At 43.5% G+C, this 144,179-nt stretch overlaps 1 protein-coding gene and 1 long non-coding RNA gene across 2 annotated transcripts; both read left to right on the top strand.

Annotated features, from left to right (window-relative positions):
* The first annotated feature begins 24,143 nt into the window (after positions 1-24,143).
* On the top strand, positions 24,144-40,058 carry LOC141141611 (uncharacterized). The gene is made up of 3 exons (XR_012244162.1): positions 24,144-24,965; positions 28,624-28,798; positions 39,640-40,058. It is a non-coding gene; the product is annotated as an uncharacterized lncRNA (long non-coding RNA).
* A 34,402-nt stretch (positions 40,059-74,460) lies between these two features.
* Positions 74,461-128,099, top strand: KCNG3 (potassium voltage-gated channel modifier subfamily G member 3). Its single transcript, XM_073628452.1, has 2 exons — positions 74,461-75,575; positions 124,770-128,099. The coding sequence occupies exons 1-2, from the start codon at positions 74,941-74,943 to the stop codon at positions 125,416-125,418; spliced, it is 1,284 nt and encodes a 427-aa protein (XP_073484553.1). The 5' UTR covers positions 74,461-74,940; the 3' UTR covers positions 125,419-128,099.
* Positions 128,100-144,179: the final 16,080 nt, after the last annotated feature.

Raw genomic sequence — 144,179 nt, 5'->3', positions numbered from 1 at the left:
TGGGTTCTCTCATTACAGTACTTTGAGAGAAGAAGATGATCTAATCCACCCTATGACTAATGAACCCTCAAGCAATGACCTCCAATCTCTTTATAAGGAAAACCTATGCTATGATATTGCTTGTTAGCAATAAAGATAAAAAAAATGTAATAACATATAAAAAAAATTATAATAAAAATAAGAAAAGAAGAGAAAATTTAAAGCGGAACTTCAGTCTATTTTTGTTTTAACTTTGCATAGTAAAACATTTTTTTTCTGCCAGTAAATACCTTATATGGCCCACTTCCTGTTTCTTTTCTGGTAAAAAGCCTAGGCTTATGACATCATGCACAGGTCTCTCTCTCACTCTCCTGAGAGTTTGCCAGGAAGGTAGGGGGGATGAGTCATAAGAGGGCCAATGAGAGCTGTAAAGCTGGAGGTGTGCCTCTGTGTGTCTGTGTAAACCCAGGAAGTAAACAGGCAGCAGCTTCAGCTGCACACAATTACATAGATACATAGTAGGTGAGGTTGAAAAAAGACACAAGTACATCAAGTCCAACCAAATTAAAATGGATGCAGCCAGACTCAGTGGAGGGAGATTTCTGCAGCATACTCGGCAAGTACAGAATAACAGTATATATAAAATAATATGCAAAGTGGTTGGAGGGAAGCTTCAGAATGGCAAAGATGTTTTTATTAAAAATTTTGTGAGCAGACTGCAGTTCCTCTTTAAAGCAGGACTAACCTGTATCTGAGTACCACAAACGGAAAACACTTTTTAATAAAATGTTTAATATTCAGAGCAAAATCTCCTATCCAGCCATGTCTCCATGCTTTATTTTGTTGAGAAATCACTTTGAAAACACCCCACCCCAGCATTTCTGGCTGTGACCATCTTAAAAGAGAAGTCTGTTTTTTTTTTTAAGGGTCATACTTACCTAGGTGGATGCAGCACCAGTCCAATGCTGCATCTGTCCCCCACTGACTCTAACACTGAGAACTGAGTGATCAACTGAGTGATCTTCGCAGATCGCTCGGCTCTCACAGCTCCCCTAGCTCTCTGCTCTGCTCCCCCCGCGCTCACTGAAGTGCTGGGCTGTAGAGAGGATGGGAGCAGCCGGCTCAGGGTGCCATGGAAGAAGTACTTTTGGTGACGAAACCGGTGGGGCAGAGCTATACATTCCTGCTATAGCGCTTCTTTTGTGTTCCTGGATGTTTGGCAGCCACCATCCTTTAATGTTTAATGCCTTTCTTATTCTGGAAACATGTAAGTGCAATATTTTTTAATAAATACAACCCATGTGAGGTGTTATACTATCTAGCATGTTTCTATTTATCTGGGATTTTAGCTATTATTGGGCACTTGGAGAGAAGTTTCAGACATCCTGGGATCGATCTGGATGCAGTTTCCTTCTCCACCCCCTTATCGGTGCCAAGTGCTGGAGATTATAACATTTAGCCTGGGTCCAGGCTCTTTGGTAAGAGTCCATTCTTAATTGTGGTAGCGGTTTACTCACCTGGTGGAGGGATTTGAATTTGTTTCGTCTACTGATTCAGACACATATGGAATCTCTGGTCCATCTAAGAGACTACTACTAATTTTGGGCTATTCATTGTTTGAGTTTTTTTTTTTTTTTTGGTTTCAATGTATCTATACACGTGTTTATTAGCGCAACACAATTTATTGTCATTTGTTATTTGCAGTGAAAATATCTCACATCAGTGGTGCTGCTTTTAGTTTCACATTTGTATATTTTTCACAAGTGCAAAAATTTTGGGGGGTTTAAGGCTGGGTCCACACCTTTGCGAATTGGCTGCGGTATTCGCCGCATCCAATTTGCATAGCAGGAGATTTTGATCGGCTCTCTATGGAGCCGGTTCACACATCTCCGCAGCTGCTCTGGTGCAAATTCCACAGGAGCCCTGTGTGTCTTTTGGTCTGTTTCAGGTCCGAATTCAGCCCAAAATTCGGGCTGAAATTGGACATGAAATGGTGAATGGAGTTGCACCAGACTCCTGCTGTGAGCCGCTGCGATCTTTAGTGTGAACCCAGCCTCAGATGATTTATGTAGCATTTACTTCTTGGAATCCATCTGCCCTTGGTTCAGGCATGTAGGCAGGAGGGTGAGCTTAACTGAAAAAGCCCCACCTGCAGATGAAAAAAAAAATTCCATGAAGACTCCTGGGATGTATGACATTATTTTGGCATAGGCTAGAAACCAGGAAGCAACTAAAAAAAAGAAAAAAAAAGTTAAAAAAGTAAATATAATATACCTTCCTATCTACTTACTAATGCTGGTAGCATAAGGATTAAAAGCGGTTCATGTTGATTAAGAGAGTTTAATTGTACTTTAAGGCTGGGTTCACACTAGTGTGAATTGGATGAGGGTTACCGCATGACAGGAGAGTGTGAACGGTTCTCAAAGGAGACGGTTCACACATTTCCGGAGCGCCTGAGGAGCAGATTGCACAGGAGTCCTGTGTGTCTTTGGCTCCATTTCAGGTCTGAATTCAGGCGAAAATTTAGGGCTGATTCGCCCCTGAAACAGAGAACAGGGATGCACCGGACCCCTGCTGTGAGCCGCATCTGTATTAGTTGTGAACCCAGCCTCAAAGCAACCCTGTCACCACCGTACGCACCCCAATGAAAATGTGCGGCATTGGGCATACACATATATGTAAACATAAATTGTGCCATTATTGCCATGACCGCGGGAGTGGTAGAGCAATAGTTCTAGGACCATCATTCATGGTTAACTCTAAAATGATAACCTTTTAAAGTGTCCCCTATGGAGAATTTTGGGTACCATAGTTTTTCACAATTTCATGGTTGCACACAGTTTTAATGTTTGACATGTTCCGTATCTATCTACTTAATGCAACCTCGTCTTTTATATTTTGCCAAAGAAAAAAAGGTATAATATTTAGTTTGTTAGCACTAAAATTCATTTGAGTGGGTTCCCCGCTTCCAATTCGCAATAGCAGGAGATTTTGACCTGCTCTCTTTGGATAGGGAGAAGGTATCACCGCTCTAGGTGGGTCAGATAGAGGTAAAAGCCTCACCTCCAGTTTAGAAGCCCAGGTGCTGGCAATGCATATAGCAATTTAAACATCAAAAGAAGTTATGGACAGCTGTACCCAAAAAAATTTTGCCTTTTATTCAAAAATACAGGTCACAGCAGAGTGGAAAAAATCTTGCGCGTTTCACACTACAAACAGTGCTTAAACATAGCTAATCAGCTATGATTAAGCACTGTTTGTAATGTGAAACGCGTAAGCTTTTTTCCGCTCTGCTGTGACCTGTATTTTAGATTACACTTTTTTGAATAAAAGGCAACATTTTTTGGAGTGCGGCTGTCCAGAACTTCTTTTGATGCTTAAACGGCTCTCTATGGAACCGGTACACATATCTCTGCTGCGGCACCCGTGCGAATTTGCACAGGAGCCCTGTGCGTCTTTTGGTCCATTTCAGGTCTGAATTCAGCCAAAAATTCAGGCTGAAATCGGACCTGAAACTAGGGTTGCCACCTCATCCCTTTAAACCCAAACACACATGAATTACACGAGGCTAATATAATGCAGGTAAGGCACCAAGAGAGTTTAATTACCACCTTAATCACCCACAGAACCTGTGTAATTAATATGTGTTCGGATTTATAGGGATGAGGTGGCAACTCTACCTGAAACGGTGAACGGGGACACACAGGGTCCCAGCGGGGAGCCGCATCGGTATTAGGTGTGAACCCAGTCCTACTGTATTTTTGTGATTACCTTATTTATTGATGTATAACACGCACAGGCGTATAGCATGCACCCCAATTTTAGGAGGGAAGTTTAAGGAAAAAAACTTTTAAATAAAGAACTTTGAAGCAAAATTAGGGTCACAGCTTATCAATGCACCCTGTTCAGTGCCCATGTGCAGCCTCTAATTTGCCCATCAATGCACCCTGCCTCAGTGCCCATCTGCAGCCATTAAATTGACCAACAATGCACCTTGCTCAGTGCCCATCTGCAGCCTCACCTTTCCCATCATTGCAGCCTCGCCAGAGTTGGATTATCCCTGCTGTCTCCGAGGGAAGAGGAGGAGCGAGGGCCGCTGAATTACATAGAGCCGCAATCTCCTGTGTACCCGGTGCTCCGTCACTCACAGCCACGCCTCCTGGCCCTGCTCATATGATAGACAGAACAGTGGCCCAATGCAGGGCCAGGAGGCGTGGCTGTGAGTGACGCAGTGCCGGTTACACAGGCGACCGCGGCTCTATGTAATTCAGGGGAGCTCGCTTCCCTGAAGGGGAAAGATGCGTGTTATACGCCGATAAATACAGCAGTATATTTATCTGTACTGCAATTGCTAGCTACCGGTTTGCCATGCTAATTTAAAACTTTTTGAATCATTGACCTAAAACATGTCTGTAATCAGTTAATTATATACAAAGCAGGTGTTCCAAATTCACTCTAATTTCTCTTGCTGCATGTGTATTCCAACACAGTGAAAGCATTGAAACCAACCAGGCAATCTGCATTTTTAGAAGGGGGTCAGCTATGACATATTGGGTATATTATCATGATAGGAATTTCTTTTTTTCCACCCTAAAGCTGAACATATACAGATTTAAAAACTATGAAGGTTACAATTTAATGCAGCTCTATTTAATTGAGTTTTTAATGCAAGCAGTGTAAGTAAATGGATTTGACTCAAATCTCAGGACGATATAAGGACAGAAATGCAACTCTTCTGGCAGCTGCCTTATATGTATTGTATCTTTATATTTAGCTGTTTGTCTGTGGTTCAGCCGTAAAGTTTTTTTGTTTGTTTTTTTTCTCACAATTTCTTGATTTCCTCTACAACTGCTATCAGTAAAGAATCTATTGTAAATTCTTTTTCTGAATTGACCCTTCCATTAGTATTTGTGACCCCTCCTGTCCTCTCCTGCCCCAAGGTGAGATATTTGATGCTCTGTGACTTTAGATTCAGCATTGCCCACAACACAACCAAGATTAAATAAATATCATTTTGGAAAATCAATATCAATCCTCCTATAATATTTATAGAAAAAAAAAAAAAAACTATCAATCCTGGACAACATTAAAAATACCCTTGGCTATCTTCAAGATTATTACGGGTTTATAAATAGCATCTGGAACTGAAATTAGCACATAAGAACCCATATGAATTAATAAATGCAATTTAATTGTGTTTAATCATGTTAGACATTAGCCTAGATGCAAAATTTAAGCCAGGCAAAATATTATCGGATACTTTGATAATGGATCACTGCATACATTTCGAAGAAAATTCAACGCACACAACAGACAAACAACATGATTTAAAACCTCATTTAAATTAGGTCTCATTGTAAACGGGCTTAAATTCCAAATGCACTACAGGATTATTGATTCCCCATTCTAATATGTTTTGTGCTAACTGGCTTTGGGAAATGTCATCAGTCTTCCAAATATGTGGTGGCAGAAGCAATCCTGTTGCATATTCTTGGCAAATGTAATGTAAGTAAATGCAGTGATCAAATTCCTTAAAAAATTGTTTGTATGCGTTTAGAGTGAGTGATAAGGTTCTTGCGGGCAACTGAATATGTCAATGTGGCAGAATAATTTACAATAGAAGAATAACATTGTGAATGTAAACCCGTTTTTCTGTATTTTGCATTATATTGTAGGAAGCATGTTCACCTTACTTTTGGACCCCTCCTATACAGAGAGGGTGGAGTTAAGTTTAGAGTTGGAGTATTATGGAGCTTAGAAAGAGAAGATATAAAGGCGGTCCTTTGGAATTGCATTTGGTTCCCCCCATGTGGGCTTCCCCTGCCATGAGCCTTAAGGCACCTGACAATCAGCACTGACCTAAAAGGAAGAAGAACTAGAAATTACATATTTGGTTAGTTGAATAAAGACACCGGTTCATCCAGTTCAACCTGTGTGTGTGTTCATGTCACTACCATTTTCCATATCTCTGTAGGTTGCATTGACTAATAAGCACATTTAAACCGTTTTTGAATGTATCTACACTACACTGTGGGAAGGGGTTCCACATCCCTCCTGCTCCAAGAGAAAAGAACCTCTTATGTAAGTGTAGCACCCTCTAGTGTGTGCTAGAAGTGAGTGTAGGCAAACTATACTCAGACTCACATCTAGGCTGGTGAGTCTTAATTGGGTCACGGTTTATTAGAGGTCAGGGCTGGATGACTCATCCTGGAAGCTCTCTGAGGCCTCCCCCTGGTCTAAAAGGTTGGAAAATTTTCCAGAACTAGAGGGTGGGGGGTAGGAGGAGCTGTCTTGAATATTTATGAGGCTTCAGCCAATCCCCAGTAGTGGGCTGGCAGGGGACTGGGATCACCTCATAAATGGATGTGGGCCAAGCCAGCAGGGGCAGTCAGTGGAAGATGGGGATACAGTGTTGAGGAGGCTGTCGGTGGCCCTCAGGGGCGCCCCCTAGTTCGGGGGGGGGGGTGTCCAGCCTTGGGCCGAGGCTCGGGTGCTGGAAGAATCTTGCTAAAACACACAGGAGGAGGTTTTCCTGGAGGTACAGGAGCAAGAAAGGACAGAGTGAGTGGTGCAGCACTGTTGGTGATTAGCAAAGGGGGAGACTGCCACATGTGGTCATTCTCCCATGAAGACAGCGGTGTGCCTAAGTCTTCAGTCCTTTCTCTGAGAGATCTCCTGAGAGTCAGCCGGGTGGCTGGTGAAGAGGCTGCCAGGAGGGCTGGTGAAAGGGACAGCTGCAGCCAGGTGGGTTGGCAGTGCCTGAAGAGGTGGTGCTGGGATCTGGGCCACAGAGAAGAAGTTACATGCCGTTTCACTACATTGGAGCTACACTTAAAGGGGGCTGCAAGTTCCTGCCTGTAATGGGCCCTTGATAAAATCTGACTGGGAGCCTGTCAGATCATCTCAAAATGATTCAGCTTGAGCAAGCTAGTGTGTGTGCAAGAGGAAAGTAAGGGAGATTATCTATAAATGTATATAGGAAGTTGTCTCTGAAGATTGCTGAAGTCAAGTGGGCATCCCATAACATTCCTATCCAAGTTAATAACCCCCTAATAAATACCAAAAAAAACAAAGCTACAGACTGTTCTCTGACTCTTGGTGCTTGGGAAGATTTGTTGAACCTGGCTGTGCAGGAGTGGGGGATCCCTTTCATCTGCAGCTCCTATGCGGGGTGTGCTACATAATTTAAGATTGAACCGATTCTCGTCCAACTGAATGGCCACGTGTCTTAGGTTAAATAGGTTCCTTCCGATACTAGAGTCACTGTTCAAAGATTTGCAAACTGTATTCATATTCCCTCTTAATCAGTGGTGTATTTAGGTTTTGTGCTGCCCTAGGCCTGACTAAACGCATGCACCCCCCTAATTTAAATACGACCCACCCCATCCTGCTGAGGCCACACCCCTTCCTGTTTAAGACCCACCCTATCATCTGTAAACAACACCCCTTCCTCTTTAGGCTCATTTGGCACCTTTCAGGGGGGAACGGGTACCTGTTTCTGACAGGTACCCTTCCCCACTTCTGGGAGACTGCTCTGTCCCCTCTGAAGTTTGCCCCCCCTCCTCCTTCCTCCACTGGGCCATTCAGAAAGTGCAACGTGCTTCGCACATGTGCAGTAGGGAACCGGTCGGTTTCCCTTACCATGAATGATAGTGGCAAAACCCGAGAGCCAATCTGAAAATCGGCTGAGGTGTCGACATCGCTGGATCCCTGGACAGGTAAGTGTCCTAATATTAAAAGTCAGCAGCTACAGTATTTTTAGCTGCTGAGTTTTAATGCTATCACGGGGGGGGGGGGTCTCACTGTGCCCATCAAACGCAGCCACTGTGCCCTCAAACGCAGCCACTGTGCCCTCAAATGCAGCCACTGTGCCCATCAATTGCAGCCACTGTGCCCCATCAAACGCAGCCACTGTGCCCCATCAAACGCAGCCACTGTGCCCCATCAAACGCAGCCACTGTGCCCCATCAAACGCAGCCACTGTGCCATCAAACGTAGCCACTGTGCTATCAAACGCAGCCACTGTGCCCATCAATTGCAGCCACTGTGCCCATCAATTGCAGCCACTGTGCCCCATCAAACGCAGCCGCTGTGCCATCAAACGTAGCCGCTGTGCCCTCAAACGCAGCTGCTGTGCCCTCAAGCGCAGCCGCTGCGCCCATCAATTGCAGCCACTGTGCCCATCAATTGCAGCCACTGTGCCCATCAAACGCAGCCACTGTGCCCCATCAAACGCAGCCACTGTGCCATCAAACGTAGCCACTGTGCCCTCAAACGCAGCCACTGTGCCCATCAAACGCAGCCACTGTGCCCATCAAATGCAGCCACCGCGCCATCAAATGCAGCCACTGTGCCATCAAACGTAGCCATTGTGCCATCAAACGTAGCCACTGTGCCCTCAAACGCAGCCACTGTGCCCATCAAACGCAGCCACTGTGCCCATCAAATGCAGCCACCGCGCCATCAAATGCAGCCACTGTGCCATCAAACGCAGCCACTGTGCCCATCAAACGCAGCCACTGTGCCCATCAAATGCAGCCACCGCGCCATCAAATGCAGCCACTGTGCCATCAAACGTAGCCATTGTGCTCTCAAACGCAGCCACTGTGCCCATCAAATGCAGCCACCGCACCATCAAATGCAGCCACTGTGCCATCAAACGCAGCCATTGTGCCATCAAACGCAGCCACTGTGCCATCAAATTCTGCCAGTGCCCATCAAATGCTGCCACTGTGCCCATAACACTGATATACTTTATTAAATCATTGTACCTGCTGTCCTGGGGGTTTCCCTCGTGCTCCTCTCTCTCCTGACGTCACAGCCCCAGGGCCGAGTATTAGATTCACTGCAGAAAAGCAGTGCAGGGGAGGGTAGGCGGAGCTTAAGGCTCCACCTGTCACCTGTTGGTTATGGGGGCGCGAGTGACACACGCCGCCCCCCCGCATGAGTCAAAGCCCCCCACCCGTCTTGCTGATTCCCGACTCCCGCTGCCGCCTCCCGCACACATGCAGCCCACGGCGGCCGGCTTTCTGTAGCGGCGCCGTGGTGTATGGGCGTGCTTGTCAGAGTAGGGGGGCGTGAGATACACGCCTCCACCCTCTGACAAGCACGCCCATACACAGTGGCGCTGCTACAGAAAGCCGGCCGCCGTGGGCTGCATGTGTGCGGGAGGCGGCAGCGGGAGCCGGGAATCAGCAAGACGGGTGGGGGGGCTTTGTCTCATGTGGGGGGGCGGCCCTTTTTGCCACCCCCCGCAAAGTGCCGCCCTAGGCCTAGGCCTTATCGGCCTAGGCCAAAACACAGCCCTGCTCTTAATTACATCCTCGCCAGGGAGAATAAGCCTAATGTTTGTAGTTGCTACTCATAACTGAGGTCCTCCAGCCCCCTTATTAGCTGGGTTGCCTTTCTTTGGACTCTCTCCAGTTGAAGCACATTCTTTTGCGATGTAACTAACCATCCTTTCGAGGATTGATGACCAAAACTCGACAGCATACTCAGGATGTGGCCAAACCAAAGTTTTGTAAAGTACCAGAATTATAGCCTTTTCAATGCATCCTAATAGTTTTCTAGCCTTGCTTGCTGCAGCTTGGCACTGCATGCTATTGCTAAGTCTGTGATCTACTAGGACCTCCAGATCTTTTTCTATCCTAGATTCCCCCAGAGGTTCTCCCCATTCATATTTTTAACTCCCAAGTGTATTACTTTACATTTTTTAATATTATACCTCCTCTGCCATATAGCTGCCCACCCTTCTATTTTAACTAGGTCTTCTTGTAAAGTTTCTATATCCTCTTGTGAGGTTATTGACCTGCTTAGCTTTGTACCATCAGCAAACACTGAGATTGAAATATTTATTCCAACCTCTGTATTGTTTATAAACAAGTTAAACAGAATTAGTCTCAGGATAGTGCCCTGGGGTACCCACTCACAACTGTAGACATTCAGAAAATATGCCATTAATCACCACCCTCTGGATGCACTCCTTCTACCAGTTTTCTATTCAGGTACATAAAATATCATTAGTTTGCAAATTAAGCATTTGTGGGGTACTGTATCAAATGCCTTAGCGAATTCCGGATACACTACATTCACAGGTCTTCCTCTGTCCAGATTACTGCTTACCTTTACGTAGAATGTTAAAAAGTTGGTCTGGCAAGAACTGTCTTTCATTGATCCATGTTGGTTACTACTAATGATACTATTTTCACCAACAAATTATTGAATATGGTCTCTTATAATTCCTTACAGTAATATGCATACTATTGATGTTAGGCTGACTAGTCTGTAGTTTGCAGATGTATATCTTGGCTCTTTTTTGAATATTGGTACCATGTTTCCTTTTTGCCAGTTAGCTGGTACCATTCCAGTCAGCAAGCTGTCCTTAAAAATTTGTAATAATGGTCTGGCTATGACATGGCTAGTTTGAGAATTCTCAAGCGTAAGCCATCTGGTCCTGGCAGAAGATGTGGGTTCTATGGACTGTATCAGGATGTGCCTTACTTTCCTTTTACCAATATTTGGAAGTTGAAAAAAAATATAAAAATAGCAGATATGGATATTTTTATATAGTTACATTGGTCCAGCTTGCACCAATGTAGCTATGCATATACCATGCCTGGCCGATCCCTTTGGATGCTCGAAATCACTGAAGTTGACATCACTACTACAGTGATCTCTACTCACATGCATGTTTTCCTTTACATCACACAACACATATGAGAGATGTGCTATAAGGAATGCCAAGCCTTTTGCAAAAAACATCTTTTCAAATTTCACTATTCGCACAGGAAATGTGGGGACTCCTGCAGAATGAATGCACGAGGCAGCAATTTATAGACCCTGATTTTACTCATGCAGTTTACTTTGTTGGGTATGAGATTTACCTCCTACTGCAAGTAAACTACTTCCAGGCCAGAAAGTGCTGTGCCAACACAAAACAAGTTAGAAAAGAACATCTTCCTGCTGGCAATTTTAACAAAGGAAAAATATTATTTTGCATCTCAGTGTGCAGCATTTCTGTTGCTGGTACTGCTCATTTTTACAGGTGTTACTAATGACTTATAGCTGCAGCTCCTTTGAGTGGGCCACACAAAAACATATGGCGGTGCATTTATCAAGCAAATTTGTGACAAAATTAGACACAAATGACGGCAGTGACCCTTGCACCTGTAATCCTGATCAGTCAACTACAACAGATTTGCAAATGTCTGGGACAGATTTATCACTTTAGATCAGACAGGTTTTCGAAAGAGGCACAATTAAGAACTGGCTGGGGTCAGGTTTTATTCTTTTTCAGTGCTATCTGAAGGACCTTTAATCCTGTGGTATATCTGTGGTGAAATCTGTCACATTGATTCTGTTTTAATAAATGTTCCTCATTACGTCTAGTAAGCTGTAGCAGCACCGTCTGCTATTTCCATGGACACTGCTGCTTTTTACCAGGGCTTGAAGAGGCAATGGTGGAAGGACAATAGAGGCAATGGTGGAAGAACAATAAAGGCAATGGTGGAAGAACAATATAGTTAGGCCTAGAATAGGGAAAAGAAACCTAGATGTAGGGCCAACATGACAGGGTTAAAAGTGGTTTGGATCACGAGGCGTTAAAGTAGGTTTGAAAGTAAATATAGTAAATGGGCTCTTACCGGATTGGTGGAGTAGTGGGAACAGGTGGGGTTTCAGGAGATGATGAGTAGGAGGATCCCGATGAGGTCTTCGATCAGCAGAAGAACTGCGTCGGGACAACTTCCAACCCTGCCTCTCCCTTTTTTGATGTTCAGTTGTTGGGCATTTCTTGGGCCTGTTCCTTTGGTGTGGTTTGTCATGGCAGCTGGTGGGGTGCAGGGTCCTTGTATGTGCTTTATTTGAAAAAATGGACATTGGTAGGAGCCTGTCTTGGGTACTCCCAGTAGTTTGTTTGGGTTGTATCTGCTAGTAGTGGTGTTGTCTCAGAGTCAGTGTTTTGCAGCTGGAGTTCTAAGGTTTGGTTAAAGAGGAAGTAAACCCATCCATTTATCAGTTTCATTTCCGGCACGTGCCGGAAATGTAACACTCCCATTGGTTGTGCTCTTAACCAAACTGTCAGACCATCCAATGGCTGGTGTCATAACTGATCACATGTGCACTATCATGGCAGTTGAAGATTAAACAGAGGCCAAGATGGCAGGTTCCTTGGCTGAAAATGATAGGGGGGTTTACTTCCACTTTAAGCAGGTACTTGAAGTATTGATGTCTACTATGGACCTTGGGATTCCACTTTCCAGACTGTACTGTTTTTGTAAGTTTTTTGTATATGTTATTTATACAATTTGGGTAATAAAAGACTGCACTGGCCATTAAACTCCAGTTTTGAGGTCATGTGTGGTAATTAGATAAGGTAAAGAGAGGGATTGTTGGTCAAGCAGTCATAGAGACAAATCATCTTTTATACACTACTCAAGTGGAGAACACAGCAACTTCATCCTGAAGTCCATAGTTACATAGTTACAAAGGGAGAGATTTACTAAAACTGGTGCACACAAAATCTTGTGCAGCTGTGCATAGTAACCAATCAGCTTCTAGGTTTTAGGCTGGGTTCACATATGTGCGGCCTTGGATTCCAGCCTGGAATCTGGTACGTTTCTGTTCACTGGTTTAGGCGTGATTCAGGTCCCAATTTTTGCTTGAATTCGCACCTGAACCAGACCCAAAAACACATAGGACCCTTTTGGAATTTGCACCGCGGCAACCCCCGACATGTGTGAACCGGCTCCATTGAGAGCAGGTCACACTCGCATGTCTAGGGGGGTTGTCTTTACTTTTTATATTTGAAGCCAGCAGTCACTTTTAGCTGCTGTCCCATCCAAAGCACACTTTTTTTTTGCTGCAAGGTTTGTTTTAGAGGGGTATTATTTTGAGGATATCATTTCTTCAGTCTGATTTACTGCTAAGTTTGGGTTTACTCATTTTTAAACAAGAATCACCTAATCTTCTACAGATCAAACACAGGGAAATGTCCTAATTCCTACCTAAAATATTTGTCCTCTATTTTCTTATTGCACCATGTCCTCCACATATACAGTAAGTCTTTGACAGAAACATAACAGCAAGTCAGATACTGAACTTAGTTCTCCTTCCTGTCTTGTTTCAAAGGGCCTCATTAAATGGCATGTATCCCTCATTAGCTGCCACCGACTGTGTTCAAAGAAGCACATATTCCCTGCTTTGCTGCTAAGGAGCATTATGCAGTCTTTTGTTGTTTTATATTTTTGTAGAGGTAGGCAAGCATCTACATAGTAAAAGAATGCCTTACTAAAGAGGAGATTCCTTTTTATTCACTAAACTAACAAAAATTTTCTAGATCTGTACAATATAATTAAAAGGTACCGACTCTCCCACCCAAGGCCTGCTCTTCATAGGATTTTCTGCACTTCTATGTCAAGGATATCAGGTAAGCCTATTTTGCCCAAAAGCATAGCTCCCAACTGTCCCTGATTTCGAGCAATGTCCCTCATTCCTCCTCAATTGTCCCTCATTTTGGTCTGATCTATATAGTTGTATATAAAATGCACTTTTTATCTATCAAAAAGGGTTTTCCAGCACTAAACCTTTCATCTGATTTATAAATTGCTGCATGTGTAAATTCCAAAAGCCAATATAAAGGATCAGTAGTGGTAAAAAAAGCACTTGTGGGTTTAACCAATCTTGTTTTTTTTTTACAATTCCCCTTTAAGGGGCGTGGCAAGGGGTGTGTCCTATGCCTGCATACTTTTGCTGATAGGTGTCCCTCATTCCCATCTCAAAGAGTTGGGATGTATGCCAAAAGCAACGTGCAAGGGTTGTCACTTGCCACAGTTTCCTTTTAAAGTGTATGTCCAGCTTAATTATTATTATTTTTTTTTTTTTAAATAAACTGGGTCAAAGTTAGAGCCCCAGTCAATTTTTTACTGCAATCCAGGGGTCTGTTAGAGAGCTTTTTTCCCCACGTGGCAACAGTTAAAGTATATCTAAGACCAAAACTTTTTTTTTCATTTTGGAAAGTGCATTGCTGTCAGTTTATTTTCTCTCTCTTTCGCTTTAGAGGATTTTTTCTTTACTTTCTGTCCTGTTGACTCAACCAGAAGTGAGAGGATATCTTTCCAATCAGAGGGAAATTTCCTCTTAGACAGTTGTCACAGGGAAATGTAACTCCATTGGAAGACTTTCCCTTTTTCTGTTCTGGTTGCAACGCAAAAATTTAGATTTACCCTTACTTTCCATACCGGTAACCAGGACAATTATAGAGAGTGGATTTCCCTAATATGGACACAGCCAGCAATAAAAACCTGACCGGGTTTCTAACCACTCACCTCTCTATCCAAAACTAAATAAAAATAAGATGCCTTTAGTTATACTTCAAAACAAGACAGGGAATGAGGGGGAATTCTTTAACAGAGACCTGGATAGTAATAAAAACCCTACAGGGGTTTTTCCTCACTTTTATCTTTGAAAAAAGTTTTCAGTGGATGCAGAATGACATATATAATCTAAGTATATCGCTTATATATCTAGCTTCTAGATCAAGTGTAGTATCTGTCCTTATCGATTTTCAGGAACAGGATGCAGGTTCCCCTTTTCCAGTTGAGGTTAATAATTACTGATCTAATAAGGTGGGGACTATGGGAGGGATCCTTTTCCTCACAGGCTGAATCTGTCCTGGTTTACCAGGATTGTCCCTGGCTAAAGGCAGGACTCTCCCTAAGTGTTAATGCCTTTTTTGGTAGAAATAGGGCTGCATTTGTTTAGCCAGGTGCTGGAAGTCGGAAGGAGCTCCTGGTGATGTGCCCCTTGGGAATGGCATCCCAGAGGTGCCAGAAAAGCACTTTGGGTTGTGATACCCCACAGAGTTTTACTGGCACTTGGCCACGTCACTTTATGCTTTTCTTGCACATGCCTATTCAGCAGGCTTTTGTCCATCTTGAAAAATTTCTATACAAGGCTCACTGTGTGTAATGCACGCAGCACTTTATTTTTAAAGGGTACTTGCGCTGCATGTGGGATTTTTTGTTTTTGCACAGAGACAGAGGATGCAGGATACTGGGGCTGGCTCTGATTTCCAGGAGAGAACCTGTAGCATTTGGGTCTTTCTGGGGGGGGGGGTTCTGTCCTCAGGTGAGCCCCCACCAAATCTTAGGAGGCCAGCTTTGGCATTCCTCCAAGGAGTGGGGTCCACCTGGTTTTGACCTAGGTAGACCACAGTATGCCTCGCCCCTGTCAGGAGCCCAGAAGGGGTCACAGTTTGATGCTCTTCCTTCATTGGTTGGTCACAGCAAATTTATCCATTCTTCATAGCATCCCTGAAGGTCTTCAAATGGGATGGCATTTAGGGCCTGTGTAGTGGCTCTTTGGACGTTATACACAATACAAAAATGGTGTCCTTTCAAACCCATCAAATTCACGATTTCATGAACAATTCACTTGGTATTTCCCGTTTCCTCTGCAATCATTCTGATTGTGAGCCTTTGGTCACGATTGAGAACAGACCTCATTGCATCCACATTCTCTTCTGTTTTTGATGAAAAGGGGAGTCCTGATCGTTGTTCATCTTCAACACCTTCTTGTCCTTCCTTGAAGGCCTTGTGTTATCGGTACACTTGTGCAGATGATAGTACAGCTTCTTCATAAGCTTTCCTCATTATTTCCAAAGTTTTTGATGCACTTTTACCCAGTTTCACACAAAATTTTATTGTGTACCACTCTTCCAAACTTACTTGCATTTTTCTTAATATGAGGCACTTGAACAGGGTGTCACAAAAAGAATGCCTCAACCCTGACAGGGCTGGAATACAACTGATCAATGTATACTTGGCACCCCTCCACCCCCCCCCCCCACCCCCCCCAGCGACCTTGGTCAGCTTCTCCCTTCACAGAGCCCTACTCTCAGCGTAGGAACTTCATTCTCATTATGTTCTGTATACGTCTTGTATACAGTATATATACTGTATATAATGAAAGAATACTACAAATGTTATATTTGCGCAGCTGGGTGTTGTGCCAGCTGTGTAATCCTCCGCCCGTTTGTCCCCACCTCCCACTGGGCAGCAGCAGCAGTGACACAGAGGGAGAGGAATGCAGCTGGCATTTCATTACTCGCTACTGGCTGTGCAGTGGGCTGTGTGATATTCCCTTGCTCGCCTTCCCCACGACAATAAGGACAGATGATGAAACCATGCAGGGGACCCTGGGAACGGTAGTCCTGTGAAGGCCAGAGCTGGGACAGTGGTTGTGGCTGCAAACGTCAATACCCAGGATTCCCTTCACACAGACGAGAGCAGGATGAGTTTTGCTGGCATTCTGAGAAAGGACACAGTCTTATGTGTGGGGACTAGAGAATGGGCAGATCTGCTGCTGGGTTCTGTACCTGCACCAGAGGAACAGAGGATGGAGGGAGAGAGACTGAGCTACTGGAAAGGCTCTGGTGTGTAGGGGAAACCAGAGAGCTGTGACCTGAGAGACTGAGCCACTGTGAGGATACAGCCTTTGCTGTGCTGAGTACTAGAGTCACCCCAGGCAACCCAGACGTGAGCAGACATCTGAACAGAGGGACCACTTCTGCTGTGTCACTGGGACTGGTGAGACTGCTGCCATTGATCTATTGCTGCTAGCATAAACAGAGTATTTACAGACTGGCCACATATCCAGCAGTCTTAGTAACTACATGCAGATTTTACTTTGACTGTACTCATGCACCACCATGAAGACTGGGCTCCAACACTAGCCGTCTGAGGAACTAGGGCTAAAGACTATAGACATGAACTTTGCCTGTTATCCATAGTAAGAGGTACTCTTTAGAGAGTCTTAAATTTCATTGCTCACATTCATTTAGAGTGCTCTCAGAATATAACCTAATATTTACAGAGGTGTTATCTCAGTATTGACTATCGTTGCTGTTACTGTTTTCTAACTGCACTACTTATTACTGATTTTGTGGATTACCAGGTTTACTCAAATCTAGCTGCATAGAACTCCATTCTATGCGGCTATAGCCTAGTGAACATATTGTATAGTGGACTGTGATTGACATAATCCTTTACTTACTCTTTAAGTGCTTCCTGCTATTTACTGCAACCCACGATCATAAATTGGGTTAATTTACCCCTAACCAGTCTGATGTTTGCTTTTTGATACTAAACCTCAGTTGTGTGTAGAGTATCTATATTTCTGCTCTCAGTAGCAGTGCACTATTCATTTGTTTAACCTTGTGTGTCATTTGGGCCGAGGTTGTTTGCAGAGTCGAGGCAGAAGAACTCAAACCACTAAGTGATTCCTGGAGGGTAGTGCTACATTTGAATCTTATTGTCCTTTAGTCAAGGCAGAACTAATCAGAGAGTGACCACCTTAAAGTAGTTGGTCAGCTTATCATTAGAGCTAATCTCAAGGCACAAACCCTTTCGTTTAAATATATTCTTCAATAGCCTCAAAGAATATGAATCCCCTTTGTGCACAACAAATGTCTTTGTAAACCCAGTCATCACCTTGTAATGATAGCTCTGACATCATTAATGTGCTGCACATAGCCTGTGCCGAGAGGGAACCAGCAGGCCCAACCCACCACAGGCCGCCTGCAGAAAACTGCAGGAAGGGGCGGAGACAAGATCAGTCACCCAGCACAGGAAAAGAGAGCAGCAGTGACCAGTCTTTCTCACAGGAAGCTCCTGCACATAGGTTAACCACTTCAGTCCCAGAAGATTTGGCTGCTCAATGACCAGGCCATTTTTTGTGATTCGGCACTGCGTCACTTTAACTGACAATTGCACAGTCATGCGATGCTGTATTCAAACAAAATTGATGTCCTTTTTTCCCCACAAATAGAGCTTTCTTTTGGTGGTATTTGACCACCTCTGTGGTTTTTATTTTTTTGCCCTATAAACAAAAAAGAGCGACAATTTTGAAAAAAACACAATATTTTGTACTATTTGCTATAATAAATATCCCCAATTTTTTTTTAAAAAGCAAATTTTTTCCTCAGTTTAGGCCGATATGTATTCTTCTACATATTTTTGGTAATAAAAATCGCAGTATAAGCATATATTGATTGGTTTGCGCAAAAGTTATGGTATCTATAAAATAGGGGATAGATTTTTGGCATTTTTACTAGTAATGGGGGTGATCTGCGATTTTTATCAGGACTGCGACATTATGGCGGACAGATCGGACACTTTTGACACATTTTTGGGACCATTGACAATTATGCAGCGATCAGTTCTATAAAAATGCACTGATTACTGATTAAATGTCACTGGCAGGGAAGGGGTTAACACTAGTGGCGATCAATGGGTTAACTGTGTTGCCTAGTGTGTGTTCTAACTGTAGGGGGAATGGGACTGACTAGAGGAGATGACAGATCGCTGTTCCTAGCTAGTAGGAACTCACGATCTGCCTCTCCTCTCCTCACAGAACAGGGATTTGTGTGTTCACACACACACACACACATGTCCCTGTTCTGGCTCCCGTGCCCACGTTCGCATGTGGCCAGCAGTCATTGCGACCGCCAGCCACGCGCATCGGCACCCCCCGCAGTGCAGCATGTGCGCGCCTGCTATCCTACTTAAAGGAGCGGACATACAGCTACAACAGCTCGCTGGATCATGCCGACCTGCCGCAGTATGACAGCGGCTGGTCGGCAAGTGGTTAAGATTTGATCTTAGTTACTGCACAGATCTGGAAGAAATACATAAAGTACACCAAGACTTAGGTATGAATACACATGCATCTTATATTTAATATACTCATATACTTCAATACCAAGCACTTTTACCCCCTTCCTGTCCAGGCCAATTTTCAGCTTCCAGTGCTGTCGCACTTTGAATGACAATTGCATAGTATAATTTTGTTTACACAACTAGAGCTTTCTTTTGGTGGTATTTAATCAAAACTGTTTTTTTTTATTTTCTCCAAAATAAACTAAAAAAAAGACCATAAATTTTGAAAAAAATTGTTTTTCTCCATTTCTGTTATAAAATTTTGCAAATAAATAAATGTTCTTTATAAATTTAGGCCAAATCCTATTCTGCTACATTTCTTTGGTGAAAATTACCCAAATCAGTGTATAGCATTTAGTCTGTAGGAAAGTTATAAAGTCCACAAACTATGGTATATATCTGAAAATCGATCAGTCCTGATGCATTGTACTGAAATGCCTTGGTGACATTTCTTGAGGCCCAAAAATGTCAGGATAGTACAAATATTCCCCAAATTACCCCTTTTATGAAAGTAGACAGTCTAAGGTATCTAGTAAGAGGCATGGCGAGTTTTTTGAACTTGTAATTTTTGTCATAATTTTTTTGAAAATTAAATTAAATGCATTTTTTTTTTTTTACATACCATCTGTCACCAGTGCAGTACAACATCATCATATAACTCTGGTGACAATAAAAAGAAAAAAGTGTAATCGTTTAAGTTAAATGTTTTTTCTTTTTTTCTTACAATATTATTATTTTTTTTTTTTTACCACACTGTGACCAGAGCAACATTGTACTACTCTGGGGAAGTGATCAGTATTTTCATTGCTATAAGCAAGCATTTTACTGAATGAAATTGATTCATTCAGTTTGTTTTGTTGTGGTTAGCTGTGATTTGCCACAGCTAATCACATGGTACAGATGGGCTGTCTGTACCATGTGATCACTGTGAGCAATCACAGCTAGCAACACAATTGTACACAGCGGATGGCATGAAAGGAAACCATCCATTGATTACAATTGTCATGTGATCTGCTCAGCGATCACATGGTACCAGCAGCGAGCACAGCTGGTGACAGATCATTGCGCAGCGTGGTGCAATCTGGTAGGACGACAGCAAATATTGGTTAACCAGTTCCCGCCCAGCCTATAGCAAAATGACGCTCGGACGGGAACTGGTTAAATAATATTTGCTCATCCCGGAGTTCAGCTTTACTAAAATTTACTTCTTTAGAAATAAAGTCTTGGATATAAAGTCACATTCTGCAAGCTGGTAATGAACTGGTAATTGAACCTTAGGACCTTTACCAGTACACTTGAGCAAATGGGGATCATTAGAGGATAGTGGCCATATCAACTGCAAGTTCTGAAATGTACGATCGGTTTGCTCATTATTAATACTGATCCAATACCTTTAGTGCTTTCTGAACCACTGACCTGGAACAAGTATTGCTGTAGTAATTCCAACTTCAGTCTAATGTCGCTTGCTGCCTGTTTGTTCCAGATCAGTGATACAGAAAGACATAGGGTCAGCATGTCAACCACAGAGACATCGTCTTCAGAAGAGGTCAAGAAGAGCAGCCTTCAAATTTCTTTCACGACATGTTTCCTTTAACTGATTTCTGCAAACCTGTAGGAAATCATTTTTCACAAGCAGACCACACTATGGAAGACATGAATGTTTTACTTCCCGAAGAGAACTTCAAAAATTCTAAGGAAAGGAAAACTTTACAACTGAGATGGATAATTCTATTATAACGGATAATAGACTAAATGTGGACCTCAGCTTTCTAAATCACTAGCCAAAAGTTGTATGATCACTCTCACCTCTGTGACTCTTCTCCCTTCCAGTCCATAGCCCTCTCCTTACCTAACATTCTGCTCAAACTTTGTGTATTACTACTTACTTAGTACTTAGTTGCCAACATTTTTTTTTTTAAATGTCAGAGATACCTTTTTTTTTTTTTGCTGGTATCTATTGCAGGCAGAGAAATACTTTAATTAGGGGTGGGGCATTCATTTAAAATAGGTGTGGTCCTACACAAGGCATATCATTAACCTAATGCCATACTGTAACCACTTGCCGAACCAGCCACCGTCATACGGCGGCAGGTCAGCTCGTTCCAGAAAATCGCTGTAGGTGTACGTGCACCTTTAGAGGCGATAGCAGGCACGCGCGCCCCACCCTGATGCACGTGGCTGGCAGCCGTGATGTCCGCCGATCACCCGCGATCGCGGGCACGAGAATCAGAATGGGGATCTGTGTATGTAAACACAAAAATCTCCCCATTCTGACAGGGGAGCAGAGATAGATCTGCTGTTCCTAGTAATTAGGAACAGCGATTTATCTCCTCCTCCAGTCAGTCCCATCTCCCCACAGTTAGAAACACACATGAGGGAACACATTTAACCCCTTGATCGCCCCTAGTGTTAACCCCTTCCCTGCCAGTGACATTTACACAGTAATCAGTGTATTTTTATAGCACTGATCCCTGTATAAATGTTAATGGTCCCAAAAAAGTGTCAAAAGTGTCCGATCTGTCCGCCTCAATGTCGCAGTCTCGCTAAAAATTGCAGATCGCCGTCAATACTAGTGAAAAAAAAAAATAATAAAAATGGCATAAATCTGTCTCATATTTTGTAGACGCTATAACTTTTGCGCAAACCAATCAATATCCACTTATTGCGATTTTTTTTTACAAAATTTGGTAAAAGAATATTTATTGGCCTAAAGTGATGAAGATATTTGTTTTTTTACATTTTTTTTTTGGATATTTATTGTAGCAAAAAATAAAAACCGCAGAGGTGATCAAATACCACCAAAAGAAACTTCTATTTGTGGGAAAAAAAGGACGTTAATTTTGTTTGGGTACAGCATCACATGACTGCGCAATTGTCAGTTAAAGCAACGCAGTGCCGTATCGAAAAAAATGGCCTGGTCATTAATCGTCCTGTCTGTAAGTGGTTAAAGGGGTATTAAACCCAAAAGCAAACATTTAATTTATTGCAGCTGACCAATTCTTAGACGTGGTCGCTGCATTAGTTTTCTTTTTTAGGCTTTCTTTCCTTTATTTTCATCTGGCGATCTGACCAGAAAGTCTGATGGTTTTCAAAAGAGCAAGCTCTCTTGCAAGGTGTATAGGTTACAGAGATGATATACCTTATTGCATGAAATGCATTAACCACTTACGGACCTCCCGCTGTCGTTATACATTGGCTCTTTGAAGAGGAATATTGTTGTTATGGCAGAAGCTAGCTGCCATAAACCCGGTATCCTCTTCTTTAGCGGGAGGTCTGCTTTCAGATAAAAGTGGTCTCTGTGGCAGATTCGCCGCAAAATCACTTTTATTGGCGAGGGGAGAGGGCCCCCCCCCTCCTGCCGCACACCAGTGCCCTCCGCCACGATCGCGTCCGCTCCCTTCTGGAGCTGAGTGAGGGGAAGATGGCCTCCACCCGTCTCCATACCATTGCAGGGCAGAAGCGACGTCAAAACGTTACTTCTGCCCGTAGCTCTTAAAAGGATTTTTTTTTTTCAAACGTCTTTTATTTTGTTTTATTGCATTTTAGTGTAAATATGAGATCTGAGGTCTTTTTGATCCCAGATCTCATATTTAAGAGGTCCTGTCATGCTTTTTTTCTATTACAAGGGATGTTTACATTCCTTGTAATAGGAATAAAAGTGACACAATTTTTTTTTTAAAAGAACAGTGTAAAAATAAAAAGTAAAATAAAAAAAGAAAAAAATATATTTTTAAACGAGCCCCGCTACATGAGTAGCGCCCGCATATTGAAACGTTGTTCAAACTACACATGTGAGGTATTGCTGCAATTGTTAGAGCAAGAGCACTAGTTCTATCCCTAGACCTCCTCTGTAACTTAAAACATGAAACCTGGAGAATTTTTTAAATGTCGCATATGGAGATTTTAAAGGGTAAAAGTTTGTCGCCTTTCCGCAAACGGGCACAACTTTGAAGCATGACATGTTGGGTATCAATTTACTCGGCTTAACATCTTCTTTCAATATTAAAAAAAAATTGGGCTAACTTTACTGTTGTCTTATTTTCTAATTCAAAATAAGTGTTTTTTTTTTTTTAAAAGTGCGCTTGTAAGACCGCTGTGCAAATCTGGTGTGCCAAAAAATATTGCAACGACCACCATTTTTTTCTCTAGGGTGTTAGAAAAAAAAAAAAATATATATATATATATATATATATATATATATATATATATATATATAAAATGTTTGGGAGTTCTAAGTCATTTTCTAGCAAAAAAAATATTTTAACTTGTAAACAACAAGTTTGAAAAATAGGCCCGTTCCTTAAGTGGTTCAGGTAAAAAATGCTGTGGCTTTAGAACCACTTTAAGCATATATAAGAAAGCTATAGTTATGGGGCTCAAAAAAATACAAAAGTAATCAAAGAAAAGTACAGGGCACGGCAGTAAGAAATGGCACTGCAGAGCTATGGAGTGTATTGTATGTAGCAGCGGGGCAGTCAGCATGTAGCGACATGGCAGTTAGTATGCAGTATGTAGCAGCAGGGCAGTTGTAAGGTAAACCTGATTCCCAGCACCAGAAAACCAGTGTGGGCTTATGCTCATATTCATGCACGTGCGCATTACTCACATGCTAATAGATTTACTATTCCAGTTCATTGTGCTCAGATTCGTGCATGCACTCGCACACGTACACTCGCTCATGTGCATACATATTAGCGTGCGTACTTGGTGCCCAGTTGCCTATTTAAATTAGCATGTCACATGAGCAGTTGCTGAATGGTCTTCAGCTTGTACCTGTATTCCCATTGACCTGATCCATCCATTGAACCTGCTTACCTGTGTATGAACCAGCTTTCTCCTGGACTTTGCCTTTGCTCCTGCATTAACCTTGTCCATCTGATCTCTCTGGCCTCGGCCTGTTTACTGGACTTTGCCTGCTGATTCTGTACTGCGCTGCCCGGCTGTTATCGACCTTGGACTGCTTCCTGGACTTGCTCTGCCTACTGACTCGGCCCCTTGTTACCCAGCTACTGCAGGTAGCTGCCTGCATATCGGCTCTGCAACCATCTCCTGCTCTGTTGCCAAGCTGCTTCAGTATCCTGTTAATCAGACTGCAACCCCCAGCTTCATCCACCTAAGTGCGGAATCCACCAGCCAGCTACTCTGGCACTCGTGCCACTCCGTGCCCTCACACTCTCTGCCTCCTTTTTTAGGAGTGTTGGGCAGGAGATACAAGAGAGGCCTCCACAACATTCCAGGCATCACTAGGTATGCAATAGCAGCACACAGTAAGAGAAGCCCGGAGTGGGACGCAGGCTTAATGCAGGGCTGACATGACATGGGAGCCGAGGAAAACTGGCAAGGATAGGGGTTAATAGAATGGGAGGGGATAGACTATAGGAAAGGGGGGTGGTTAGGTTTTGTGTTCCCGGAGGGGGTAGGAGGAGCTAAGGGCCTTTGCTCAGTCTCTTACCACTGGATGAGGAAGCAGCTGCAGCTTGTGTCTCTCTCCCTTCAGCATAGCAAGCATGGAGGAATTTCTTCTTCAACTGAGGGCCGCAGCTGCTTCTCACGGCCCTGAATGGCTCCACAGACAGATTGAGGTGATTACCGAGGAGGATTTACCGGTGGAAGGTACATCTGGGGCACGGCGCGCTCTGAGGTCCAGGCCTCCGGAACGATTTTCACCCCCCTCCTCCCCCCGAGCTTTGTGACAATTAGGGAGCCCACCCATGGTGGACCCTCCGGGAGCATCGGCTCCACCATCCACTCCGGAGCACCGGGAGGAATCCCCGACGCCGGCGGAGCTCATCTGGCCGGGGGGTATCTCCGCTGGTCCCGCCAGCCCGCCATGGGAGACAGGAGCACACGGCCAGCTCACCTAATGTGGCCCCTTCTAGGGAGTTGGCCCAGCATGGGAGAGGTCGCCATGCAGGGACCGGTCAGTCGGTGTGAGCGACCAGTGTCCCCCTGTCCAACATCCAAGATGGTCAGTCCCTTAGGTCGGGGGGCGGAGCTAGTCGTGTACCCTCATCATCCGCCTTGGCACAGGCCCCAGCAGGAGAAGCGCTGGAAGCGCGGGAGCGAGGTGCAGTGCGGGGGCCAGGACCAACACTTCCAGACCCGTGCCTGTGGCCTCAGCGGTTACGATCCCGGATACAGCGGGCCAACCGGATGCGACTTTCTCCCGGTCAGAGGGGGAGTTGTCTAGCTCCAAGGACGAAAGGCCGGTTCGGGTAGCAGGGGTGGAGACCGGACGCGTGGCTGTGGAACCCCTTCCTGTGCAGCCTGGTGAGTCCAATCTTAACACTCTGTCTCCCTTGCAGGTGGTCTTGGGTGGTTTATTGGGATTGGGGGCGGGGGGCAGCGGGGGAGAGGGTGCATCCCCGACGGTTTTGGCAAGCGCATCCCCTCCTCAGGCAGCAACCCAAGGGGCTGCAGCGTTAGGAGCGGGGTCCGATTTACAAACTCTCCTGTCGGGTTTGCGCTCGCTGGTTCAACTTTTTGATGGGGTTTCAGTTGCCTCTTTCCTGTGCAGGGGTGGGTGCCCAGCCTGGTGGGGACAGCTCCGCCGGTGGCGGGGGTTCCAGTTCCGGGGACAGGCGAGGGGTTGTCTACTGTGGAGGGAGAAAAGGGTGGGGTGCAGGAGGGGTCAGTGAGTGTTGACAAGCCTGCGACGAGTAAGGAATCAGGTAAAGCAGTTGGCACGGTACGTTTGGCGGACACAGCCAAGTGTGAAGTGTATGTTTGCTTCGAAAGGTCCTTTGGGGGCCCATCTCAAGACAGTGGTGCGGGAAAAAATCTGGAAAGGTGAGTACGTGGAGATTTTTTCCTTACTGCCGCTTGAAAAATTTAATTTAGACAGGGTTAAGCCGGACGAGTCCAAGAAGGATGAAGAAGAAAAGCGTAGGTATCGCCTTATTCCACGATCCTTTGCCAATTGGCTCCAAGCGTTTGCTATTTTAGCAAGTGTGATTGGAGAAAAACAACCAGAGTGCTGCTCTGCACTTTTTTGTTACTTAGACGCAATTGGCGAAGCTCAAAGGGTGTATGGGGGTCAGGCTTGGCTCCGATATGATGAGCAATTTCGTCAGAGGAAGGCGGTTCGCCCCTCCATATGCTGGGACCATAAAGACATCAGCTTGTGGATGAAGCTGATGTCTGTGCCTGGGCCTGCTTCTACGTTATTTCCAGGCAGGGTCGGAGGTGCAGATGCCCCGGGACAGCCGGCCCCAAAAGTTAAAGTGGTGTGTTGGCAATTTAATGAGGGGGCCTGTAGGTATGGAAGCGGTTGTCGTTTCAAGCATGAATGTTCAGGCTGTGGGGGCAGGCACATGTTATCCCGATGTTTCAAAAGAGGAAAAGGCAAGCTTGGGGATTCTTCAGGAAAGAGGGAGGACTCCGGTGAGGGTGGAAAAGATGCGTCCCTTTCTAAATAGATATCCAGATCAGGCGGCTACCCGGTTGTTGGAGTCGGGTTTTTCCGAGGGTTTTCGTATTCCATGTGCGTTGAAAAATATTCCTCCTGAAGCCAGGAATTTGCGGTCGGCTTTTGAACATCCTGGGGTAGTATCCGAGAAGATAGCAAAAGAGGTGGCGTTGGGTCGGATGAGCGGCCCTTTTCCATCCCTCCCTAGGGCAGACCTGGTGGTTTCTCCCTTGGGGGTGGTACCCAAGAAGGAGCTGGGTAAATTCAGGTTGATTCATCACTTGTCTTTTCCAAAGGGGGGGGTCTGTCAATGACGCCATTGATCCTGACGCATGCTCGGTGTCATATACATCATTTGATGTGGCGGTTAATTGGGTTCGGCGCTATGGCCGGGGGGCCCTCATGGCGAAGACTGACGTTGAGGTGGCTTTTCGGTTACTTCTGGTTCACCCTGACAATTTTTACCTTTTGGGCTGCTAATGGGAGGAGGAATATTATGTTGAACGGTGCCTGCCAATGGGCTGTTCTATCTCATGCTCACTGTTTGAGACGTTCAGTTCATTTGTGTAATGGGTTGTACGCGATGTGTCGGGAATTAATTCCATCATTCATCTCGACGATTTTTTGTGTGTCGGCCCTCCTTCGTCTAAGGTGTGCGGGAATTTGCTGGCTGCCCTTCAGCACATTTCGGCGTGTTTTGGAATACCATTGGCTCCGGATAAAACGGTGGGTCCAGTCACTGAACTCAGTTTCCTAGGTATTGTGATTGATTCCGGGCCATGGAATGCCGATTACCGGAGGACAAACTGCTGGTCCTCCAGGCTGAGATTCGATGTGTGGTGGGTAAGCGCAAGATTCAGCTGCGCCAGTTGCAATCGCTGTTGAGGAAGCTGAATTTTGCTTGCAGGATTTTGCCCATGGGGCGTGTGTTTTGTCACCGCTTGCCTGCGGAGACGGCAGGTGTCTCATCTCTGATACATTACATCACGCTGAGGCAGGAGCACAGGGAGGACCTGTGCGTTTGGCATGCCTTCCTGGATTCCTATAACGGCAGGGCGTTGTGGATGGAGGGCCCAGTTAGTAATTTCGACCTGGAATTCTATACCGACGCGGCTGGGTCGTCTGGTTTCTGGGATTTCCTGGGGGGGCGGTGGTGTGCTGAGCGGTGGCCGGAGGAGTGGCGTAAGGCAGGTTTCCCCAGAAATTTGGTCTTGTTAGAGCTATTTCCAGTTATCGTGGCAGTGGAAATTTGGGGGAAGGTTTTCCGGAATCGGAAAATAAGATTGCACTGCGATAACATGGGGGTAGTTCAGGTCATTAATCAAGGGTCTGCCTCTTCAATGCCAGAGGTGTGTTTGTTGCGGCACCTGGTGTTGCGTTGTTTGCAGTTTAATGTTTTTCTGTGCGCCGTGCATATTCCTGGCACATCTAACACTGTTGCTGATGCTTTGTCTCGGTTTCAGTGGGACAGATTCCAGGCGGTGGCACCTGCAGCAGAGCAGCACGGGAATCCCTGTCCTCCGGAGTTGTGGCAAATACCGTTGGAATCATCGTGGATTTGATCAGGAAGTCGGTTTGTGCGAGTACATGGGCAGCATACGCTAACGTTTGGCGGGAATGGTGTGGGTTGCTGGGACGGGTGGACAGTGGAGTTGGAGTAGGAAGAGTGACACCCTTATTGTACTTCATTGGGTTGAATTTTGAACGAGGGGTGTCAGCCTCAGCTATGGATCACAAAATGGCGGGGTTGGCGTTCTGGTTTAAAATGACAGGGGAAGGGGATGCCACAAGAGAGTTTATGGTCTGGCAAGCCTTGAAGGGGTACAGGAGAGGGGCAAAAAGTAGAGACAGCAGGCGCCTGGTCACTTTGTCCATACTGGAGCAGCTGCTAGGGAAGGTAAGTAAAGTGTGTACTTTTGAAGCTGTGTTGATTATGAAGCTGTGTTGTTCAAAGTTGCATTTGTTCTGGCTTTTTATGGGGTGTTTAGGTTAGGGGGGCTGGTTAGTCCTTCTAGGCCTGCGCATGGGGGACTTCAGTTTGGGGATGTTCACTGTGGTTCTGCATCTGCAGCTCTCTTTCTTCGCAGGTCTAAAACAGATCGGGCGGGTAAGGGTAAGTATGTGCATGTGTATCCTATCCCTGGTGGGGCGTTCTGCTATGCGGCAGTTCTTGGGTTGCCGCCCAGCGAGCGAGGGTTCCCTTTTGGTTCATCGGGATGGATCTTCGTTATCCCAGTATTAGTTCATTTCCGTTTTTCATCGTTGTTTATTATCGGCAGGTCATGATCCTTCCATTTACGCTTCTCACTCCTTCCGCATTGGGGCTGCCACGGAAGCAGCCAGGTGGGGTTTGGATAGTTCAGTCATTAAGCGTATAGGGCGGTGGGAATCGGAGTGGTTTAAACTTTATATACGCCCTCACTTGGTTTAGATGAACTGGGTTAGTCATTTTCTGTTGTGTATAAGTTTGGGGGTTTGTTGTTTATTTGTTTCTACATGCTACATAATTTTTTATTTCAGATGCCGGTGTTGGTCTCGTATGGATTATGGGACATTCATTTGTTTTTTGGGGGGCTCGAAGGGTGGATGTACGCCCAAATGGTCGCCAGTTGGGAGTGCCGAGAGAGGTCGCTATGGTGCAGTGGATCAGAGTTCCTGGCATGCTGTGGAGCAGCGTGATACCGGAAATCTACAAGTACGCCCGTTTGCATCGCGCACCGGATGTGTTAGTACTACATGTTAGGGGCAATGATTTGGGGGTTAGATCCATGCATCACCTTATTAGAGATATAAAGTTTGATGTCCTTAGGATCCGTACTGATTTTCCCCAGACTATGGTGGTGTGGTCAGACATTGTGGGCCGTACGTCCTGGCGGTTTGCTAGATCTATAGAAAAACTCAACAAAACACGGATCAAAGTGAATAAGGAGGTGGGTCAATTTATAGTACGCAATGGAGGTTTAGTGGTTCAACATCGGGAACTGGAGGTGGAGACTTACATGTACCTAAGGGGAGATGGAGTCCACCTTAATGCGGTAGGCATTGATTTGTGGAGTCTGGGCTTGGAGGATGGGGTACAGCGGGCTCTGCGTTGTGTGGGGCGCCCACTGGTGTGGTATGGCGGTTGGGGATCCTTGGAGGCATTGGAAATTAAGAATAAAATGATGAAAGTGGGAACCATTATCGGTATGGTATCCTTTGTTGATGCCAGTTAACTAAGGTTTAGCTGCCATTGGGAGATGGGTATTAGCGGGTAAGTTTGAGTAATGTCGTTTGAGTCGGAGCGGCCGCGACGGATGGCCGTGTTTAGATACGCTGATACGGTGATATGTGGTCGGTGCCTCCAGGGATCCCTGACAATGGTTTAAAATGTTTCTGATAGTATATGGTGTTTTTTACCTAAGAAAAGTTATGGTTAAAAAATGTTTAATAAAGTGGCCAAGTGTGGCCAATTTACTCTAAATGGGTGGTCTGGTTATTTTAGAGGTTAAGTACGGTATTAGGTATTTATAAGTATTAAGATAGGTTTGGTATAGGCCATACCATAGTCATGTAGTAGCAGGGCAGTCAGGGAGCAGTATGTAGTGGCAGGGTGGCAGGGCGGTTAGTAAGCAGTATGTAGTGGCAGGGTAGATCAGTGAGTATGTCACGTACCTGGTAGGAGACTGAAATGGCAAGGTCGGCCTCTCTTGTATCTCCAGCCCAGGCCCCACTGAGAGTGGAACAGATGGTGCCAAGTGACAGGAGGAACATGAGTGCCTGTAGGTGCTGATTGCAGAGCTTGTGGTAGGAGTTGTAGACTCGGTGATTCAGGCAGAACATCGGGTCAGGAACTGCGATGATGCTGGGTAGATTAGCCGAGGTTAAAGGGGTATTCCACCAGACTTGCAGGTTCAGGATACGTGGCTTGCCGGGGTTTCCCATAGTCTGGAGACGGGAGCATACTGTGTCCACTGAAGCTGGAATGAGGGGCAGCCAGCACAGGCACTTAAAGGTAGCGTGGAGCCAAACAGGAGACAGAAGTGTGGTCAGCAGGATAGCCGGAGTCAGCAGCGAGTGGGCAGCGGGGTACCAGGCCATTAGACAGGAGCAAGGTCAGGAGTAAGCCAGAGTCAGGACCCGATAATCAAGAGCATAAACAAAATCCAAGGTCAGGTCAGTGGTAAGCCAGACCAGCAACGGATATGAAGCAGGATTCAAGCAGGGCACAAGGAAACAGCTGAAGACCAGTCAGTATTGAGCAGAGCACCCTTTAATAACCACTTCAGCCCCGGAAGACTTGGCTGCTCAATGACCAGGTCATTTTTTTTGATACGGCACTGCGTCGCTGTAACTGACAATTGCACGGTTGCACGATGCTGTACCCAAACTAAATTGATGTCCTTTTTTTCCCACACATAGAGCTTTCTTTTGGTGGTATTTGATCACCTCTGCGGTTTTTATTTTTTGTGTTATAAACAAAAGAAGACCGACAATTTTGAAAAAACACAATATCTTTTACTTTTTGCTATAGTAAATATCCCAAATGTAAAGAAAAAAAAAAACAATTTTTTTTCTCAGTTTAGGCCGATATGAATTCTACATATTTTTGGTAATAAAAATCGCAATAGGCGTATATTGATTGGTTTGTGCAAAAGTTATAGCATCTATAAAATAGGGGATAGATTTATGTCATTTTTTTTTTTTTTTTTACTAGTAATGGCGGTGATCTGCGAATTTTATCGGGACTGCGACATTATGGCGGACAGATCGGACACTTTTGATAAATTTTTTGGGACCATTGACAATTATACAGCGATCAGTGCTATAAAAATTACGCGCCCCCTAGTGGCCAAAAGGCGAAGCGACGTAAGGTAACGTCGTTTTGCCCAGGGATGCCAACCTGCCGCAGTGTAACTGCAGCGGCTGGTCGGGAAGGGGTTAATAGGCCGTCTGGCACCAATGAGGACTGTGGACATGCTCCCGCGAGTGCGTGCATTCTTCCGCACATGCGCATATGCATATGTTAGTTTGCCTGTGCACAATTATGTTACTAATAGTATGCGCATGTCACAGCAGTTCTCTTACAGAGTAGTATGTAGTGGCGGGGTAGGTCAGTGAGCAGTATGTAGGGGCTGGGAAGTCAGTGACCCATCACTAATGATAACCATAGCTGCCAGTTTTTCAAAGTGTCTCAGACAGCCTTTCTTGCTATACCACAATAATATACTGAACTTATTGTGAACAGATGAACTTTAGCCATAGTGTTTTTATCCATTTTCAATTAACATCCATTATACCAGCGCAGACTGTGTTTATTGAGATAATGAGACAAAGTGTTTTTAACCACTTCAGCCCCGAAAGATTTGGCTGCTGAATGACAGGGCCATTTTTTGTGATTTGGCACTGCGTTGCTTTACCTGACAATTGCGCAGTCGTATGATGTTGCACCCAAACAAAATTGATGTCCTTTTTTCCCACAAATAGAGCTTTCTTTTGGTGGTATTTGATCACTTCTGCGGTTTTTATTTTTTGCACTATAAACAAAAAAAAAAGCGACAATTTTGAAAAAACACAATATTTTATACTTTTGATTGGTATACTTTTTTGATTGGATTACTTTTAATATTGATTGGTTTGCGCAAAAGTTATAGCGTCTACAAAATAGGGGATAGATTTATAGCATTTTTCTTATTATTATTTATTTTACGAATAATGGTGGCGATCTGCAATTTTTATCGTGACTGCGACATTGTGGCGTACACACATCGGACATTTTTTACACCATTTTGGGACCATTGGCATTTATACAGCGATCAGTGCTATAAAAATGCAAGGAAGGGGTTAACACTAGGGGGCGATCAAGGGGTTAACTGTGTTCCCTGGGAGGTGATTCTAACTGAAGGGGGAGGGGACTGACTAGAGGAAGTGAGGGATCGTGGTTCTTAGCTAATAGGAACACACGATATGTCACTCCTCTCAGAACAGAACAGGGATTTTTGTGTTTACACACACACTTCCGTGTTCTGTCCCTCATGCTCGCGATCACTCATGGCCGGCGGTCATCGTGAGCGCCGGCCACGAGCATCGGGACCCCCACTGTGCAGCCAGCGCGTGCGCGCCTGCTATCCCGATCCGGCGAGCCGACGTATAGCTACGACGGTTCGCGGGATCGTGCCGACCTGCCGCAGTAAAATGTCGGCAGCTGGTCGGCAAGTGGTTAAAGTCATAGGGGACTACATACAGCAAACTGAGCCCTTTTGGGTACCATCTTCTGCCTGCTATGATGATATGTACCCAGTAGCGGTGCGTTTATTAAGGGTGCACGGGTGCTGCCCCCTCTGTCACGCCACCCCCCTATATGACTAATGGATAGATTCATGTCAATCTATCCGTGGCCGTGCTGCCACCCTCTATTCAGGCGTCCGGCTCCTTTTTGGACACCGGGCGCCTAAATTACGGCGGCTGGGTTTTTTAAGCACCTGATTAGAGCCATAGGCTCTAATAGGCTTCAAAAAAGGTGGACTCGGAGCGCAGAGTATTGCATTCAGAGCCCACCCAGGTGTGTTAGAAATGCAAATTAGTATTTGCTTTTCTAACACTGAACCGCCTCTCCGCCAATCAGGAAGTGCAGGTCTAATACTTGTCACCTGATTGGCTGAAGGTAGGGGCGATCTTATTGGACACCTAGCGGAATGGAAGAAGAGACTCAGAGAAGCATGGAGCACCCGCTGCATGTCCCACACAGCTTGCCGCCGTCACCCGCTGCCTGACCCGCCACTAAGATGGGGTAAGTGCCGGGCAGACAGCGGGCGGGCGGGGGTCACAGTGGCTGCATATGATGGGTACAAGTGGCTGCATATGATGGGTACAAGTGGCTGCATATGATGGGGCACAAGTGGCTGCATATGATGGGCATAAGTGGCTGCATATGATGGGCACAAGTGGCTGTATATGATGGGCACAAGTGGCTGCATATGATGGGGCACAAGTGGCTGCATATGATGGGGCACAAGTGGCTGCATATGATGGGGCACAAGTGGCTGCATATGCTGGGGCACAAGTGGCTGCATTTGATGGGCACAATGGCTTCAATTGATGGCACAGTGGCTGCATTTGATGGGGCACAAGTGGCTGCATATGATGGGCAAAAGTGGCTGCATTTGATGGGGCACAGTGGCTGCATTTGATGGGCACACTGGCTGTATTTGATGGCACAGTAGCTGCATTTGATGGGGCACAGTGGCTGCATTTGATGGGCACGATGACTGCATTTGATGGCACGGTGGCTGCATTTGATGGGCACAGTGGCTGCATTTGATGGGCACAATGACTGCATTTGATGGCACGGTGGCTGCATTTGATGGGCACAGTGGCTGCATATGATGGGCACAAGTGGCTGCATTTGATGGGCACAATGGCTGCAATTGATGGCACAGTGGCTGCATTTGATGGGGAACAAGTGGCTGCATATGATGGGCACAAGTGGCTGCATTTGATGGGCACAATGGCTGTATTTGATGGCACAGTGGCTGCATTTGATGGGGCACAGTGGCTGCATTTGATGGGCACAATGACTGCATTTGAGGGACACAGTGAGGCTGCAATTGATGGGGGTAGGTTTTCAATATTTTTCAGTTTGTTTGCGCACCCCCAAAAAATTTGAAGCACCAGCTGCCACTGTATGTTCCTCCAGCTGAGCTCTATTCCGCAAACACTTGCTCCCTCTACTCAGCTCCCCCCACCCTCTTCCAGGCGGGCACAGTCTCCGAGGCAGGGCGCATTCCCATCCTGTCCTCTCAAACAGCAGTAGCCAGCAAGGAGAAGACTCCACCTTGGGGATGTTCCGGCAGTCCTGCGCAAAAGCACCTAAAACCGCTGGGAGGGAGCAAGGCAGAGGGATGAGATTCCAGTCCCAATGTGCAGACACGGGGCCAGCAATGGCTGGAACACCCCAATGATGTGCAGACATAGAGGCAGTAATGACAGAAAGGGCAGTAAGCTTTCCTTGCAGCTCTGATTTCCGGGATGCAGTCTGGGATATGAATATGGCAGGACAGCTTACTAGAAAGCGGGACTGTCCCAGCAAATCCGGGACAGTTGGCAAGTATGTTAGTACTACTTGGACCTTGAAGAAGGGGGTACACCCTGAAAGCTTGTCCTGAAAATGTGGATATTGGTACACATAAAACAATATATCTCAGACAAAACGTATTTGTTTTTTGTTGTAAGTGCACTATGGCTACTGTCAGCTTTAATGGATACAATATTCCCAATGTTACCATCCCTTCTGGCAGTAGCCCAGGAAGAAGGATAGTCGAATCCATCAATAAGGTAAAAAAAACAAAAAACTTTTTTTGGATTCTCCTCAATGATTTGAAGTACGTGCTCCTTCATGCAAGAGCCTGTCACAGAGAAACAGTTAATGTGAGATCTGGGAAAGAAATAAGATGGTTTTGGTGCTAAGAACAGGGTTTTGCTGCCAAATGAAGTACAATTGCTCTTCAGGCAAATGTAAATGAAATCCCCTGCAGAGTGCAGCTTGATAATGAAACAGAGATGATACATGAGACCTGTTATCTTGAGTGCTGGCTCCTGTCCTCCGCATTAATCGTGCTCACATTTCACACTCGCTAATGTTTCTCTCCTTGTGTTTATTTCTCTACTTGGGAACATTGTTGCTGTCCCCGGGGCTCCTTGTGTTGGGGAGGATCTTCCATAACACTAGAGATAGGAGACCGCGGCTTGCAAAAGGAAAGAGACAGAAATACGTTTGAAAAATAGCAAAAGTTAATAGATAACTTGCCCTGAACAGCTTAAAGTGATTGTAAAGGTTTGTTTATTTAAAAAAAAAATAACAAACATGTCATACTTACCTCCACTGTGCAGCTCGTTTTGCACAGAGTGGCCCCGAACCTCGTCTTCTGGGGTCCCTCTGTGGCTCTCGCGGCTCCTCCCCACTTCAGATAACTCCCTAGGAGAAGCGCTCTCCCGGGGGGTTACTTTGTGGGCAAGCTCCCGAGTCCAGCATTCGGCGTCCATAGCCGCCGAATGTATGACTCGGCCCCGCCCCCTGGCGCCCGCGTCATTGTACTGCTATCAATCTATCAATCAAGAGCCAAGAACCCTGGGCAGAGGAAGAGCGTGTCCCCGCCAAATGACGTTTCAGGGCTCAGGTAAGTAAAACAGGGGGGGCTGGGGGGCCGGTCACTGCCAGGTATTTTTTCATCTTACTGCATAGGTCGCAGTAAGATGAAAAAAACACAAGGGTTTACAACCCCTTTAAAGATGAACTCTAGACAGATATAAAAGACACAAATTACTGCTGCTCTTAGGTTCGTTCATACACATGGCTGTAGGTGAGCCCAAGGTAACCAATCAGCGAGAGACTACACACACAGCTCTTGAGTATCATAATTATCTGGTATATTCCATATACAAATTTACAAATCTACTGCTAACACTAAAGCCTTGTACACATGATCAGATTTTCGGATGACCGAACGTGCGTTTTTTGTTGCATGCTGGTCTCATGTCGAAGGTGAAAAGGTTACTCACAATACGAAAATTTTCATACGACAGAATACAACGTCAGAAGTGACGTAATGTGTTAAATAATTTTGTATGTATTCTTTTGTTTCTGAGCATGCGTAGTCTTGCTCTTACAATTTTTTTAGTATGAAAAACCGTGCTAATAAAAAAGGAAATTGGATGTTGAGTTCACATCCGCCAAAAATGTTATAGTCTTCCAGCTTTTGTATGATGAAAAAGTGAAATCGGCTGTCGAAAAGCGCCGTACTAACGATCCGAAAATTGGCAGACACCTCGTTGTACGAAGTTTTCCATCCGATTTTCGTATCGTGTGTACGGGCCTTGAGGTTTACTATACAAAATATGGAAGAAATTAAAAACAGAATAAAAAGTGTAGCGCTAAACATATAATCAAACACAAATAAATCAAATGTCTTAACTCACTATAAAAAATAAATGTCCACTATAGATGAATAAATAAATTAAAGTCCCATAAACACTTCCAGTGCAATAGTGAAGAAGTTTATCATCCACCAACTTCTTAAACTACTCCCGTCTTATTGGATGAACTCGATGGACGTGTGTCTTTTTTCAGCCAGACTAACTACAGTATGTAAAGGCAAATCCACTTTGCACTACAAGTGCAATGTGCACTTGAAATTGCACTGAAAGTGCACTTGGAAGGACAGTCGCTGTAGATCCGAGGGGGACATGCAAGGAAAATAAAAAACAGCATTTTAGCTTGCACATGATTGGATAATAAAATCAGCAGAGCTTCCCCTCATTTCAGATCTACCCTGTAGATTTACAGCAACTGCACTTCCAAGTGCACTTTCAGTGCAATTTCAAATCTATTGTAACAGCATAGTTCCAGTTAAAGAACAGGGGGAGGGACTTGCGTCTGCCTACGGGGCTAGACTGTCGTTCCTCTGAAGAGTGGTCAACTGTGGATTGATTTTCAAAGGGTATTTGACAGCCAGTGAGGAGGATTCCTCACCACCTGATTTATCGCTCAAAATACTGACCCACCACAAGCGCAACTGCATATATTGCATTCACTTGAATGGGTTGCGTTTGGTGGAGGTACCACCTGCCGAATCCAGTATGCTGTTTAATTTTTGAAGGAATGAGCTTGTCAAGCCCAAACAAACTACAGCGCCCAGGAGTGGTCTGAGAAACCTGGCTCAAAATTGGTAAAAAAAACTGAAAAGTACCAAATGAAAAATAAGGGATGAATATTGTGGAAATGGATTGATAAATGGCAATACTAATGATGTCGACAGTATTACCAGGTTTGTGTAGGATAGCTCAGAGTGAAAAACATAGTTAAAACTAGAAGCTGCAGCTAGAAGACTAGAGAGGGTGCTCACATTCCAACCACTGGAAAGAAGCAACAGCACAACCCCAGAGTGTAGCATAAAAAATAAAACAAATGACAATTTATTGAAAAATAGAAATGCACTCCCAAACGTACGCATGTGTAGGCCATGGCATAAAGGTGACTTGGGAGCCAGGTAAGTCCAAGGGGCAGCCAGGCAACCACAATCCTTGGTCACCGGCTGGGGATGGAGCATGCTGTAGATGGAGGAATCTGTTGCCACTGCAACTACAATCAGTGTTCAACCCGGGTTTGGAATCCCTGTCACTGTAGACACATGTGTTGCCGACATGGGACACATTTTGGAGCCATTTGGCTTCTTCACCAGCACTTTCTATCCTGTTTTATATGTAAATTATACCAACCTGGTATCCAGTCTTGGATCATTATCATAATGTTGTTTAGGCTAATGAGGTATGCAAATCACCATTTTAGCACCTTTTTTAATGAATTTGATAATTATTTGTAACACTTTAATGCATTTTAATAAATATATAGATATATATACTGTATATCCGTATATGCTGGCGCATAAGACGACCCCCTAATTTTCCAGTTAAAACATACGTTTTGGGCTATACTCGCCGTATAAGACTACCCTCCTACTTAATGCACACTTACTCCTTGGCATACGCTTTAATGCATCTTCATTTGCTATCCAGTCTCGGACCATCTTTTCTGTTACTCCTGTAGCAAGGTCCCGGGCCTCCTTTAGTCTAATGAGAACCTCCAGAGCCAAGAGCTGCTGACATCCTACCATATAGAGTGGGTTGTAAGGCATAGTGGGTGTAATGCAAGGTAGATTCATGGGCGCCAGACACTTCTTGAATGCAAAGAGATCTTATTTCTCTTGAACAGAACTGTGGAAGGGAGGGTTAGGGCCAGGACACCCTTAGGTAGTTGCAATGTTAATTAGCAGACACAAAGACTTTGACAGGTAGACAGCCATGCAGGGAAAGGCATCCAGCAAGACACCACATCTGCATGTGCAGGAGCGCTGTCTCCTATGACAACAGTCTTAGAACAGGTCCTAACACAAGTTGTAACAAACTCCTTTACTTTCGCTACAGTCACTTCTTGTAAGTTCTCAACCCACCGAGCTCCCAGTCTCTCTCACTAGACTTGCTGATTCACTGCCACCAAATCCCTTAAGCTTTTCCAGTCTTCACTTAAGTATCTTCCTTAAGCGTCACCCCCACTTCTCTGTTGGGTCCCTAGCTTTGCAATCCAGATACTTCTCAAGCTTTACCCCACTGGCCTGCTCGGTCCCTGGCTTGGCACACAAGGCTGCTCTGCAAGCATCACCACCGCTGGCTGGGTCCCTGGCTTGACACCTGCCGAAGTTTCCCAATTCTTCACCGTCCCTGGTTGGTGAAAATACTGCTCTGTTACTTGCTTCAGCTACTCACTGTGGTCCCTGGTAATAAGGTGGTTGGTCCCTTAGTGGCGACAGCTTCCCCTCTGGTTGGACTGCAAGCCGCATTCCCAAGCCTATTCTGCTCTATTGCTTCTGGATAGGCCCTCAGACAGCCTAGCAGCCAGATGTGCCCGTTATAGGCCCAAATTCCTGCCTAGCAGCCCGGGCAATGCAACACACATTCATCCAGACAGCCATCCAGGTGGCACAGAACACTGATGACCTGACTCCACCCAAATACTGTATATAGGTTCTCCCAGCTGGCCAATAAATCCAAGAAAACCCCTGCCCATTGGCTGAGATACCCCATATACTCCTAATCTGTCCTTGTTTTGCCCATATCTAATGTCACCAGGTACCCGGGCCAGCTAGCGACAGGAGAGAGAAGAGCTGCAATTCCAAACTTAGGGTGAACTCAACTGATCTCTAACAATGAACCAAGGTAACTACACCTGGCAGGTAAATTTAGAAGCAACCGTGCATAAACATCAGGGTGCTACACTCCATATTGTCTCGCAGCAGCACAGTTATTATGTTCCTTGGCAAAGTTTATAACTTTCAGCTTGAAACTTGCTTCATATTTCCTTCTTCTTGCTGGTGGAGCCATGATGGGGTCTTGTCTAGCCATTTTTTTTACACCCATTAATCTGACAGCCCGCTGTATGTGTGGTAATACCGTATGTATTGGCTGAGTCAGAAGTTGTAACATCATCAGCCCGCCTCTCTGACTCAGCCAATCCGAGCAGGCTTTGTATTCATTAATAGAATACATTGCTCGTCGTGATTGGCTCAGCGAGATATACTGTAGGTAGCCAAAGCTACCTACATTATTACTGCACTTCCAGCGGGCTGACAGATTAGGGACGTTCGTTTTGGGCCAGCTTGGTGTAAAGTAGTCCTAAACCAGGAGTTCTCTTAAGGTTCACATTTTATACTCCATGTATAAGACGACCCCATGATTTTTGGGGGATGTTTTTAAGGTTAAAAAGTCGTGTTATACACCAGCAGCGAGAGAGAGAGAGAGAGAAAGAAAGAGAGAGAGAGAGAAAGAGAGAGATTGATTTTTCCTTCTAATTACATTTTATTTCAGTTACTAATAATGTCAATTTTAACTGTAATTGATTCTTTATTTAATCCTACTTTAAACACAGAATAGTAAATATTTATTTCCTATTGATTCAATGTTTATATTGTGTTCTTGATGAGTTTTTGTGGTTTCTGTATTGCTCAGGGAGACTCCCGGTAGTTCCACAGGTACATCTTACCATCCTCGTTAGTGAGCTGCGCTGTGTGTCTCACTCCTTGCGAGTTGCATCTGAGTCTTTGCAGTTCCGCTTCCTCCAAGATGTATTTAAAGCACAGGATTGATGAAGCCAATTGTCTTCGAAATGTGGTCTGTCTACAACACGTGTCTACATTGACGTCGGAGACTTCAGTCCCGGGTTGAACATCGATTGCAGTTGCAGTGACAGTGGCTTCTTCCATCTTCAGCATGCTTCATTCCCAGCCAGTGGCCAAGGTTGGTGGTTCTCTGGCTACCCCTCAGACTTTCCTGTCTTCCAATCACCTTTATGCCAAGCCTACACATGCGTACCTTTGGAAGACATTTCTATTTTTTAATAAATTGTCGTATATTTTATTTTCATGCTACACTATGGGGTTATGCTGTTGTTTCTTTGGTTTCTTCCCGTGTTTAATTATTTACCATGGCCAAAAAGCAAAGTTGTGTGGGTACAGACCTGAGAGGCTGCATTTCTGTGTTTAGGTTGGGTGGGGGGGATGGTAAAATTGCATCTTAACTGCCTCCTTTTATGCCTCGTCAGGCCACCTGTGTAAATGATCCCTAAGAAAAAAATTTTATTCAACAAAAAGACATGACCCAACTTGAGTTGGTTTCAACTTCTTGCAATACCCTATAGAAGAGAGCTCATACTTGTACATTGTAACCCAGCTGGAGTGTTTCAGGGGCTATAACCCCTTCTTCATTGCAAACGTTTTGCTTTGAAGAAGGGGTTATAGCCCCCAAAACGCATCAGCTGGTTTACAGTGTCTTTTGTATATTGATTTCATTGTGTTGAAGTTCTTTTGGTCCTGGAGCGTGCATACAGTGCTGTTACATTCATTGCTTCTGTGAGTTTGAACTCTTTTATCCTTTAATAAAGTGCTGTGGATAATGCACTAGGTCTTTGGCTTTAAAACCCAGCTGGCACATATATACCTCCATGGAGGCAGGAGGTTGTGTGCTTCTAACTCATTGACTGAACTGTGACCGATATCTCTCAGTCAAGCCTTCTGATTGGGAGCCAGCATGACAGGTCTTCGTTCATGTGACTGCTGTAAGGGCCAATTACAGAGGTCACATGATACAGAAACCATGCCGTCTCCCAGGCATTAAAGCCCACTTAAAGGACTGCCAGGAGGTGTCAATGATGGGTTAAAAACACGATTCCTATGCAGACCAGAAAAGAAGGCTTATAATATGTAATAAAATCTATAACAACCTTACATTCAATGAAAAAAAAAAAAGTAATATTAGGCATTACCAAGGGATTAGCCGGGTGAGCTGCAGTCCAATGGTTTGTTCATAGTCATATAAAGTAGTGCCTGGGGGACGCAGGTGTCACAGCTAATTATAGTAAATGAGCAGCCTGGATGTATTCAGAGAGAAAGAGTTCCTAAGTGTCCACAGCATTCCTTAACAGTGTTACGAGGTTCAGTAAAGCTGTAATGTTTAATATGGAATTCTAAAATGTAAATGATGGGGGAAGGATAGTTCATAGGGAAACTGTACAGCCTTGCTGTGAGTAGACATTTTGAGTTGCTAAGAGTACCGGAAAATAATTATTGATGTTACCTTCATACATTAACTTGTGTGAATAGCAGTTTAAGAAAGATCTGTGAGTTCTGCCTCTAGTGGACAACTGTATATTAGGCAGTGTAGCAAGCATCTATAAGGCCCCTTTCACACAGGCTTTCCGATTAGGTCCGCCTGCCAGTTCATCAGGCAGACCTGATTGGACCCTCCATTTACTCCAATGGAACGGTATATATGTCTGCTGACACCCGCTGCTATCCGATCCAATCCTGTCAAGGAAATCCAGATGGATGGTGACCCTATCTTCCATCCGTCGATCGGATCGGAAAAAAAGATAGAGGAGAGCGGGGCTCTGACGGGTCCGTCTCTACACAGTGAGCAGAGACGGACCTGTCATCCGCCTGCTCAGCGGATGGATCCCCCGCTGAGCAAAGTGGAGTCCGCCCGTGTGAAAGGACCCTAATGCATATCCACTGAGAAAAAAAATGACAATGTTCCACTTTTATTACTGGGGTCCTTATGACTCATTTGATCGGTTCTATTTTTAGGAGATGAGATTTAGAGACATTGCATGTTTCCGATTTATTGAATGGCCTTTGCAGATTGATCCTTGGGGTAAGACTTTGTCACAATTTCTGTATTGTGTTTTCTATATGGGAGTAGTGGGTGTACTAGTGATATGGTTTTATTGTTTAGGTTCCCTTTTTTTTGGATCCTCTGGCATTGGGCTTATTATGGTTGATGGTGGCATTCTAAGGCCCAGCCACTCAATGTCATGGTATATTGGCCTGTTGATTTTTGTTATGGGAAAGGCTATCTTTATACTTTTTTTTTTTTTCCAGCTTTGACCCCCTTAAAAAGACCCCCCCCCCACAGACGGGAAAGCACATCTCCCAACTTTTTGATATGTGAATGAGGGACACCTATCAGCAAAAGTATGAAGGCATAGGACACACCCCTTGCCACGCCCCCTTAAAGGAGAATTGTACAAAAAAACAAGATTGGTTAAAACCACTAGTGATTTTTTTACCACTACTATTCCTTTATATTGGCTTTTGGAATTTACAAATGCAGCAATTTAGAAATCAGATGAAAGGTTTAGCACTGGGAAACACTTTTTGATAGATAAAAAGTGCATTTTATATACATCCATATAGATCAGACCAAAATGAGGGACAAATGAGGAGGAATGAGGTACAGAGGGACATTGCTCCAAATCAGGGACAGTCCCTCAGGATTCCATGACCTGGGTCCACTCACCCCCCCCCCCCCCCCCTTTTTTTTTCTCATGTGTTTGCCTGAAGTGTGAAATAGTCTTTGCATTGTTTTTTTTTTTTTTTTTGTAATATGTACGTATCTGCTTTATTACTTGTATTGTCCAGCTATGTCTTGTATTTGCACGACTTGATTTTTCTTTTCAGAGTATACCATCAAAAGCTTGTTTGGCTGTACTGTTCTGTGGATCACAGGAGTGCAGTCCATTCTGCACTGACCATGACCGTTTTCAGCAGACAGCCTGCTGTCGGCTGATACCACAGAGCCAGTCCAGGCGCAGGAAATATCACGACCATATGATCAGGATCTGCCCACATGCCTGGACCGGCACCCGGCTCAGCCTTTCAGCAAGCCACTGAGAGCTGGCTGCTCCCATCCCCTCCACAGCCCAGCACTCCAATGAGTGCGCGAGGGGCAGAGCAAAGAGACAGTGACTGACAGTCACCAGCTCTCTGCTCATGGAGCTCTGAGAACCGAGCGATACACGGTGTTTGATTGCTCGGTTCTCAGTGTTAGAAGCGGTGGGAGATAGATGCAGCATCTGATCAATGCTGCATCCACCTAGGTGAGTATGATTCATAAATAAACACAAATCCCATACTTCTCTTTTAAGTGCCACATAATGCTTTATGGATCGTGACTGGCCATTTGGTTCAACATTGATATTGATGGTTGTCATACATCTGTTGCTGATGTTTTTAATTTGTTTGTAAAAATACTTGTAGCGCTACCCCCTTAGGAGCCACTTGAGTATTACACAGATAGTTCTTACTTCTTCACTGGCAGCCAGGCACACATACACTTAGTACTTTACACTTGTACGACAAACGCTCCGATTTGGGAGCTCATGTCGCATGACGTGTGAAAATCAATGTTTTCCTATGAGAGGCGTCTTAACTGGTCCGACACAAGTCAGTCCGACTTTGAAAATACTCCCTGCACTACTTTGGTCCGACTTTGATTATACTTCAACCCATTGAATATCACTGAAGTAGGATCACAGTCGTCTTAACTGATCCGACTTTGGTATGCAACTTGTGCTCTGATGATCTTGAAGGGAAATTCCACGCCAAAATTAAAAAAAAAAAAAAGGCATGGTTTCCCCCTCCAAGACCATACCAGGCCCTTCGGTCTGGCATGGATTTTAAGGGGAACCCCCACGCCATTTTTCCCCCCAATCCATACCAGACCCTTAGCCAAGCATGCAGCCTGGCAATTTAGGAAAGGGGGTGGGAATGAACGAGCGCCCCCCCCCCTCCTGAACTGTACCAGGCCACATGCCCTCACCCCAAAGCACCTTGTCCCCATGTTGATGAGGACAAAGGCCTCTTCCCAACAACCCTGGCCATTGGTTGTCGGGGTCTGCGTGTGAGGGGCTTATCGAAATCTTATCGGAATACATTGTACCCCTACCCATTCACCTAATTAAAGTGTCAAAAATAAAACACCGTACACAGGTTTTTAAACTAATTTATTAAGACAGCTCTGGCGTCTCTTCCCATTTCTTCTCCCCTCTTTGGCTTTTCTGCCTCCTCCGCTGACGTCTTCTGCCTCTGTCAGTTCTTCTTCCCTCTCCGGATCTTCTCCTCTGATGTCTTCTAGCCCTCTCTGGTTCTTCTCCCTCTTCTCCCGCTGTCTTCTGCCTCTGCCAGGTCTTGTCAGTTGTCTTCTCGCTTTTTTTCCCGGGGCTCTTCTCCGCTGTCTTCTCCCTCTGTTCTTCTTCTGATGTTGACTCAACGCTCTCTCCCGCTCTAATGCTGGGTGCTTGGTGTGCCACTACTTACATTGACATGGGGGGGTCACCGGGTGACGTCATCCGGAGGCCCCGCCCCTTATGATGTCACCACCCGGGGCATGATGGGGCGATGAGAGAGCGTTGAGTCAACATCGGAAGAAGAACAGAGGGAGAACACAGTGGAGAAGAACAGGCAAAAGAGCAAGAAGACAGCGGAGAAGACCCGGCAGAAGACAGCGGACAGAGGGAGAAGAACCAGAGAGGGCTAGAAGACATCAGCGAAGAAGAGCCGGAGAGGGGAGAAGAACCGGCAGAGGCAGAAGACCTCAGTGGAGGAGGTAGAAGAGCCGGAGAGGGGAGAAGAAATCGTAAGAGATGCCAGAGCTGTCTAATAAATTACTTTAAAAACCTGTGTACTGCGTTTTATTTTTTACACCTTTTTTTATGTGAATGGGTAGGGGTACAATGTACCCTACACTCATTCACATAGGGTGGGGGGCCAAGATCGGGGGGCCCCCCTGTTAAAGCCAGCTTACAGATCCCGATAAGCCACCCCCTGCAGACCCCAACACCCAGGGTTGTCAGGAAGAGGCCCTTGTTCTAATCAACATGGGGACAAGGTGCTTTGGGGTGGTGGGTGCAAGGCCCCCCCTGCCCAAAAGCACCCATCCCCCCATGTTGAGGGCATATGGCCTGGTATGGTTCAGGAGGGGGGCTCGCTTTTCCCCACCCCCTCTCCTGACCTGCCGGTATGCGTGCTCGTATAAGGGTCTGGTATGGATTTGGGGGGACCCCACAACGTTTTTTCGGCGTGGGGGGTTCCCCTTAAAATTCGTGCCAGACTGATCTAGAATTGAGTAGTAGGTAAAGTCCCTTGCTGGGAGCAGATAACATACTTCTCCTGTATAGCAGTGTAGAAATCAATAGCATAAGCAAAGTCTCTTATAGTACAGGACAGGTAGACAAAGCTCTTCAGGAACAAGCCAGTTACGGCAGACTGACAGTCCAAAAGTAGTAGAACTAAGCAAAGTCCCATGAAGTAGCAACAGTTGTCTTTAGTTGGACCCTTGGCTGACTGTTCTAGCACAAAAGGAGTAGCCAAAAAGAACAGGCCCCCAGATCGTTGGTCTGTATTCACTGGAGTTAAAAACAGATCCTCTCAGATCCCCTCAGTCAGCTCTTCAGAAGCACCAGGTTCACTCCTTTCCTTTAGCTTCAAGCCCTCAGGTCAACCAACTGAGGAGGCAATGCAGCAAGTGCCAGGGGTGGCAAGCCTGTCTCACCCCTAGCTAGCTACAGCAGTCCACCACCTGGAAAGGACCCAAATCTTACATGTTCCCTGAATATATAGGACAATCCCAGCATGCTCAGGGGCATCTCCCCTACAATTGGCTGGGACTGCTACATACTCATGCTGTCTATTTGCCCAACTCCCAGCCATGTTCTAGAAGGCAGAAGGAGTTCAGGCAACCTCAACAGCACCAGAACACAGGAGCAGCCCCAACTAATACATTGCATTCTGTTAAAGAGGAAGTAAACCCTCAGCGAAAAAAACGAGAAAACAAAAAACCCTGCAAGATAAAGGCTAAATTAGCTAGTATGCATAGCATACTAGCTAATTATGTATTACTTACCTCAGATCGAAGCCCCAGCATCGGTCCACATCTCCCCCTCCGACCGCCGACATGTTGTCCCGGAGTGACTTCCGGGTATCGCGGCTCCGGCGATGTGATTAGCCGGAGCCGCAATGACGTCACTCCGCGCTTGCGCGTGGGAACGGCACAGTACAACTGAAGCAACGGCATATAGCGCCATTGCTTCAGTTGTCTTAAGTGCGCATGTGCCGCATGACGTCGGCACATGCAAATACAGGGATATCTCCTAAACTGTGCAGGTTTAGGAGATATCCTTGTTAGCTACAAGTAAGCCTTAATATAGGCTTACCTGTAACATAAAGTTGTAAACAAGGGTTTACAACCACTTTAAGCAGACCTGCTGAAGATAGATTTGCCTCTAGCCCCACCGTTAGGCAGAAGAGCAAATTACACTAGTCTAACTATTTTCAACCTAGCACCTGTACTAGGAGGGTACTACATATTTTATCTTATGTAAGTGTTTCCGCTACATTGGAACAAAAAAAATCTAATTTTTCTTTATCTCCTTTCACCACATGTATGGGGGTTAATTGAAGGGTTCTGAATAATTACAGGATAAGCCCTTAAGGATTTTAATTGTTAGAAATGAATCACAAAACAAGGACATTATTTGTAAGGCTAGGCTCACGCTATAAGTATGTTTTTTTGCCAAATGCCTCATATTTGCTACTTCTCTAAACCACTGTTGTATTCTTTGTGTTGCCTTATAAATTTTTACAAAGCAGCCAGTGAATCCAGGTTAATTGAGCCTGTTTGGAATTGAATTGTCTTTTTAAGCAGGCTCTATGGACTAACTTTCAGATAACAGGAATAAAAACACACTATAACCGTGCAACACCTCTAAACAGAAAGCAGAGAATGAGCAAATATTGCTGTCCCATGTTGGTTTTTAAAACTTTAAAATTATTTAATAAAAAGAAGAAAATGTCACCTCCAGGAGAAAATCCAATTTTCAAAGAGATAGACTGTTGACCTCAATAAAACCTATGAAATGCCATGTAAAGCTGGACTTCAGGCAAATAAAAAAAAAACACCAATAAGTACAACTATGTAATCAATTAAAAACCAATTAAAAATAGTGTAAGGCCCCTTTCACATGGTCTTGATCGGACCATCCAGTCTCTTCAATGGAGCGGCAGATGTCAGTGGACACCCGCTGACACCCGCCGCCATCCAATCCAATCCAATCCTGTCCGCCAAAAATAAATGACTGGTGGTCCTATTCCCCATACATCCCGTGGATCAGATGGCATTGGATGGAAACAGACAGGCGGTCCATTTCCATCTGATTGCCCCATAGGGGAGAGCGGGACCTGTCATCCGCCTGCTCAGCGGGGATCAGCGGAGAGATCTCCTGCTAAACAAGCGGATTCCGCTTAACATAGGCATCCATGTGAAAGGGGCCTAAGTAAAAGCATTTGAGGGCTAGGTGCCAGTCCAGTGGGCTGCATGCATATGGGCTGACAAGGACCACAGGAGGAGAGAGATGAGTGAGAAGAGGGTGGGGCCCATCTATGTGCTGTTTGTCCCTCACTGTCCAATCACAGGTTGGGGAATAGGTGAAGTTGACCAAGCTGTATCATGAATAAAAGAGCAGTTCGGGGTTAAAAAAAAAAAAAATATTCTCACCTAGGTGGATGCAGCATCAATCCAATGCTACATCTATGCCCTGCCACCTCTACACCGAGAACTGAGCGATCAAAGGCTGCTGATCGCTCAGTTCTTGGTCTTCACTGAGCAGAGAGTGAGTGGCTGAGCCAGCTGCCAGTCAAGGCATCTGGGTGGATCCTGACATTAAAGTCGGGATCTCTTCAGAGCCTGGAATGCCTGAGTGACATCAGCCAACAGCGGCTTTAGCCCGCTGTCAGCTGATTATGGGTCACAGCAGTGCAAAATTAATTGCACTCCTGTGATCCCCAGGAGAAGTAGGGCCAAAAGAGCTTTGGCCTTACTTCTCATTTAACCACTTGCTGACCAGCAGCCACACGTTCCAGCAAATCATAGGTGTAGGTCGACTGGGGACCCAATGCGTGTGGCCATGATGTCCGCCAGCCACCCGCGATCGCGGGAATGAGAGGCAGATCGAGGATCTGTCAATGTAAACTGACAGATCCCCGTTCTGACAGGGGAGATAGAGAGAGATCTGCTGTTCCTGGTGATCAGGAACAGCGATCTCTCTCCTCCTCCAGTCAGCCCAGCCCCCATACAGTTAGAAACACTCCCAGGGAACACACTTTACCCCTTGATCGCCCCTAGTGTTAACACCTTCCCTGTCAGTGACATTTAAACAGTAATCAGTGGCTATTTTTAGCTCTGATCGCTATATAAATGTCAATGATCCCAAAAAAGTGTCAAAAGTGTCCAATCTTTCCGCCGCAATGTCGCAGCCCCGCTAAAAATTCGCTGATCACCGCCACCGTCACTAGTAAAAAAAATAATAATAATAAAAATGCCATAAATATATTCCCTATTTTGTAGACGTTATAACTTATAAACCAATCAATATATGCTTATTGCGATTTTTTTTTACTAAAAACATGTAGAAGAATACATATTGGCCTAAACTGATGAAGAAATTTGTTTGTTTTTGGGGGGATATTTATTATAGCAAAAAGTAAAAAATATTGTTGTTTTTTTTTCAAAATTGCCATTTTTTTCTTGTCTATAGCCCAAAAAAGAAAAACAGCAACGGTGATCAAATACCACCAAAAAAAAGCTCTATTTGTGGGGAAAAAAGGACGTCAATTTTTTTGGGGTACAGGGTTGCATGACCGCGCAATTCTCAGTTAAAGCGACACAGTGCCGTATCTCAAAAAATGGCCTTGCAGTGCCTCGCAGGGCTCAAGGGGTTAAAGCAGGCAGCGAGGAGGTAAAATCAACAACTCCTCACCCCCTGATAAATGCTCTCTGAAGAGCGATCCAATCCAAGCGCAGATCTATCTTCAGGGATCACAGCATGTGTGAAAGAGCTGTAGAGACAGAGTCATTCATAAAAATAAGACAGGGGTTCTAATACTTAATACGTTATCCAAAACAAAAAACGCTTAATATACTTTAAAGGGAAAAATGCTTTTATCACCACTTTCCACCCTCTTGAAAGTCTCTATGATTCCTTCTTGTATCAGTTGCTGTTTCCCAGCACAGAGCAAGGAAAAAGGGCCTGAACTGCCAGCCGTGGTAAATGTAATGCTGGCCATACACTATACGAAAAATCGTCCGAAATTCGGTCATTTGAACAGTTCGTTCATTTTTCGGACAGTTAATGGGCACAAATTGCTAATCAGTTGGGACGTTTTTGAGCCAAAAATACGAAGGACAAGTTTGGAAATGTTCTGCCGAAGGAACGATAAATTGAAAGGTTAATTTGTTTCCCGTTCAAACTGTTTTCACTAGGTATATGTGAAAAAACAAAAAATTGATTTATGTCCATTGAACGATTTATCGGTCATTACATGATGGCACTATCGTTTGCTCTCACGTTCGTTTTTCGAAAATGGGTTAGAACGATTTTTTGTATAGTGTATGGTCAGCATAAGGAAGGGTTTTCTATACACAGGGCGTGTACTGCTGATCTAATTAAGTCTAATGGGAGAGGGAAAAGCTCAGATGTAACTAGACAGGAACCAATGGTTATATTTCTTGGTCTTGGTTGGTTACCACCTGGTTTGGTTGCAGTTGTACCTGCTGCAACTTCAGTTCTTTCAATACGGGAACCAATCACAACTGTCTTCCATCTATAGCCCTTGCCAGTGTCATAATCAGGACCGTCTTTAATACTGATAGGACCCTGGGCAAAAATTTTCTTGCGCCCCCCCCCCCCCCCCTGCAATTTCACTCTCCACCTGCTCTGAGACGTACAATAAATAGCAGCTAGACTTAAAATCAGTTTACTGTATCAGATCAGGCAACAATTGCGATTGGTTGCCAGCGGTTACAGCATATCATTACTGCTTACTGACTGGTTGCTAGAGGTTACAGCACACATTACGGCTCACTGATTAGTTGCTAGAGGTTATAGCAAATGATTTCTGCTTGTTAATTGGTTGGTAGAGATTACTGTACAGCAGGGGTCTTCAAACTATGGCCCTCCAGTTGTTCAGGAACTTCAATTTCCATCATGCCTAGTCATGTCCGTGAATGTCAGAGTTTTACAATGCCTTATGGGAAGTGTAGTTCTGCAACAGCTGGAGGGCCGTAGTTTGAGGATCCCTGCTGTACAGTAATACTGCTCACTGATTGGTTGCTAGAGGCACAACACATCATCTCCTCACTGCAGGGGAGCATGATATACATATAAATGGCACCTTTATTTACATATCAATATCGCCGGCCGCAGCTATTTACTTAGTAATGCCGCCACTATTTACATATGAATCCCGGTTATTTTTATGTAAACACAGGTCTGCAGGTGAGCCATCTGTACACAACAATAGGGCAGAGCTAGGCAGCATTAGTACCAGCACTTCACACTGAGATATCGGGACACAGCACAGGACTAAAACTTCAAGGGACAAGGGAATTTAAACTGGGATAGTTGGCAAGTATGAGGCAGCTGCTTTGGGCCCCACAACAATGACAGGGCCCAGGGCAGCTGCCCCTTTTACCCTGCCTTAAAGACGGCCCTGGTCATAATGTATGCCATGTTGTTGGGTATTGCCACTATTTAGACAAAGCAAAGAGTTTATCCATGGTATTGAGTGGGACCTCATACAAAGTATTGGCTATAAGGTCATGCAATGTTGTAAGGTGGAAGGTCAGTTTGATGCCATTCATTGATGTTCTGTGCTAGATGAGCAATCATGGTTGGGGAGTTGGACAGTTATACAGCAGTGCTAGTTTAGTGTTCATACAATGATGTTGGGATGGCAGATATTACATCAACGGAGCCATGTTAAAAAAATGGCTGGGGTGCAGTATGTCAATAGTGCCTTGCATTTTTTATTAAAAATACTGCCATACCCTTTAGCTGTTCCATGAAGCACGCTATACCCCACATAAGTCCAGCCGCCTATCACTGTAATCAGCACAATGGTAACCTTCCTCTCAATCTCATTGTACTGTAGGTGTTTTATTGTAGGAAGTGTTTGAGAAGAAGTTTTCAGCTGTGCTAGTTTAGTGGCAAGTTGCAACTAGTGGGTATTATGTGAGGCTTAAGGTGGTTTTAAACTTGAATCTTTGACTTGTACCTATAGGTAAGCCTACAATAAGGCTTGCCTATAGGTACTGTAAATATCTCCTAAATGTATGCCGTTTAGGAGATATTTACTATATATATATATATGCAGCCGATGACATCATCAACCCATGCGCTCTGAAGGAATGGCCATACGGGCTGTCCCTTCAGAATCCTGTGCCGTAAATGGTGGTTCCCCCGAGCATGCGCGGGAGTGATGTCATCACAGCTCCGTCCACTCACACAGTCGGAGTTTGCGTACCCGGGAGGAAGACGGGTGAAGATGGAAGCGGCCTCCAGCGATGACAGTCTTTGTTTTAAGGTAAGTTTCACATAGTGTGCTAGTATGCGATGCATACTAGCACATTATGGCTTTACCTTGCAGGTCAGAAAAAAAAGAAAGGCACCCAGCGGTTTACAACCGCTTTAATAGCCTATGCCCTGGAATCCAAGACAGTTTGAAGATCTGCACACAAGGCACCAAGTGAGTTTAATTACCACCTTAATCAGCCACAGAACCTGTGTAAATAATATGTGTTCGATTTTAAAGGGATGAAGTGGCAACCCTAGTCCCCGCCCATTTTTTTTAATTCCAATTTTGGCTGTGGTATTTACAGGACTAGTGGGTAAGTAACGACCATAAGGAACTGTTTGGAAAGTTATATTACCTAGTAAACTGCAAAAAAAAAATGACCCCTGCAAAATAATAGCATAATGTGCTTGTATGCATCGCATACTAGCAAAATATATAAAAACAATGCAGCGTTAAGAAAATATCATAAAAGTCCATATGAGAACTTCATGATAACAAAATCTGTCCTTATGAGAGATCTAGATAGATAGATAGATAGATAGATAGATAGATAGATAGATTGATAGATATGGTAGAATCCCCACACCAGTTTAGTGAGATAGATGAGCACTCAACACCATTGTGACATTATGAAAGACCTACCTTACTTAGAACAAAGCCCTCCAGCAGTGCGCTGTCACTGCTGACAGGGCTGCCGTCTTCACTCAGTCTTTCTTCTGGATTCACAGGCTTCAGCATTTTGACTGGCCGAGCTGCGGTGACGCCACAGCCATGGCACATCGTCCATTGAGAGCGCAGTGTGCATGCGCCGGTGACGTCACCGGCTGCTACTATAGTAAATATCTCCTAAACGGTTCACGTTTAGGAGATATTTACTGTATCTACAGATGAGCCTTATTTTAGGCTTACCTGTAGGTACAAGTAAACAAGGTAGGCTTTACTGCCACGTTAAAGAAGATAGTACACATTCCTGAAAGGACTTGATGGGCTTGGCCACATTGTCAGTTTGCAACAGAATTAAGTAAGTTAAGGTAAAACCATCCTTGTATGTCCTTGTATGGCCCCTTAACCAGATTTTGGAAGTATTCTTATACATTAGTGAGCCACAACCAATGGAAAATGAAAGTGGTTCTCAAGGCTCAAGGTTTTTTACCTTCATGCACTCTATGCATGAAGGTAAAAAAACCTTCTGTGTGCAGCAGCCCCCTCTAATAATTACCTGAGTCCATCTGGATCTAGCGATGTGCATGAAAGCCTCGGCTCTCTGGAGACTCTCCCTCCTTATTGGCTGAGACAGCAGCAGGAGCCATTGGCTATCAATCACAGCCAGAGAACCAATTAGAGGAGAGAGGGGGCAGGGCAGGGCCGAATCGCGGCTCTGTGTCTGAATGGACATGCAGAGCAGTGGCTTGGGAAGGAGCTTGCTTTGCTGCCCCCACAGCAAGCTGTTTGCTATGTGGGCACTTGGCAGGGGGGAGGGGCCAAGAAGCACCGGAGAGGGACCCAAGAAGAGAAGGATCAGGGCTGCTCTGTGCAAAACCACTGGACAGACCGGGTAAGTATAAAATGTTTGTTATTTAAAAAACAAACTAACAACTTGCCTTTAATATTACTTTCATTCTCCATCTGCCACCCAACCTGATAGGCCCAGAGCAACAATCTACCAAGGTGACCCTGCAATAAGTTCATGCAAACTCTTTCAGGAGGCACAGTTGCCATGCTAAGATAAATAACTGTAGCAGAAACTTCAAAGTAAAAAAGCTACAGGTAAATGTAAAATAGATTTGAGGTTTGACTTTGTACTTCAAAGCTTCTATGCAAAGTTTTGGTGGATAGAAGTAGATCCAAATTATTTGCTGCTGATCCATACTGTTGTTATCTTGAAGCACAGCAGGCAGATGGACCCATCCAAGGAACCAATATAAAAGAAAGGACTGCCATGCCATAGTCAGCCCGATCTATTACTTTCTTACCATAACGCAGTATGAAGTGGAGCAGGTGCTTCACTAAGTGCTTGGGTGTATTGAGCCATACATCTGAGCAATATTTGCCCCGGGCATCAAGAGGCATTTGCCAGGCATTAGGGACATGCGCCAAACACTCCTCTGACACCTTTGTGCGTTGGGCTTTAAAAAACAGCTGCATTATCAACACAAAAAGTAGATACTTAACTGCGTGCTGCTCGATTTATCTCCAATAATGCTCCCCGCTGTGTCTAGAAGTTGCCCAGAATATCTTTCTCTCATCTAAACTCAACAAAATAACATCTGATGTTTTAATTAATATGTGAACATACTAGTAAATACGCCATTATTTTTGTTCAGCCATCCCTGCACAGCTTTCCTTTCCAAATGTCTTTGGCGTGTTCAAGCTCCTCCAGGTTTAAAGAAGAGGTGTCAGGTGGGTGAGTTAATTCAACTGCAGCTTTCAAAGCTAAAATCTTTGCAATTCAAGTGCAGCAAATGTAATCCCATGTAGAGGTATTAAAATGCTCATGAATACTAACGACGAAAACAGATTAAAATATTCACTGTGATTTTCTGTATCAGAGCAAGGAATCCCCACTGTAATGCACATGTTTTATGAGGTATGACGGCCAGGGACTACTAGCCAAAGAGAATAATAAAATATTTCAAGGGAACCTAGCAGTAAACATGTTGCAAAAAAAAAAAAAAACATCTGAATGGTACACATTGGTCAAATATTAAAGCTGGACTCCAGGCAAACAGCTAAACGTAAAGGGGGAAATGTACTAAAACTGGAGCACTCAGAATCTGGTGCAGCTGTGCATGGTAGCCAGGGCTTTTTTTCAGTGGGAACGCGGGGGAACGCAGTTCCAACACCTCCTGGACTGACTGTATGTAATGGCAAGGGGTGCTGAGGTGTACTGCTGGTGGATCTATTCTAGCTGGAGGGGAACTAATTTTGCAGGGGGGTCTATTGTTGCTGAGGAGGTCTGTTGTTGCTGGTGGGGGACCTATTATTGCTAGGGGTGGGTCTTATGTTGCTGGGGGGGGTCAGTTGTTGCTAAAGGAGATCTACTGCTGGGGGGAGGGGTCTATTGTTGATGGCTGCCAGAGAGTCTATTAATGCTGGCTGTGCGGAGATCTGTTGATGCTGCCGGGAGTGTATTGTTGCTGGAGGGGGGAATTTTGTTGTTAGTGGTACATTGTTGTTAGGGGGATCTATTGTTGCTGACTGAAGGGGATCTATTTTACTGCTTTTCTTGATATCATTACCAAATTCCATACAAATTACTTAGCACCACAAAACGATACTTGGTTCTGTATTGTCTAAAAGGGGTGGTACTGGGAGGTGGGTAGGGGATGGAACCAAGGGACGGGTGCTCGGAGGTGGGTAGGGGCGGGGAAAAGGGTTGACTCGGAAAAGGGGAGTTTCTGCACCTATTGTCTGAGAAAAAAGGCCCTGATGGTAGCCAATCAGCTTCTAACTTCAGCTTGTTCAATTAAGCTTTGACAATAAAACCTGGCATATAAAGTTTAATTATTCTGCGCTCACCAAACCTAATAATATGATCAGTATTGTATAAAAACTCCAATATTATGAGTGAAAAAAGTAAAAAAAATATGTGTATATGTATGCTGCTCTCCAAGAATGAAATACTTAATTCAACATATAAAGATAGAAAAAAAAAAGATTGCGCAAACATAAAACACATTACTAAATAATCATACAAAAAACACATAACATGTGAGTGAATCGGTCCATATGAATTGATTATTAATGTGTTAAAAAGTCCCAAAAACACCAAAAATTTAAAATAAAATGAAAGCAACTTCTGATTATTGTGTTACAAAAGTCCCAAATCACAAAAATAAACTTGAAATGAAGTAACAATGAAGGCAACTTCTGGTGCAGCACCTAGAAATCTGCAATGGCAACTGGTCAGTATTTTACATCCAAGCGGAGAAGTAAGCTAAAAGCCAGGAGGCCTCTTACTGGACACAATGGACCGCAAATTACAGGGATCAAGCTCGCCTGATATGCACAGTAATCAGCTGTGATGGTCCACCTGGTCCTCTACAAACACTAGCCACTCTTCTCCGTCAAGGAAAACGAGGTGTTTTAGTAAGTTTCCCACCTTCCAGTCACTCTGAGGCAAAAAGGAAGTTCTGGAGAGCCGCACTCCGGAATATAGCCTTTATTAGTAAAAAGTCCAACAGATACAAGCCACAGCAAAAAATGGGACAAATGATCTGACGCGTTTCACACTTAACAGTGCTTAGTCACTCTGCCCGATGCTCATCCAGTAGGTATAAAAGATTTAGAAGAAAAGGAACTTCACGGTGCAGTAAATAATGGTAGTTTATTCTATACTGATCAACGCAGCATGACTGATTGGCTCCTTGTGCTGCTTCCACCTTTTCCTGTTGGAGCTTTGCTGTACAGTGATTGCACTAGGCTGATACCAAGTCAAATGCAGGCGCTTTTGCTGGTTGCATTAAAAAATACATTTAATTAAAATATTAGCATGCATAAAAAATTAGGATTTACTAAAGAGATGTAGCTACAATTCTACCACTTTACAAAACTCTGGTTCGGCCACCTCTTGAGTATGCCGTCCAGTTCTGGTCTCCAGTCCTCAGAAGAGATGTGCTGGAACTGGAGAGATTTCAGAGAAGAGCAACAAAGCTAATAAGGGGGCTGGAGGAAAAGATGCTTAACCACCTGCCGACCGCCGCACACACATATACGTCGGCAGAATGGCTCGTACAGGCAAATGGGCGTACCTGTACATCCCTTTGAATTTGCCGCCTTACAGGCATGCGCGCACCGCCGACGGCACATGCACGTGCCCATCGCACACCGCGAGAGCGTGCCCATGGGTCTTGCGCACTCGATGTTCGCTGGCGGCCCGCGATCGTGAGACGGAGAGGCAGAACGGGGTGATGCCTATGTAAGTAAGGCATTTCACTGTTCTGCCTAATGACATGACAGGAATATACTGCTCCCTGTCATCGGGAGCAGTGATCGCTGTCATGTCAGTGGTAGCCCATCCCCCCCCCCACAGTTAGAATCACTCCCTAGGACACACTTAACCCCTTGATCGCCCCCTCATGTTTAACCCCTTCCCTGCTAGTGTCATTTATACAGTAATCAGTGGCTATTTATAGCACTGTTCGCTGTATAAATGTCAATGGTCCCAAAATAGTGTCAAAAGTGTCTGATGTGTCCGCCATAATGTCGCAGTCCCAACAAAAATCGCAGATTGCCCCCATTACTAGTAAAAAAAATTATAATAAAAATGCCATAAATCTATCTCCTATTTTCTAGACGCTATAACTTTTGCGCAAACCAATCAATATACGCTTATTGCGATTTTGTTTACCAAAAATATGTAGAAGAATACATATCGGCCTAAACTGAGGATAAAATTTGTTTTTTTATATATTTTTTGGGGATATTTATTATAGCAAAAAATAAAAACCGCAGAGGTGATCAAATACCACCAAAAGAAAGCTCTATTTGTGGGGAAAAAAGGACATCAATTTTGTTTTGGTACAACGTCGTGCGACGTGCAATTGTCAGCTAAAGCGACGCAGTGCCGAATCGCAAAAAATGCTCTGGTCAGGAAGGGGGTAAATCCTTCCGGGGCTGAAGTGGTTAAGAGGGGGATATTATAGTGATATACCAACCAAGTCATCCTCTTCATTCCTCCCAAGACCTCCTGCTCTCTAGCTCCCTGGTCTCCTCCTCCCATACTTGCCTGCAGGACTTCTCCCAAGCCTCTCCCATCCCTTGGAATTCCCTACCCCAATCTGTCCAACTATCTCCAACTCTATCCACTTTTAAGTGATCCCTGAAAATCTTCAGAAAAGCCTATCCTGCCCCTACCTAACAACTGTACTTTCATTTTCTTCATCAGCTCACCCCCACAGTTATTACCTTTTGTATCACTTGACCCTCCCTCCTAGATTGTAAGCTCTAATGAGCAGGGCCCTCTGATTCCTCCTGTATTGAATTGTATTGTAACTGTACTGTCTGCACTCGTGTTATAAAGCACTGCATAAACTGTTGGCACTATATAAATCCTGTATTATAATAATAATAATAATAATAATAATATACAAATATCCTAATTGTGATTCTAGCATAGGGAGGAAACTATTCAATCTCAGGTCACTCAATAAGACACGTGGCTACTTGATGAAGTTGAACGAGAAGTGGTTCAACCTTAAACTGCGTTCAATCTTAAACAACCTTAAACTGCAACTCCCTTCCCCAATTTGTGGTTTTAATAGGTCATGTTGATAAATAAAAAAAAAAAACCTCAAATGGGCATCTTATTGAACTCTATATACAGGGATATGGGAAGTGGTAGAGACATAATGCACACACACACAATCCCACACCCACAGTTTGAACTGAATGGACTGGTGTCTTTATTCAACCTTACCAATTATGTAACTATGTAATTAAATATTATTGAGCTGCAAGAATTTGTGTATTTGATATGTGTTTGAAGTTCAGCTTTAAAGTGCTACTAAACCCCGGACTCTGCATTCAACATATCTGGTCTCCCACAGTACACAGAACATGAAAGTTCAATTATTTTAGTAAATATAAACTGCTAAATACCTTTTTTATCAGCAGTATATAGCAGTCTTGTGACTTCTATTAGTGTCCACTGGTTAAAGCTTGTTGGAGGAGTTTTCATTCTCCTCTGACTGTCCTATGAGGCTGCATGACTCTTGAGTCTCTGTCTGAGCAGTGCTGATTGGCCCTGTGCTGATCACATGCACCCTCACAAAAAATAAAAACTCTCTAGCAATACACACCAAACTGGGCATATGCAGAGTGCCTCCTAAGGCTCTGTTCTTTTAGGAGATGGATTGGGGACTGTGGAAGAAGTGGAGGATGAGCGAAGACAGGATTAAACAGCCTTTTAACACATTTTGGAGGATTATCCCCTTAGGTTCAATAATTCCATAATGGAACCTAAAGGGGTTAATCCTTCAAAATGTGTAAAAAGGCTGTTTAATTCTGTCTTCGCTCAAGAATGCTTTACTGCATATACAGACTGATTTTACTGGTGTGGGTTTTGTAACACTAACATTTATGCATTTTACTCGTTCTGGCAACACGGCCTACCTACCAACCTGCCTCTTTATGCCCTTCTTGAATTTTAAGTCTGAGTCTGTGAACACCTCCTCAATTGACATATACCTTACATTCATCTTAGGCTGCATTCACACTTCAGCATTTTTGGGACGTGTGCAAAACCATGATTTCTTGGATGTTTCGGAAACACGCAAAAAACGTGAGTCACACTTGTGCTGCCATCCATTGTTAATGACACTAACATGGCAAAAAAGACACACATTTGCCATGTAAAAAAGGTGCATCCAGCACGGCAAACCACAGTTATAAAAAAAAAAACATGTGAGGCTCGATGCTTAAAAAGGCACATGAGCTACTGTGTTTGTCATACGTAGGGAAGTACATTCAAATGAAAGGACTGCCCATGTGTATGGTGCAATAAATGTGCATGTGCAGTGAAATGCTAAATGTGATTGCAGCCGTAACTTTAAACTTGTGAGTTTGATTTTTGTCCAAAAGAAACATACATTTGTGTCTCTCTGAAAGATCTTTCCACATATAGTGGTTCAATAATGTGTAAAAACCACCAAAATATAGCTATATATATATATATATATATATATATATATATATATATATATATATATATACACAGTATATATAGTCTGCCGGCTGTGTGTACTCAGGATGAATATTGCATTAAAATGTTCCATAAAGGGTTAAATCCAGGAATATCTATATCCATAGATTTCAAACGTTGGCCGGGTAATGTGCAGTTGGGTTAAATATTTGTGTAATATCGTTCTGCTGCTGCAAGCAAATGGCATTCCGTGATACTTGACTTTATTGATCACATAATCCATCTGAGAAATAATATGTCGTAATACAGTGTAGAATGCAGTATGTGTCTATTAAAATGAAAAACAGTCCCATGTGCCATAGGATCATGTAGATAGAAGCTTGCATAAAACATGTACAATAGCAAGTTCCTATGTATATGAGCCGACACAGGTGGATTTATGTCTTCTTTCTTGTGAGCAAAGATAGGGGGATATACGTTCCATGTTGATTTGAGATAGATATCAATTAAGAAGGTGGTCTCTTGATCTTAAGATATTAATCCTTTTCATTCCACTGTTTTTGGATTTTTATATACCCCTTTACCTTATATATTTTAGCTGCTAACATAATAAAGTGTTGGGATCTGCTGCCCTCTACTGTTAGCTGCTAATATCATAGTGTTATTATAAATATGTATTATCATTTCCTGTCTCTGAGGAGATGGCTTAAAAACCCCAGAAGAAGGAAGTGGAGAGAGAGAGGAGCTGACACCACATGTCCACATACAGGAGCTGCATTACTGCAATACTGTATTTTATCCAGAGAAGTATCAGACACTTTTAGGTAATTGTTCCTGTGTTTTGGATGTTGAAAACATTCCACTCCCCACTTTCTCCCATTCTTTCCCTTTCCCTCTGCCCTTTTCCTCCCCCTCTTTCCCTTTTTTTCCCCTCTCCTTTCTTTGTTCCCCTTCTTTCTTTCTGCATTCTTTAGCTTTATTCATTCTGGTCGTATTTTACTTATTTCCTTTCTTCCTCCTACTTTCCTTTTCTTTTCTCTCTTCATTATATTCTTTAGTTTTTTCCTTTTCTTTTTTCTCCTTTTTTCTTTTTCTCTCTCATCTCATTTTGTATGAGCAACCTTTTTATTTTTTTCAAACCACACATTATATTTACTTTATTTAGATATAAGTCCAGACTTTGCATGTCACCCCTAGTCGGGGGGGAACTTTTATTGGCACAGTTACCTTGGCTGGGCGCGGTCTCAGGTACGCAGCACTGCTCTACCTTCCCCTACTTATGTTTCTGTATTTTTGATTGATTTGTTTATTTTTACATTGAATGTTAAATATCTGTCCAAACCTATTGAAGATTTTCTCCTGAAGAAGCGGTATTGAGACCGCAAAACTAGTGGAGATATGTCATATGTGGACAGTCATCCCAATGTGATCTTCCCCCCCTTGGGGACCATTATACTGGTGATACTTCCCAATTGTTCCTCATGCATTTTTATGTATCCAATAATGTATGTTTTGCTTGATTTTATATTGATTTTGTATTAATAAAATTCTATATCGCTTTTACTCATGTGAATCGATTATATCTGTACCGCAATAGTCCATACTCCCTTTTTTGTCCTGAGGGACCAGTTGGGGACTGGCCCCTTTATTTGTCTATTTCAATTAATTTGGATGATTGTACTTTGTTGTTCTATTTATACCTTACATTCTACACTTAGGGGTTATATAATCTTCAGTATAAAAACATAGGTGAACCTGTTTAATGCAATAGAGTTTACATCCTCTTTTAGTTAACCGTCTCCCTTCTGGTCTGTTGTTCTATAGCTAGTTTTAGCTCAGGGTTCAATAACCAGCATAGGCTAGAGCCAGGTTAGGCATCCAATGGTCACTTCTGTCAGTTAAAGGTCCGGTTGCATGACAGATTAGAAACTACTAGAGATGGACTAAAGTTCATAGTAGATAGGCTGACTCTGAGTTCCAGTGCCACACCACAGTTTCTGTGTGTGAGAAGCTGAATTCCAGGCTGGTTGGACAACATTTGGTGGAGCTTCTCAATGCCGCTAATCTCGTCTTCAGGTCTCCAAAACAAAAATTGCCCCGGCATTGTGATCATTCTCAGGGGCCCCTGCAATGGAACTTTGCTGCAACATTCATCTGGATTTATCTCTGTAAATACCTATATATGTGCACAGTTCCACCAGGACTCCTATTGGGGCCTTTGCTGATAATACCTGTTTATATGGATGTATGTACAAATATTGTTCCCATACTGGTGTGCGTCTTTATAATTGCATAGTTGCCAACAGTCCCAGCCAATGGGTTCACTGTCCATTACTGCCTGTGTTGTGGAATGGTGCTGCTGTGGAAAGAAGCTGCAAGTGATTGAGGTGAGGAAGAACAAGTGTGTTATGGCCCAACCTATATTGTATTGTACCCATTAGTAGGCAGCAGGGGCAGCACACTCTCTTTCTTTTCTTTTTTCTTTCTTTCTTTCTTTCTTTCTTTCTTTCTTTCTTTCTTTCTTTCTTTCTTTCTTTCTTTCTTTCTTTCTTTCTTTCTTTCTTTCTTTCTTTCTTTCTTTCTTTCTTTCTTTCTTTCTTTCTTTCTTTCTTTCTTTCTTTCTCTCTCTCTCTTTCTCTCTCTCTTTCTCTCTCTCCCCTCTTTCTCTCTCTCTCCCTCCTTTCTCTCTCTCTCTCCCTCCTTCCTATCTTTTTTTCTCCCTCCCTCCTTTCTCTCTTTCCCTCTCCCTCCCTCCTTTCTCTCTCTCACTCGCCCTCCCTACTTTCTCTCTCTCTCCCTCCTCTCTCCCTCCCTCCTCTCTCTCTCTCTCCTCCCCTTTCCCTCCCTCCCTCCTTTCTCTCTCACTCTCTCCTTCCCTCCTTTCTCCCTCCCTCCTTTCTCTCTCTCTCTTGCCCTCCCTACTTTCTCTCTCCCTCCCTCCTCTCTCCCTCCTCTCTCCTCCCCTTTCTCTCTTTCTCTTTCCCTCCCTCCTTTCTCTCTCCCTCCCTCCTTTCTCTTTCCCTCTCTCATTCCCTCCTTTCTTCCTCCCTCCCTCCTTTCGCTCTCCCTCCCTCCTTTCTCTCTTTCCCTCTCCCGCCCTCTTTTTTCTCTTTCTATTTCTCTTTCCCTCCCTCCTTTCTCTCTCCCTCCATCTTTTCTCATGTTCTCTTTCCCTCCCTCCTTTCTCTCTCCCTCTCTCTCCTTTCTCCCTCCTTCTCTCTCCTTTCGCTCTCTCTTTCCTTCTTCTTCTCTCTCTCTCTCTATCTCTCTCTCTCTCTCTCCCTTTCTCTCCCCCCTTCCCTCATTATCTTTCCCTCCCTTCTTTCTCTCTCCCTCTCTCCTTTCTATCTCCCTCTCTCCTTTCTCTCCCCCCATCCTTTCTCTCTCTCTCTCCCTCCTTCCTTTCTTTTTTTCTCCCTCCCTCCTTTCTCTCTTTCCCTCTCCCTCGCTCCTTTCTCTCTCTCTCGCCCTCCCTCCTTTCTCTCTCCCTCCCTCCTCTCTCTCCTCCCCTTTCCCTCCCACCTTTCTCTCTCACTCTCTCCTTCCCTCCTTTCTCCCTCCTTCCTTTCTCTCTCCCTTTCTCTCCCTCTCTCGCCCTCCCTACTTTCTCTCCCCCTCCCTCCTCTCTCCCTCCCTCCTCTCTCTCTCTCCTCCCCTTTCTCTGTTTCTCTTTCCCTCCCTTCTTTCTCTCTCCCTCCCTCCTTTCTCTCTCCCTCTCTCATTCCCTCCTTTCTCCTTCCCTCCTTTCTCTCTCCCGCCCTCCTTTTCCTCTCTCTCCCTCCTTTCTCTCTTTCCCTCTCCCGCCCTCTTTTTCTCTTTCTCTTTCCCTCCCTTCTTTCTCTCTCCCTCCATCCTTTCTCATGTTCTCTTTCCTTCCCTCCTTTCTCTCTCCCTCTCTCTCCTTTCTCCATCCTTCTCTCTCCTTTCTTTCTCTCTCCTTCTTCTTTCTCTCCCTTTCTCTCCTCTCCTTCCCTCATTCTCTTTCCCTCCTTCCTTTCTCTCTCCCTCTCTCCTTTCTATCTTCCTCTCTCCTTTCTCTCTCTCCCTCCCCCTTTTCTCCCCCCACTCTCTCTCCCTCCCTCCTTTCTCTCTTTCCCTCTCCCTCCCTCCTTTCTCTCTCTCTCGCCCTCCCTACTTTCTCTCTCCCTCCCTCCTCTCTCCCTCCCTCCTCTCTCTCTCTCTCCTCCCCTTTCCCTCCCTCCCTCCTTTCTCTCTCACTCTCTCCTTCCCTCCTTTCTCCCTCCCTCCTTTCTCTCTCTCTCTTGCCCTCCCTACTTTCTCTCTCCCTCCCTCCTCTCTCCCTCCTCTCTCCTCCCCTTTCTCTCTTTCTCTTTCCCTCCCTCCTTTCTCTCTCCCTCCCTCCTTTCTCTTTCCCTCTCTCATTCCCTCCTTTCTTCCTCCCTCCCTCCTTTCGCTCTCCCTCCCTCCTTTCTCTCTTTCCCTCTCCCGCCCTCTTTTTTCTCTTTCTATTTCTCTTTCCCTCCCTCCTTTCTCTCTCCCTCCATCTTTTCTCATGTTCTCTTTCCCTCCCTCCTTTCTCTCTCCCTCTCTCTCCTTTCTCCCTCCTTCTCTCTCCTTTCGCTCTCTCTTTCCTTCTTCTTCTCTCTCTCTCTCTCTCTCTCTCTCTCTCCCTTTCTCTCCCCCCTTCCCTCATTATCTTTCCCTCCCTTCTTTCTCTCTCCCTCTCTCCTTTCTATCTCCCTCTCTCCTTTCTCTCCCCCCATCCTTTCTCTCTCTCTCTCTCTCCTCCTTCCTTTCTTTTTTTCTCCCTCCCTCCTTTCTCTCTTTCCCTCTCCCTCGCTCCTTTCTCTCTCTCTCGCCCTCCCTCCTTTCTCTCTCCCTCCCTCCTCTCTCTCCTCCCCTTTCCCTCCCACCTTTCTCTCTCACTCTCTCCTTCCCTCCTTTCTCCCTCCTTCCTTTCTCTCTCCCTTTCTCTCCCTCTCTCGCCCTCCCTACTTTCTCTCCCCCTCCCTCCTCTCTCCCTCCCTCCTCTCTCTCTCTCCTCCCCTTTCTCTGTTTCTCTTTCCCTCCCTTCTTTCTCTCTCCCTCCCTCCTTTCTCTCTCCCTCTATCATTCCCTCCTTTCTCCCTCCCTCCTTTCTCTCTCCCGCCCTCCTTTTCCTCTCTCTCCCTCCTTTCTCTCTTTCCTCTCCCGCCCTCTTTTTCTCTTTCTCTTTCCCTCCCTTCTTTCTCTCTCCCTCCATCCTTTCTCATGTTCTCTTTCCTTCCCTCCTTTCTCTCTCCCTCTCTCTCCTTTCTCCATCCTTCTCTCTCCTTTCTTTCTCTCTCCTTCTTCTTTCTCTCCCTTTCTCTCCTCTCCTTCCCTCATTCTCTTTCCCTCCTTCCTTTCTCTCTCCCTCTCTCCTTTCTATCTTCCTCTCTCCTTTCTCTCTCTCCCTCCCCCTTTTCTCCCCCCACTCTCTCTCCCTCCCTCCTTTCTCTCTTTCCCTCTCCCTCCCTCCTTTCTCTCTCTCTCGCCCTCCCTACTTTCTCTCTCCCTCCCTCCTCTCTCTCCTCCCCTTTCCCTCCCACCTTTCTCTCTCACTCTCTCCTTCCCTCCTTTCTCCCTCCTTCCTTTCTCTCTCCCTTTCTCTCCCTCTCTCGCCCTCCCTACTTTCTCTCCCCCTCCCTCCTCTCTCCCTCCCTCCTCTCTCTCTCTCCTCCCCTTTCTCTGTTTCTCTTTCCCTCCCTTCTTTCTCTCTCCCTCCCTCCTTTCTCTCTCCCTCTCTCATTCCCTCCCTCTTTTCTCTCTCCCGCCCTCCTTTTCCTCTCCCTCCCTCCTTTCTCTCTTTCCCTCTCCCGCCCTCTTTTTTCTCTTTCTCTTTCCCTCCCTTCTTTCTCTCTCCCTCCATCCTTTCTCATGTTCTCTTTCCTTCCCTCCTTTCTCTCTACCTCTCTCTCCTTTCTCCATCCTTCTCTCTCCTTTCTTTCTCTCTCCTTCTTCTCTCTCTCTCTCTCCCTTTATCTCCTCTCCTTCCCTCATTCACTTTCCCTCCTTCCTTTCTCTCTCCCTCTCTCCTTTCTATCTTCCTCTCTCCTTTCTCTCTCTCCCTCCCCTTTTCTCCCCCCACTCTCTCTCCCTCTCTCTCCTCTCTCTCTCCCTCTTTCCCTTCTCTCTACCTCCCCCTTTCTCTTTCCCTCTCCCTCCCTCCTTTTTCTCTCTCCCTCTCCCTTTCCCTCCCTCTTTTCTCTTTTCCTCCCTCTCTCATTTCTCTCTCTCCCTTCTGTCTTTCTCCCTCCCTCTCCTTTCTCTCTCCCTCTCAGCTTTCTCTCTCCCTTTCTCCCTCTCTCTATTCTCTCTTCCTCTCTCCCTCTCTCCTTTTTCTCTCCCTCCCTCCTTTCTATTTTTCTTTCTCCCTCCCTCTCTCCTTTTTCTCTTCCCTCCCTCCTTTCTCTCTCCCTCTCCCCTTCCCTCCTTTCTCCTTCCCTCCCTCCTTCCTCTCTCCCTTTCTCTCTCTTTCTCTGTCGCCCTCCCTACTTTCTCCCTCCCCTCCTCTCTCCCTCCTTCCTCTCTCTCTCCTCCCCTTTCTCTCTTTTTTTTTCCCTCCCTCCTTTCTCTCTCCCTCTCTCATTCCCTCCTTTCTCCCTCGCTCCCTCCTTCCTTTCCCTCTCCCTCCCTCCTTTCTCTCTTTCCCTCTCCCTCCCTCTTTTTTCTCTTTCTCTTTCCCTCCCTCCTTTCTCTCTTCCTCCATCCTTTCTCTTGTTCTCTTTCCCTCCCTTCTTTCTCTCTCCCTCTCTCTCCTTTCTCTCTCTCTCCCTCTTCTCTCTCTCTCTCGCTCTCTCTCTCTCCCTTTCTCTCCCCCTTTCCCTCGTTATCTTTCCCTCCCTCCTTTCTCTCTCCCTCTCTCCTTTCTATCTCCCTCTCTCCTTTCTATCTCCCTCTCTCCTTTCTCTCTCTCTCCCTCCCTTCTTTCTCCCCCCACTCTCTCTCCCCTTTCTCTCTCCCTCTCTCCTTTCTCTCTACCCCCCCTTCTCTTTCCCTCTCCCTCTCTCCTTTCTCGCTTTCCCTCTCCCTCTCTCCTTTCTCTCCTTCCCTCCCTCTTTTCTCTTTTCCTCCTGCTCTCATTTCTCTCTCTCCCTTTCTCCCTTTTGTCTTTCTCCCTCCCTCTCCTTTCTCTCTCCCTCTCTCCTTTCTATCTTCCTCTCTCCATCCCTCCTTTCTCCCTCCCTCTCCCCCTCCTTCCCTCTCTCCTTTTTCTCTCCCTCCCTCCTTTCTCTTTTTCCTTCTCCCTCCCTCTCTCCTTTCTCTCTTCCCTCCCTCCTTTCTCTTTCCCTCTCCCTTCCTCCTTTCTCTCTTTGCCTCTCCCTCCCTCTTTTTTCTCTTTCCCTCCCTCCTTTCCCTCTCACTCCCTCTTTTCTCTCTCCCTCTTTACCTCCCTCCCTCCTTTCTCTCTCCCTCCCTCACTCCTTTCTCTTCCTCTCTCCTTTCTTTCTTTCTTTCTTTCTTTCTTTCTTTCTTTCTTTCTTTCTTTCTTTCTTTCTTTCTTTCTTTCTTTCTTTCTTTCTTTCTTTCTTTCTTTCTTTCTTTCTTTCTTTCTTTCTTTCTTTCTTTCGTTTCTCTCTCCCTCTATCACTCTTTCTCCTTTTTCTTTCCCTATATATTACCACATTCTCCACTATGTAAGTCATATCAGGCTCCAATTTAAACAAGGCCCATTTTTTGCCATGCATGCTTTGCGCACCACATTTTCTCACTCTTGGAGACCATGCATACAAATGAATGCCCTGTCCCTAATTCTAAAAAGTGTACCTAAAAAAAAAAAAAACTGAATATTGGCTACTATGTAATTGTGGTTAATGTTATATGCAGGTTTCAGTAGTTCTGTTTCATATTACTTTGATTAGATTTATGGTTAATTTGCTAGGAAGGAAGTCCCCTCTTTTCCCAGAGGCGTGTCCTGGGCGGAGGCACTGCCAACTTTATCAAACCCACTCTTTCACTTACTAAAGGTTCTGGATCTCTTATTTACCTAGATTTAGCACAATATCCTGTTTAAAGAGACTCATTTCTCATGAATCCCTCCCCAAAAGAGGGCTACATTGTGTCATGTTGATGGGCAGTTAGTTTTCCAAAGAAGATTGGGGTTGGTTTACTAAGATTTTTATATTTGCACGGAGAAACAATACAAATTGAAAACGAAAAACAAAATGCACACATGCAAGTGTGCAGAACACAGAAAATGAGAATGTATACAAATGGTAGAATTCGATTGAAATGTGTGCGGCTATCCAAGGGTCTTATTTGCATTTGGAGTTTGCATATGGAATACAAGGAACAGCCATGTTGGATCACAGCAGTCATGCAGCAAGGATAGCAGTGTACATTACATGACATGCAACAAGCCACTAGAGGGAATACTAGCAATAAAATATAAACATAATATAGAAAACTTTTTCTATGTAAATTTTACAGCGAGAGTACACATGAGTGATCACTGATAGATATTTTAATTTTTACACGACTATAAGTTAAGCTGAACTCCAGGCTGATATAAAAGGCACACTAATTCAGCTCTGTATTCAGTAATACATATTCAGTAATGCAATTTCAAATGTATTTTTTTAAATGCAAGAAGTGTAAGTAATTGGCCCAATGGAAACCTTTCGCTTTTCTGCATAATATACACAATATTGTCAAAAGTATCGGGACACCTGCCTTTACACGCAAATGAACTTTAATGGCATCCCACTCTCAGTCCGTAGGGTTCAATATTCAGTTGGCCCACTCTTTGCAGCTATAACAGCTTCAACTCTTCTGGGAAGGCTGTCAACAAGGTTTAGGAGTCTATGGGAATGCACACTCCTAAACCTTGAGGACAGCCTTCCCAGAAGAATTGAAGCTGTTAAAGCTGCAGAGGGTGGGCCAGTTCAATACTGAACCCTACGGATGAAGACTGGGATGCCATTAAAGTTCATGTGCATGTAAAAGTAGGTGTCCCAATGTGTGTGTGTGTGTGTGTGTGTGTGTGTGTATGTATATATATATACATATATATATATACATACATACAGTACTGTGCAAAAGTTTTAGGCAGGTGTGAAAAATGCTGTAAAGTAAGAATGCTTTCAAAAATATATATTACTTACTTATTTTTATCAATTTACAAGATTTAAAGTGAGCGAACAGAAGAAAAATCAAAATCAAATCAATATTTCGTGTGACAACCCTTTGGCTTCAAACCAGCATTAATTCTTCTAGGTACACACTGTGCTTGTGCATGGTGGAGGTTCCTTGCAAGTTTGGTGCTTCGATTGGTCAGAATCAGTGGTGTCTTCAATGCTGAGAAATACAGGTAGATATTTATCCATCATGCCATACTAGGGAGGTGTGCGATTAGACCCAAATTTATTCTGCAGCAGGACAATGACCCCAAATATACAAGCAGTGTCCCAACCAACTCCCATTTTTCCCCCAAAAAACTATCTTTAGCATAAAGAAGAATAAAAACTATATATACATATATACAGTAGCTCAAAAAGTGTGTACACCCCTCACATTTTTGTAAATAATTTATTATATCTTTTCATGTGACAACACTGAAGAAATGACACTTTGCTACAATGTAAAGTAGTGAGTGTACAGCTTGTATAACAGTGTAAATTTGCTTTCCCCTCAAAATAACTCAACACACAGCCATTAATGTCTAAACCGCTGGCAACAAAAGTGAGTACACCCCTAAGAAAAAATGTCCAAATTGGGCCCAATTAGCCATTTTCCCTCCCCAGTGTCATGTGACTCGTTAATGTTACAAGGTCTCAGGTGTGAATGGGGAGCAGATGTGTTAAATTTGGTGTTATCGCTCTCACTCTCTCATACTGGTCACTGGAAGTTCAACATGGCACCTCATGGCAAAGAACTCTCTGAGCATCTGAAAAAAAGAATTGTTGCTCTACATAAACTTAGCCTAGGCTATAAAAAGATTGCCAAGACCCTGAAACTGAAGCTGCAGCATGGTGGCCAAGACCATACAACAGTATAACAGGACAGGTTCCACTAAGAACAGGCCTCGCCATGGTCAACCAAAGAAGAGTGGACGTGCTCAGCGTCGTATCCAGAGGTTGTCTTTGGGAAATAGACGTATGAGTGCTGCCAGCATTGCTGCAGAGGTTGAAGGGGTGGGGGGGGGTCAGCCTGTCAGTGCTTAGACCATACGCCACACATTGCATCAAATTGGTCTGTATGGCTGTAGTCCCAGAAGGAAGCCTCTTCTAAAGATGATGCACAAGAAGGCCCGCAAACAGTTTGCTGAAGGCAAGCAGACTAAGTACATGGATTACTGGAACCATGTCCTGTTGCCTGATGAGACCAAGATAAACTTATTTGGTTCAGATGGTGTCAAGCGTGTGTGGTGGCAACCAGGTGAGAAGTACAAAGAAAAGTGTGTCCTACCTATAGTCAAGCATGGTGGTGGGAATGTCCTGGTCTGGGGCTGCGTGAGTGCTGCCAGCACTGGGGACCCACAGTTCATTGAGGGAACAATGAATGCCAACATGTACTGAAGCAGAGCATGATCTGATCGACCCTTTGGAGACTGGGCAGCAGGGCAGTATTCCAACATAATAAGGACCCCAAACACACTTTCAAGATGACCACTGCCTTGCTAAAGAAGCTGAGGGTAAAGGTGATGGACTGGCCAAGCATGTCTCCAGACCTAAACCCTATTGAGCATCTGTGGGATGTCCTCAAATGGAAGGTGGAGGAGCGCAAGGTCTCTAACATCCACCAGCTCCGTGATGTTGTCATGGAGGAGTGGAAGAGGACTACAGTGGAAACCTGTGAAGCTCTGGTGAACTCCATGACCAAGAGGTTTAAGGCAGTGCTTGAAAATAATGGTGGCCACACAAAATATTGACACTCTGGGCACAATTTGGACATTTTCACTTAGGGGTGTACTCACTTTTGTTGCCAGCAGTTTAGACATTAATGGCTGTGTGTTATTTTGAGGGGACAGCAAATTGACACTGTTATACAAGCTGTACACTCACTACTTTACATTGTGGCACTATTCTGTGACTATTCTGTGACACTATTCTGTACTCCTCCTCCTGGACCTCTCTGCTGCCTTTGATACGGTTGACCACCCCCTCCTCAAAAAAAAACTACACACCTTTGGTCTCCGTGACTGTACACTTCGCTGGTTCTCTTCCTACTTATCCAACCGCACCTTTAGCGTTTCTTATAACTCCACTTCCTCCTCTCCTCTTCCTTTCTCTGTTGGGGTCCCTCAGGGTTCTGTTCTTGGACCTCTACTATTTTCTATCTACACTGCCTCCCTGGGTCAACTGATAGCCTCCCATGGCTTCCAATACCACCTCTACGCTGATGACACCCAAATCTATTTCTCTACCCCTCAGCTCACTCCCTCTGTCTCCTCACGTATCAGTAATTTACTCTCAGATATATCAGTCTGGATGTCTCACCACTTCCTTAAACTCAATCTAGCCAAAACCAAACTTCTAATCCCCCCCCCCCCCCCATGCCTCTTCCACTGATCTCTCTGTCAAAATCGATGGCACAACTATAAGCCCATCCCCACATGCCAAGGTTCTAGGTGTAGTCCTAGACTCTGAACTCTCCTTCAAGCAACACATCCAATCACTGTCCAAATCCTGCCACCTCAACCTCCGCAACATCTCCAAAATATGCCCCTTTCTAACCAATGACACAACAAAGCTCTTAATTCACTCGCTGGTCATCTCTCGCCTTGACTAATGCAACTCCCTTCTCATTGGCTTACCTCTACATAGTCTATCACCTCTTCAATCCATTATGAATGCCGCTGCCAGACTCATCCACCTTACCAATCGCTCTGTGTCTGCCACTCCTCTCTGTCAATCCCTCCACTGGCTTCCGCTCGGCCAAAGAATTAAATTCAAAATTCTAACAACTACGTACAAAGCCATACACAATTTCGCCCCCAGCTACATCACTTGCTTAGTCTCTAAATACCAACCTACTCGCTCTCTTCGTTCCTCTCAAGACCTCCTGCTCTCTAGCTCCCTCATCACCTCCTCCCATGCTTGCCTCCAGGCCTTTTCCAAAGCCTCTCCAATCCTATGGAACTCCTTACCCCAATCTGTCCGCTTATCTCCTATGTTATTAGCTTTCAGAAGATCCCTGAAAACCCTTCTCTTCAGAGAAGCCTATCCTACCCACACCTAACAACTGTACTTTTTTTTTTTTTTTTTTCCCCATCAGCTCATCCCCCACAGTTATTACCTTTTGTCTCCACTTGACCCTCCCTTCTAGATTGTAAGCTATGACGAGCAGGGCCCTCTGATCCCTCCTGTATTGATTTGTATTGTAAGTGTACTGTCTGCCCCATGTTGTAAAGCGCTGCGCAAACTGTTGGCGCTATATAAATCCTGTATAATAATAATAATAATAATAATAATTGTGGCAAAGTGTCATTTCTTCCGTTTTGTCACATGAAAAGTGTTGTCACATTAAAATACATAATAAAATATTTACAAAAATGTGAGGGGTGTACTCACTTTTGTGAGATACTGTATAATGTATATATGATATATTACAGTGACCACCAGTCCGCATTAAAGATTAGATATTGTTGACACATGTTCAGTAAATCAGACCTACAAATACAAAGTACAGCAAATGTTTCATCAACATGTCTATCAATATACCACTAAGAATTTACCATCAATTTTCAGATTGACAATATTGCAGACTGGTTATATAAGACAGGTAAAAGTTATTTGCATATTTAATTAAATATCTGCCTCTTCAGCCTCAATGTAATTCAGTCTTCCAGAAAATCTCACTTACATTAAATTAAGTTTCTTATCCCCTTTCATGGTTCTGAATTCATGAATCTTGATTCAGAAAAAAATGGCTGCTGAAATCACCATTAGCTAATATAATATTAGCTAATAATTAGCTAATATAACTTACACTCATGCACGGTGCAGCCCATTGAAGTCTCAGTGCTCACAGGAGATGTTTCTAAAACATGGCCAAAGGAACACCAGAATCAGTGATACTTGTAGCCACAGAAAATTTAAAATGATATAAGGAATTAAAGCAATCAAAAGTTGACATGATTCATAATTATTTATATACAGTATATATATATATATATATATATATATATATATATATATATATATATATATTTTTTTTTTTTTTTAAGAAATAATGAAGTTTGAAATGTTTCACAGAAGTGACATGAGTACTGAGAAGTTACAGTATAAAAAAGCAGTTTATATCATTTCTATTTTTAAAGAACCATAGATACTGAAAAAATACTTATGTGAATGATCCAGTATAGGAATTACGGGAGGATGATTACGAGACTGGTACTTAGCAGGTGTGGTAGTGTGGTACCCCACCAGCGTAAGGACGCAGGGTTCTCAATCAGGCAGGATGAGGGGCTCCAGGGGATTTGCTCATTTGGGAGGAAACTGGCTTTTCAGTTTCCTCTTTGTTTAGGAAAATCCGTTTTTGGACCTGGAGCCTGGGGATTTTGTATCGATCCGGGTGGGATGAAATCCCCAGTCCTGGGTCCAGGTTTTGAGATCCACCAGCATACTGACTGGTCAGGTGTGTGCTGGGCTATTTGTAGACACCTGATCATGGTTTTGGGCTCCACCCTCCCGAGGAGTCCTGGCTTGCCAGGGAAAAGCCATAGAGTGTAGGTGTGCACCTGGAGAAGCCCGAGACCCAAGCCTGAGGGTCAGAGCAGTGAGTGGCTGTGGGAAACAGACAAAGGCCTGAAGTAGAAGGCCTGATCCGCATGGTTGTATGTACAGTATAAGCCAGGAGCCTCAGTATTTTCCGTTTGTGGATTATTACTGTGAAGTTGAAACCCCTGCGTGAGAATTCTGGATGGACTGTTCATTTGTTTTGTTTAATAAAAGTGGGCCAAACAGCCCTTAAATAGCACAACTGGCATGGACTCCGCTCACTGGTAAGCGCTACACTTGAGCTAAACAATCCCCAATGTTACACAGGCTACATGTCACTACTGGTAGCGGCTGTGACAGGAGCGCCAGGTGGGCAAGCTATGGCAGACGTGCCTGAAGCACCTTCCATACCAGGGACAATGCCATTGATGTACTATTTCGTACACTAAAGCCTATTTTGACCACCTTAAATGGGGTCAGAATTATTTGGTAAGCCCCCTATTTTACAGCATGAGGTGGGGTGACCTTTCTTAGAGGGCTTTCCAGGGTATCTTCACACCTTCCTCTCGGGTGATATTTTCTCTTATATGTGGACTGCAGTGTATCAGCTGGCCGAAAATACCATTACCATTTGCTCTGAAGGACTATTTCTGGGCTCAATCTTTTTTAGGTTTTTCTTGGGACTTTTGCTACTCACATTATATGTGGAATATTTATGAATGTATGTTTCATAGTGAATCAATATATATATATATATATATATATATATATATATATATATATATATATATATACACTTTACTGTGATTACTGTTATACACATTATATGTAGATGGTTGAAGTATTCATGTTTTATATTGGACGAGTTTCCTTAACACTTTAATTATGCTTTGTACTTTGTGCTTTATCATTGATAGCGCAGCAAAATTTTGATTTTAATTTACATATAAAAATTTATATAAAGACATTTTAATAAATGCGTACAAGGATTAATTTTTTTTTCTTAATCTGTCAGGAGCTTTAATGGTTAAAAAAGTAATCCAATGCATCCATCAACTTTGGATAGATAGATATCTGTAATTTATTTATACGAAGTACTGAGAGTATGCACTACCACACTGTAATTCAAAGAAAACTATGTTTTGTGGCAGCATAGTGGTGGAGATAGAGCACTGTGTGTACTGTATTGGCTGGGAACATCAATGCTTCAAAGAACGGTTTAATGTACTAGCAGCTGGAGCAGCAGAAGTTTCCATTTATATTCTGTATGGCTGGAATCTTCCCCTTGTCATCCCATCGATGAGTTAATTCATTGCTGTATTGTTCTAAAAAAAAAAATTAATAGCACAATGCATATTTCTTCATGAGAATTACAACATAATCAACTGAATGCTGACACCATACTTCTTAAATTATGGATTGGATATTATATTATTTCATGTGTGATGGAGAGAGAGAAAGAAGAGAGAGACAGAAAAAGAGAGGGCGAGAGAAGACTGGAGAGAATAATGGAAAGGAATACAAAGTCTTTTAATTTTACTCTCCATATTTTTATATATATATATATCTTTCCCAGAAGAAAAGTGACGGAAACTGAAACAATGAAATGACAAAGTTGGCTTCATCTGCTCCTTCCAGTTGCCCCTCTACTGATGCTTTTAATGCAATAATGACTAGTAAGGGAGGAACAGCTGTCACAGTGTGCAGCATGTATACAGTAACGCTACAGTCATCTTTGTAACAGAGCTTTATAGGAAAGTACCTAGTAGATTTGTGAAGCAGACACAAGCCACTCCACCTCCCCTATCGCCTCCTTTCTCCCTCCCCTCCCTGCCTGCCTCTGAGTGATTCTCACATTGAGTAAAGTTCACCAGACACAGAGCAGGCAGTAGAGCTGGTAGCTCTTAGCACTCTCCCTCTTCCTCCCATCCCTTCATTTCATTAGCTCCCGAGAGTTTCCCTGAAAATACATTGTAGAGGAAAGACCTGGTGACTGCAAAGGACTGCAAGACAATTCGGATGATGTGGCAGAAATATGTAGCTTAGGAGGAGCCTTAGAGGGATGTTGGACCTTTTTTGAGTCAAGAACTGCTGAAGTTTTCTTTATCCTCATCAGTTAATTCATCATGTTGTGCCCTGTATTTTTTACCTGCCTGGACCCACCCAGACAGACAGGGTTTAAGGAATCTGGAGGTGGAAACAGAGCTAAAACTTTAAGGTGGAAGGACCTCCGAGGTTTGGGGTGGTACTGAAGGATAGCACCGACGTTTCGCCCACCGCAATGAACTTTTCCCGAGATTCCTTTACTCTCAATGTCGGGGGTGCAAAGTATTCCTTCTCTCAGGAGCTGATTAAGGATTTCCCTCTACGACGGGTGAGCAGGCTACACGGCTGTTCTTCGGAGAAGGATCTTCTGGAGGTGTGTGACGACTATGACCAGGAGAGGAATGAGTTTTTTTTCGACAGGCATTCTGAAGCCTTCGGCTTTATCATGATGTACGTAAAGTATGGCAAACTGAGATTCGTGCCCCAAATGTGCGAGCTGTCCTTCTACAACGAGATGATTTACTGGGGCTTGGAGTGCTCCCAACTAGAGTACTGTTGCCAGAGGAGGCTTGATGACCGCATGTCAGACACTTACACCTACCTGTCTGATGAGAGCAAACCTGACGAGAGCACCGTGAAAGAGAACCTTCCACCTCCTCCTGAGGAAAAGAAGTGGCTGGAGCGCATGAGAAGGACTTTTGAGGAGCCCACATCATCCCTGGCAGCCCAGATCTTGGCGGTGGTGTCCATACTGTTTGTCATTGTTTCCATGGTGGTCCTCTGTGCCAGCACCTTGCCCGACTGGAAGACAGCAGAGAATAGGAGCTCGGAGGAGCACAGGTATACAGCAAGTCTGTGGGAACCTTCGGGGTACGACCAGTCATTCTCAGTATTATCAGTGTACGTCTGTCTTGGGGGGGGGGGGGGGGCTGCTTATATTACAAGACAATCATGTGACAGGAGGGCATAAACCAAACATGAACCAGGGCTTGTGCAGCAATTAGCACCATCTTTCTTTCTCTAGCTGGATAGGAAATAGACTGCAACACTAGAAGTTAGCAGAGTTCAAAACATTCTTCAAGCTCTGGGATTACATCACATAGAAACGCTTATACAGTGATCCTGATAGACCTCATTATCAGACCTCTGCGTGTTTACCAGGGAGTCACATACTAGGCAGTAACATGTTCCTTGCCATCATGCTACTTGTGCACAACATCATTAACTCCGCTTAGACTGTTTTAACTCAAAGAACACCACTCTTATAAAGGTATATTTTTTTTAGAAGGCACTTTATGTCAATAGGTATGTATTTGGTTGTATTGTATACGCCTGCATAGAGAATATTTGAAATACTTTTGTTGAAAACTGACAACAGATTCTAGACTTTTCTTAGATGCTAGCAAATATGTATTTATTTCAATTACACGCGTGCATATACTGTCCTATTGTAGAAGCCTGTATGACAACTGGGATGATTCATGAGAATATGGGCAAAAAAAATGAAGCCAAAGTCCAGTTTTTGCTTATATGAACTAATCCAAATCTTAGTTACAGTTTGCCAGAGATTAAAATCCCTTTCTCAAAATCTTCACTTTTAAGACATCAGTAGTAATCTGTGTCCAGCCGACTTTCCGAAGTAGAGTCAACATCTTGATCATCCTGGTCTATAGATATCAAAGGTGGACAGAGTTATCAAGGGACCTCCGTTCAAGACCAATTTTTCTCAAACTTTTCTCAGATGCTAGCAAATATAAATTTTAAGTACAAGTGTGCATATACTGTCCTACTGTAGAAGTCTATATGACAACTGGGATGAATCATGAGAATATGGGCAAAACAAGTGAAGCCAAAGTCCAGTTTTTGCTTATATGAACCAATCCAAATCTTTGTTACAGTTTACCAGAGATTAAAATCATTTTGTCAAAATCATCACTTAAATACATCAGTGGTAATCTGTGTTCAGCAGACTTTCCAAAGTAGAGGAGACGTCTTGATCATCTTGATTTAAAGATATCTAAGGTAGACAGAGTCGTCAAGGGTGCCCTGTGAAAGACCAATTTTTGGGCACCTGCTGGGTTATTAAAAAGATGTATTCACTGTGTATGTATAAATTGGCAGCTAGATTTAAGCAAGCAGTGTCCAAGTCTATGTGGGGCCCCAGCACCCATCTAATGTGCATCTGATAAAAAAAAAAAAAAAAAAAAACCCTTAGGATCCTGGTGCAAGCTTCACAATCTGCACATATAGTATACCCACCTCTGATAGGTACCTACAAGATATATACTTACTTATACCAGGGATGTCTATGTGCTTTTGCTGCTGCTTTTAACTACTGTGTTTGCTATAAGCCTGTTCCAGATGACCAATACTATTCTTTTTATAAAATAATAATCTCCTGTTGGTCTAGATACATGCTTTCCACTAGAATGTTGTTTAGACCCTTTACACATTTAATGAATGTGTAAAGCTTCAAGCTGGTGTTTTAGCGACTTTCCTCAAGTGTGATGGCAGTCCTGTTATTCTTGTCTTCACGAGGGTTGATTATCTGACAAATTAAGTCAGACGGATCAGTTCATGTTAAGGTGACCACAGATGTTATATGATAGCTGCCTACTCCAGCAGGATTGTCCAACAATAGCGGTGTTAAATTTAAACTGCAGGAAACACCATGGCCAACTACTCCTGGGAAAAGGATAAAAAGTTGGAGCAAGGGGCACCTGCTACATACAAAGAAATTTGCATTTGAGCTGTACGTTTCCACTGCAGGCAGCAAATTGCTATTGGTTGCCTCTAGGAAAATTCAGCTTATGGAGCCCTTTCACACCCACAGTGCCTGGGCATCGGCGGTAAAGCGCAGCTATTTTTTGCAACGCTTTACCGTCATTATAGCGCCTGTAAAGCGCCTCAGTGTGAATGGGATCTTAAAGTCTTGCTACTGTGCTGGATGATCTCTATCCATTCAGACATCAAAATGCAAAAAAAGGAAAATTCAGTTCCACAATGATTTCATCTTTCAGTATCAATTTCCAAACCATTAAGTTCATATCCAAGAATTTGTATCTTGCAGTTTTGGCAATATAAGGTACTGTGCAAAAGTTTTAGGCAGTTGTGAAGAAATGCTATAACGTAAGTTGCTTTCCAAAATATATATTTTAATTGTTTATTTTTTATCAAGTTACAAAATGCAAAGTGAGTGAATAGAAGCAAAATCTAATCCAAATCAATATGTGGTGTGACTACCATTTGGCTTCAAACCAGTATCAATTCTTACTCTTGTACGCTTCAGGTGTATGATTAACCAATTATACCAAGGAGGTGCTAATTGTCATCAATTTAATATGTAGGTTGTAGGTTCATTAACTGAAACAGCTGTGTAGGAGGCCTAAAACTGGGTGAGTAACAGCCAAACTCTGCTACTAAGGTGAGGTTTCATGTCCCAGGTCATAGACTATGGCAAGACCGAGCACAGCAACAAGACACAAGGTAGCTCTACTGCATCAACAAGGTCTCTTCCAGGCAAACATTTCAAAGCAGACTGGGGTTTCAAGATATGCTGTTTAAGCTCAAGGAAACGGGCAACATTGTGGACCACAGACGCTGTGGTCACCCAAGGAAATTTAATGCAGCAGATGGAAGACACATCATGCTTGCTTCCCTTTGACATTGGAAGATGTGCCATCAGCACAGAACTGGCAGAAACCAGTGGGACCCAGGTACACCCATCTACTATCTGGAGAAGTCTGGCCAGAAGTGATCTTCATGGAAGAATTGTGACCAAAAAGCCATACCTCCGACATGGAAACAAGGCTAAGCATCTCAACTATGTACGAAAACATGGGAACTGAGGTGCAGAAAAATGAAAGCAGGTGCTCTGGACTGATGAGTCAACATTTGAAATACTTGGCTGCAGCAGGAGACATTTTGTTCACCCTTGCTGGAGAGCAGTAAAATAATAAGTGTCTGCAGGCAACAGTGAAGCATTGTTTAGGTTCCTTGCAAGTTTGTGACTGCATTTCTGCAAATGAAGTTGGAGATTTGGTCACGATCAATCGTGACCTCAAGTTTATTCTGCAGCAGGACAATGACCTCAAACATACAACCAATGTCATTAGGAACTATCTTTAGTGTAAAGAACAAGGAGTCCTGGAAGTGATGGTTTGGCCCCCACAGAGCTCTGATCTCAACCTCACCGAGTCTGTCTGAGATTACACAAAAAAAAAAAACAGAAGAGTTTGAGGCATCCCTCATCCACAGAAGATCTGTGCTTAGTTCTACATGATGTTTGGAACCACCTACCTTCTGGGTTCCTTCAAAAACCGTGTGCAAGTGTACCTAGCAGAATTGATGATAGTTTGAAGGCAAAGGGTGGTCACACCAAATATGGATTTGATGTGGATTTTTTAAAGCTTTCCTAATCTACAGCATTTTCACACCTGTCTACAGTTTTTGCACAGTACTGTAAATGCCTGGACAAATATGTGGAAGACCAGGCCACAGGAATGTGAGTGTGCGCCAACTACAAAAACTGTATGGTCAGGGTGAGAGGAGCAACCTGTCCTTGCAGCAGCAAAGTAAAAGTAAAAGTGGAATGTCCCTTTGAAGGAAACCTATATAAATAGAAAAGTTGTGAAGGTTGCCATTGCTGACTTCCAAAAAATACCAGTTGCCTGGCTGTCTGCATTTTTTTTCTGAATGACCTGGAACAAGCGTGCAGATAAGGAAAGCCAGAATGAAGTCAGGACTCTTGATTTGCATATTTCTTTTGCGTCCGTGACTTAAGATGTCCATATACTGATCAAAGATTAGCTGGTTAGGCAGGGACCAAACAAATTTTGATTATTGTGGGGTCACTCCAAAAGACATTGATTGTTAGATTGACTTCTGTTCAGGGGGCATTTTGGATCGCTTTTCTCGATCAACGGCTTAAGCTGTGGGTGTCGCTGTCAGAATACATTGTCCTGGTGGTGGGGATTCCAGAATCCACGTCAGTGCTGGGACAAGGCCATCTAGTGCTCAGGGCGAAGATGACAAAGTGCTCCCACCCCCGCAAAGTGTGAGCATCACGCCACAGCAAACCCCCCCCCCCTTCTCCCATCTCAAATTCCCACTAGCACAAATCCTCCCCCACCTAAAAAAAAACACCCCTCCTAGTACAAATCCCCAAATCTCCTCCCAAAGCCCCCCTCCTAGCATAAAATGTATCAACTTCCCACATCCCCACTTGCACAAATCACCTCTTGTCACCGCCTGTCAAACGCCTCTTTCAAATCCCACCCGCTACCGCAAATCCAGTCCCCCCCATTGTGTCTCCAATACAATTCCCCCCTCTCTACATGAAACTTACAGAACTAAAATGCTACAGGGGCGAGAACACACAATGTGGTGCCCCGCTACCTCACATAAGTTCACTGTGCCAGAGGGAGTCCCCCCTCCTGCCCACCCTGCTAACAGTGTATGACCAGCTTAAGAATAACTTCAAGCCAACTAATCAGCATGAGAGCCAAGGAACTAGTGTTGCCAGAAGTAGACCAGAGATGCAAAAAGAAACCAGACATGGCAGCCTCTATACTACCTGTATACTAGTCATTCTCAACCAGGGTTAATTGACCTGCTATTTGATGGTGCCTGCAGGGCCAACAACACAAATGCATGACACCAATGACCTTTTTAAACACCTCTAAGGGTAGCATTCCGATGACCACGTTAAAAAGGCATTCTTCCCACTGACCGACAACAAATTGGGTTTAGCAGGGGTTCCCCAAGACCTGAAATTTTTTTCAAGGGTTCCTCTATGATAAAAAAAAAAAATTGAGAAAGGCTGCTCTATACTGTCATTGATTCTTGGATTCCTTCATTTTTTATTTTTTTATTTACTCCTTTAGAGAATCATCCCAGCGCTAATGATTTCTGAGACCCTGCAGATATATAACAAAGAGTGGGCAGCTGACCAGCTTCATATAAAGGGAAGGAAGAATACATTGATTTATTATATATAACATGGTTAATGTTTGTGATGGATGGACACAGCTAAGCCCACTGGCAATATGAGTGGTAGGAGTGGAGGGAGGGAAATCCTTGCTGTGCCAGAGGTTGTTTAGTAATTACTGTTATTACTATGACCAGCCATCGGAATGTGTGCTTTCAGGGTACAAGAGGACAAAAAATTCTGTAACACTGTACTACTGCAAAAAGTGTTTAACCACTTCAGCCCCGGAAGGATTTGCCCCCTTAATGACCAGGCCATTTTTTGCAATACGGCACTGCGTCGCTTTAACTAACAATTGCGCGGTCGCGCCACATTGCACCCAAACAAAATTGACGTCCTTTTTTTCCCACAAATAGAGCTTTCTTTTGGTGGCACTTGATCACCTCTGCGGTTTTTATTGATTCATCAGTTTAGGCCGATATATATTCTTCTACATATTTTTGGTAAAAAAATTGCCCCTGTGCTCCTTCATCCAGAGTTGTGTCTCACTAAGACCCCTTTCACACCGAGGGCGTTTTGCAGGCGCTATAGCATTAAAAATAGCACCTGCAATCCGCCCCCAAACAGCTGCTCCATTGTGTCCAGTGTGAAAGCCCGAGGGCTTTCACACCGGAGTGGTGCGCTGGCAGGACATCAGGAAAAGTCCTGCCAGCAGTTTCTTTGGAGCGGTGAAGGAGCGGTGTGTACACACCGCTCCTCCACCGCTGCTCCCCATTGAAATCAATGGGGCAGCGCTGGGATACCGCCGGCAAAACGCCGCTATTACGGTGCATTGCGGGCGGTTTTAACCCTTTCTCAGCCGCTAGCGGGGGGTAAAAGCGCCCCGCTAGCGGCTGAAATGTGCCGCAAATCCGACGGTAAAGCGCCGCTAAAAATAGCGGCGTTTTACCGCCGACGCTATGGGCGGCTCGGTGTGAAAGGGGTCTAATACAGGAGGTGTGTTACTGAACAGATCACCAGGTGAAAACAGAGGGAAGAAACCCTAAAGAAAACTAATGCCGCCAGCCACCCCATTTAATGATTAGTAAGCTGCAATATAATATGGTTTTGGTTTTTGAGTTTAGTACCACTTTAAGGGTAGAAAAGCAAATAGCTAGACGTTCATTGCAATTTATTAGGGAGCCTCATTCTCGGCAGTGGAAAACATCAATAATAAGTAGCAGCACTGCAAAGGAAAAAAAACAATCGCACGTACCCCTCCTCCCACTGAGACTGTATACGGTGAAAACTCCCAGTCCTGGCCAATGTAATTATCCTGCATTTCTCAGCAGACATATTTAGAGATCCAGCATAAAGTTAGCACTCTGTGTCTGAATTTCATACCCGGCATGCTGTACTTTACAGGCTCAGAGGAAAGATACAGTGCCTTGAAAAAGTATTCACACCCCTTGAAATTTTCCACATTTTGTCATGTTACAACCAAAAACATAAATGTGTTTTATTGGGATTTTATGTGATAGACCAACACAAAGTAGCACATAATTATGAAGTGGAAGGAAAATGATAAATGATTTTCACATTTTTTTACAAATAAATATTTGAAAAGTGTGTCATGCATTTGTATTCAGCCCCCTTTACTCTGATACCCCTGACTAAAATCTAGTGGAACCAATTGCCTTCAGAAGTCACCTAATTAGTAAATAGAGTCCACCTGTGTGTAGCTTAATCTCAGCATAAATACAGCTGTTCTGTGAAGCCCTCAGAGGTTTGTTAGAGAACCTTAGTGCACAAACAGCATCACGAAGGCCAAGGAAAACACCAGACAGGTCAGGGATAAAGTTGTAGGGAAGTTTAAAGCAGGCTTAGGTTATAGAAAAAAATATCCCAAGCTTTGAACATCTCATGGAGCACTGTTCAATCCATCATTCGAAAATGGAAAGAGTATATTTACTCTATACCAAGACATGGCCGTCCACCTAAACCAGGGTTATGCAATTAGCGGACCACCAGCTGTTCCAAAACTACAAGTCCCATCATGCCTCGACCTCTTGGTGTCATGTTTGTGGCTGTCAGAGTCTTGCTATGCCTCATGGGATTTGCAGTTCTGCAACAGTTGGAGGTCCGCTAATTGCATATCCCTGACCTAAACTGACAGGCCGGGCAAGGAGAGCATTAATTAGAGAAGCAGCCAAGAGCCCCATGGTAACTCTGGGGGAGCTGCAGAGGTCCACAGCTCAGGTGGGAGAATCTGTCCACAGGACAACTATTAGTCGTGTTCTCCACAAATCTGGTCTTTATGGAAGAGTGTCAAGAAGAAAGCCATTGTTGAAAGAAAGCCATAAGAAGTCCCATTTGCAGTTTGCGAGAAGCCATGTGGGGGACACAACAAACATTGCTTTTTTGGCCAAAAAAGCAAAATGCTATCTGTGGTGGAAAACCAACACTGCACACCCTGAACACACCATCCCCACCATGAAACATGGTGGTGGCAGCATCATGCTGTGGGGATGTTTTTTCTTCAGCAGGGACAGGGAAGCTGATCAGAGTTGATGGGAAGATGGATGGATCCAAATACAGGACAATCCTAGAAGAAAACCTGTTAGAGTCTGCAAAAGACTTGAGACTGGGATGGAGGTTCACCTTCCAGCAGGACAACAACCCTAAACATACAGCCAGAGCTACAATGGAATGGTTTAGATCAAAGCATATTCATGTGATAGAATTGCCCAGTCATAGTCCAGACCTAAATCCAATTGAGAATCTGTGGCAAGACTTGAAAATTGCTGTTCACAGATGCTCTACATGCAATCTGACAGAGCTTGAGATATTTTGCAAAGAAGAATGGGCAAAAATGTCACTCTATAGATGTGCAAAGCTGGTAGAGACATCCCCAAAAAGACTTGCAGCTGTAATTGCAGTGAAAGGTGGTTCTACAAAGTATTGGCTCAGGGGGGCTGAATACAAATGTACCCCACACTTTTCACATATTTATTTCTAAAATATGTTGAAAACCATTTATCATTTTCCTTCCAGTTCACAATTATGTGCCACTTTGTGTTGGTCTATCACATAAAATCCCAGTAAAATACATTTACGTTTTTGGTTGTAACATAACGAAATGTGGAAAATTTCAAAGGGTATGAAAACTTTACCATAGTACTCTATATTGAGACTCAGGATTGCCTGACAGCTTCTAACAGGGAAATTCTATTCAATTCGGGGCAGCGAAGGGGGCGCTTGAAACCCGGCAAGGGTTAAAGGGGTTGTAAAGGCTCGTGTTTTTTCACCTTAATGCATCCTATGCATTAAGGTGAAAAAACACCTCGCAGTCACCGGCCCCCCAGCCCCCCCCCCCACCCCCGTTTTACTTACCAGTTACCTGAGCCCCGAATTTCTGTTGGAGCGTCCTCGCTGTCCCTCTCTCCACGGGTTCACAGCTCTTGATTGGATAGATTAATAGCAGCGCAGCCATTGGCTCCCGCTGCTGTCAATCAAATCCAATGATGCGGGCACCAGGGGGCAGGGCCGAGTGCGGCATTCGTGTCTATGGAAGCAAATGCTGGATTCGGGAGTGCGCCTGCAAGGTAACACCTTCGGGAGAGCGCTTCTCCAAGGGGGTTATCTAATGCGGGGATGATCCACAAGAGCCGCCGTGGAACCCCAGAAATGGATGTTCGGGGGCCACTCTGTGCAAAACGAGCTGCACAGTGGAGGTAAGTATGACATGTTTGTTATTTAAAAAAAATAAAAAACGATCCTTTAGTATCACTTTAAATAAGAGGACCCTTTTATGAGAATGAAGCTGTATGATCTCTCAGAAACAGTGTTATGCCTAGGGCACTACAATAAACATGGATTTTCCATAGGGGATCTCTGCTAACTGAGCCAGAAAGGACAATTTCGACACTGCCAATTGAATAAATGCTTGTAAAATAAAGTTATTTCATACAGTTTTCTTTATGTACTTCTACAGCGATTGATGAAACTGAATTATTAAATGATCCACATATGCAGAACAGTGTGGCAAGACCTGAAAATTGTTAAAGAAGAAGAAGTAGGGTGAAAGGGATGATGGTAGACCCTGACTCAGCTGAAAATCAGGGGAGCCCACTGCCTTCATCTGACCCCCAGGAGCAGTGCTAGTCTGGTTGGGCATGTCATTGTGCATGAGGCTACACAACTTGCAATGCCCTGAAACTGGCACTCAGTGCCAAGATAGGGCTCTCTGACACCCAAGGTGGGAATGCCAAACTGCACCCTTCCCTCCTCCCAAGCTCTTTAGTATGCATTGCAAAAAGTTGTAGAGTTTTGTACTTTTTAGCCTTTGGTTACAAAGTCTGACGTTCAAGTGATACCCTTTATTAGCTAACTGCAGTTACTAAAGTCACTTTAAATATTTTGTTTGGGTCATTACTAAGTGATTTGGCTGCTGTGAGTGCTGAATGGTACTGTGGTATCAGCTACATACAGTATGCAGTGCTATGTTCTGCAGTAGTAAGGGTAACTTCCATGACGGCAATCACCAAGGCCTAATGGCCAAAACGCGTTTGCCTTTTGTGTGTATTTTATGTGTTTGTTCTTCCTAAATAAAGGTCATCTGCTTGTAGATTTTACTGAAGTGCCAGCATTTTATCAAGATTCAGACTCTACAAGGCTAAGTACTCTTTCACGTGGGCGCCTTCGTGAAGTTGGGTCCGCTTGCTCAGCGGCTGCTATTCCCCACTGAGCAGGCGAATGGCGGGTCTGTGTCTGCTCCACTGTGCAGAGCGGACACAGACATAGTCCCGCTCTCCTCTATGGGGAAATCAGGTGGAAAAGTGTTCGTTGGTGTTCGTTTCCATCAGATCCAATCCACCAGACGGATTTTAAATAGGACCACCATCCATCTGTTTTTTTTGTGGGCAGGATCGGATCGGATGGCGATGGGTGTCACATTTGTCTGCGGATGCCCACCGCTCCATAGAGGAGACTGGAGGGTCCGATCAGGTCTGCCTGAAAAACTGACAGGCAGATCTGATCGGACAGCCTGTGTGAAACCTTACAGCAGCCAAAAGTCTGAGCACCGGTAGCTGTACTTAACTTGATTAGGATAAGGATTTAGCAGCGCTGTGTGTTTTGCTTTCAGTGTAGGTAACTTCCCATCTGTTGCTCGGCTGAGTGTTTCTCAACCATTTAAAGGAAGTCTTGTATTTTTATCAGTGAAGATGAAGCTCCCTCTGATTGGCATCACACATCACAATCCCCTCCTCAGCCAATCCGAGGTAGCCTTGTTTTCATTGATAAAAATATAAGGCTTCCTCTGAATGGTTGAGAGGTACATAACCCGCACAATGCTACTACAGTATGATACAGCGCTTACAGCTGCTGAATATCTTAGTCATGGAAATACTTCCTTTTGGACAGCTTGGCCTGAACAAACTAATTCAAAGCAAAAGGAAACCTTTACTTTGGCTTTAACCTCTTAAAGTGGTTGTAAACCCTCCGAGACAAGTTTAGCTCTTCATGATGTAGATAACACAGGCAGCTGATCGCTGCCTGTGAAAGTGTACTCACTGCTGTGGTTTCCATGTAAATCGTCCTGTAATCGAAAATGATGTCATGCGCGATTGCGCAGTAGGATGTTTCATTAACGGCACCTAAAGTGTGCCGTTTCTGTATTCCCTGCCTGTCGGGACATTTCTATAGACGAGCTTCCCCTCTGAATGGCACAGAGGAGAAGTCTCGCGATGCTGCTGATTATCTCCTTCCTGATACGGCGAATGCGCGAGATTTCGAAAGGGAAACAGAGTAAGGGCGGAAGTGACGTCCAGAACAGATTCAGCAAACAGCACAAACAATGGCGCGGCCAATACCCGGAAATGAAGAGATTACAAAAAGCCTAAATAAGGTATTTACAGACCTCGTTTTCGGCCGATTTGAATCTATTATCCCTTGTAATGAGCTATTGTATGTGAAAATTGAAAAAATAAGAAAAATCGCCTGGGGTTTACTTCTTCTTTAAGGACCGAGCCTCTTTTTGAGACTTGTTGTTTACAAGTTAAAAACATTTTTTTTTGCTAGAAAATTATTTAGAACCCCCAAACATTATACATTTTTTCTAACATCCTAGAGAATAAAATGGCAGTTGTTGCAATACTTTCTGTCACACCGTATTTACGCAGCGGTCTTACAAGCACACTTTTTTTGGAAAAAATACACTTTTTTGAATTAAAAAACAAGACAACAGTAAAGTTAGCCCAATTTTTTTATATTGTGAAAGAAATTGTTACGCCGAGTAAATTGATACCCAACATGTCACGCTTCAAAGTTGCGCCCGCTCGTGGAATGGCGACAAACTTTTACCCTTAAAAATCTCCATAGGCGACATTTAAAAAAATTCTACAGGTTGCATGTTTTGAGTTACAGAGGAGGTCTACAGCTAAAATTATTGCTCTCGCTTTACCGATCGTGGCGATACCTCACATGTGTGGTTTGAACACCATTTTCATATGCGGGCGCTCCTCACGTATGCGTTCGCTTCTGCACACGGCTGCGTTTAAAATTTTTTTTTTATTATTTTACCTTTTGTTTTTTATTTTTACACTGTTCTTTAAAAAAAAAAAATATGTAAACATCCCTTGTAATAGAAAAAAAGCATGACAGGACCTCTTAAATATAAGATCTGGGGTCAAAAAGATCTCAGATCTCATATTTACACTAAAATGCAATAAAAAAAATGTTGTCATTTATAAAAAAAAAAAAAAATGGCCCTTTAAGAGCTATGGGCAGAAGTGATGTTTTGACGTCGCTTCCGCCCGGCAATGGTATGGAGACGGGTGGGGGGCCATCTTTCCCTCACTCGTCTCCATACCCAGCATGGAAGAACATCTGATCGCCTCCGCCACTGCCGACGGCTCCGGTAAGCGGAGTGGAAAGTGAATCCACCGCCGAGACCACTATTATCAGAAACCCGACTGCCGGGTGAAGAAGAGGATAGCAGGGTTATGGCAGCTAGCTGCTGCCATGACAACGATAATCCACTTCAAACTTAGGACGTATATTGGCGTGCGGCGGTCCGGAAGTGGTTAAAGATGCAAACTTTCTGATTAATTCAGATCCCATTGTCAGGCCATATAAAGTTTGACAAACTGAATTAAAATTTGACTAGTTTGAGTTATCCAAAAACTTTTATTGCAGATAAGACATGCACTGTCTCTTCTGCAATAAAATGCCCCTACTTGTCTGCTTGACTCCTCATGCTCCAAAGCAGCCCCAATCCTCCTCTTCTGTGATCCCCCTCTGACGCTCCAGGCTCCTCTTGTTTTCAAGTACCCCTATCTGTTGACACACATAGTGCAGCTCAGCCCCATCCCCTGCTCCCTTGTCATTGGATTTAATTGACAGCAGCAGGAGCCAATGGCTCTCACTGCTCTTACTAAGTCTAGTGATGAGGGAGAGAAAGAGCAGTATCTTGTGCACAGTGCTGGACCAAAATCAGCTCAGGTATGTATTTAAGGGGGCTGCACCTAAAAGGTTTTTTTTACCTTAATGCAGAGAATGCAATCTTTTCTTGGGCTCGCATGAGGAGCTCAATGTCTTAATTCATAAAGGTCCCAAATCCGGCCCTCGGGTGAATACGCCCATGAGGACGACAATCAAGGTGTGGGATACTGTGGCCTCAAAGATGGGGACACCGAATGCGCGGTCCCCCCTGACCCCACTGTGGGGTAACCCCCGCTTGTCCCACTTTGCTTCCATGCCTGGCCCAAGTTTGTGGATCAGGTATGGAATCACAACACTGGGTGACATCGTCTCCGAAGGGCAACTACTTACTTTTGATGACCTAAAGCACAGTAGAGATTTACCAAACCACATGTTCTTCCGGTACCTGCAGCTACGTCATGCATTTAGGTCCCAATTCCCTAATGGGATAGATCTACAGCTATCTGACTTAGAAAATATGTTGCAGGATCTAGACGGAGGTACGCTCTCTAACATTTATAATAAGCTGGTAGTCCTGGATACCTCTAAAGTCTCACGATTGTACACAACATGGCAGAAGGACATCCCTGACCTGACGGACGACGACTGGGAGGAGGGGATTCAGCAATACTTACCCCTGATGATCTCAGCTAGAGACAGATACACTCAGCTAAAGTTTCTTCATCGGGCCTACTACTCCCCTGCGCGTCTAGCGAGAATTAATCCAGGTAGATCGGCGGTATGTACTAGATGTGGTGCAGATGGTGCAGACTTCATTCATGTGGTTTGGTCTTGTCCTGTGGTGGAGGGATATTGGAGGGAAGTCCTGTCCGAGATTAACTCTATAGGTGAGCTCACGGTCCCATTTAGTCCCATCCCACTTCTCTTGGGTATTTGTGATTTCCTTGAAGCCCCCCAGAGGAAGAAACTATTTGTATTTTATACGTCCTTCTACGCAAGGAAAGCTATTCTTCTTCAGTGGAATCAGACACAACCCCCCACTAAAAAGGTCTGGTTGTCCCTGGTAAATGCCGCCCTGCCCCTCTATAAATTAACCTATCTAGGCAGGAACTGCCCACGCAAATTCGATAAGATTTGGGCCAGTTGGGTTGAGGCGAAACATTTAACCCTAGAATAACACTAACTAACTTCTATATCGCCTTTTCATCCCTTCCTCAATGCCACTTTCTTGTGCGAACAGTGTAAATCCCTAACTTAAATACAATAATCAAGTGCTGCGTCAGACTTGGAGAGACCCGCCCTTCCCCCCAACCCCCCCCCTGCCCATCCCCCCCCCCCCCCATTTCCTCTCCCTATCCTTATTTACCCTTTATTCCTTCCTTGGGCCCCCCCCCCCCCTCTCCCTTGCCCTCGAGATCTCAGGTCCCACTTGAGTACTACGGCAAATGCCAAGCGGTTACTTACTATTGTAATTACAGCTACACTTGCTATTACGATGTGTGTGCACAAAAGTTTGTTCTACTGCTTAATGACTATGCTAACTGATAATGTAATGTGATTTATACTCTGTCTGTCTGAAAACTTTAATAAACTTTATGTTAAAAAAAAAGAGAATGCAATCTTTAGTCTTTTCAACCACTTTAACCAGGCCAATTCTGACATTTCTCTCCTACATGTAAAAATCTGTATTTTTTGCTAGAAAATTACTCAGACCCCCCCCCCCCAAAGATTATATTTGTTTTTTTTAGCAAAGACCTTAGAGAATAAAATGACGATCATTGCAATTTGTTATGTCACACGGTATTTGCGCACAGATTTTTCAAATTACATTTTTGGGGAAAAAATACACTTTCGTGAATTTTAATGCAAAAAAAACACAATATATTTTTGGAAGAACAGCATGTAATGTAAAGTTGCTTGATAATGTGAACTATATATGCATTATACCTATATCCAAGAAGCTACCAAAGAATAATTATTCAATAACCTGCTAATTTATATAACCCTTTTTTTTTGTAAAGTAAAAAAGATGATGTTACGACAACTAAATCGATACCTAAAATGTCACGCTTTAAAATTGCGCATGCTCGTAGAATGGCGCCAAACTACGGTGCTTAAAAATTTCCATAGGGGAGCCTTTAAACATTATTTACAGGTTACTAGTTTAGAGTTATGCCGTGTACACACGGTCGGACTTGCCAACGGGACAAGCTCCGTCGGCATTTCAGACGGAAAAATTTAGAGCATGTTCTCTATCTAAGTCCGTCGGAAATGTCGACAGAAAAAGTTCGATGGGGCATACACACGGCCCACTCCGACCAAAAGCTCCCTTCGGATTTTTTCTGTCAGAAATTCCGACTGTGTGTAGGCGGCATAACAGAAGAAGTATTGCTCTCGCTCTGACATTTGCAGCGATACCTCACATGTGTGGTGCGAACACTATTTACTGTCCCTTTAATTTCTTTGTTTATCACTTTTATTCCTATCACAAGAAATGTAAACATCCCTTGTGATAGAAATAAGGCATGACAGGTCCTCTTTATGGAGAGATCTGGGGTCAATAAGATCCCAGATATCTCCTCTACCCTGGAAAGCATGAGATCACAGGTACATCAGTTTGCGCAGGAGAGCCGACCTGCCGCAGTATATCTGCGTGAGCAGGTCGGCAAATGGTTAATGTCTACACTTATTTCTCCACTGTATGTATGGAATCAGCCATGATTGTCATACAGGTTGGACTTCAAACATTGATTCCCCCGAAACGCATTGGCTTGATCTGTAGATGTTTTACTTCCAATAACAGATTATATTCTTCATTAAGAGTTTCCTTATTCTGGACACCAGGCGCTCCTCTCTCCCTACTCAAGTGTCTTTTCAGCTGAAGAGACAGTTCTGTCACACCAGTAAGGTAGCAGCCCACATCACCATAGAGAGATAGACACCATCATTCCCCTGAGGAACCACATAATATATATCAAGAACCATTCTACTGGTCCAAGTCAGGGCCGTCTTTAAGGCAGGGCAAAAGGGGCAGCTGCCCTGGGCCCTGTCATTGTTGTGGGGCCCAAAGCAGCTGCCTCATACTTGCCAACTTTACCAGTTTAAATTCCCTTGTCCCTTGAAGTTTTAGTCCTGTGCTGTGTCCCGATATCTCAGTGTGAAGTGCTGGTTCTAATGCTGCCCAGCTCTGCCCTATTGTTGTGTACAGATGACTCACCTGCAGACTCTTTGTTTATATGTAAATAACCGGCATTCATATGTAAATAGCGGCGGCATTACTAAATAAATAGCTGCGGCAGGCAGCATTGACATTATGTAAATAAAGGCGGCATTCATATGTATATCATGCTCCCCTGCAGTGAGGAGATGATGTGCTGTAACCTCCAGCAACCAATCAGTAAGCAGTATTACTGTACAGTAATCTCTAGCAACCAATTAACAAGCAGAAATCATTTGCTGTAACCTCTAGCAACTAATCAGTGAGCCGTAATGTGTGCTGTAACCAGGAAAAAGATACTTAGATTTTTTTTTTTTTAATTAAAATAATTACAGTGCCATCATCCATATACAGAAATAGAAGGGACCATATAGATTAAACAGTGTGTGTTTACTATCACGTTAATAAAAACATTAAGACAGAAATAAATGACAGAGGCTTCTTACCACGTGATCAGCTGTGATCAATCACAGCTGATCATTGCATGAACCAGGAAGTGTCGTAAACGGCATTCCTCGGTTCGCGCTGACAGGGAGAGCCGATCGGCGGCTCTCCCTGTCAGAGGGGGGGTCTGTGCTGATAATCAGCACATTTATTATCAGCACTGCAACCAACAGATGTGCCACCACAGCTGCCAAAAAGTGCCCATCACAGTGCCTATATCAGTGCCAATTAGTGTCCATCACAGTGCCAATTAGTGCCCTACAGTAACAGCTGTCAGAACCTCATCAGTACCTCATCATCAGTGCTGCCCATCAGTGCCACCTGTCAGTGCCAATCAGCACTGCCTATCAATGCCAATCAGTGCCACCTATCAGTGCCCATCAGTGCTGCATTTCAGTGCCGCCTATTGGTGCCCATCAGTGCTGACTATCAGTGCCCATCAATTTTCTATATCAGTGCCAACTCATCTGTGCCCATACGTGCCGCCTCATCAGTGCTCATCAGTGAAGGAGAAAACAAAATTTTATAACTGAAACAAAGAAAAACTTTTTTTTCAAAAAATTTCGGTCTTTTTTAGTTTGTTTAGCAAAAAATAAAAACCCCAGTGGTGATAAAGTACCACCAAAAGAAAGCTCTATTTGTGGGAAGAAAATGAAAAAAATGTAGTATGGGTACAGTTTTTCATGACCGCGCAATTGTCATTTAAAGTGCGACAGCGCTTAAAGCTGAAAATTGTCCTGGGCAAAAGTGCCTGGTATTGAAGTGGTTAAGGTACAGGAAGTGTGTTATTTGCATAATCACCAGGTGAAATTTAAGGGAAAATGCCTGGAAAAAAAAACAAATGCATGGGCTGATAACCTGTTATATATTACATTTTGGAATTTGGACTTGGATACACTTCCAGAAAGGAAAGGATGGGAGAGCAGTTTTTGAAGGATTTGCTCATGTTAGTTGCCACCTAGGGAGAGCCTGGAAAACAAATAGAATTTTCACAGGACTGGCTCTATCCTGCTTATTAATATGTTTTCATTTTGAGTGGTTTCACAGTAAATGAGCAAAGACTGCAAACTGTGAAGAGAACATTGGACAGTCTAATGTATTTATCTACAGACTCACAGCGCAATCCATAGAAACCATTAACAATTCAGGGAAACGTCTTTTCCCGGGGCAGAATGTTTACAGAATGTACTTTATAAAGTGGTTGATCCCATCTATTTAACCTCTGTCTTGCCTGCCAACTGCCTTGTTAACGTCCTTTTAAAAAGGTTCTGTATTGTGCTGGAGAAATCTGTTTTACTACCGAGTCTGGCTTACTGCATAGTATGTACACACCGCAGACATCTTGCCGAACTGTATACAAAACACAGACAGATTGACTTTTGTGAAGTCACCAGCCAGAATTCACACGGAGAATGCGTGTGCCACTGACACCACATACAGTGCCTTGAAAAGAGTATTCATACCCCTTGAAATTTTCCACATTTTGTCACATTACAACCAAAAACATTAATGTTCTTTCTTGGAATTTTATTTGATAGATCAACACATAGTGGCACATAATTGTGAAGTGGAAGGAAAATGATAAATGGTTTTCAAAATGTTTTACAAATAAATATCTGAAAGGTGTGGTGTGCATTTATATTCAGCCCCCTTTACTCTGATAACCCTAACTAAAATCTAGTGGAACCAATTGCCTTCAGAATTAGTAAATAGGGTCCACCTGGGTGTAATTTAATTTCAGTATAAATACAGCTGTTCTGTGAAGCCCTCAGTGGTTTGTTAGAGAACATTAGTCAACAAAGGCATCATGAAGGCCAAGGAACACACCAGACAGGTCAGGGATAAAATTGTGGAGAAGTTTAAAGCAGGGTTAGGTTATAAAACAATATCCCAAGCTTTGAACATCTCAAGGAGCACTGTTCAATCCACCATCTGAAATTGGAAAGAGTATGGCTCAACTGAAAACCTACCAAGACATGGCCGTCCACCTAAACTGACAAGCTGGGCAAGGAGAGCATTAATCAGAGAAGCAGCCAAGAAGCCCATGGTAACTCTGGAGGAGCTACAGAGAGCCACAGCTATTAGTACAACTATTAGTCGTGCACTCTTCAAATCTGGCCTTTATGGAAGAGTGTCAAGAAGAAAGTCATTGTTGAAAGAAAGCCATAAGAAGTCCCATTTGCAGTTTGCGAGAAGTCATGTGGGGGACACAGCAAACATGTAGAAGAAGGTGCTCTGGTCAGATGAGACCAAAATTTTACTTTTTTGCCTAAAAGCAAAACGTTATGTGTGGCAGAAAATTAACATTGCACATCACCCTGAACACACCATCCCCACCATGAAACATAGTAGTGGCAGCATCATGTTGTGGGGATGCTTTTCTTCAGCAGGGACAGGGAAGCTGGTCAGAGTTGATGGGAAAGTGGGTGGAGCTAAATACAGGACAATCCTAGAAGAAAACCTGTTAGAGTCTGAAAAAGACTTGAGACTGGGGCGAAGGTTCACCTTCCAGAAGGACAACAACCCTAAACATACAGCTAGAGCTACAATGGAATGGTTTAGAAAAGCATATTCATTTGTTACAATGGCCCAGTCAAAGTCCAGACCTAAATCTAATTGAGAATCTGTGACAAGACTTGAAAATTGCTGTTCACAGCCGCTTTCCATCCAATCTGACAGAGCTTGTGCTATTTTGCAAAGAAGAATGGGAAAAAATGTTACTCTCTAGATTTGCAAAGCTGGTAGAGACATCCCCAAAAAGACTTGCAGCTGTAATTGCAGTGAAAGGCGGTTCTACAAAGTATTGAGGGGGGCTGAATACAAATACACGCCACACTTTTCACATATTTATTTGTAAAAAAATTTGAAAACCATTTTCCTTCCACTTCTTAACTAAGTGCCACTTTGTGTTGGTCTGTCACATAAAATCCTAATAAAATACATTTACGTTTTTGGTTGTAACATGACAAAATGTGGAAAATTTCAAGGGGTATGAATACTTTTTCAAGGCACTGTACCACAAAAACATCTAATCTAAAATGCACCTGTCTTCAAAAAATGTAAAAGAAACTGGCGTTGTCATTCAATAACAGCCCTCATATGTTTTATATCATTGGTTCTCAACCTTTTTGAGACCAAGGCCAGGAAATTCTTCCAAAACCTTCTATGCCCAAACTGTAAGGAATTAAACTTACAATGTAAATATGGGAATGCAAAACATGTGTTGATATGCTGGAAGGTTCTGAATCTGGCTGGGTGTCACTATGGCAGGGCTGTAGGTTTTGGAGAGGGTTAGGGGCTTTTGCAGTTGTCTCTATATGGGATGATGCTTCTGGAGGGGGTTCAGAAGGGTTGGGGCACTGTGGGACACTGTTGGAGGTTGGGGGCAATATGGAGGGATAGAGATCTTGCAGCAGGCTGGGTGGCACTAGGAGAGGCTGGCTGGCACTGTGGGAGGTTCAGGCATCTGCCGATGATTGGAGGCCCAGGAGAGGGGAGGATACACAGCCCAGCAGGGGGTCATAGCCCTGTGGTTAAGATCCACTGTTGTATACAGTTATCAAACTGCTTTCTAAGTCAGTACTTAAAGTGTAACTACACTGCATCTGAGTACCAGAAACCAAAAATGCTATTTAAAGTGGAGGGCCACCCTAAAAAAAAAAATTGCATGACAAATCCTAAAAAAAAAAATTTGAAAAAAAAAACACTTTTAAACTTACCTAAACCCTTGTTGCTAGGCAGTCTTCCTAATCTGCCTCTTCCTATTCTGTGGCGTGTTCTACTCCTCGGTGAGCGGCCCCGTTGCCTTCTGGGAACTGTGTGTGCAGTGAAGCCGCAAGGCTCCGCTGCCTGTTTCCCTTACTTAGGATGGCGGTGCCGTGACCCGAGAGCCGAGGGACGGGTCGGCCTAGGGCACCCAGGACAGGTAAGTACTTATTTAAAGTCAGCAGCTACAGTGTTTGTAGCTGCTGACTTTTACATTTTTTTTTTTCAGGGACGGAATCCCGCTTTAATTCCTCTTTTTTCTTGTTCAAATATTTTATCCTTATTGATAAGATCAACAGGCAATAACTAGAAAATGCATTTCCTGGAGAAAATGTGTGGGAATGCTGAATAGCTGCATTGCTAAAGCTAACTGGATGAATTGCTTAAATCCGAAACAAAAAGTTGAAGAAGTGAGAATAGTAGGAATAGTTTTAAAATAGACATGAATTTCATTAAAAAAAAGTTTAACAACACCACTAATGTATGAAAGATGTGGAATATTTAAAGGTTTTGAAAAGCTTTTTGATCATTAATCCCCACACCTAATGAGTGAGAGACAGTGTGAGAGAACCCTTCAAACAAGCCTTAATAAATCCACAACAGTACATGCTATCGAAACAGCGACTTCACCTTTAGAGACACACGGCCTTTATGAACGTATCGGTATAAAATTTATGTTGATAAACTTAAAAATGTGGGCATGTCAGCGATTTAAATAAGAAGTTGGCTGTGCGTTTTGCTGGGAAATGTGAAGAATTTTATACAGGACAGTCAATGGAAAAAAGTGTAGAACTCTTGTCATTTGGAAGCTTAACCAGCCAAAAGTAAAAGGCATATCACAAAACTGAGCAAAAAAAATTGCCTGAAACTAGACAAAAATACCTACGTTTTGATGTATAAATTGTGTATGACAAGTAGATCTTGTGGGCGTGAGAGCAATTTATACAGAAGAAACTAAGATAATTTTTTTGAGGCTCTGTGCTCTAGCTATGACATCATCCACTCTAAGCAGCCCAATAGACACTCTGTTTAACCACTTGACGACCGCCGATATACGTCGGCAGAATGACACGGGCAGGCAGAATCACGTATATATACATGATCTGCCTCCCGCAGGCGGAGGGCCAATCGGACCCCCCCCATGGTGCCCGAGTCGGTCGCCTTGTGACTGGGAGCGATGAGAGGTGAGGGGGAGACAATCCGTTCATGGCCCCCCCCTCGTGATCGCTCCCAGTCAATGAGAATCTTCCTTTGCTGCTGTATGCTAAACAGCAGCAAAGGAAATGATGTCATCTCTCCTCGGCTCGGTATTTTTCGTTCCGGCGCCGAGGAGAGAAGACATCACTGTGAGTGCATAACACATACACACACAGTAGAACATGCCAGGCACACTTTACACCTCCGATCGCCCCCCGATCCCCCCCCCCCCAATCACCCCCCCCCCCCCCGTCACACTGACACCAAGCAGTTTTTTTTTTTTTGTTCTGATTACTGCATGGTGTCAGTTTGTGACAGTTAGTGTGGTAGGGCAGTTATTGTTAGCCCCCTTTAGGTCTAGGGTACCCACCTAACCCCCCCTAATAAAGTTTTAACCCCTTGATCACCCCCCGTCACCAGTGTCACTAAGCGATCATTTTTCTGATCGCTGTATTAGTGTCGCTGGTGACGCTAGTTAGGGAGCTAAATATTTAGGTTCGCCGTCAGCGTTTTATAGCGTCAGGGACCCTCATATATTACCTAATAAATGTTTTAACCCCTTGATTGCCCCCTAGTTAACCCTTTCACCACTGATCACCGTATAACTGTTACGGGTTACGCTGGTTAGTTCGTTTATTTTTTATAGTGTCAGGGCACCCGCCGTTTATTAACTAATAAAGGTTTAGCCCCCTGATCACCCGGCGGTGATATGCGTCGCCCCAGGCAGCGTCAGATTAGCGTCAGTACCGCTAACACCCACGCACGCAGCATACGCCTCCCTTAGTGGTATAGTATCTGAACGGATCAATATCTGATCTGATCAGATCTATACTAGCGTCCCCAGCAGTTTAGGGTTCCCAAAAACGCAGTGTTAGCGGGATCAGCCCAGCACCTGCGTTTTGCCCCTCTGCCCGGCCCAGCCCAGCCCACCCAAGTGCAGTATCGATCGATCACTGTCACTTACAAAACACTAAACGCATAACTTGAGCGTTCGCAGAGTCAGGCCTGATCCCTGCGATCGCTAACAGTTAATATATAATGTATAATGTAAGAACAGCATGTCTCTGTGCCCGGAAGACACATACTGTAGTAGTGCATGGCTGTACACTAGCTGCTGGTGGGTATACACAGTGCTTGCATAAACACAGGTGTAAATTCCTGGACACACACAAGTGATTTCCGCTTGTGCGTGTGTTTAAACAAGCAAAGCATATACTTATGTACAACTAGCACATAGACATTCATTGCTATGGGCAGTTGTGTCTCCCAGGGACAAAAATATACCTGCAATTAAGTTGTATGGTTCTCTTGTGGCTGTGTGCATGTACCCTAAATGTTTTAACACAGCAGGTCCCTCCAATAGAAAGCAACGTATATTCACCTCTCCAGTGGCTTGTTTCTCCAACCTATCCTATCCGGTGCTGCAACCTTGGAAAGCCTCTTCATCAGTCAAAATTTGTAGTAGAAGTCTAAATCCCTTGCCATGCATTTACTCCTTCCTCCACTGTAACTGCTGAGTCCAATCGTGGTGCGATTCTGCCATGGTTGTCACACAATCGGGGCAAAACTGTCGTCCAAAAGAAGCTCCCGCTCCTTTTGGAGCAACAAGCTTCGCGCGTTGCGATTTTGCCGTGATAGTAGGGCGATTTAACGAACGACAACCGCGGCAAAATTGCACTGCGATTGGGGTGCCGTTACCAAGTAATGGCGTCGCAAATGCGTATCATGTTTTGCAGCGATTATGGAATCGCATGCAGAATCACAGCGATTCCCACTTGCAATTCAAATCGCCTAGGTGTGAATAAGGTAACTATTCAGTTTTCATTTTCTTGTACTTTACCATCCCCTCCCACATATTATTATTATTATACAGGATTTATATAGCGCCAACAGTTTGCGCAGCGCTTTACAACATGGGGCAGACAGTATACTTACAATACAAATCAATACAGGAGGGATCAGAGGGCCCTGCTCGTTAGAGCTTACAATCTAGAAAGGAGGGTCAAGTGGAAACAAAAAGGTAATAACTGTGGGGGATGAGCTGATGGAAAAAAAATGAAAATACAGTTGTTAGGTGTGGGTAGGATAGGCTTCTCTGAAGAGAAGGGTTTTCAGGAATCTTCTGAAAGCTAATAAAGTAGGAGATAAGCGGACAGATTGGGGTAGGGCATTCCATAGGATTGGAGAAGCTTTGGAGAAGGCCTGGAGGCGAGCGTGAGAGGAGGTGACAAGGGAGCTAGAGAGCAGGAGGTCTTGAGAGGAACGAAGAGAGCGAGTGGGTTGGTATTTAGAGACTAGGCTAGTGATGTAGCTGGGGGCGAAATTGTGGATGGCTTTGTACGTAGTTGTTAGAATTTTGAATTTAATTCTTTGACCGAGCGGAAGCCAGTGGAGGGATTGACACAGAGGAGTGGCAGACACAGAGCGATTGGTAAGGTGGATGAGTCTGGCAGCGGCATTCATAATGGACTGAAGAGGTGATAGACTATGTAGAGGTAAGCCAATGAGAAGGGAGTTGCAGTAGTCGAGGCGAGAGATGACCAGTGAGTGAATTAAGAGCTTTGTTGTGTCATTGGTTAGAAAGGGGCGTATTTTGGAGATGTTGCAGAGGTTGAGGCGGCAGGATTTGGACAGTGATTGGATGTGTTGCTTGAAGGAGAGTTCAGAGTCTAGGACAACACCTAGAACCTTGGCATGTTGGGATGGGCTTATAGTTGTGCCATCAATTTTGACAGAGAGATCAGGGGAAGAGGCATATGGGGGAGGAAAAATTATAAATTCGGTTTTGGATAGATTGAGTTTAAGGAAGTGGTGTGACATCCAGACTGATATATCTGAGAATACGTGAGGAGACAGAGGGAGTGAGCTGAGGGGTAGAGAAATAGATTTGGGTGTTGTCAGCGTAGAGGTGGTATTGGAAGCCATGGGAGGCTATCATATATTCTTACCATTCAATAAAGTAGTCTATCATAGTGATAAGCCAATAGGAACTTATGTGGTGGAGAGAGTAGACACAGTCTGACACTACCTGGAAGGATAAATTAAAAGTAACTTCTGCGCTACTACGTGTGAAAATTTAACCACGTGTAAAAAAAGGTGCTGCTCAACACAAAATGTGTTCCCACATGAATAACCAAAATGACAAAAGTTTTGTGAAGTGCTACCTCCCCCAACAGCTGCTTGTTGGGTTCAACTAGGTGAATAGATAAATGCGTGTAAAACAATAATCAATATCTTATAAAGCTCACAATGAACTGTGCAAAAAAATATAAAAAAACTATTTAAAACATAAGTCCATAAATAAAGCAGTTGATATAGGTGGTAAACTTGATGTAGTGGTTCATCAATTCCAATCTGTAAGTGTTCTCTTCTTAGTGCAAATGTCTATGGTATCCAGTGGTGACAATCAGGCTCCATGCACACTGGTGTAAAAAACATTGCGTCTACAGGAGTTTTGTGTTCTGCCTGTAAAAGTAGCTCAATGTTATCCTATGTGTCCATACACATTAGAACATTTACAGGCATATTTTGAGATCAACGTTTAGAGGCAGGAAAAAAATACCCTTCTCATTCGCGTTTCTGATTGGAGCTCACTGGCAGAAAAAATGTAAAACTCTCCTAAACTTGTCTAAACTTTGTACAAAAAATGTTCTATATGAGCGTTTTTTACTCCATAGAGAACAGACGTTTTTTTAAGCCCAGTGTGCATGGAGCCTCAAAATTATAGTGACTCTGCACACCACATTGCCCTCCACCTTTCACCCTTTGCACTCACCTCACAAAAAGACCCACAATAGGGTCCAATGGCGCCTTCCCCTTAAGGGGTATCCAGCAATCTGCCGTTCGTCTATCTGTGCAGGGGCTCCCAATCTCTCAAATAGCGTTCCTTATAAGTAGATGTCATAAGGGTAGGAAAGAACTTGACATAGTGTTTAGCATTTAAGACACTAACTTTAATAAAACAAAGTACACAACTCACATTTACAGATGCACTTTTCCCGCTCCAAAGCCGCTGGGGGCACAGGGCCGAGGATCTGCAGACGTTTTAATGATCTAGGGAGTTCTTATCCTAACCATACAAGTGATTCACCTGTGTGCACCAGGAATAGTGCATCTGTAAATGTGAGTTGTTTACTTTGTTTTATTAAAGTTAGTCTTTAATAAGACCATAGACACTTGCACTAAGAAGAGAGCACTTACAGATTGGATTTGATGAACCACTACATCAAGTTTACCACCTCTATCAACTGCTTTATTTATGGACTTATGTTTGAAATCACTTTTTTTTGCACAGTTCACTGTGATCTTTATAAGATATTGATTATTGTTTTACACAGTATTGCAGTCAGAACGTGATGGAACTACATTCTGCTACCCCCGGCTCTCACCCTCTGCTCCTGCTCCCCACTGTCACTTGTAAACACCGAAGCCTTCTGTGTTTACAAGGGAAAGTTTTGCTCCGCGGCTCCCAGATCTAACAATTCCCTACACATGCTCATGGTGGGGAGCCGCAGGCATAGATCTCCATAGAGAGAACGATCTCCCTGCAAGGCACGCTGCTTACACAGGGTGGTACTAGAGCCAGGCCAGGTAGAAGAGAGGTGCTTTGGAGGGTGTTCAGGGGTGTGCACTCTGAACTCTGCATTCTGTATGTAGCACACCCCTAAATCCTGGATTCTGTACATAGCACAGCCCTGAATGCTGCACTCTGTACCTACTGCACCATTAAACCCTGCATTCTGTACGTAGCGTACCTCTGAACTCTGCACTCTGTACCTAGTGCACCCTTAAACCCTGCATTCTGTACGTAGTGTAATCCTGAACTCTGCACTCTGTACATAACGCCCTTCCTGAGCCCTGCACTCTGTATGTAGTACACCCCAGATACAACCGGCCCTTTGAGAGCAATCCACACTGCTGATGCAGTCCGCAATGAATTTGAGTTTGACATCTCTGGTAAAGAACTTTCTTAAGGATAGTGCCTGCTGGTTGCGTGTGCAGTCTTTCATATTCACCTGTCTTTTACCTGTAAAGAGAAATAAAAAAAAAAAAATGAAAACGTATTATTTCTTAACGCTGAACATATTGTAGAAAAATGTACACAGTGTACTATACATTTCACAATGCAGTGTGGGCGGTTTAGGTGACCTACTTAGAAAAGTCAAGAAAACATTTTATTACAATACAAATACTGGAGGAAACAATTTAGAAGCAATTTTATTGTACAATTTTGATTTTGTAAACTTATTTTTTATATCATTTTAATAAATGTATATTATTGAGTGCACCCATTCCACTCTGATTGTACTGTAAACCATGCTTTGTTTTCTAATCAGAAAGCCCGGGTCAACCTTCATGTTTTTTGATAGCTTATACAATATCTCACAAAAGTGAGTACACCCCTCACATTTTTGTAAATATTTTGTTATATATTTTAATGTGACAACACTGAAGAGATGACACTTTGCTACAATGTAAAGTAGTGAGTGTACAGCTTGTATAAGGCCCCTTTCACACGTGCTGACAGTATGTCCGTATTTTATCCATCCGTTTTCGGATGAAATATGGACATACATGCATCCCCATGGGATAGCTCATCCGCTGACACCCGATATCATCCGTCCCCGCTATGGTCCGATTCTGCAGACAGAGGAAATTTCTATTTTTCTATCCGTCTGCAGAGCGGATTGGATGAACACGGACAGACGGTCCGTGTTCATCTGATCCCCCCCATAGGGGAGAGCAGAGATCTGACAGGGCGGTCTCTGCACAGTGTGCAGGGACCGCCCTGTTATCCCCCGGCTCAGCGGGGATCAACGGAGCGATCCCCACTGAGCAAGCGGATGTTCACGGGGCGGATCAACATGGATCCGTCCCGTGTGAAAGGACCCTTACAGTGTAAATTTGCTGTCCCCTCAAAATAACTCAACACACAGCCATTAATGTCTAAACCATTGGCAACAAACGTGAGTACACCCCTAAGTGAAAATGTCCAAATTAGGCCCAAAGTGTCAATATTTTGTGTGGCCACATATAACACCTTCTGGATTAAATGGCCAAACAAATGGCCCCTTTATTAATTCCAAAAATAACAACTTTATAAAAATAACCTTTTTATTTTAATACATATATATAAATAAATAATAATAAAAAATATATATATATATATATATATATATATATATATATATATATATATATGTATATATATATATATATATATGTATATATATATATATATATATGTATATATATATATATATATATGTATATATATATATATATATATGTATATATATATATATATGTATATGTATATATATATATATGTATATATATATATATATATATATATATATATATATATATATATATATATATAACATATATAAACATATATAACCCAACCAATTAACTGACTGCTACGTCTGAGGTTCCTCAAAGAAGGTAATGCTTTCTAATCGGCTGACTACCACCACCGCAGCATCCTGGCCCCTAGCCGCGATCCCACCAGCACAGGGACAAATGATTATCACCTTCTTGCAACATACATCTCGATGACCGATAGCTCAAATTTCCAGTTACCCATACCAAGATAGGTTCCAACCCGTACCACACCATATATTATATATATATATATATATATATATATATATATATATATTTATATATATACCGTATTTATTGGCGTATAACACGCGCCGGCGTATAACACACACCCCAAGTTTAGGAGGGAATTTTAAGGAAAAAAACTTACATTTAAATGCCCATCAATGCAGCCTTATCAGTGTCCATCTGCAGCTTTGTCAGTGTCATTTGCATCCTTGTCAGTGTCATCTGCAGCCTTGTCAGATCATTTGCAGCCTTATCAGTGTCACTTGCATCCTTGTCAGTGTCATTTGCATCCTTGTCAGATCATTTGCAGCCTTATCAGTGTCATTTGCATCCTTGTCAGATCATTTGCAGCCTTATCAGTGTCATTTGCAGCCTTATCAGTGTCATTTGCATCATTGTCAGTGTCATTTGCAGCCTTGTCAGATCATTTGCATCCTTATCAGTGTCATTTGCATCCTTGTCAGTGTCATTTGCAGCCTTGGCAGATCATTTGCAGCCTTGTCAGATCATTTGCGGTTTAAATATGGCGCCGCTGCCGAGATACACAGAGCTGGTCTCGGCTCTTCTCGGCTCCGCTCATAGTCCGCCCAGTCCCGCCCTGTGCTGGACATAACACAGGTCCAATGGCGCGACTAGGCGTGACTGTGAGCGGAGCCGAGAAGAGCCGACATACATAGCCGAGTGTACTTGGCTAGCTCCGCTCACAGTCACGCCCAGTCCCTGTGTTATGTCTATCATAGGGCGGTACTGGGCGTGACTGTGAGTGGAGCTAGCCGAGCCTGTATATTGGCGGCCGGCTCGCTCTGCTCACAAACAGCAGGGGGGATTGGTGTATAACACGAACCCGCAATTTTCCTCTGATTTTAAGTGTGTATATATATATAAAAACCACCATTCCGACCTTCAGGAACCAGAGACCCCTGCCACCAGTACCCGAAACAACAAACCACAAAAAACAAAAAACACAAACACGCATACCAAATAGCTGCCTAAAGGGAGGGTGGGAGGGAAAACAACTGCTTATGTGTTACCTCTTCTTCTGCACGTGCCTGAATGGCTGACTCCGCCCCCACTACTAGACACAGGACGTGCGACTAGCACCACCCTGTGTCCACCTAACACTTGCATTTCCTGCACCTGATTTCCTGGTGCATCTATCCCCAGCGTCCCCCAGTTATGTGCCCCTGCACTAAGGTTCCCTTGCTCCGGGACTTTCTTTATTTTCCAGCACTGCCTTAACCCTCTTGGGCATGGAGTTCACCAGAGCTTCACAGGTTGCCACTGGAGTCCTCTTCCACTCTTCCATGAGAACATTCCAGAGCTGGTGGATGTTAGAGACCTTGTGCTCCTCCACCTTCCATTTGAGGATGCCCCACAGATGCTCAATAGGGTTTAGGTCTGGAGACATGCTTTGCCAGTACATCACCTTTACCCTCAGCTTCTTTAGCAAGGCAGTGGTCATCTTGGAGGTGTTTTTGGGGTTGTTATCATGTTGGAATACTGCCCTGCGGCCCAGTCCAATCATGCTCTGCTTCAGTATCTCTCAGTACATGTTGGCATTCATGGTTCCCTCAATGAACTGTAGCTCCCCAGTGCTGGCAGCACTCATGCAGCCCCAGACCATGACTCTCCCACCACCATGCTTGACTGTAGGCAAGACACACTTGTCTTTGTACTCCTCACCTGGTTGCCGCCACACACGCTTGATACCATCTGAACCAAATAAGTTTATCTTGGTCTCATGAGACCACAGGACATGGTTCCAGTAATCCATGTCTTTAGTCTGCTTGTCTTTGTAAAGCAAACTGTTTGGGGGTTTCTTGTGCATCATCTTTAGAAAAGGCTTATGGTCTGAGCACTGACAGGCTGACCCCCCACCCCTTCAACCTCTGCAACAATGCTGGCTGCACTCATACGTCTATTTCCCGAAGACAACCTCTTTATATGATGCTGAGTACGTGCGCGCAACTTCTTTGGTCAACCATGGCGAGGCCTATTCTGAGTGGAACCTGTTCTTTTAAACCGCTGTATGGTCTTGGCCGCCGTGCTGAAGCTCAGTTTTAGGGTCTTGGCAATCTTCTCATAGCCTAGGCCATCTTTATGTAGAGCAACAATTCTTTTTTTCAGATCCTCAGAGTGTTGGTGCCATGTTGAACTTCCAGTGACCAGTATGAGAGAGTGAGAGCGATAACACCAAATTTAACACACCTGCTCCCCATTCACACTTGAGACCTTGTAACATTAACGAGTCACATGACTCCAGGGAGGAAAAATGGCTTATTGGGCCCAATCTGGACTATTTCACTTAGGGGTGTACTCATTTTTGTTGCCAGCGGTTTAGACATTAATGGCTGTGTGTTGAGTTATTTTGAGGGGACAGCAAATTTACACTGTTATACAAGCTGTACACTCACTACTTTACATTGTAGCAAAGTGTCATTTCTTCAGTGTTGTCACATGAAAAGATAGAATAATATATTTACAAAAATGTGAGGGGTGTACCCAATTTTGTGAGATGCTGTATATACTGTATCTGATGAAACCAGATGGTTCTATCTTTGCTTGAAAATAGGAAGAGAGATGTCTCCTTTCTCTGAGTCATTCAGCAGTTGGTCTAATCTAATGTTTTTTGTTTGTTATATTTAACAGCAAAATTATAAAATAAACTTGAGAAAGATGTCACTCTAGCTTGGAGCTTTCCACCTGTTAGCTGCAAGATGTAATATAAAAAATTGTTATATAAGAAACAGAATTCTGAATGTACTATTCTGTAGCGCAGTCGTTGGCTCCAATGAATAAATATATTCTATAATTATATTGATAGGTATGGTTTGTTCCTTCCCCTCATTTTCTCATCAATCCCTATTTCTTCTAAGTTAATTATCTAATATTTTTCATTTATCTGAGTTACATTTTAACCGGTTCAATACAGGGCATTTTCACCCCCTTCCTTCCCAGACCAATTTTTAGTTTTCAGCGATGTCGCACTTTAAACGACAATTGCGCGGTCGTTGTACCCAAACAAAATTGACGTCCTTTTTTCCCACACAAATAGAGCTTTCTTTTGGTGGTATTTGAAACAAAAGAAGAGCGACAATTTTGAAAAAAAAACACAATATTTTTTACTTTTTGCTATAATAAATATCCCAATTTTAAAAAAAAAAAAAACACATTTTTTCCTCAGTTTCGGCCGATAAGTATTCTTCTACATATTTTTGGTAAAAAAAAATCGCAATAAGCGTATATTGATTGGTTTGCGCAAAAGTTATAGCGTCTATAAAATACGGGATAGATTTATGGCATTTTTAAAAAAAAAATATTTATTTATTTTTTTTTACTAGTAATAGTGGCGATCGCAATTTTTTTCCGTGACTGCGACATTATGGCTGACACATCGGACACTTTTGACACATTTTTGGGACCATTCACATTTATACAGCGATCAATGCTATAAAATTGCATTGATTACTGTGTAAATGTGACAGGCAGTGAAGGGGTTAACCACTAGGGGGCGGGGAGGGGTTAAATGTGTTTCCTAGGGAATGCTTCTAACTGTAGGGGGAGGGGACGCTCAAGGGGAGGAGACCGATCAGTGTTCCTCCGTTCTGGGAACACAGATCGCTCTCCTCTGAGCTGACAGGACGTGGATCTCTGTGTTTACACACAGAGATCCACGGTCCAGCCCGGTTAACGGGCAATCGCGGGTGCCCGCCAAGCACACACACCGGGACCCAAGCAACGCGGCAGGCGCCCCCTAGGCACGCGCGCGCCCCCTAGGCGGGCGGGAACCCGAGGCCGTCATATGACGTCCACCAAGGATGGAAGATCCCATCTGTGGACGTCATATGTACATACGCGGGTAGGGAAGTGGTTAAATACATACATAGCAAAAGTAGAGCGTTGTGTTATGTTAGTTATCAATGAATGCAAAAAGTTCAGAGTTTTTTTATTATTATTATTATATAGGATTTATATAGCACCAACAGTTTGTGCAGCGCTTTTCATGATGAGGGCAGACAGTAAAGTTACAATATAATTCAATACAGGAGGAATCAGAGAGCCTTGCACGTTAGAGCTTAAAATTTAGGAGGGTCAAGTGATACAAAAGTTAATAGCTGTGGGGGAGGAGGTGATGGAGGAAATTAAAGTACAATTGTTAGGTGAATGCAGGATAGGCTTGGGTTCTTTAGGGATTGGTTCCAGGATGGGTTCTTTAGGAATTGTCTAAAAGCAAACAGAGTAGGAGATAATCGGACGGATTGGGGTAGGGAGTTCCATGGGATGGGAGAGGCTCGGGAAAAGTCCTGAAGGCGAGAATGGGAGGAAGTGACAAGGGAACTAGAGAGCAGGAGGTCTTGGGAGGGACGAAGAGAACAATTAGGTTGATATTTTAAGGCTAGGTTAGTGATGTAACTAGGAGCAGAGTTGTGGATGGCTTTGTAAGTTGTTGTTAGTATTTTGAATGTAATTAGTTGGGTGAGCGGGAGCCAATGGAGGGATTGACAGAGAGGAGTAGCAGACATGGAGTGGTTGATGGTGGATGAGCCTGGCAGCAGCATTCATAACAGACTGAAGGGGGATAGCCTATGTAAAGATAAGCCAATGAGGAGGGAGTTGCAGTAGTCGAGGTGGGAAATGACCAGGGAGTGAATTAGGAGCTTAGTGGTGTCATTGGTAAGAAAGGGGAGTATCTTGGAGATGTTGCGGAGGTTGAGGCTGCAAGATTTGGACAGTGATTGGATGTGGGGCAAAAAGGATAGTTCAGAGTCCAGGATTACACATAGAACTTTGGCATGCGGGGATGGGCTGATAGTTGTGCCATCAACCTTAACCGAGAAGGGGCACATGGGAGGGAAAGTTATGATCTTGGTTTTGGATAGAGGTGTGACATCCAGGCTGATATGTATGTTAGTAAATTAGTGATACGTGAGGGGACTGAAGGAGTGAGCTGAGGGGTAGAGTGATAAATTTGGGTGTCGTCGGCATAGAGATGTTATTGGAAGCCAAGGGATGCTATCAGTTGCTATCAGGTCCAAGAACAGAACCTTGGGGGACCCCTACAGAAAAAGGAAAAGGAGAGCAGGAGGTAGAATTGTAGGTAAGAGGGAGAGATTGAAGATGTGGGTTAGAGAGTGTAGAATAGAGCCAGAGGGTGAGCTTAGCATTTGTGAAGGAACAGGGTCCAGAGGGCAGCTGGACATTAGAAAGAAGTTTAGCAACCTTGTCTATAGTGGTGGGGTTGAATGAGGGAAGTAATGATTGTACCTGTGGACATGGAGTGTTAAGTGAAGAGGGAATCTGTACAGCGGAGATTTTCTCACAAATTTCATCAATCTTATGTTTGAAGTGTGTGGCGATCTCCAGGGCAGTGACTGGGTTAGTGGGTTGAGGCAGTGGAGGATGAAGTAGAAAGTTAAGGTAGAGAAGAGTTGACGGGACGGGATGATAAGTTGTTAATAAGAGGGATAAAATAGGTCTTCTTGGCAGTGAGGAGGTAGGAATTGTAAGTTTGGAGGGTAGATTTACATTGTTTCAAATCTTTCTGAGAGTTAGTCTTACGCCACAGGTGCTCAAAAGCGCAGCTATGTTTTTTCAGGCATCTAGTGTCATCTGTTTGCCAAGATTGTGAGGGTCAGGGCCTGATTCTGTGTGTAGTGAGGGGGGCTAGTGTGTCCAGAGAGGATGACACTGAAGCATGGTAGAAGTGGCTAGGTTGGGGCAGGACACGGGTGAGGTTTTGTCATAGAGGCGGTCAGTGAAAGAGTAGAGAAGAGAAGGGTTGAAATGGCGAAGGTTTCTACGGGTAACTGTTAGGTGGTTGGAGAGAGAGGAGGTGGAGGAGAGGGAGATAGTGAAACTAATAAGGTGGTGGTCAGAGGGAGGGAAAGAATAGTTGGAGAGGTTGCACGGAGTGCATAGGTGGGAGAAAACCAGGTCAAAGGGTATTGCCATCAGAGTGAGTAGAAGCATATATCCATTGCTTCAGGTCAAAGGAGGAGGTTAGACTGAAGTAGCAGGATTGTGTTAGTATTAACAGGCATGTTGAAGTCACCAAGGATGACTGGAATTCCAGAAGAGAGAAAGTAGGGTAGCCAGGCAGAGAAGTCATCAAGAAAGGCTGATATTGGTCCAGGGGGGTGGCAGATCACAGCTATCCTTAGAGGAACTGGAGAGAAAAGACGAATGCAGTGGGCCTCAAATGTGGAGAGTGACAGAGAGGGAGGTGGGTGAAGTACCTGAAAGCTGCTATGTGGGGATAGAAGGATCCCCCCCCCCGCGCTTACGTCCACCAGGCCTTGGTGAGTGAGCCTAGAGAATGTCGCCATGGGAGAGGGCAACCGAAGACGCAGTGTCAGATTCATGAAGCCAAGTTTCAGTAACCGCGAGCAGATTAAATCAGTTGTTAGATAGAGATTAAAAAAAAGACAGTGGGGAGACGTGAGTTTGTTACAGACAGAGCGGGCATTCCAGAGGGCGCAGGAAGTCTGGTTTTGAGAAGAAGAGGAATGGGAACTAACTTGTGTGGACTGCTGCTGCTGCCAGAGGGTGCAGGTTGATGGGTGTGTTGGGTGCAGAGGCGGCTCTAGGCTTTGTGAGGCCTTAGGCAAAACTTAGGCATGAGGCCCCCTCACAACCATAATAGGAAAAATAATTAAAGCGATAAAAATTAGCTGTATAAGGAGGATACAGTACAGGTGGAGGGTACGTGGGCAAAGTACATGGGGCAGGAGTGTACATTAAAGGAGGGAGCAGGAGGGCACAGCACAGGGGGAGGGTAAGTGGGCACATAACATGGAGCAGGAGTGTACATTAAAGGAGAGAGGAGGGCACAGCACAGGGGGAGGGTAAGTGGGCACAGTACAGGGGGTAGGAGGGTACAGTACAGGGGGAGCAGGAGGACTCAGCACAGGGGGGAGGGTAAGTGGGCACAGTACATGGGGCAGAAGGGTACAGTACAGGGGGGGAGCAGGAGGGCACAGCACAGGGGGAGGGTAAGTGGGCACATAACAGAGGGCAGGAGGGTACAGTACAGGGGGGAGGGTAAGTGGGCACAGAACAGGGGGCAGGAGGGTATAGTACAGGGGGAGCAGGAGGGCAAAGCACAGGGGGAGGGTAAGTGGGCACAGTACAGGGGGCAGGAGGGTACAGTAAAGGAGGGAGCGGGAGGGCACAGCATGGGGGGGTAAGTGGGCACAGTACAAGAGGACAGGAGGGTACAGTAAAGGAGGGAGCAGGAGGGCACAGTGCAGGGGGCAGGAGGGTACAGTACAGGGGAGAGCAGGTGGGCAAAGCACAGGGGTTAAGTGGGCACAGTACAGGTGGCAGGAGGGTACAGTAAAGGAGTGAGCAGGAGGGCACAGCACAGGGGGAGGGTAAGTGGGCACAGTACAGGGGGTAGGAGGGTAAGTAAAGGAGGGAGCAGGAGGGCACAGCATGGGGGGGTAAGTGGGCACAGTACAGGGGACAGTAGGGTACAGTAAAGGAGGGAGCAGGAGGGCACAGCACAGGGGAAAGGTAAGTGGGCACAGCATAGGGAGGGAGCAGGAGGGTACGGTACAGGGGGGAGCAAGAGGGCACAGGGGGGAGGGTAAGTGGGCACAGAACAGGGGGCAGGAGGGTACAGTACAGGAGGAGCAGGAGGACAAAGCGCAGGGGGGAGAGTAAGTGGGCACAGTACTGGGGCAGGAAGGTACAATATGGGGGGAGGGTAAGAGGGCACAGTACTGGGGCAAGGGGGTACAGTACGGGGGAGGGTAAGTGGGCACAGGGCAAGAGAGTAAAATAAAGGAGGGAGCAGGAGGGCACAGCACAGGGGGAGGATAAGTGGGCACAGTACAGGGGAAGCAGAAGGAAAGAAGGATGCCTCTTACATTAGAGTACCCCCCAGAGACCCCCATTAGCTCACAGTCCCCTAATATCAGTGCCTGCCTTCCTTAGAGAACTCCAGAGATCAGAGACCCCCCTTATAGCAGCGCCCCCTGCCCTCTTTAGGATCTCCATTTATGTTACCTTATCGGCGGGAATCGGGTACTGCTGCAAGCAAGGTGTGAGAGCCCAAGTGGGGGGGCGGAGCTGAGAGGTGGAGCGTTCTACATATTTTTCCTCAGTGTGTGTATACAGCGGCAATCCAGATGAAAAAGGAGTCATCGAGGCGGGCGGGGAGAGAGGCGCTGGGCGGAGGAACCGGAGATTGATGACCACAGACTGGCACAGCTGAGAGGAATCCTCATTGAGTGGAGCGCAGTGCCGGAAGTTCGGGACTTGGTCCGGCACTGGCTTCATCCTCAGCACAGTTTCTCATGGGGGCCCCCCACTGGTCCCGATGGGTCAGCGGGGCAGACATGAGGAGGAACAGCAGTGGAAGCAGCTCTCTCTCCTCTCCTGCTTGTGAGGGGAGGGAGAGGAAGGGGCAAGTGTCAGCGCTGACTTTGACTGAGATCTGGAGCTGTACGTGAGCTCCGATCATCTGGGAAGCAACCCGCTACCTCTCCATGTAGCGGTGAGCGGACTCACCACTGTGCTGATGGCGGGGGCGGGGGGATCCCGGTTGCCAGTAGAGGCAGCTCTTTAATTTGGCAAATTAGGCGGCCGTGAGGCCCCTGTGAGTGCGAGGCCTTAGGCGACCGCCTAATTTGCCTAATTAGAGAGCCGTCTCTGGTTGGGTGCAATTAAGTGATGAAGGCCCAGGGTTTGGGGATATGTCCCCAGAGGTTAATGATACCCTTTATTGGCTACTTTAAATTATAAAATGCAATCTTTCTTTATAGCTTAGATAGCTTCTTCAGGCGTTATACATTTCACAGCCTATTCTCAATATACAGTATAAAGCCTGGAGAAGGCATCCCAAAAGTTCTCCCAAAAGCTTGTATCTTTAATAGCTTAAAGTGGTTCTAAAGGCTCAAGGTTTCTACCTTCCTGCATTCTATGCAGGAAGGTAAAAAAACATTCTGTGTGCAGCAGCCCCCACCCCACAATACTTACCTGGGCCCCATTGCGATCAAGTGATGTGGACGTGAGCCTCGGCTCTCCAGGGACTCTTCCTCTGCGATCACAGCCAGTGAGCCAATGAGAAGAGAGAGGGGATGGGGCCGAGCCATGGCTCTGTGTCTGAATGGACACGCAAAGCAGTGGCTCAGGAGCGAGCCTGTTTGGGTGCCCCCACAGCAAGCTGTTTGCTCTAGGGGCATGCAGCAAGAGGGAGGGGCCAGGACCCCAGCAGGGGACCTGAGAAAAGGAGGGTCAGGGCTGCTCTGTGCAAAACCACTGCACAGAGCAGGTGAGTATAACATGTTTGTTATTTAAAAAAAACAAACCTTGCCTTTAATATCACTTTAAGTTATTAACATTTTAAGTTGTTAAAAAAGGGTATCACTTAAACTGAAAACTTTTTACATATACATAAATATACATACTGTACATTTATTTTTAGTACACAACAAATAATATATATATACATACTGTGTATATATATATATATATATATATATATATTAAGAATTAAATATATCTACTTTAAAGTAGATATTAAAAATGATGTTGAATCTTTCGGATTTACTTATATTCATTCAAGCTTACAGGAATCATGAGATAAGGATTCTAGTGGGAAAGTTTGAAGACTGAAAAATCTAATTATGGATGCCCTTCTCTCTGAATCCCATAGAAGCTATGTATTAGTTCCACCACTGGTATCTCAGTGGATAGACTAGACAGTGTACATTGAACCGGCTGTTACCTAACAATTTATAAAGCTGAAAGCTGATGTGTAAATATTAATAACATACCCTCAAATGAATGTAAACTAACATAGCCTTAAAAGATAAGATGTAAATTAAAAGTGTGAGAAGTCATGGAACTATGGCCTTACATCGAAAAACTTGACACATTTAAAAGGCTTCACGAAGCACATTAAGATCTTGCTCATTTTCAAGGACTCCCTGGAGGAACTCAATACATACGGTATATCTCTGACCTTTCCAACCATAGCTTATGAAATTGATGTCACAAAGCATCAGTGTGATAGGTAGGTAGCTAGCATTTTCAAGAGTGGTCAGAAAATAAATTATACATATCTTTTTCATGACAGGTGTACTTTAAAGGTTATGTCAACCCAAAATGAAATGATCACTTTCTAGTGAATTTCACCTATCACCCAACAGTTTTCCTTTATTCTTGGTGGTTCCAGCAGTACAATTCCTTCACCCTAATTCCCAGTTCTACCCATGTGCTACAGTAGAGATGGACCACTCTTAATGTTGTGGTTTTATTGGACATCTCGTTACCAGAGTCTCCAGGACATAAAGAAAAGTTAGCAAGTCACTGACTTTGTTAGCAACTATCCAACTAGTAACTAAAATAAGACATGTAGTATCTAATACATTATGAAGCTGATTTACCAAAGGAAAATAGGCAGTTCAATTTTGCAAGGGAATTTGCCCCAGAACTTAGTGAATGCGGTGAAGTTTCACTTGCAAAGAATACCCAAGCAGGTGCAAGGAAAATAAAAAATATAGTTTGCACATGATTGGATGATGGAAGTCAGCAGAGCTTCACCCAATTTACTAAGCTCTGGCGTAAATTCCCTTGCAAAGTGCCACTACTGTAATAAAGTGAGCAGCCTATTTGCCTTTAGTAAACTAACATCCATGTATTACTTTCTGGATAAAACAAAAGCAGAATGTTTTTGTTTATTCATTTATTTATTTTTTTGTCAGGTAAAAATTGGTAACAATGTCTGTTAAAGTTCTCATTGATATAAGTCATTGCTAGTACTGGTAAGTTACATTCTAGCAGTGGCAGCCACTTCAGTAGGACTCCCGGCCAATCGGGTCTCAGGACCCACTTCTTGTTCGGCCAGGAGGAGAAGCAACAGCAAGCTGCAGCAGGTGGAGGGGTGGAGGGGCAACTTCCAGGATCCCTACTCCGGATCCAGCACCACCTCCGAAGGTAAGGACATAAATAGCCGCCTTCCCATTCAGACCCGTCGGGGCAGTGGTGGGATGGGGGGTGCTAGTGCGAGTGAGGGGACCAGGGGCAGCTTCAACGAGCACTCACCACCTCCAATCACAGCCCTCTGTCCGATTGCCGCTTTCCCGTCCATCACCCGCACAGGGGGAGGTAGTTGTGCGGGTGACGGGGGCAGGCTTGTTCCCCCCCAACTATTGAGCACCAGCCGCAACTGCATTCTAGTAGGCTTGATGTTGAGGACATTACACTATATTGCGATTTGTGAACACCTGGCCATTAGACCAACTCTGTATGGCAAACAGTTTGTAGAAACATATAGAAGAACAGGGAGGGTGCACCGACCTTGCACATTACCAAAGATAAATGTTATTTATATAAAAACAAGAGTCATACTCACAAACAAACGTTAAAAAGAAGGCTTAACATTGCTCCAAGAATTCGGAACTGTGTCTTCTAGACACCTGCAACCTGGACCGGGTATTATGCGTTACGAGGGATTACCCTCTTCATCAGAGCCTCAGCGATAGCAGAGTCTGCCACTCCTATGCAGGTGAGTGGCATATTCAATATTTAATAAAATATTGAATATAGAATGTAATGATATGATGGTCGAGCAGGCATGAGAGATGTAGCTTCCTCTTTACTGGATTGAAGACGCATCTGTGCGTTTGACAATATGATCTAGCATGTGGTATATTTTAATGGATTGGCTGGGTGGGCGGGCAGGATCTGGTGGGTGTCACCCAGACATGTGAATGGCTTTATTTAGAGGGTGCCTAGAAAAAGTTAGTCTGCTATCGCTGAGGCTCTGATGAAGAGGGTACTCCCTCATAACGCATAAGCCGTTTGCGATACCATCTGGTTCCTCCTAATACCCAGTCCAGGTTTCAGGTGTCTAGAAGACACAGTTCCAAATTCTTGGAGCAATGTTAACCACTTAAGGACTAGCCTCGTTTTGGATTTTAAGTGTTTACATGTGTAAAACAGGTTTTTTTGCTAGAAAATAACTTAGAACCCCCAAACATTATATATTGTGTTTTTTTTTCTAACACCCTAGAGAATAAAATGGTGGTCATTGCAATACTTTTTTTCACACCATATTTGCGCAGCGGTCTTCTAAGCGCACTTTTTTTGGAAAAAATTCACTTTTTTGAATAAAAAAATAATACAACAGTAAAGTTAGCCCAATTTTTTTTTTTATACTGTGAAATATAATGTTACGCCAAGTAAATTGATACCCAACATGTCACGCTTCAAAATTGCGCCCGCTCGTGGAATAGCATCAAACTTTTGCAGGTTGCATGTTTTCGGTTACAGAGGAGGTTTAGAGCTAGAATTATTGCTCTTGCTCTACCGGTCGCGGCGATACCTCACATGTGTGGTTTGACCACCATTTTCATATGCTACTCACTCTATGCGTTCGCTTCTACGCGCGAGCTCGTCGGGACAGGGCGTTTTTAATCCTTATTCTGCTAGCATTAGTAAATAGGAAGGCATAATATATTATCTTGTTTTAAACTTTTTTTCTACATTTCTTCAGTTGCTTCCTGGTTTCTGGCCTAGGCCAACATGATGTTATACATGATGTCACACATGAGTCTTCATGGGTATTTTTTTTTCAAGTGAAGGAGGAGGGCAGGGGCTTTTCCAGCTAAGCACACCCTCCTGCCTGCATGCATCAGCTAAGGGCAGATAGATTCCAGGAAGTAAATGCTACATGAATGATTTTTTTCTTATTTATTTTACTTTATTTTAATTATTTTTTCACTGTTTTAAAAAAAAAAAAATTGGATCACTTTTATTCCTATTACAAGGAATGTAAACATCCCTTGTAATAGAAAAAAGTATAACATGTCTCTTAAATATGAGATCTGGGGTCAAAAAGTCCTCAGAGCTCATATTTACACTAAGATGCAAAGAAAATTAAAACAAATAAAAATAAAAAAGTCGTTTAAAAAAATGACAAAAAATAAAATGCCTTTAAGACATATGGGCGGAGCTGACGTTATGACGTTGCTTCCGCCGTCCTATGGTATGGAGACGGGTGGGCGCCATCTTAGCCTCACTCGTCTCCATACCAAGGAACTGACAGGTCCCGATCTCCTCCACCGCTACCGAAGTCTCCGGTAAGCGGCGGAGGGCGCGGGAGAGCGACGGGAGGGGGGTGGCACCTCTCCCGCCGCTGATAACGGTGATCTCCATTATCCACCATTATCAGAAACACCACCGGCTCCTGTAAAGATGAATACCTTGATTGTGGCAGCAGCTGCTGCCGTTACCGAGATATCCCTCTTCAAAGTGCCGGTCGGTAAGTGGTTAAGCCTTCTTTTTAACGTTTCTTTGTGAGCATGACTCTTGTTTTTATTTAAATAAAATTTATCTTTGTTAATGCACAAGGTCGGTGCACCCTCCCTGTTCTTCTATATGTTTCAGTTCTAAGGATACCCATTGTTCTGAGGAGGGCAGCAATACCTTTGACTTTCCATATTGTTACCAATGGGTTGGCTACACCACTTACTGTACATATGGACTTAGCTCCTGAGCTCAGGAGAGTGTTTTGTGTTAAACAGTTTGTAGATAACTCTCCAAATTATTGAGATCAGGTGCAGCATAGGTAGATATTTTAGATAATTGTGCTCTTCCAACCTCGTAGCAATAGTTTGGGGAAGGTCCTCTTCTGTTCCAACATGATTTATAAAAACATGGTTGGACGGTTTCATGTGGAAGTAGCTTGTACAGTATAAAGGCCACACTTCAGCCCTCTGAACACCTTTGGGATGACGTGGAATGGTGAATATAAACCAGGTTTTCTTGTTTAGCATCAGTACCTGACCTTATAAATGTTCATTTGACTAAATTGGCACCAATTAACACAGACACACTCCAAAGTCTTGGAGAAAACCTGTCCAGAACAGTGGTATCTGCAAACATATGGAGATGACATATTAGTGCCCATAGTTTTTAATTGGATGTTCAATATGATGGTCAGGTGTCGTAAATATTAGTCCATACAGTGTGTAAGATAAGACTAATGGAAGTAAACGTCTACTTATGCAATGAGCAAAGATCGCTGCCCCAATGTATGTATGGAAAACATGAGCTACATTTGGGTGATCTCTTTCACTTGCACATCTAAAAAATGTAAAAAGATTGAACAATCCCTTAAAAGAGAAGTATGGGAATTTTTTTTTATTTTGGAATCATACTTACCAAGGTGGATGCAGAATCAATCCGATGCTGCATCTGTCCCCCTGCCAGTTCTAAGGCTGAGATCCGAGTGATCAAAGACCTCTGACCGATTGGTCCTCAGAGAGCTGGTGCACTGTGTCGGTTGCCGGTCCAGGCATGAGGGTGGATCCCGACCATATTGGTCATAGCTCCCTCAATAAAGTGAACTCAATTATTATGTGCTAGATCATCCAGATGAAACTTCAAAATGAGCTTGGGAGTTTATACAAGTGAACTTATATCCTAGCATAGTTGAGTTACTGTAATCTACTGGATTGTGGAAGACTGAGATCTAACCCAGATTGCCCTAATTTGCACATGTGTGAATCAGAGAAAGATTTTAAAAAATGTCCACATGTTTAATAATAAACAATATTTATAGCCCATAATGAACAGCAGACTAAAATTAGACCCTTTATAAAGCTCTGAACTGCCACATTTCAGCTATGGGTGGTGCTGCTGCTGGTACAGGTAAAATAGGATGGTTGAGTGAGGTGTATAGCAGGAACAATTCATGTATCTCAACCCTTTTTACACTATATTAACAGCGTTAATGGTTGTACAGAAAGGCATTGTTTAGCTGTTCTCCTCATAATGACTGCAGGATGAAAATATATTTGACAACTGTGTATAGTACCCTTTTATTTATTTATTTATTTATTTATTTATTTATTTATTTATTTATTTATGTTCTTTCTTGCTTGCGTCTATACTAATAGGTCTTATAAAAGAAATATATCCTGAGCTGCCTAAAGGTAACCTATGCTTTGCCAACAAGGGCTATAGCAAAAGGATAATTTTAATGGCAGCCCCACCAACAGCACATAGTTACCATCTGTTTTGTTTCCACATACACGCAGGTATAGGGGAGCATGTGAGAGTCACTCCAATTCACGCCAGGTCAAAGTGGTGTTGGTTGGCATTTGGCCTCTTAGGCACTGTTATGGTGAAGACATGAACTGGAGTATAAATGGCAGTTGGTCTTCAGTAGAGCCCCTGATGGTGGAGATGGGCTGGTACCCTAGTGGTTCTGGTTTTCTTTGCTGAAAACTGGCACTAGGTCGTAGCCATCAAGGTTGCCCCTCCAAGGGGATGTCTGGAACAGAAAGGCTATGATGTGGAGACTGTAGACAATAGAGGGGTCCAGGATTCTGGCAGGGGTTGTGGCATGTGGGAGAATAGTCAGGTCCAAGCTTGGGTCGAGGCCAGCTAGAGTTTAATAAGGTCAATTCAGGTGAGCATCAGACAGGTAACTAGCAGGTAGGTTTTATAGCACTTTTAGTTCAAAGGTAAGCTGACAACAAGACACTGCATCATCCACTTCAAAGACTGGTACTGAAATACCCTTTTGGTCATAGGACACAACCAACATCACTGGGGACACATCAATATACTGTGAAGTAGTGGTGGTCTCAGAAATCTTGGAAATCCCAGCAGAGAACCTGAGAGGAATCCTTGAAGACCAAACAGGGATTCTGTGAGTAATGACAAGCACCCAGTGGTCTCTGCGCAGAGAAGTCCACAGTCCTATGTAAGCTCCTTTGAAGTCATAGCACAGGTTCATTGTAAACTACATAGGTATTACGTGCAATATAAAAACTATATCCAATTTCAAATGGCATAGCTACATACTAGAACTGATACTAAACCTGTCTAGTTCACTTATACAGGGTCATTCAATAAACAGAGCAAGTGCACATTGTAAAAACCCATACCATTCAGATGAATGTTACTGGAGGCAAACCAGAAAAGAAAGTCTTTGACTGATTGTCATAGGTATGGCACTTTGCTTTCTGTATTGTTTTAGTGAATAGTCATGACAGTCTGGATTCTATGGCAATAATTGTGTTCTGACGCTGACATGTGTCAGAGCTTACCACTTGGTTTCATCTTTTCCTAATTACCTGTGAAGTCTTCTGAGACTACATGCACAAAGAGCCTCATGTATCAGTGTGTTCTCACTAAGAAATTGAATTATTTCACCATAGCCACCAATATTATTTAAATTTGCAGGGAAGGTTTACATTTGTTTGGTGGATGAAGAGAATAAACTCTGGTTATTAAGGGGAAGGGGCAGCCGATGGGGGACCGGGGAAGAGGAGGATCAGGGCTGCTCTGTGCAAAAACCACTGCACAGAGCAGGTAAGTATGATATGTTTGTTATTTTTTTTAAATGCAAACATGTTATACTTGTAAAAAGAAGAGGAGAAGGAAAGAACCTCCAAAAGACAGTCCACTCAAGAGCATGCGGGTATTAAACCTAAATATCTTTATTGATTATCCCAGTAAAAACAGTATTTCTATCCAAAAACCATTAATTAAAAATAGGACAAAGTCCTACACAGCACTGGTGGCTACCGATGTTTTCCACATACATAAATCACTCATGCATCCATACACACTTCAACTTATTGAGAAGACCCGGGTCTGATGTATATTTCATTTACTTCCCAAATAAAGTTTATGAATAGATTTGTTATTGCCACTTCGGTCCTTACTGAATAAAGTGCAGGTGCTGGTGATTAGAAAGATATCCGTCCGGATATTGATAATGAGGAAAAACAGACTTCAATATATGGCAGGTTGGTAAATTAATAATTAGATAAATAGATGAAGTGTCCCCGTTTTACCGGCTATATAGCAGCAGTTGGAAAGCAAGAAAATGTATTTGGTAGGGAAACAAACGGCAAATAGCAATATATGGTGTGCCTCCGTATATGTTGGAGCACTACAAAGCTCACCGTTTGACGTCTTCAACCAAAGAGTTCCAAGTCCCATAGAGGACTGCGATAGCCGCGTTGTCTCGGTGTGGGGGAGCAGACATGCGGTGTGCTCGCCCGTACTGACAGGAGCTGTTGTTTCCGGGTCTTTCCGTGGGGAAGTACGGTGTGTCAGAGGGTTCAAGAAATGTTCCGCGCTAAGTCTGTAGATTTACCAGGGGAAGCGCTTAGTCCCAGTGTTCACCGCAGGGCTCAACCCGCCATCTTGGAAAATTCTCAGATCGCTTCTGTATGTGCAAAAGTTGATTCCTCATTTATGTGTGGAGATCCATGTCCCACCAGTGCACAGGTTAGACGCTTACGCGTTTCACTTGTTGCCAAGCTTCTTCAGAGCATATGCAGTACCCACGGCTAAGTGCTTAAATATCCTGCCGATTGATGTTCAATTTGCATTAATTATTGCCAGCACCTGGGCACTGCAGACTAACCTAAATTCACATTCACCACTAGTGCAATCACACACATGTGTACAGCTGTGTTTTAAGATTCAGATGGAACGTCAGTAACTTATTAATAAAAGGTTCCTCCAGATACTACAACCTCAATCTAATTGGTTCATGTATGGCCCAAAAATAAACATCAAATAAGAAAAGAAGGCAAATTGTTAACTCCTGTTATTTAGAAATTGTATCAAAACATTGTTACCATTGTGTAGAGCTGAAGAAGCTATTTTCTGAAATAAAATAAGATTGCTATTGTTACATTGTCAGCAATACATTACCCAAAGACATGCAGCTACAGTCTAGTCGGCTCATATGTGGTATCAATAAGAGATTTGGAAAGTTGGACATACTATTAGTGGGTTGTCAACATTTCATTATCCACATATGGTATTAATCTCAATATATCTCAGCATAGGGGAGGATGTGGATTTCCAACTAGGGATTATTTTGCTTTATTCCATAAACAATCTAGATTTTCAGCCGATTTATTGCTCCAAGAAAGGAGATAGATTGAATTCATTATTCAATCCAAGGGGCTGCATACTATTTAAATAGAAAATCCACATCTTCTCCTTTTGATACAATATACAAGGAGATAAACCTCAAGACTTTACAACTCCTTTAAGTTTGCCTGCTTTTAAACTGATATTTAATAAATATAATGTATATAATATATTATTATATATTTATATATTATAATATAAATATAATATATATTATATATTATATTATTATTTTTTCTTTACCATATAAAGTGATACTAAAGTCTCGTTTTTTTTTTTTTTTTGTTAAACATAACAAACATGTTATACTTACCTGCTCTGTGCAGTGGTTTTGCATAGAGCAGACCAGATCCTCTTCTTCTCAGATCCCTCACCGGTGTCCTGGCACCTTGCTCCTGTTGAGTCCCCCAACAGCAAGCAGCTTGCTTTAGGGGCACCCAAGCCAAACCACAGATCCCTGTGTCCATTCAGACACGGAGCTGCGGCCTGTCCCCTCCCCCTTTTTCTCCCCATTGGCTGACTGACTATGATTGACAGCAGCAGGAGCCAATGGTGCTGCGCTACTGTCTCAGCCGATGAGGAGGGGAGTCCCAGGCAGCCGAGACACTCCTACAACATTGCTAGATCTAGATGGGGCTCAGGTAAGTATTAGGGAGGCTGTTGCACACAGAAGGCTTTTAATCTTTGTAGCACCCTGGTGTTTAGGCAGGGTTGCTAATAAATTTAGTTTGTCAGGTAGTAATTGTCCTGGCTAATTGTTAGGATATCCACTGACTTCCTCTTAATTCTGGAATTGCTGCACTTTTCTCTTCTGTCACTAGGTGGCATTGTGGCTGGTGACATTAGATAAACAAGTGCATAGCAAGGACAGTTAATGAATGGATGGGGTGTCTCAGCCAATAGGCAGGGGTTTCTTTAGTCCCTTTGCCTGCTGAGAGAGCCGATTTATTTGGGTGGAGTCAGGTGATCGGGGTTCTGTGCCACCTGGACGGTTGTGCGGGTGGACGTGTGTTATGTCATCCCGGACTGCTAGCCTGGAAGCTTGAGGCCTATCCTGGGTACACCTGGCTGCAGGCTCCTTGAGGCCTATCCAGGAGCAGGAGAAGCAGCGTGGTTTGGAACTACAGGATTGGAGTCTAACCATATTGTGAAGGTTCAGCCGGATGGGGAACCAGTTGTGGTCGGCGGTAAAGGGGAAGCAGTCGCAACTAAGGGACCATCCACCTTATTACCGGAGACTACAGTGCGTAAGCTTGAGCAAGTACCAGAGCAGTCTTCTCATCAGCCAGGATGGTGGGAAAGCTTCAGCGAGTGCCAAGCCAGGGACCCAGCAGGTTAGTGGGGGTGACACTTGAGGAGTATACAGCAGGATAGCTGTGGAAGAGCTCGGGAGATCCAGTGACAACTGGGATCTGGAAGTCTAGTGAGAGACTAGGAGCACAATGATTGAAGACCTACAGTGGGATACTGTGAGATAAGAAATGGACTGTTCTGTGTTACCGAGAGTTATGTGCAACTACCTTTAGTGACTGTTACAAGTTCAGTGTCATAGGAGACAGCGGTCCTACCTATACAGACGTGGCATCCGGCTGGAGGCGTTTCCCTGTATAGCTGTCTTAGTATAGTGTCTCAGAGTCTGCCAACTAACATTGCATCTACCTAAGGGTGTCCTTGCCCTAACCCGCTCTCCCACTTGTTAAGAGACAATAAATCTCTTGTTCGCATTCAAAAAGTGACTGGCGCCCATCATTTCATCTTGCATTACACCCACCATGCCTGGTAACCCACTTTGTCAGGTCTCCCTAACTCTTGAGGTCACCGTTAGGCCTCTGGGGGCCCGGGACTCTGCTACATCTTAATGCATAGAATCCAATAAACGCTTGCTGACCAGCCACCGTAATTATACGGCGGCAGGTTGGCACGACTGCGCGAATTGCCTTAGGTGTACGTCGGCCGTTTTACGCTCGCCTGCAGCGCGACGCCGGTGCCAATGCGCGTGGCCAGCGGCCGTGATGTCTTCTGACGACCCGCGAGCGCTCCTCAGAGAGCCAGAACGGGGATCTGTCAATGTAATCAGACAGATCCCTGTTCTGACAGGGGAGTAGAGAGAGATCTGCTATTCCTAGTGATCAGGAACAGCGGTCTCTCTCTACTCTCTGTCAGTCGACTCCCTCCCACAGTTATAAACACCTCCCTAGGGAACACTTATCCCCTTATTGGCCCCCTAGTGTTAACCCCTTCCCTGCCAGTAACATTTATACAGTAATCAGTGTAATCTATTTTTAGCTCTGATTGCTATATAAATGTCACTGGTCCCAAAAAAGTATCAAAAGTGTCCGATCTGTCCGCCGCAATGTTGCAGTCCCGCTAAAAAACGCAGATTACCGCCATTACTAGTAAAAAAAAAAAAAAAACAAGAATAAAAATGCCATAACTATATCCCCTATTTTGTAGGAGCTTTAACTTTTGCACAAACCACTCAATATATGTTTATTTTTTTTACCAAAAATATGTAGAAGAATACAAATTAGCCTAAACTGATGAAGAAGTTTTTTTTTTTAATTTGTTTTTTGGATATTTATTATAGCAAAAAGTTAAAAATATAGTTTTTTTTTTTTAATTGCCGCTCTTTTTTTGTTTATAGCACAAAAAATAAATACCGCAGAGGTGACCAAATACCACCAAAAGAAAGCTTTATTTGTGGGGAAAAAAAGGACATAAATTTTGTTTAGGTACAACGTCGCACGACCGCGCAATTGTCAGTTAAAGCATCTCAGTGCCATATCGCAAAAAATGGCCTGGTCCTTAAGGGGGCAAATCCTTTCCGGTCCTTAAGTAGTTAAGGTAAAAAAACTTCTGAATTTACAATCACTTTAAAGAGAAAGCATTATTGTTTTGGGTCGATTTTATTTTTAGGTTTATATTATTTTAAACTGATATTTTATATATGTATATACAATATAAATACACATTTAAAACACAAAAAGCACTATGCACACTAAGGACTATGGTGTTTATCAAGAGAAAGAGTATAGCAGAAGCAATTCACTTTTAGACCCTGCTTAAAATTGGAGTGGAGCATTTTCACAGGTAAAGGGGAGGAAAGGAAGGAGATAGAAGGAGGGACTTCTCAGACATATTTAGTTATCTGTGTAAATTTCAGCTTTAGCTATGAAGCTCTGTAAACAGAACTTTTTTTCAGCAAAGCAAATAAGGATAGCCTGGAAAACACATAAAAAAGCCTACCATTCCACCTGCTGGCTGAAAATAAAAATGTAAACTGTTCATATTTAAATATTTCATACCAGTTTAAAAATTATACATTTTATTTTTTTTAGTTTCCACCTTAAAATGAAACATATATACAAAACCAATATACTTTCCGTTTAGCTATTCTGTCATTTAATTGATATGCTACTTTTCAGTACGCTGTGTTGCAGGCTTTTATAGGTTGCCTAATCTAGAAAAATATAAATAAAACTATTTTATTGCAGAGAATGATGACCTTTTAATGTTCCTATGGAAATAAATAATTCAGTGTGTTTTCTTTTCACAGGATAATTGAAGCTATCTGCATTGGCTGGTTCACGGCGGAGTGCATCGTCAGGTTCATTGTCTCGAAGAATAAATGTGACTTTGTCAGAAAGCCCTTGAACATCATTGACTTGCTGGCCATTTCTCCTTATTATGTCTCCGTCTTCATGGCTGTTTTCACTGACGAAAACCCGCAACTGCAGAGGGCTGGGGTGACCCTGAGGGTCCTGAGGATGATGAGAATATTTTGGGTTATAAAACTCGCCAGACACTTCCTAGGCCTCCAGACACTAGGCCTCACTCTGAAACGCTGCTATCGGGAGATGGTCATGCTGTTGGTGTTTATTTGCGTTGCAATGGCAATATTTGGCGCACTTGCTCAGCTCTTGGAGCACGGCCTGGACCTTGAAACAAAAAACGAGGATTATGCCAGCATACCAGCGGCCTGCTGGTGGGTGATCATTTCCATGACCACAGTGGGCTATGGGGACATGTACCCGATATCTGTCCCTGGCAGGATACTTGGTGGAATTTGTGTTGTCAGCGGGATTGTTCTCCTGGCCTTGCCTATAACGTTCATATACCACAGTTTTGTACAGTGTTATCACGAACTGAAATTTAAATCTGCCAGGTATGGCAGGACTTTATTGAATGAATACTTAAATCAATAGGATCAAAAGCTTTGTTATATATTTATTTTATTACTCAATGGTAATCAATTCTACTTCAATTTCAGTATCTAACAGGCAGCACAAGTAAGGAAGCACAGTGCCATCTGTCTCATCCCTGGTCTAAACCAACATTGGTTTCATTGGTTTTAAAGCTTCAGCCAGCTTTAAAAATTACCCTTGAAATGCTCACTTTGGGCAGGGAGATTGGAATAAGAAGCAACATTTATCTTATTCCTCACTTTCCTGACAGCCAGTGCTCTTCTGCATTCTCCCACTGGTCCTGTATTGTATATTATGATGTAAGAGAGTCTGCAATCGAAGAGCAATGGAAGAGGCTTTGTTGGACCATTTGTACAGTGGGTGGGAGGCGTGCAGGTGCAAGGAATTAGATAAGTATTAAAGTATTACTGCTTATACCAATTCCCCTAGACAAAAAGCAGCATTTAACCCTTGTATTGTGGCGCGGGGGGCATTAAGCTACTGTAACATTAGAATTTTTATCTTCCAGGAGTTGGGTTTTAATTGTTTGTTTTATTTAAAGGGATACTTTACCCTTTCAGGAAAAATGAAAAGGTGAACTAAGGCTGACCTTACATGTTCAATTGTCTGGTACAATTTTCTTTTGGATTTACCAAAAAAACATATAATATGAGGTCAAAACTAAACAACTTTCAATTGTTTCCAATTAGGCAGGCCCTTGCACTACATTATTAAAGGTAAATCTAAAGGAAAATTGTACAAGAAAATTGAACATGTATTGCCAGCATAACACTCAACACCCCTCACCCAGGTCCACGCTGTACTTACCTCCATCGGTGATGAGCTGTCTGTGTCCACACATCTGGTGTAGCGGACCAGGGTTTCTGAAATGCACACTCTTCTTCCCCTAATCTCTAAAGGGCTTGCAGAACAGATCAGAGCAATTCTGATTGGTCAGCCTTGACACATGATGACTTTGACAAATCAGAATCTCTCTGATCTGTCCCAGAAGCCCTACAAGAAGGGGAAGAAGAGTACGGATTTCAGATCCCCAGACTGCTACTCCAGCTGTATGGGCACTGACAGCTCATCACCCAAGGAGGTAAATACAGCAGGAACCGGGGAGTGGAAAGTATGTATGGTGTTAGTTCAACGTATACAGTATTTCTGAAAAAGTGAACTAACCTTTTTAATAAACCTATACAAAGGGGAATATATAAGTGGTGGATATTGTTAGCCCACTTGAACATGTTAGTTTGCAATCAATTCTTTGAGTCAGTAACCTGAAACAAGCATTCACATTTCCTTCTGACTTAACTTGTAGTACTCTTGTTCCAGGTCATTGACCACAAAAGCATAATAGGTAGTGGTAGCCAAGCAACTAGCATTTTCAAAAGAAGGTTAGCAAGAGCAGCTCCCATAAATCTTTGATCTCTCAGTACAGGCTTTCTTTAATATATATATCATCAAGATACTCTGTCATGCAGAGCGCAAGGAGCATAGACCACATAAATCCCTGCCACCGAACTAGCTAATATTGTACATGCATTTACTAAAGTTATTCAGACACAAGCACACCTACAGCCAGTTTAGAGAAGGCTGATTAGCCTACCTGTATGTATACAGATTGTGGAAGAAACACAACATCAGGGACCAAAAACAATGGAGAGAACATGCAGATAAGGTCCCTGGTGATAGCTGACCACAAGATCCAACAGCTGCAAGGTTACTGTCAATGTCAACCTTAACAACACCAAATGTTATTACAAAGCTCCCGCTCCTACTTAGCTATATAAGAAGATACTTGGTGAATGATCCACCCCTGCAGACATTGTTTTCTTTTTAGAAAATGTTGTCTTGTTATCCTCCAATAATGTAATATTATAATGTATATCTCTGGATCATAGGTACTGAGAAAATTCCACCTAGGATCCCAGCACCATTTAGTCCAATCTAAATGAACAACTCCCTGAACAACTGTTAACAATGCAATCCTAAAGACCATTAGTAGTGTCTGTGTAATTTCAGGCATGGCACAAAAACAGCACTAATGACATATCCGAAAAGTAAAACAGAACTGATATACCCCAAGTTTATTTGCTACGTTGGACCCACATTTCACAGATCTTTTATTGTGATTCTGAGAATAATCATGTTTTGACATGCTTTTAAATATAATGTAAAATATGCAAAATGTAGTAACTTGTAGTAGCCAATCAGAACTCAGCAATTAATAAACTGAAACCAGATTGGTCATTATGGGTTACAGCACTTAACAAGTGATTCCTTTATTTAGTAAGTTGGGTTTAATTTTTTTCTTTCAAAAACAGTATTCTTTGAGGATAACTAGAAAAAAAAATATTTAGAGCATTTTGCATAGCTTGTTACATAAATGGTAAGGTTGAATAAGGACACCAATATAAACTTTACAATATGCAAAGTTATCTCCATGATATCTCCATAATATATACTATATATTAGATTATGGGGATAACAAGAGGTAATGAAACATGCACAGATGAAAGAAAGCTATCTTTCCAGAGGTACCAAAACAAATTGATAATTTAAAAAATCACACAACTGCCAATTATGATATACAGTGGGTAAAATAATTATTTGATCCCCTGCAGATTTTGTATGTTTGCCCACTTACAAAGAAATGAAGGGTCTATAATTTTTATCATACAAGTATTTTAAATGATAGAGACAGAATATCAACCAAAAATGCAGAGAAAACACATAAAACAAATGCTATAAATTAAGTTGCAGTTCAATGAGTAAAACAAAAAACAAGTATTTGATCCCCAAGCAAAACATGACTTAGCACGTGGTGGAGCAACCCTTATTGGCAAGCACAGAGGTAAGACGTTTCTTGTAGTTAGTGACCAGGGTTACATACATCTCAGGAGGGATTTTGGTCCACTTTTCTTTACAGATCTTCTCTAAATCCTTAAGGTTTCTTCGCTGTTGCTGTCAAAGCTCCCTCCATTAAAATATCTATACTCCATGGCCTTAATGTGTCTCTTCTTGAGCCACTCCTTTGTTGCTTTGATGTTATGATTTGGGTCATTGTCATGTTCTCATCCAAGATTATTGTAAAATCTTGGATGAGAACCTTCTTCCCTCAACCAGAACACTGAAGATGGGTCGTGGATGGGTCTTTCAGCATGACAATGACTCAAAACATACCACCGAGGCAACAAAGGAGTGGCTTAAGAAGCACATTAAGGTCACGTAGTGGCCTAGCCAGACTCCAGACCTTAATCCTATAGAAAATTTATGGAGGAAGCTGAAAGTTCGAGTTGCCAAGTGACAGCCAAGAAACCTTAAGGATTTAGAGAAGATCTGTAAAGAAGAGTGGACCAAAATCCCTCCTGAGATGTGTGCAACCCTGGTCACTAACGTCTTACATCTGTGCTTGCCAAAAAGGGTTACCCCACCAAGCATTAAGTCTTGTTTTGCTTGGGGATCAATTACTTATTTTACTCACTGAACTGCAACTCAATTTATAACATTTGCATCATGTGTTTTTTTTCAGAATTTTTGGTTGATATTCTTTCTCTCTCATTTAAAATACACCTATGATGAAAATTATAGATCCTTCATTTCTTTGCAAGTGGGCAAACTTGCAAAATCAGCAGGGGCTCAAATAATTATTTTCCCCACTCTAGCATAGTCAGTAATGAAATGCAGTATCTAATAACAGCCATTCAGGTTGCTAATCCATCCTATTGATTGCTGATCCAAATGGATTACCTGGGTTCTATAGCTGATTAAATGCAGGTAGGGCACTGAGTGAATCTAATTACTGGGGAAACTGTATAACTTAGATATATTAGTAATTAAAGGGATAGTTTGGCAACACTAGCAATTATTAGACATGTGTACACTGAAATATTTCGTTTCGGAATTTCGTTTTCGTCCGAAAAATACATTTATTTAGTTGCTCCCGAAATTCGTTTTTATTTGTTTCGTTTTTCGTTAAAAATTGCATTCGTCCGAAAATCCAAATTAACCACTTGACCACTGGGCACTTAAACCCCCTTAATAACCAGACCAATTTTCAGCTTTTGGTGCTCTCACATTTTGAATGACAATTACTCAGTCATGCAACACTGTATCTATATGAATTTTTTGTCCTTTTTTTCACACAAATAGAGCTTTCTTTTGGTGGTATTTAATCACCGCTGGGTTCTTTATTTTTTGCGCTATAAAAGAAAAAAGACCGAAAAATCTGTAAAAAAATAAATTTTTCTTCGTTTCTGTTATAAAATTTTGAAAATTAGTAATTTTTCTTCATATATTTTGGCCAAAATTTATACCGCTACATATCTTTGGTAAAAATAACCCAAATTAGTGTATATTATTTGGTCTTTGTGAAAGTTATAGCGTCCACAAGCTATGGTACCAATATCTGAAAATTGATCACACCTGAAGTACTGACGGCCTATCTCATTTCTTGAGACCCTAACATGCCAGAAAAGTACAAATACCCCCCAAATGACCCCTTTTTGAAAAGAAGACATTCCAAGGTATTTAGAGAGATGCATGATGAGTTTTTTGAAGTTGTCATTTTTTCCCACAATTCTTTGCAAAATCAAGTTTTTTTTTTTTCTTTTTTTTTTTTTTCACAAAATTGTCATATTAGCAGGTTATTTCTCACACACAGCATATGCATACCACAAATTACACCCCAAAACACATTCTGCTATTACTCCCGAGTATGGTGATACCACATGTGTGAGACTTTTACACAGAGTGGCCACATACAGAGGCCCAACATGCAGGGGAGCACCTTCAGGCGTTCTGGAGCACCCAGGCCAATTCTGACATTTCTCTCCTACATGTAAAAATCATCATTTATTTGCTAGAAAATTACATAGAACCTCAAAACATTATATATGTTTTTTTAGCAAAGACCCTAGAGAATACAATAGCGGTCATTGCAACTTTTTATCTCGCACGATATTTGCGCAGCAATTTTTGGAACGCGTTTTTTTTGGAAAAAAAACTGTTTTTTGCTTTAAAAAAAAACAAAACAGTAAGGTTAGCCCAATGTTTTTGCATAATATGAAATATGAAGTTACGCCGAGTTAATAGATACCTAACATGTCACCTTTCAAAATTGCACACGCTTGTGGAATGGCGCCAAACTTCACCACTTAAAAATCCCCATAGGCGACGCTTTAAAATTTTTTACTGGTTACAAATTTTGAGTTACAGAGGAGGTCTAGGGCCAAAATTATTGCTCTCGCTCTACCGATCGCAGCGATACCTCACATGTGTGGTTTGAACACCGTTTTCATATGTGGGCGGAACTTACGTATGCGTTCGCTTCTGCATGCGAGCACACGGACAGGGGCGCTTTAAAAAATTTTTATTTTTTTTTATTGTTCATTTTACTTTATTTATTATAGTTTGACACTTTTTTCCAAAAAAAAAAAATTTTTGATCACTTTTATTCCTATTACAAGGAATGTAAACATCCCTTGTAATAGGAATATGGCATGACAGGTCCTCTTTACAGTGAGATATGGGGTCAATAAGACCCCACATCTCACCTCTAGGCTGTTCCTGAAATTAAAAAAAAAAAAAAAAAAAAAAGATCCTGGCTTCGATCATAGCGGTGAGTCGGTAGAAGCACCGGAGGGCGGCGGGAGGGGGGGTCGTCCCCTCTCGCCTCCCGTAAGAACGATCAAGCAGTGTAACAGCCGCTACGATCATTCTTATGGTGTAGGGAATCGCCGGCTGAAAAAGATGATATCTGAATGATGCCTGTAGCTGCAGCCATCATTCAGATATCCCCGCACAAAGTCAAGGACGTCGTATGACGGAAGGCGGGAAGTGGTTAAAACGCTTTTTTTTTTTTTTAACACAAAGTTGTCCATTTATACAATATTTCTAACACATAGCATGTACATACCAAAAATGACCCCCCAAAATAGATTCTCCTACTATTCCTGAGTACGGCGATACCACATGTGTGAGACTTCCACAGCCTGGCCACATACAGAGGCCGAGTACAGCTGAGCATGGCTGGGTATTGCAGAGTATGGCTGGGTATCACCGAGTATAGCAGAGTATGGCTGGGTATTGCAGAGTATGGCTGGGTATCACCGAGTATTGCAGAGTATGGCTGGGTATTGCAGAGTATGGCTGGGTATTGCAGAGTATGGCTGGGTATGGCAGAGTATGGCTGGGTATGGCAGAGTATGGCTGGGTATGGCAGAGTATGGCTGGGTATGGCAGAGTATGGCTGGGTATGGCAGAGTATGGCAGAGTATGGCAGAGTATGGCTGGGTATGGCAGAGTATTGCAGATTTTTGTGGGGTATTGCAGAGCATGGCTGGGTATGGCAGAGTATGGCTGGGTATCACTGAGTATTGCAGAGTATGGCTGGGTATTGCGGGATATTTCAGGGTATATCAGGGTATTGCAGGGTATGGCAGAGTATTGCGGGGTATTGCAGGGTATGGCAGAGTATTGCGGGGTATTCCAGGGTATGGCAGAGTATTGCGGGGTATTGCAGGGTATGGCAGAGTATTGCAGGGTATTGGCAGAGTATTGCAGGGTATTGGCAGAGTATTGCGGGGTATTGGCAGAGTATTGCGGGGTATTGGCAGAGTATTGCGGGGTATGGCAGAGTATTGCGGGGTATGGCAGAGTATTGCGGGGTATGGCAGAGTATTGCGGGGTATTTCAGGGTATTGCAGGGTATGGCAGAGTATTTCGGGGTATTGCAGGGTATGGCAGAGTATTTCGGGGTATTGCAGGGTATTGGCAGAGTATTGTGGGGTATTCCAGGGTATGGCAGAGTATTGCGGGGTATTCCAGGGTATGGCAGAGTATTGCGGGGTATTGCAGGGTATGGCAGAGTATTGCGGGGTATGGCAGAGTATTGCGGGGTATTGCAGGGTATGGCAGAGTATTGCGGGGTATTGCAGGGTATGGCAGAGTATTGCGGGGTATGGCAGAGTATTGCGGGGTATTGCAGGGTATGGCAGAGTATTGCGGGGTATTGCAGGGTATGGCAGAGTATTGCGGGGTATGGCAGAGTATTGCGGGGTATTGCAGAGGGAATTGCAGAGTATTGCACAGCATTGCAAGGCATACAGAGTAGTAGGGATGGCTGAGCATGGATGGATGGATGGCTGGATGTCTCTGTGCAGCGCTGTGGGCACTACAGATGCAGCCCACAACGCTGCAGCCATCCATCCATCCGCCTCTTCGGTCACTGTGTACCGATCGGTACACAGGAGGGGAGGAGAGGGGGAGGAGAGGAACCGGCGTCATCAGATGACGCCGGTTTGTTTACATGTGATCGCTCCGTCATTTGACGGAGCGATCACATGGTAAACGGCCGCGATCAGCGGCCATTTACCGGGATCTGTGATGCGCCGGGTCCTCTGGACCCGGCGATCACGGATGCTCTCGAGTGCGCGCCCTAGGGGGCGCGCGAGAGCAGAATTCTGGGAGGACGTCCCTGGACGTCCTCCCAGAGTTAAACAACCGCCCTGTAGCCGTCATTTGGCTATGGGCCGGTTGTTAAGTGGTTAAGGTCGAATCTATCATTGAAGGCTTATGGTGTCTGTTGAATGTTCAAAGAAGATTCGACGGAGCAGCTAAACTGTACGACGCCGTATAGTTTACCTGCTCCGTCGAATCTTCTTAGAACTTTCAATAGACACCATAAGCCAAAGTACGTGTGTACTTAGTTCTAGCTATTTTACTGCTCCTCCTCTATGGTTACAATCAGCCAATAACATTCATCATCATCATTATTTTTATCTATCTTTTCTCCCCTACGTTGAATCTTTTCTCCCCTACATCGAATCTTTTCTCCCCTACGTCGAATCTTTTCTCTCTATGTCGAATCTTTTCTCTCTATGTAGAATAATCTTGGACTAATAGAGTTAAGGTTAGGCACATTTGACCACAGGTTTGATGGACACAGATTGTTATTGTCATCATCATGTCGAATCTCCTATCTATATCGAACTGTTGTAGCAACGAAAACGAAAATAAAGCATTTGTTTATGTCAGATCTTTCGTTTTTCGGATTCTGCACTTTCGTTATCGTTTGTTAAAACGATAACGAAAATACCTGAAATTCGGACGAAAATGCATTTGGACGAAAACGAATGCACATGTCTAGCAATTATCTGCAAATTGCCCATCAATTACCCTTGCAGTTAAGGCCTTGCTTCGCCTTGTTTTATACATAATGAAGCCCTGACCTTAAGAGTAGTTTTATTTTACTAAATTGTGTTCAATGGAACAATTAGAGAAAACAAATGGGGTGTTCTGATCACTGCAATATGTTTGAATAAATTGATTCAAAATTGAGTACTGTTCTTGTGTAGATACAGTTAGCTACCAATATTTAAAAAAAATCTTGAGATTCCATATCCAAACTTCCAATTTGACCCATTAAGATATATTTAGCTCCCCTTTAATAGTAGGATGGAGTGTTACTACCTGCCCTCTTGTACTGGGCCCTTACCCCATTAGCCCAGTTGGGGCTCGCGAAGAGGGGAATTTATATTTTCTGTGGGGTGCAGGCAGAGTATTATTGTGGCCCATGGTTCCCAGCATTTATAGTAAAGTTCTCCTGGATCCCACTCATTTAGAAGGAGGGCCCAGGCCAGATCGTGGACTTTTTTTTTTGCTTTTGGGAGCAGATAAAGTAATATTAAGTGTCTCAGCTCCTGACATCTGAACTCTGTACATAACATACTTCTGAACCTAAACTCTGTATGATAGATACTTCCTGATACCTGCACTCTGTATGATAGATACCTCTGAACCTGCACTCTGTACAATAGATACTCCTGACACCTGCACTCTGAATGTAGGCTCAATTTTAAGCTCTACCCAATGGTATTACAAATTTTCCCCACATACAATTCACCACTGCGTGTTTGGCATGGTGCCTCATTATTGCCTCATCATTGTCCTCTGTTCAAGGGGTCCCTGTGAGGTAAGCTATACACGACCCTATGATTTCTAATAGCGGCTCTGGTCACTGCAGGAGTCTCTGTAATATCCTGTAAGGTTGAGTTGGATGAGAAATTGAGCTGGTTACTGCCATGGTGGGGAGAGATATTGGTATATTATGGGAAGGTGTCATCTCTGGCCTGTTCATATCTTTGGAATAGCCAACAAGTCATTGTCCTTTGTGTTGTTCACCTAAAAGTATGTGGGTAGTTTTTGATGGAGTTACAATTTTAGTGCTGCCTGTTTTAGATACCTTTCAAATGAATGTTTTAATAAAGGCAAATGTAGCCATGAACTACTGATAATTGTGTACAATCAGTTCAACCTATAGCTTCATATTTTTGTAGGAGCAATCTAAGTGACATTAAGGAGTTGCATTTTGTAAAAGAGCTTCTAATAATGTTCACTATATGTAGAAGCTGATATACAGAATACCACATTAATGTAACATTTCTGCTTAGCCTGTTGTGCCATTCTTACTGCCATGTTAGGCAAAAAAAAAAGATGTACTAGAACATGGGTGCTCAACCTGTGGCCCTCCAGCTGTTGCAGAACTACAAGTCCCATGAGGCATTTCAAGCCACTGACCATTACAAGCATGACTCCCAAAGGCAGAGGCATGATGGGACTTGTAGTTCCGCAACAGCTGGAGGGCCACAGGTTGAGCACCCATGTACTAGAATGACAGCTAATAGATTTCTCCTAATGGTTAGACAGTCAACTGTGTTTTTAAGAATGCAGAGCAACTTAGAACAGACTTTACTGGTATCACACGAGAATGATATCAAAATCAAATAATTTTATTTGATATTGATACATCAGATTAAAAAAAAAAACTCCATTCATTTTTAAAAGCAGAAAATTGCATTGCCTCTTACCATTATTTATAGAGTTCCATTCCAATAGGTACACCTAACACCATCATATCAAAAACCCTTTCTACAGCTACAATATCTTATTAGAACCTATGCTTTCCAATGGTGTAATTAGGGTTTCTCAACCAGGATTCCATGGAACCCTAAGTTTCCTCTAGAGCAGTGATGGTGAACCTTGACACCCCAGATGTTTTGAAACTACATTTCCCATGATGCTCATGCACTCTGCAGTATAGTTGAGCATCATGGGAAATGTAGTTCCAAAACATCTGTGGTGCCAAGGTTCATTATCACTGCTCTAGAGGTTGTTAAGGGTTCCTTGAGCAATGAGGAATTTCTGCCTCTCAGATAAGTTCCCACTGACACCACTGATCTTTTTAGCCAACTGTAAGGGGGTAATTCTTTCCAATGGCCACAAGAGTAAGGAGCATTCTTTCCACAGACTATCGCACTAATGTATTAGTGGTAGATACAGTAATTTTAGCAGGGGTTCCCTGAGACTGGAACATTATTTCAAGTGTTCCTCTGTGTTGAAAAGATTGAGAAATGCTGGTGTAATCAATGGTGCATTGGCATGCCATCTCTACGCATTTCACAGACTTTGTTTCTTCAAGATGGAATAGAAATTTCACACTAAACACACACTGAAAAGAAAAAACAAACATTAATCTTGTATTAACCTTTAATCCCATATAGTTTTCAAAACACTAGCATATATGAATAAAGCATACAAAGAATGAGGCTCTCTATCGTGCATAAAATCAATGTGTTCCAACTCCACAACCAGCAACCTACCACTGTATATCCTGCTGTGTTACAGAAGAACCACCAATAGAGGGAGCTCTTAGGAGACAGCAGTTGGGTTATCATTAATTTCAAGGTAGAGGCACTTTCCTGTCTTTTAAGTTCTCCCTCTAGTGGTAGTTGGTTGCAACAACTTCAGGCACAGCACATAAGCAGAAGGAGGGGGCTGCAGGCCATGCTCTTTTTCATTTTTTTTTTTACAGTATGCATGGACAATGACAGCTTTATACACTAAAAGTACAATTATTCTTTACCATTATATCTGAATCATATAGTCATCCTCTCCATCCACTCATTTACTCCTCCAGTACATAAACTACCATGTAATTTATATTTGGTGCCTCTTATGAAAACACTTTGTTAATAAGGTATTTGGTTTATTACCTTTATAGTAATATAATAATATAGAGTGTTGCAGAATTGCAAAATGAAATCAAATGAAATGAAAAAAAATAAAGATATACTGCAATTTATTTCACTGTATCAGAATACAAGTTTGTGCTGGCTTGCTGTTAAACCTGAACTCCAGCCTTAACTTTAATTTTGCGATGAGATGACGTACCTCGAGGTGGGATGGAATTTCTGATGAAACGAGGGGGGTGGGGTGCTTGATTGGTTTACACCTAGCTTGATTTTAGCCGGAAACTCTGCTTTAAAGCTTTGGACAGGCACAGGAATGAATATTTGCTTTCCTAACACTGAACTGCCTCTCCACCAATCAGGTGCTCGGGTCTGTTACCCGTCCCCTGATTAGCTGAAACGATAGGCGATGTGATTGGATGCCTATCAGGCATCCAATCATAGGAGAGGACGGGAGGAGAGAACGGGAGAAGACATCGAGGACATGGAGGAAGGAGCATGGAGGACACTGCCCACTGCTGTCACCCGCTGCCCCACCGAGACAGGGTAAGTGCCAGGCAGACAGCGGGCGAGGGGGGGGGCCCAGTGGCAGCATTCAATGGCACAGTGGGAGCATTTGATGGGCACAGTGGCAGCGTTTAAAGGGCACATTGGGAGCATTTGATGGGCACAGTGGCAGCATTTGATGGGCACACTGGCAGCATTTGATGGGCACAGTGGGAGCATTTAATGGGCACAGTGGCAGCATTTGATGGCACAGTGGGAGCATTTAATGGCACAGTCGCAGCATATGATGGGCACAATGGCAGCATTTGATGGCACAGTGGGAGCATTTAATGGGCACAGTGGCAGCATTTGATGGGCACAGTGGCAGCGTTTGATGGGCATAGTGGCTGTGATTTATGGCACAATGGCAGCGTTTGATGGGCACAGTGGCTGCGTTTGATGGCACAGTGGCAGCGTTTGATGGGCACAGTGGCAGAGTTTGATGGGCACAGTGGCTGCATGTGATGGGCACAGTGGCAGCGTTTGATGCCACAGTGGTTGCGTTTCATGGCACAGTGGCTGCATTTGATGGTACAGTGGCTGTGTTTGATGGGCACAGTGAGGTTGCAATTGATGGGGGTTTTTTTCAGAATTTTTCAGTTTGTTTGCGCCCCCCAAAAATTTTAAGCACCAGCCGCCACTGGTGGTCACATGACCCAAATCTTAAAGGGCCGGGAAGCGGCAGCGGGAAGGGGTTAAAAATGTAATTAGCATGTTAATGGGGGGGAAGGGAAAAATCAGGGAAGGCAAAATTTAAGCAGGTTAGACTTCTGTTCTAAAGTAATCCTGCACTTAAAAGGTGTACTACATAAGAGGAACCATAAGCAGCCTATATTTACTTTCCCCATGCTCTCCCGCCAGACCGCTCAAGTATTCTGGTGCAAGTTTCAATTTTCAAAAGGTTGAAACACAGAGCTTACAGAACTCCTCCCAGCCCCATGTGACAGTTCTCGGGTCTGATGATTGGCTGCACAGTGCTGAACTGTTGGGGGGTGGAGTGTTACATTTTTCTTCAAACCAGCCGGACTATCTGAACAGCAAGCAATGTGGGTAAGGAAGCACAGGCATTATATGACTTTGGGTAATTACATTGGCTAAACTTTTTTTTTTAAGAATGAATACCTTAATTTAAAAAAAGTGTTTTTATATATTTGGAAAGGATTGGTATTTAAAGTGTATGTAAATCCTAACAATGAACTTGTAATATTTGCTCCATTTTGGTCTGTTAAATGTACAACTGAAAGCATTTGTTATAGCTGTTAAACAAGTGCATACAAATACCTGTTGATCCTTCCAGAAATGTTGTAAGCTGATAAATTACCTCTGCCTTTGCTAGTTGTTATCAGTTATAGTGTTCATAGCATAGCTACACCTCCACCTCTCACTATGTCATGGAGAAGAGGTGGAGGTGTTTTGTAGCCCTGTCCCAGGGCAACAATACTGCTCCTCCATACATTACACTGAGCTGGCAGGATCATTAGGTAAAAGTATAGGTAAAAAGCCAAAAAAAAAGAAAAAGAGAATGCAGTCACTATAGCAAAGGATCGTTAAGCTACAGTATAGTCCATTTTACATACTGTATATTACACTTTACAAAACACACAGCAACAGGCTGCAGTTTGTGAATGGTCGGGAGGAGTGGGAGGTTGAGACACAATCCAAGCACTGGGGTCTATGAGACCGGCTGTACTAATCCCAGCATGATTTACTGGATGTGGAAGTCTGAAGGACATAATGTAGCTTTTGAAGCAACAACACTGTAATTTCATTAGAAAATTAGAGGTTAACTGCCCTTCTGCCTGTGCACAGCAGGTGGAGCCAATTGGATTTCCTGTAGTGCTTTATTGAAAAAATAACGTGTTCAGAAGGATAAAAATAGGCCAGGGTACCAACTGTGGTGTACCTGAAAAGACAAATCTCCTTCTGTTTCTATACATTGGCTTTTTGTAAGAACGAATAAACATTTTGTTAAGAGCTTGTGATAAAGTATGTATTTTCTTAGCTGAATAAAAATGGAATTGCTTCAAAAAATAAAAGTTTTGGTAATATTGATGTGAAAGTAGAAACCTACATTTGATGGTTTAATTTATGGTCTAGCTATATCCAATAAGACCTGTAGTGGTTTTCACTACTGGCTTTCATAACCATTTGGTAGAGTGTGAAGGAGCGGCTACCCAGTGGCTAAGGTCTCTTGCCAGTTCCTGGCTCTGGCACCAGAAACATGACAGCTTTCAAGGGATGGGACAGTGTGGCTCAAATCCATCCCTCAAGCTTTATTTCACTTACAGGTTCCAGCAGGTCTTTGGCCAGATCAGCAGTACAGTTGGTTTTAGACCTTGCTGGGTCTCCCTAGTAGTTCAAGATCTGGTCCAGGGGCTGAGTTGTTGAACCAGTATGGGGCCCCAATAACCAAAAAATTACAGCTTTGCAAAGTCTGCTTAGGTATTAGCTTCTTCGTGCATGGATTTCCTGCACTACTCGTTTCTCTTTGTTACATTTCCAATAAAAAGAATAAAAAAAAAAAGAGCTTAGCACAAGGGTGGGCCAGGTCTATCTTAACACTGAACACAGCATGGGCATACACATCAGAAACTAGCAAGCAGACCTAGCATCTATAAGTGCTTCCATCATAGTTGGGCCATTAACAAGTGTGGGTGGTGGGTTTGGGGCAAGATAGGTACTTGTGCCCCCCCAACATCACATAGATAAACCAAAGTATACAGGGGCTTCCTTCTATGATCTCAGTGGGATCCATTGTGTATATGCATGGTCTGTCTCTGGCCCTCCATTTCTAACCTATGGATGAGGACCATTTATGTCTCACAGCTGCTCTGGCAACCTGCTCTGCAGGGCTCTGCATATCTTCCCCAAACCAACAAATCAGTGACTTCACCAAAAAAAAAACTTAAAAAAAAAAACAAACCCAGCCTGTAAAAGTGGTCTCTGCCTGTTGGAAGATGAAAGAGTCATGATGATTGGTTATTTAACAAATACTCTTAACTGTAAGAATGAACAGTTTTGGATAAAGTCAGTACTAATTACAACTGATGTTCAAGCAACAGTGATATACCTTTCATATTATAGCCTTCTCTTTCTCCTTGAACTTTTATCATTTTTTTGGGTTTATAAAACTAACTGATAACTGATGTCCTATACAAAATCATTGTATAGGACCTACAATTCACACCAGAAAGGGCTTAATTTTGTACTGGGGGTGTAATTACAATTATTGCTGTTTTATATAGCATACATGTGGATCTAGCAACAGATATATTTTCATGCTAAATTATGTGTAAGTGTAACACATTTAGGTATTTATTACTTCTCGCAGAGAACACAGTACATCACTGACAAATCCTTCATCTGCTTTTTATTTTAGAGGGATGGAGCCACCTTTGTTTAGGTATCGTCCAGAGTCAGCAATTACTTCCTGGACTAAGAGGTTGGCTCAGAGATGATCCAATTATGTAAATCCTGGTATTAGTGCATTTGTTAACAAATGTTAATCATGATTAAAACATGGATTATTTTACCACTTCAGCTCCGGAAGGTTTTACCCACTTCCTGACCAGGCCATTTTTTTGAAAATCGAATTGCGCTGGCGGCACCTGCGTGCCCCCTGAATCGTGTACACTAAATCACGTACAGGTAAGTGATTTTTCACAGCCAGGTCGCCATGCCGCAGTAAATGTACGTGGGGTGGCCCGGAAGCGGTTAAAAACTAGCACAAGTCATAACATATTACTTACCTTTAATGCGATGTGTTCCTTGAGCTGCTGTGTCCTGGTTTAGCAGAAATCTTCCTCCTCTGAAAAATTCCGGAAACTCATGTATTATATAGATTCCTTACACACAGAGTGATATATTTCTTATATATATATATATATATATATATATATAGCATTTCTTTCTTTTAATTTTGATGATTATGACTTACAGCTAGTGAAAACCCAAGATTCAGTATCTCAGAAAATTAGAATATCGTGAAAGAGTTCAATATTGTAGGCTCATGGTGTCACACTCTAATCAGCTAATTAAATCAAAACACCTCTTAAGGTTTCCTGAGCCTTTAAATGGTCTCTCAGTCTTGTTCAGTAGGTTACACAATCATGATGAGGGCTTTTGACTTACCAGTTGTCCAGAAGACAGTCATTGACACCCCACAAAAAGGGTAAGTCACAAAAGGTCATTGCTAAAGAAACTGGCTGTTCACAGAGTGCTATATCCAAGCATATTAATGGGAAGTTGAGTGGAAGGAAAAAGTGTTGTAGAAATAGGTGCACAAGCAACAGGGATAACTGCAGTCTTGAGAGGATTGTGAAGCAAAGGCCATTCAAGAATTTGGGGGAGATTCACAGGAAGTGGACTACGGTTGGTGTCAGTGCTTCAAGAGCCACCACAAACAGACGTATCCAGGACATGGGCTACGACTGTCGCATTCCTTGTGTCAAGCCACTCCTGAACCAGAGACAATGTCAGAAGCGTCTTACCTGGGCTAAGGAGAAAAAGGACTGCACTGTTTGGTCCCATGTCCCAAGTAAATTATGCATTTCATTTGGAAACCAAGGTCTCAGAATCTGGAGGAAGAGTGGAGAAGCACAGAATCCAAGTTGCATGAGGTCCAGTGTGAAGTTTCCACAGTCAGTGATGATTTGGGGAGCCATGTCATCTGCTGGTGTTGGTCCACTGTGTTTTATCAAGTCCAAAGTCAGTGCAGCCTCTACCAGGAAATTTTAGAGCACTTCATGCTTCTCTCCGCTGACCAGCTTTATGGAGATGCTGATTTCATTTTCCAGCTGGACTTGGCACCTGAACCACACTGCCAAAAGTACCAATACCTGGTTTAATGATCATGGCATCACTGTGCTTGATTGGCCAGCAAACTCGCCTGACCTAAACCCCATAGAAAATATGTGGGGTATTGTCAAGAGGAAGAAGAGAGACACCAGACTCAACAATGCATATGTGCTGAAGGCTACTATCCATAACACCTCAGCAGTGCTACAGGCTGATTTCCTCCAAGCCACACCGCAGTAATTCATGCAAAAGGAGCCCTGACCAAGTATTCATGCATACTATACTGAACATGGACATACTTTTCAGTAAGCCAACGTTTCTGTATTAAAAATCCTTTTTAATTATTGGTCTTATGTACTTCTAATTTTTTTGAGATACAGGATTTTGGGTTTTCATTAGCTGTAAGCCATAATCATCAACATTAAAAGAAAGAAATTCTTGAAATATATCACTCTGTGTGTAATGAATCTATATAATATATGTGTTTCACTTGTTTAATGTAATTACTGAAATACTGTCAATTAACTTTTTGATGATATTCTAATTTTTTGAGATGTACCTGTATGTTGTACCTGTTTATCTGCAGCCACCTCCGCTCTACATTCATATAAAACAAAGAATAATATCTAGGATGTATCATGAATATTGAACAATGAATAAAATCAGCTGGCAAAAAATACATTAATTACAGTGTATTTTAAAAAGTAATGAAGTCCATATGCAGCGCTGGGGGTAAGAGACAGATGAAGAGACGGTGAATACAGGTGAATGTGGAAATGAAGAACCTCTTACCAACTACAGTGCATAATAAACACACACCACCGTGCTGACAAATATATCTTCTTACCAGAAACAGATGAAAAACAAGCATATGGTATATGACTCATCCAAACGCTTAGGCAGGTAACATCATCAGTCAGTCACCACAATCAAAACGCAATCAAATCACAATCAAACATCACTTACCTATAATGAAGTATGTCCCACAATGCGCAGGCTGCTGGATTCCATAGAAATCTTCACTGTCGGGATGCCCCGTCCTCTTCCTGCTGCTTAACTTCCAGTGCTGTGGGGGTTAACAGCTTTGGGTTTACATCCTCTACATCCTCAGCTGCACTAAAGATGATCCTCCTCCCCTCTCTTCCAGTGAGACAAGTTCTTTCACTGATAACACTGCCTGTAACATGATCTGTGAATGGAGAGCCTGATCACTCACAGCATCCTCTCCCCCATTCACAGATCGTGTTACAGGCAGTGTAATCAGTTTAAGAATAGAAAGTGACAGTTCAGCGCTTATAATATTATAAACAAACACATCAACATATGTGTAAACAAAAGTGTTAAAATTAGTGAATAAAGTGTTAAAAACTGTAAGTAAATAAATAAATAAAAATATTGTCAATCAAACCACAATAGTCCTTATAAAGTGCTTGCAGTGCAAAAAAAGTCCCCAAATCAGCATATAAATAAATGCCAATCTTCTTCCTCAGAAAATTCATGCATAAATCCCAAAGTGCAAGTATAATCCACTCTGTCACCAGCAGTGTGCCAAACCTCCACCTCCTAAATGCACTCACCAGATAGATGAGATATTACGGCATATACACATATAAACTCACACCAACTGTCCTTGATTTTGAGGGACTATCCCTGATTTGGAACAAAGTCCTCCTGTCCCTCTTTCCTCCTCATTTGTCCCTCATTTTGGTCTGATTTATATAGTTGTATATAAAATGCCCTATTTATCTTTCAAGTGTTTCCCAGTGCTAAACCTTTCATCCAAATTCAAAATGGCTGCATTTGTAAATTTCAAAATCCAGTATATAGGAATAGTAGTGAAAAATAAGTACTTGTCAGTCTAACCAGGACTGCTGATAGGAGGGGACCACCAGTCCTCTTGTAGGGGGGCCAAGCACACAGGGAGGGGATTAATGATGGACAACAATTACAGAACTCTTCCTCCAGCAGTTGAAAGCAGGTCTCTCCCCCTCTCCCTTCTGCCAGCTTTTATATGCTGAGAAAGAGACAGTCGTCCCTCACTAATCCTTCTCCCTGTAAGCCCCCCCTCTCCCATGTTGGGTGAGTTTGTTACCTCTGTAACTTTGTTTCTCTCCCTGCAGTCCCCCCGCCCCCCTCATCTTCCCAGTCTGATCCCGGGGCTCCAACTGCCCAGCCTGCATATTTTTTTTCATCTCATCTTCATTTTTATTTATTAACTCAGTTTTAGCTTTTAGATTTAGCAGGAATTATGTGAGTTATATTGAATTTGTGTCTGCTAATAATGATATTATTGTATTTTTAGCAAAGTATAGCTTTAATATTTTCTTGTATTAATTTTTTCTGTGTGTTTAGCTGGTAGCCTGAAGCTCAGCTTTATTAAATTCTTCAAAGTTTGGTTGTGTC

The sequence above is a fragment of the Aquarana catesbeiana genome, linkage group LG04 (genome assembly GCF_042186555.1).
Source record: "Aquarana catesbeiana isolate 2022-GZ linkage group LG04, ASM4218655v1, whole genome shotgun sequence".
Taxonomy (NCBI): Eukaryota; Metazoa; Chordata; class Amphibia; order Anura; family Ranidae; genus Aquarana; species Aquarana catesbeiana.
This window is presented reverse-complemented; position numbering and strand designations above follow the sequence as displayed.

Bases quoted from the DNA above. Each gene is read 5' to 3' on its own strand.
- KCNG3 (XM_073628452.1), top strand. From the start codon at position 74,941: ATGAACTTTTCCCGAGATTCCTTTACTCTCAATGTCGGGGGTGCAAAG. The intron at 75,576-124,769 runs GTACGACCAGTC...TTCTTTTCACAG, and splicing joins AGTCTGTGGGAACCTTCGGG to GATAATTGAAGCTATCTGCA.